Source organism: Thalassophryne amazonica, chromosome 3 (genome assembly GCF_902500255.1).
Source record: "Thalassophryne amazonica chromosome 3, fThaAma1.1, whole genome shotgun sequence".
In the NCBI taxonomy this organism is placed as follows: domain Eukaryota; kingdom Metazoa; phylum Chordata; class Actinopteri; order Batrachoidiformes; family Batrachoididae; genus Thalassophryne; species Thalassophryne amazonica.
Window position 1 is genome coordinate 14248336 of NC_047105.1, and position 144179 is coordinate 14392514.

Here is a 144179-nt window from a genome sequence, read left to right on the forward strand (position 1 = left end):
TTGTGCACTAAGAAATTAAAAGTGTAGCCAAGCAAGCACGAGCTAACCAATAATGGATAAGCTAACCACTCCTAAGACTCACACAGACGCAGATAAATAAATTAAAATTCACAGCAGTTACACTGAAAAACTAGATAGATAGATAGAGATAGATACTTTATTGATCCCAGAGGGAAATTCAAGAACTAACAGAAGTATTAAACAGGTAAAAAAAGCAGCTATAAAATACACTAAACAGTTAATTAACTAAAAGGAGTGTAAAAAGTGAAATGAAAAAATGATGAGAAGGGTCAGAAATAGCTAACGCAAGCTAACCGCTAGCGAAAATGCTATCCGCTCCTAAGATTTTACACAGGAGTAAAAATTACTTAAAATTCACAGCAGTTCAACTGAAAAATGAACAGAAGTATTAAACAGGTAGAAAAGAAACAGCTATAAAAAAGTAACAATGGAGAGGGGAGGTGTCGACCTAGCTAGCGAAAGCTAACTGCTAGAGAATGCTAACCGCTAGCGAATGTTAACTGCTAGCGATTCACAACAGGACTGTTGTTAAATAACGTTCAGAGTAGATACAATTAATAACCAGAAGAGTGCTAAACAGAAATAAAAGAAGCATATACAACTGTGTGAAGTTCAGAGTGGCGTCACAGCAACAAACAATCCGTCAGAAGCAAGTTGCCAGATCTGTCAAATTATGCACATGATTTCCATCTAATAAATATATGTAGTTCAAACTTCATTAAAGTGCACATGCAAGATAATTTAATTGAATTTAGCTGGCACTACATACATTTATGAGGTGGAATCTACTCCGTTAAGTCAGTTTTTTTTTTGTTTTTTTTTAGTGTATCAGTCAAACAAATGACTCATTGGCAACTAAATGACAACTAACTTCAATTGAATTATCTTGCATGTATGCACTTTATTTGAGTTGGGGCTACATATATTTATTTGATGGAAATACTGCCCATAATTGAGTTGAGTTCATCCAATGGGTCACTTTTTTGAGTGATACACTCAAAAAGTGACCCATTGGATTGATTCCACCGAATAAATATATGCAGTCCCAACTAAATTAATTACATTATCTTGCATGTATGCATTTTATTTGAGTTTGAGCTACATATATTTATTAGATGGAAATCCTGCGCATAATTGAATTGAGTTCATGCAATGAGTCATTTGTGTGAGTGATACACTCAAAAAAACTGACTCATTGGATTAGATTCCACCTAATAAATATATGTAGTCCCAACTAAATGAAATTACATTATTTTGCATGGATGTGTTTTATTTGAGTTGGAGCTACATATATTTATTAGATGGAAATCCTGCTCATAATTGAACTGAGTTCATCCAAAGAGCCATTTTTTGAATGTACCACGCACAATGGACTGTGTAACCATTATGATGGCCTTGAGTATGACAAACAGATCTTCTGGTTAAATTAAACTGTGTGGATCATTGGAAGCAACATTCTACACATTTCAGAATAGGCAATCTGTTTGTTTTGAACAATGCTGTACATGTAAACGTGTACCTATCTGATCATTTTTTATTACATTTATGTCAAGGAACTGATCAGAATTAATCCATTCGGACTGGATTCCATTTAGATTGGAACATTTCGTGTAACGTAGCTAGTGTGGTTAAATACGAGAGGCCACTAAGCCAGAATCCCCTCTGTGTGACTGAGCTCTTTGTGAGAAAGCTGTCTGCTTCACTCCCATTGAAGACCGGTTGGCCCATTGTCAAACCCAGAGCTTGACCTGCTGTTGAACCCAATTGTCAAACTTGCAGCATAGTGTGGGATCTTGGTGGGGGAGGAGAGCTGCCGTGTGGTTTAGCTGGCTGAGGCAAATTTGTGTCATCTCAAAGAGTTCTGCATAATGATTTCATATGCCAAAGCTAATGTAGTAACAAGCTGTGAAAAGTGGAATTTCCCATCAAATCCGCTTTTATGTAATTAAGGTCTTGATTTAAGTTAATAGATGTTCTCACACTTTAGTGAATCCCCTCAGGTTATGCGGCGATCGCTCCAATCTCTCTCCCAATTCTCACGATGGGGATAAGTCAGTCCTGTGTGTCACATGAGGATTTGACAGACAGGCCCAGCTGTGGCAGTCAGGCGCCAGAGCGCCACGCCCTCCGAGTCCAAAGCAGACAAGGCCCAAATACAGAACAATTCAGTCTTTGTGGATACTACTGGAAATCATCAACTGCATCAAATGACCGTAAGCTGCAGATACAGCCAGATGTTGGAATTCCTCTGCTCAGTTCAATCTCAGTCCAGTCTGGCTCATCCAAGCCCGGCAGCAGAGCAGTGGCCAGGAAAGGGGGCTGGGTGATTCTGAAAGCTCCGTTGCACGAAGCCCACTCCAGCCCAGACAGGAGCTTACTTTCACTCGTACATTTCGAAATATCTAACCAGGAATCCATGCAAAACTGCCCTGTTTTACTTGCAGCTTCCCTGACAATTGTAGTCTGCGAAGCAGTTTTGCATCTTTTGATTAAACGCTTCACAGTGCACCAAATCCAGTTCCATAAAGGCGCTGTGTTGCACATTACTCCATGTATAATTCTCCTTTCAACCAAATTACCCCCAGATTCCCAAATCTAGATCAGTTATATTTTATGGCATGAGTTAAGAGAACAATAAACTAATTTAAGTGCTTTGCCAGTCTGTGATGCAGAGATAATAGCTGCTGTGTTGTGTGGGCCGCTGAAGAGGAGGTACTGCTGGCCCACCACCACCCAGAGGGCGCCCTGCCTGGAGTGCGGGCTCCAGGCACCAGAGGGCGCTGCCGCCTCACGGAGCAGCCGGGGGTGACAGCTGTCACTTATCACCTACGACAGCTGTCCCCATCATCTGATCTTCAGTGGTATATCAGCAAGACGAACATCTCCACCTCTTTGCCGAGATATCGCCTCTACCAAGGAGGGTAAAGTGCTCAGCCGACTGTGTTGTCTTCCTGACATTAATACTTTGTTACTTTGTAGCGTTGGATAGCAGACAGTGAGTATGTACAGCTGGAGACTGTGTTAGACTTTTTCTACCTATTTGATAAGTACTCACACTCCTGCACTTACCAGTTTCTTCCGACGAGAGGTGGAGGTGGTTTTCCCACATACGTGTTGCTGGGTGCAAACGCATCCACATTTAACTGTTTTTGTCCTCGCCGCAGTACCAGATCCGACAAGCGGAGGCGTGGCCACCTGGGAGTTCGGGACTGGCGGCTCCAGTATTCCCGGGGCTCGGTGGCAGAGGAAATCGTGTGGTTCCGGTTCTGCTTTGGACAGACGTCTCTTATCTTCGAGCCTGCCCACGTGACACATTTTGTGAATTGACTTCTTTGTCTACTATTGTAATCTGCTGTGTCTGTTGTGCTTATTCACAACAGTAAAGTGTTGTTATTTGACTTCCTCCATTGTCCGTTCATTTGCGCCCCCCTGTTGTGGGTCCGTGTTCCTACACTTTCACAACAGGATATCTGGGCCAATCGTCATGGACCCCGAGGGGCGTCAACCGGCTGTTGAACGGCCAATGGAAGAGCAGGGCGCACAGGCGTCTGCAGGAGGAATGATCGGTGAGTTGCAGCAAATCCTCACCGCTTTTATGGCTCGGTTGGATCTAATGACCGAGCAGAACGTCCTCCTTAACCGCAGGGTGGAGGCTCTTGCCGCGCAGGTGGAAGCGCGCCCTCAGGGCGCTGCTGCGGCTCCCCCTCCTGTCGATCCTGTGCGCAACAGTGACGTTCCACAGGTCGTTCAACGACCCCTCCCACCTTCCCCTGAAGCATACATAAGCCCTCCAGAGCCGTACGGGGGTGTGTGGAGACGTGCGCGGACTTTCTTATGCAGTGTTCGCTCGTCTTCGCACAACGTCCCGTCATGTACGCGACTGATGCTAGTAAGATAGCTTATGTGATTAATCTGCTTCGCGGTGAGGCACGCGCTTGGGCTACAGCACTCTGGGAGCAAAATTCACGGCTCCTTCTGACATATGATGGGTTTGTGAGGGAGTTCAGAACAGTGTTCGATCACCCAAATAGAGGAGAGACCGCTTCAGCCGTGCTGCTGTCAATGAGACAGGGGCGCCCGGGCGCAGCTGCTTATGCAGTCGACTTCCGCATCGCAGCTGCGAGGTCCGGCTGGAATAGCACTGCCCTCCGTGCCGCCTTCGTAAACGGACTGTCGTTGGTCCTGAAGGAGCACCTGGTGGCCAAGGACGAACCGCGGGATTTAGACGGGCTTATTGATCTCGTTATACGATTAGACAATCGGTTAGAAGAACGCCGTCGGGAATGAGACGAAGGGCGTGGCCGGGCACGCGCCGTCCCTCTCCCTTCCGGTTCCGACCGAGTTCTGCCCTCCCCACGCTCCACGGCCTCTACGCTCCGTGTGGTTACAGCTCCCCCTGCTGATGAAGCTATGGACACGAGCAGGGCCACATTTAGGCCACCAGATAGACAGAGGAGGCTGGTCTGCGGAGCGTGCTTTGTTTGTGGCTCAATAGAGCATCAAGTGAGGGACTGCCCCGAGCAGTTAAACACCAACGCCCGCCCCTAGAAACTGGGCTAGGGGTGGGCCAAGACATTCACGTGGGACATACCCATATTGCCACACGACTCCCAGTTACAATCCTTTATGAGGATTTAACCCTGCAGGCCCCAGCACTGGTGGACACGGGCTCTGAAGGGAATCTGCTAGACAGCAGATGGGCCAGGGAGGCAGGGCTCCCTCTGGTGGCGCTTACTTCACCTGTGCAGGTGCGGGCACTAGATGGCTCCCTACTCCCTCTAATCACACATAAGACACCACCAGTAACTCTGGTGGTGTCAGGGAACCACCGGGAGGAGATCGAGTTTTTTGTGACTCCTGCCACCTCCCGTGTGATTCTCGGGTTCCCCTGGATGTTAAAAACACAATCCCCGGATCGATTGGCCGTCCGGGTAGTGGTTCAGTGGAGCGAGACCTGCCATCGGGTATGTTTAGGTTCCTCGGTTTCTCCCGGTTCCCAGGCTAGGGAGGAGGTCAGAGTCCCGCCCAATCTTGGGACAGTGCCGGTGGAGTACCATGACCTTGTGGATGTGTTCAGTAAGGATCTGGCGCTCACCCTTCCCCCGCACCGTCCGTACGATTGTGCCACTGATTTGGTTCCAGGTGTTGAGTTCCCGTCCAGCAGGCTGTACAACCTCTCACGACCTGAGTGCGAATCAATGGAGACCTACATCCGGGACTCTTTAGCCGCCGGGTTGATCCGGAATTCCACCTCCCCGATGGGTGCAGGTTTCTTTTTTGTGGGCAAAAAAGACGGCGGACTTCGTCCATGCATTGATTATAGGGGGCTGAACGAAATCACGGTTCGTAACTGATACCCGTTGCCCTTGTTGGATTCAGTGTTCACGCCCCTGCATGGAGCCCAGATATTCACTAAGCTAGATCTTAGAAATGCGTATCACCTGGTTCGGATCCGGAAGGGAGACGAGTGGAAGACGGCATTTAACACCCCCTTAGGTCACTTTGAGTACCTGGTCATGCCGTTCGGCCTTACAAACGCCCCCGCGACGTTCCAAGCATTAGTCAATGATGTCTTGCGGGATTTCCTGCACCGATTCGTCTTCGTATATCTAGACGATATACTCATCTTTTCTCCGGATCCTGAGACTCATGTCCGGCATGTACGTCAGGTCCTGCAGCGGTTGGAGAACCGGCTGTTTGTGAAGGGCGAGAAGTGTGAGTTTCACCGCACTTCTTTGTCCTTCCTGGGGTTTATCATCTCCCCCAACTCCGTCGCTCCTGATCCAGGCAAGGTTGCGGCGGTGAGAGACTGGCCCCAACCCACCAGCCGTAGGAAGCTGCAACAGTTCCTCGGCTTTGTAAATTTCTACAGGAGGTTCATTAAGGGCTACAGTCAGGTAGTTAGCCCCCTGACAGCCCTGACCTCTCCAAAAGTCCCCTTCACCTGGTCGGATCGGTGCGATGCCGCGTTCAAGGAGTTGAAACGGCGCTTCTCGTCTGCACCCGTTCTGGTGCAGCCCGATCCTAGTCGCCAGTTTGTGGTTGAAGTGGACGCCTCGGACTCAGGGATAGGAGCTGTGCTTTCCCAGAGTGGAGAGGCCAATAAGGTCCTTCACCCGTGTGCCTATTTTTCCCGCAGGTTGACCCCGGTCGAACGGAACTATGACGTCGGCAATCGAGAACTCCTTGCGGTGAAAGAGGCTCTTGAAGAGTGGAGACATCTGTTGGAGGGAACGTCCGTGCCAGTCACGGTTTTCACTGACCACCGGAACCTGGAGTATATCAGTACCGCCAAGGGGCTGAACCCCAGGCAAGCCCGCTGGTCACTGTTCTTCGGCCGCTTTGACTTCCGGATCACCTACCGCCCCGGGACCAAAAACCAGAGATCGGATGCCTTGTCCCGGGTGCATGAAGACGAAGTCGAAACGGAGTTGTCGGATCCACCGGAACCCATCATCCCGGAGTCCGCTATCGTGGCCACCCTCACCTGGGACGTAGAGAAAACCATCCGGGAGGCCCTGGCACGGAGCCCGGATCCCGGATCCCGGAACTGGGCCGAAGAACAAACTTTACGTCCCACCAGAGGCCAGGGCTGCAGTCCTGGACTTCTGTCACGGCTCCAAGTTCTCCTGTCATCCGGGGTGCGTCGAACCGTGGCAGTTGTTCGGCAGCGCTTCTGGTGGGCGTCCCTGGAGGCCGACGTCCGGGATTATATCCAGGGCCTGCACCACCTGCGCCAGAGGCAAGGCTGACCACCGCAGGGCAGCGGGACTGCTCCAGCCGCTGCCTGTGCCTCATCGCCCCTGATCCCACATCGCCTGGATTTTGTCACGGGCCTCCCGCCGTCCCAGGGCAACACCACCATCCTCACGATAGTGGACCGATTCTCCAAGGTGGCCCACTTCGTGGCCCTCCCAAAGCTCCCGACTGCCCAGGCGACAGCGGACCCCTGGTCCACCACGTCGTCCGGCTGCATGGGATTCCAACAGACATTGTCTCCGATCGCGGTCCCCAGTTCTCCTCGCAAGTCTGGAGGAGCTTCTGCCGAGAACTGGGGGCCACGGTGAGTCTCTGTCCGGGTATCATCCTCAGACCAACGGGCAAGCAGAACGGGTCAATCAGGAGGTGGAACAGGCCCTGCGCTGCGTGACGGCCGCGCACCCGGCGGCCTGGAGTACCCATTTGGCCTGATCGAGTATGCCCATAACAGCCAGGTGTCTTCAGCCACCGGCCTCTCCCCTTTTGAGGTGTGTCTGGGGTACCAGCCCCCGTTGTTTCCGGTGGTTGAGGGAGAGGTCGGTGTGCCCTCGGTCCAGGCCCACCTGCGGAAGTGCCGTCGGGCGTGGCGCGCCGCCCGTTCTGCTTTGCTAAAGGCCCGGACGAGGGTAAAAGCCCATGCAGACCGTCGGCGGACCCCGGCCCCTGCGTATCGGCCAGGGCAGGAGGTGTCGTTGTCGACAAAGGACATTCCCTCAAAGTGGACTCCCCTAAAACTGCAGGATCGTTACCTCGGTCCCTTCAAGATCCTCAAGGTCATCAGTCCAGCCGCAGTGAGGCTTCAGCTTCCGGCCTCACTGCGGATCCATCCTGTTTTCCATGTGTCCCGGATAAAGCCGCATCACACCTCACCCCTCTGTGCTCCGGGTCCGGCACCGCCTCCTGCCCGGATCATCGATGGCGAGCCGGCTTGGACTGTGCGCCGGCTCTTGGATGTCCGTAGGATGGGCCGGGGCTTCCAGTATTTGGTGGACTGGGAGGGGTACGGACCCGAAGAACGCTCCTGGGTGAAGAGGAGCTTCATACTTGTCTTGTCTCCATAAAATTATAATTTATAATGAGAAACAAGCATTCTGAAGTACAAAGGTCTACACCAGTGACCCCCACCTCAGATGCCACAAGTGCCAATAGCTAAACTCTGTCTTTCACTTGAACAATGTCTCAATCAAAGAAAGAACAATACACAAGGTCCATGTGTTCAGCATAGGGCTGGGCAATGAATTTAATTTTCAATTCAGTTATGATTTTGGCTTCCAATGATATAGAATAATGTAGATACAGATAAAAGGATTGTTTTGTAGTGATTGTTTTGCAGAGAATATGGCTGGCTGTGGAATTAGTTGCACCAACAGATCATAGAAGTAGTTGGTGCTCCAGTATTTCTGCTGAGTGAAATTTTGGTATTACTGTATTTTCTAGAGTATACATTGCACCTGTCAAAAAATACCTCTTGAAGATGTGTGTGTGCATGTGTGTAAAATTTGCACTGGTATATTAACAGATGCTCTCACACTTTGCTGAATCCCCTCCATCACACCTTTTTTCTGTATTATCAATTTGTTTGGGATTTTTGTGCATTGTTGTATACCACTTTTACTGGTATTCTTTTATTATTGGAGTTCATTTTGTTTAGTGCTTTGATTCCTGAGAAAGCCCTCTACAAATAATTATTACTATTATTGTTATTATTGGCAATGAATGCATGATTTTTCTGTATATAAGTCATACTAGAGTATAAGTCGCAGGACCCCCTCCCACCCCAAACCAGGAAAAAAAGCTTGCGATTTATACTGCAGAAAATATGGTCCCTAAGTTGTATGTTAGCATTTTTGGCATTAATTAGTAGGTATAGATAACGTATTGCGTTACTGAGGCATTACACAGGTCATAGTTTTGAATGCCTGCACCCAAGGCACCGGCTCATCCGCAAAAGTATGCAATAAGCAAACACCCAAGTCAAAGTTAGCCTGTTGGCTTTAGCTTGGTGTCAGGAGCACATTTGGGCTTCATTCATCCTGCCAAGGTCATGCCTCTGTTTACCAATTTAAGGGTTGGTCGGGAGTTATAATTTAACTTTTTATGTGTTTGGTTTTTTCAGTCATATTATATTTAAAATTGAAGTTATAATTTTAAAAATCCACCGTAAAATGCAAGTTTTTAAACAGTTTTAAAAAGGCAGGATATTTCAAAAGTCAATGAGCAATTTCACTAAAAAAATCAGACTTTAATTTTGGTCACAATAACCTTGATTTTATATATATATATATATATATATATATATATATATATATATATATATATATATATATATATATATATATATACACATACATACATATATGTGTTTCTTTCTCTTTTTGCTCTTTTTCCACATACACAATATCACCATTTCCCTCAAATATTGTTCACAAACCAGTCTAAATCTGTGATAGTGAGCACTTCTCCTTTGCAGAGATAATCCATCCCACCTCACAGGTGTGCCATATCAAGATGCTGATAGACATCATGATTAGTGCACAGGTGTGCCTTAGACCATAAGCCGTCTCCAAAGGCGTTTCAGAGAATTTGGCAGTACATCCAACCAGCCTCACAACCGCAGACCACATGTAACCACACCAGCCCAGGACCTCCACATCCAGCATGTTCACCTCCAAGATCGTCTGAGATCAGCCACTCGGACAGCTGCTGAAACAATCGGTTTGCATAACCAAGAATTTCTGCACAAACTGTCAGAAACCATCTCAGGGAAGCTCATCTGCATGCTCGTCGTCCTCATCGGGGTCTCGACCTGACTCCAGTTTGTCTTGAGTGGGCAAATGCTCACATTTGCTGGCGTTTGGCACGTTGGAGAGGTGTTCTCTTCACGGATGAATCCTGGTTCACACTGTTCAGGGCAGATGGCAGACAGCATGTGTGGCGTCTTGTGGGTGAGCGGTTTTCTGATGTCAACATTGTGGATCGAGTGGCCCATGGTGGCGGTGGGGTTATGGTATGGGCAGGCTTCTGTTATGGATGAAAAACACAGGTGCATTTTATTGATGGCATTTTGAATGCACAGAGATACCGTGATGAGATCCTGAGGCCCATTGTTGTGCCATACATCCAAGAACATCACCTCATGTAGCAGCAGCATAATGCACGGCCCCATGTTGCAAGGATCTGTACACAATTCTTGGAAGCTGAAATGTCCCAGTTCTTGCATGGCCGGCATACTCACCGGACATGTCACCCATTGAGCATGTTTGGGATGCTCTGGACCGGCGTATACGACAGCGTGTACCAGTTCCTGCCAATATCCAGCAACTTCGCACAGCTATTGAAGAGGAGTGGACCAACATTCCACAGGCCACAATTGACAACCTGATCAACTCTATGCGAAGGAGATGTGTTGCACTGCATGAGGCAAATGTTGGTCACAAAAGATACTGACTGGTATCCCCCCCCCCAATAAAACAAAACTGCACCTTTCAGAGTGGCCTTTTATTGTGGGCAGTCCTAAGGCACACCTGTGCACTGATCATGGTTGTCTAATCAGCATCTTGATATGGCACACCTGTGAGGTGGATGTATTATCTCAGCAAAGGAGAAGTGCTCACTATCACAGATTTAGACTGGTTTGTGAACAATATTTGAGGGAAATGGTGATATTGTGTATGTGGAAAAAGTTTTAGATATTTGAGTTCATCTCATACAAATGGGAGCAAAACCAAAAGTGTTGTGTTTATATTTTTGTTGAGTGTATGTATATATTCAGAACCTCCATGACCAGTAAAGATCAGGACCGTGACGTCGCCCGGTATGGCGGAGCCGGGGTCCCACTCTGGAGCCAGGCCTAGGGTTGGGGCTCGCGCACAAGCGCCTGGTGGTTGGGCCTTAGCCCATGGGGCCGGCCGGGATCAGCCCGAAAGAGCGGACGTGGGCCCTCCCTCCTGTGGGTTCACCACCTGCAGAGGGGGCCATGGGGGTCGGGTGCAGAGAGGATTGTGTGGCGGTCGAGGACGGGTGGCACGGCTGCCCGGTCCATGCTCACAGCCCCTGGCTGTTGGGACGTGGAATGTCACCTCGCTAGGGGGGAAGGAGCCTGAGCTTGTGTGGGCGGTTGAGAGATACCGACTAGAGATAGTCGGGCTCACCTCCACGCACAGCTTGGGCTCTGGTACGCAACTCCTGGAGAGAGGCTGGACGCTTCATTTTTGTGGCGTTGCCCACAGGGGAGGCGGAGAGCTGGGGTCGCATTGCTTATTGCTCCCCAGCTCAGTCGCCAAGTGTTGGAGTTCACTCGGGTTAACGAGAGGGTCGCGTCCCTACGCCTTCGGGTCGGGGACAGGTCTCTCACTGTTGTCTCAGCCTACGGGCCAAGCAGCAGTGCAGAGTACCCGACCTTCCTGGAGTCCCTGGGAGGGGTACTAGATAGCGCTCCGACTGGGGACTCCATTGTTCTCCTGGGGGATTTCAACGCCCACGTGGGCGGCGACAGTGAGGACCTGGAGGGGGGGTGATCGTGAAGCACGGCCTCCCCGATCTGAACCCGAGTGGTGTTCAGTTGTTGGACTTCTGTGCTAGTCACAGTTTGTCCATCACGAACACCATGTTCGAGCACAAGGGTGTCCACAAGTGCACGTGCACCAGGACACCCTGAGCCGGGAGGTCGATGATTGACTTGTAGTCGTATCATCTGACCTTTGGCCACGTGTCTCGGACACTCGGGTGAAGGAGAGGGGCAGAGCTGTCAACTGATCACCACCTGTGGTGAGTTGGATCTGCTGGGAGGGTAGGAAGCTGGTAAGACCTGGCAGGCCCAACGTATCGTGAGGGTCTGCTGGGAACGACTGGCGGAACCCTCTGTCAGCGAGGTCTTCAACTCCCACCTCCGGGAGAGCTTCTCCCAGATCCCGGGGAGGTTGGAGACATGGAGTCCGAGTGGACCATGTTCTCCACCTCCACTGTCGATGCGGTCTGCTCGTAGCTGTGGTCGCAAGGTCTCTGGTGCCTGCCGCGGCGGCAATCCCCGAACCCGGTGGTGGACACCGGAAGTAAGGGATGCCATCAAGCTGAAGAAGAGTCCTACTTATCTTTGTTGGTAGGTGGGACCCCAGAGGCAAGCTGACAGGTACCGGCAGGCCAAGCGTGCCACAGCCCTTGCGGTCGCAGAGGCAAAAACTCGGGTCTGGGAGGAGTTCGGGGAGGCTATGGAGGAGGACTATCGGTTCGGCCTCGAAGAGATTCTGGCAAACTGTCCGACGCGTCAGGAGCTCTCCACCCGCACTGTTTATGGTGCTGGTTGGGGAGCTGTTGACCCTGACTGGGGATGTTGTCGGGTGGTGAAGGAGTACTTCGAGGATCTCCTCAATCCCATCGTCACGTCTTTCCGAAGAGGAAGCAGAGACTGGGGACTCGGAGGCGACTCATCCAGTACCTAGGCCGTCTTGGCTGACACGCCTCTGCAACATTGCGTGGCGATCGGGACAGTGCCTCTGGATTGGCAGAACCGGGGTGGTGGTCCCTCTGTTTAAGAAGGGGGACCAGAGGGTGTGTTCCAACTATAGGGGATCACACTCCTCAGCCTCCCCGGTAAGGTCTATTCCAGAGTACTGGAGAGGAGAATTCGAACGATGGTTGAACCTCGGATTCAGGAGGGAGCAGTGTGGTTTCGTCCGGTCGCGGCACACTGGACCAGCTCTACACGCTCCATTGGGTGCTCGAGGGTTCATGGGAGTTTGCCCAACCAGTCCACATGTGTTTTGTGGATCTGGAGAAGGCATTCGACCGTGTCCCCTTCAGCGTGCACTGGGGCGGTTTGCAGCCGAGTGTGAAGCGTCCGGGATGAAAATCAGCACCTCCAAATCCGAGGCCATGGTTCTCGACCGGAAAAAGGTGCTTTGCCCTCTTCAGGTCGGTGGAGTGTCCTTGCCTCAAGTGGAGGAGTTTAAGTATCTCGGGGTCTTGTTCACGAGTGAGGGATGGATGGAGCGTGAGATCGATAGACGGATTGGTGCAGCATCTGCAGTGATGCGGTTGCTGTATCGGACCGTCGTGGTGAAGAGAGAGCTGAGTAGGGGGGCAAAGCTCTCGATTTACTGATCGATCTACGTTCCGATCCTCACCTATGGTCATGAGATTTGGGCATCATGACCGAAAGAACGAGATCGCGAGTACAAGTGGTCGAGATGAGTTTCCTCCACAGGGTGGCTGGGCGCTCCCTTAGAGATAGGGTGAGGAGCTCGGTCACTCAGGAGGAGCTCGGAGTCGAGCCGCTGCTCCTCCACATCGAAAGGAGTCAGTTGAGGTGGCTCGGGCATCTTTCCGGATGCCCCCTGGACGCCTCGCTGGAGATGTGTTCCGGGCACGTACCACTGGAGGAGGCCCCGGGGAAGACCCCAGGACACGCTGGAGGGACTACATCTCTTGGCTGGCTTGGAACGCCTTGGGGTTCCCCCGGAGGAGCTGGAGGAGGGGTGTGTGGATCGGGAGGTCTGGGCGGCTTTGCTTGAGCTTGCTGCTCCCGCGACCCGACTCCGGATAAAGCGGAAGCGTGTGTATGTATGTCTGTATATATATATATATATATATATATATATATAATATATTTTTTTTTAAAGGTGTTTGTTTCCGTTGTTCTGGTCTTCTGAAGTCTCAGGGCCCTGTACCCTGCCTGCACATGAGGGTGCACGGCACAAAGCAGGTGTCCACCTGACGCATTTGTCATTTTCCGCACGCAGACATGTAACTGACAGATATGATATATTAAAAAAAAAAAATCTAAACTCACATTATCTTTAAAATGTTGGACAAGATTTATATGCCTTCATATTTAGTTTAATTTAGGAGGCCTTACACTGAAAAAGTCAGTATTAAATGAAGAAATGCAAAAGTCCAGTGATCTACTACTGAAGACATCTGATAATTATTTCCTTCATGCACATCTCATATGCTATGCTCTAATTGTGTTCAATTTAATTAAAATCTAACAGTTTTGCAGTTGGATGATCACAAATAGCCTCATGATTTTGTGTGCAAGCAAATTTTTATTCCACTATATGTGTTCTTGGCAAAATGTCACCCTGCTAATTACTTTGAATTTTTTAGTACTTTAATTATTTAAACTACGAGTAGCTGAACACTGACAGCAGAGCACATCTTTGCACCCAAGTCTCTCCCCTTTCATTGTCATCGTGCGGTATAAAATTAGCATTGCTAATCGCTAAGCGTGACCGCGGCATAAGACATATGTAGTGCTTCTTTCCGCTTGTGTGCTCATCTTGATTTGTAGCATACACTGTCATGTAATCGGGCTTTCCAAGAGGCCAGGGTTGTACATGCATCGTCCAAAGCTGTCATGCACTCCAGTGAGAGAGTTATTTGTCCTTTTGTAGGCTAATTACTGCAGGCTTTGTGACCGCCCCCTGCAGTTCCAGTCGACCTTTCACCTCAGAGGTGTTGAGCAGGCAATTACTCTTTCAGGCTTCTGTGTGAAAGCCGTAACCAAACGGGCTTGCACATTTCTCTCTATAGTACAAATACAAAAACACACGCTGACATACATGCGTCGTTAGATTCTGATGTGTTGGTGTGTCACTGCCTGCGTCTTCTTTGCTGCTTACCTTAAGTTTGTGTGTTTTCTTTTTGTTTTTCGACAGAGACTGTAGTTTTTTCAAGGAAAAGAAAAATGACACTCAAAGATAGTTAGCTCAGACCACAAGGACTTCTCTGACTTCTATTTGTTTCCAGTGACAGCCTGTGGGTCCTGAAAAATGAAGCTAACGCAGGAGCACCAAAGCCCGCAGTTCCTTCAATGGCCATTTGAGGTTGGCTCCACAAGCGAGTCAATCCCTTTCTATGCCCACGTTAAAATGTCCAGCCTGTACAAAAACGGTTTTGGTTTCTGTAAATAGTGGCCCCCATTCATGGCAGCTGTATGGGAGGTGGGGCTGGGGTGGTGGATGAATATTTGAAAACTGAAATTTTGTTTATTTATTTATTTTTATTCAGCAGCTTAACCCTCTGGGGTCCGAGGGCATTTTTTGGACACTTTCACGTGCCTGGCATAAATATTTTATTATTGTTGTTAACAGCTCTCCCTGCATCCCACAATCAAGTTTTATGTCTCTTTTTTTTTCAGGACAACCTGTGCTTTCACAATATACAAGCCCTGGCAAAAATTATGGAATCACCGGCCTCAGAGGATGTTCATTCAGTTGTTTAATTTTGTGGGAAAAAAGCAGATCACACAAAACTAAGTCATTTCAAATGGCAACTTTCTGGCTTTTAAGAAACACTATAAGAAATCAAGAATAAAAGATTGTGACAGTCAGTAACGGTTACTTTTTTAGACCAAGCAGAGGAAAAAAATATGGAATCACTCAATTCTGAGGAATAAATTATGCAATCACCCTGTAAATTTCCATCCCCCAAACTAAAACCTGCATCAAATCAGATCTGCTCGTTGACATTGACCCTATGTATCTTTTTGCAAGGAACGTTTCACAGTTTTTGCTCTATTGCAAGATGCATTATCATCTTGAAAAATGATTCATCATCCGCAAACATCCTTTCAATTGTCCAAAATATCAATGTAAACTTGTGCATTTATTGATGATGTAATGACAGCCATCCTCCCCAGTGTCCTTTACCTGACATGCAGCCCCATATCATCAATGACTGTGGAAATTTACATGTTCTCTTCAGGCAATCATCTTTATAAATCTCATTGGAACGGCACCAAACAAATGTTCCAGCATCATCACCTTGCCCAATGCAGATTTGAGATTCATCACTGAATATCACTTTCATCCAGTCATCCACAGTCCACGATTGCTTTTCCTTAGCCCATTGTAACCTTGTTTATTCTGTTTAGGTGTTAATGATGGCTTTCGTTTAGCTTTTCTGTATGTAAATCCCATTCCTTAGGCGGTTTCTTACAGTTCGGTCACAGACGTTGACTCCAGTTTCCTCCTATTCGTTCCTCATTTGTTTTGTTGTGCATTTTTGGATTTTTGAGACATATTGCTTTAAGTTTTCTGTCTTGATGCTTTGATGTCTTCCTTGGTCTACCAGTATGTTTGCCTTTAACAACCTTCCCATGTTTTTTGTATTTGGTCCTGAGTTTAGACACAGCTGACTGTGAACAACCAACATCTTTTGCAACATTGCATGATGATTTACTCTCTTTTAGAGATTGATAATCCCCTCCTTTGTTTCAACTGACATCTCTCGTGTTGGAGCCATGATTCATGTCAGTCCACTTGGTGCAACAGCTCTCCAAGGTGTGATCACTCCTTTTTAGATGCAGACTAATGAGCAGATCTGATATGATGCAGGTGTTAGTTTTGGGAATGGAAATTTACAGGGTGATTCCATATTTTTTCCTCAGATTGAGTGATTCCATATTTTTTTCCCTCTGCTTGGTCTAAAAAAGTAACCGTTACTGACTGCCACAATCTTTTTTTCTTGATTTCTTATAGTGTTTCTTAAAGCCAGAAAGTTGCCATTTGAAATGACTTTAGTTTTGTGTCATGTGTGTGAGCTGCTTTTTTTCTACAAAATTAAACAACTGAATGAACATCCTCCGAGGCCGGTGATTCCATAATTTTGCCAGGGGTTGTATATGTTTTGTTGTGTTTTATAAGTGTAATAAAGGTTACAATCAAAAATAGTCAAGGAAAAACACACATTTATTCAAAACACACAGCAAACTATAATGAACACTGTTTGGACAACATTATAAAGGTAATTTGAGGTCTTGGGTGAAAGACTGTACAACAAAAAGGTTCAAACAGTAAACACAAATGCACATTTTGAACAATATATACAAAATGGTCTATGCGTTTTGTTGTCCATTGATATGGTAAACAGTGCTTTACGCAGAGAAAGCAACAGAGTTATCCAGTAACATTCACATGCAAACTAGTGGAGCAATCCTGATAGTTACACACTCCTTTGTTTGAGCATGTGAGATTGTCAGAGGCTCTCCGTCTGCTCACTTTCACTGTGCGTAATGGCGCAGGGCAGCACTGAGTATGTACTAATAGTATGTACTCATTGGAGCACCCAGGGGGCTATTCAAACGGGCCAGACTAGTAACACATCACTCCTGAAAACGATCTTGGGCTTTTCACATGAGCTAAATCTGCCCTACGATTGGATTTTGGAAAACCATGTGACGTGAACCATTCTGACTGGACACTCACGTTGCACATGTCATCACACAGCTTCTATGAGGAGTACAAAGATGGCCAATGGCTGGCTTGAAAGTCTGCAGAGTTAACTTTTCAGCAAAAAAAAAAAGTAAGTTTCTATCTCATATCATTCAAAAGTTGTTTATAATTTAGTAAAGCTTGGTCTTAGCCATCGTATACGACGTTGACCCCAGAGGGTTAAGCTTTTTTAAGCCACGCAGAGAATAATGAAGGGCATGGTTGCTTTGAGTGACTGCTAGTTGGTGCTTCTGTCAACTAGCCGTGATTACTAGGTGCTATGGACTCAAGAGTTTTGTATTTTTTGCAAATTTATCTGTGTATTAAAAGCCATGTGGCCTCTGTGTACATGTATGTGTCTGTTATGATGTAACAAGTGAACAATGGATAGTGCTAATTAAATTCTGGACTCACACACCTTCCAGCAGGGGTGGTAAATCATCTATATATTAAAAGCCAAGTGGCCTCTGTGTACGTGTGTCTGTGTGTCCACTTCAATCACGGAGAAACTGGGGAGAGGCTGACATTTGCTGTTTGGTGTTCTTATGTATTTTGGGCCAAGGATGAACACTGTGAAAATGGAAAGTTGACAAGACAAATATTTTTGAATAAAATGGGGATAATAAGTAACAACAGTGAACAATGGACACTGATATCACCATCAGTCCCTGGTAAACAGACAAGCTCCGAACAAAGGATCCTCAACCTTGCCACTTCTAAAACATGACATTACTCAAAGTGCCAAATAATAAATACAAATATTCAAATCTTCCTAATCTTAATTTCCTGCACTTTCAGTTAAAGCAGCGGTTTTCAAAGTGTAGGAGAGCGAGCTCCCCCCTCAGAGAACAAATGAATAGCTGCACCCCCCTGACACACATACATACAATTTCAATATCTTGTGTGTTTTTACACATCTTAAACACATTTTAAAAGTATTTGTGTGTTTTAATGCACTGTCTATGCATTTACACATTTTACAGCCTTTGTAAACATTTTAAAACATGTTTTAGAGAACTTTCTATTCTTCTATCTTACCTTTTGTCATATTTTAACATCGTTTTTTAAAGCAATTAAACATCTCTGTGTATTTTTAAATGTCTTTGGCATAGCTAACACATTTTAACATAAATAATAAGGGATGGGTATTGATAAGGTTTATCAATATCGATGCTACAGTGAGGAAAATAAGTATTTGAACACCCTGCGATTTGCAAGTTCTTCCACTTAGAAATCATGGACGGGTCTGAAATTTTCATCTTAGGTGCATGTCCACTGTGAGAGACATAATCTAAAAAAAAAAAAAAAAAAAATCTGGAAATCACAATGTATGCATCTCATCTCATCAACAAGACAAGAGTCCCAATTTGTAACTTTAAATCCACACAAAAGTGACTCACGATTGACATTTTAAAATGCCTTTGAGAGGGGTTAAGAAGTGGACTTGTCACTTCTGAAAAGCGTGAAGCAATGAACCAACGAAGTAGCAGGGGAGCACTGCTTCATTGTACTCAAGCTTCAAAGCAGAGCCGTTACAGAAGAGGTTGATTACAGACCCACTGCAGGGTCTGCAGTCAACATCGAGAAATGACCATTTTCCGATAAAACACCCTCAAAACAACGGCCGGCTCTGTAGGACCAATAAGGAATCGTTAAGCAAAATGCTCTTGATGTCGGTGGATTGAATCATTTTGTAATGATTCTCAGAAAGAACCGGTTCATGATAATCCATCCCTCACGCCCCCCTGAACTTTGCATAATTTATTACCACCCTTGAAAAATGTCAGATACCTATTTTATAAAACATTATCCAATCTAGAGGCTGGCGGATCCCCCATGGGCAACATACTAGTTACAAATATACATGACCGAAAAGACGAGATCGCGAGTACAAGCGCCGAGATGAGTTTCCTCCGCAGGGTGGCTGGGTGCTCCCTTAGAATAGGGTGAGGAGCTCGGTCACTCGGGAGGAGCTCGGAGTTGAGCCGCTGCTCCTCCACGTCGAAAGGAGTCAGTTGAGGTGGCTCGGGCATCTTTTCCCCGGATGTCCCGTGGATGCCTCGCTGGAGAGGTGTTCCGGGCATGTCCCATTGGGAGGAGGCCCCCGGGGAAGACCCAGGACACGCTGGAGGGACTACATCTCTCGCCTGGCTTGGGAACGCCTTTGGGTTCCCCGGAGGAGCTGGGGGAGGTGTGTGTGGGATCGGGATGTCTGGGCGGCTTTGCTTGAACTGCTGCCCCCCACGACCCGACTCCGATAAAGCGGAAGAAAATGGATGGATGGATGGATGGGATGAATTACTGTGTGCCACCTAATAAGTCTGTGCTGTGGCATTTCAGTTGAGTGAAATTTTAGTGTGATTTCATTTGTATGTTAGTGTCATTAGCACTGGGTAGCAGGTAGTGATACCTTGGTGATGCTACATTGATTGAGGCAGTATACTGTTTGTAGCTTTGCATACTTGCACATCACCGTGTCAGCATATGCATGCATTAATCCAACACCCAAACCAACCAAACGTAGCCTGCTAGCCTTAGCTAGCTTGGTAACTGTGAGATTGGGGAGGTACGTTGTTCAGGCTTCATTGTCCCACCCTGGTCACCCTAATCTTCCTTTTTATGGGTTACTGGGAGTTTAAGTGGAGTCAGACACTGAGCTTCACACCCGCTCTTCAGGAAACCTATGTGTGATGTCATGGATCTCAGCCAACACATGGAAATAAAAACCCATAATGACACATTCGTGATTTCTGAGCTGTGACGGCAAAATGTGCAGGTATTAATTTAATAAGGGGAAGAAAGAGGTGAGAATGGTGCTCCTGCGATTTGTGATTTTTACACTCAGACACATACCCACGCCCTGTGCTGACTCCATCATTAGGAAAAGTGCTTCTCAGCTCTCCTGTGCTGCTTGATAACCCACATCCTCTCCTGAAAACCCACAGTAACGGCTCTCCAGAGGGATGCTTCATCCTGACGCACACAACGTGTTTGGTCTGTTTCCATTTAGCTAATTCAGGTGGTAGTTCACAGAAGCCGCCAACTCCGGTCATGTGACTTACACCAGGCTGTAAGCTTTGGGAGGCCTTTGTTTGTGTAATCTAGCCCTTTGATAGATCGAGAGATTCGTGCCAAGGAGAACTTGAACTGCCAGCTCTTTTACATAAGATCGTAAGATATCAGCTGATATTTCATCTATTTCATTCCACGCGGCTCATTGTGAACGCACGCTTACAAAGGATGTGTTATCTTGTAATATCTCCTCTGAAGAGGACGTACCTCCCGTTGACCCGCATGTGATTCACCTTGAGCGAGGCAGGCTGCTGGCAACACTGAGCGCCAGAGTTCAGTCATGCAGCAGCGACAACTGTGTGCGTAATCTACGAGGAAGCTGCTCGGTAATAAATAAATCTGGCGGCTGAAGCGGTCCATCTGGGAACAGCATTTTTCAGCCGAGCCTCCTGACTGTGATGCCTGGTGGGCTTTATAAATATCCTGAGCCCGTCCGGCACAATGTGAACTGTGTTTCAACCCTCCCACGCCCATCCCCTTTCAGTGTTTGCCTTCTGCGTGCGCTGAAAAGCAGGCTTTGCTTTGCTTTGTTTTGTCGCTTGGCGCTTACCTCCCACTTTCCCCCTGTTAACTGTCCAAAAGCATGACGCTGGAAAGCACATTTGAGCAAGAACTCTCTTGGCTTCACTGTGTAGGGAAAATTACCCCAAAGGATTATTTGTGTCCGCGCAAGAGTTGCTGGGAGACACGATCAACACAGAAAGTTCAGAATATCTCTCCGTATTTAATCTATGCTTAGAATCTACACCCAGGAAACTGCACTGGGGAAATAGCACCTGTGTGACAGTTTATAGATATAATCTGCAACACCAGAAGCAGACCCTTTTTATATTATTGCTATAACCTCAGCCAGCTGTGCAGTGGAGCGTGGTCAACTGTGATCGGATGGTTTTCCCCAAATACATTTGGTGGCATAATTGATATTCCAGAAACAAACCAGGTGATATCGGAGAACACATTTCTGCGTAAAGCCAAAACCTTTTCCTCCCAAAAAGATCCCCTTGCAGATATCCTGTGCCTTGTGCACACGGAGCTAAAAGAACTGCGATATAGCTGGCAGCAGGTGATGAATAAGGAATTACAGTGTTATGCCCCACTATACAAAACATTTGACCTTGCGTTGTAGCTCGACACACAGCCCTTCCATCGATTGCATACGTATGAAGCATAAAAAGGCTCAATGCCTAAAAATAGGCCATTATTAGCTAATGAGGACAGATGTTTCAAACCCTCTGTGATGTCACTCATAGGTTTTTCTGAAGAGCAGGGTTGAAGTAGTAGTAGTAGTAAGTAGATCTGATCCCGCATCGGTATCGGAACATAATTCGCAGATCGGAATTTCCTGATCCAACCTGCGGGATGTTCTGATACCAGAGATAAACCATGTATGTGAAACTCTCTAGCGCTTTTTGCTCGCTGCTCTGTTTACTGCTGAGTGGGAGAGGGGAGGGGGGGGGTTTCTGAGCTGAAGCCAGCTGTTTCTTCCATGCACTGCAGCCAAGAGTTTTAAACCACAGGTAACGCAAATTTCTGCATGGCTCTCGGGTAAGTTAGTTCGGGGAACTAACTGACAGTGGTAATATCCGAACACAGACACGCACACACACACAAAACAAATCCACTACGCTGTAAGCCGCCTGGAGGAATGATGAGCTGTTAGGAGGAAGTTAGAATGAAAAGCTGGACTAATTTCTGATGTGATTTTTTTTCGCGTACTTTGGACTCCTATTTAAAGTTGGTGTTGGATTGTTGATGTCAGAGGCAGCAGTGATGCACCAAAGCTCGAAAAATTCTAACGTGATTTTCACTGGAGTGAGGAGGTACACAAAGTCTTTGTCTTCTGGAAGTGCACAATGTCAGTGCAGTGACCATCAAAATCTAAAACCAAAGTCCCTTTCTGTTGTTTATAAATTCATATATAATATCAAATGACAAGGATCTATTTGCTCTGCTCTGCTCCTAACTGGCAATTAGGATTAGTTAAATGCAGTAAACACATTTCATTGTACAGGGAACATGTTCCTATGTGCATATGACAATAAAACTCCTTTGAATCCTTGAATCCTATTTTAGCCGTTATATAAAACAAAAATTAACATTTTAACATTCTTTCCATTGGTACCACTGAACTCATAAACATTCATTATTTGTATACTAATTCAGCCAATGGCACGAACATACAGATTAAACAATACTAGTGTATTGTTGATCTACAGTAGTATTTCACTTAACTGAAATACTAGCTCACAGAATTTGAGGTTGCCCGGCGTAGGACTGGCGCAATTCTCCATCTCATTTTCACGTATAGAATGGAAAGAACTACGCTGTGATATCGAGCGCTGAGGACGGGGTGCACACCAAAGACACCAGAGTTACGCTGTGTTGTGCTGAGTCAGACCATGACTGCAAAAGAAAACAAGTCACTGGACGGGTGTGAGTAACAGAATTCATTAAATATTACTTTTTTTGTATTGCAAGACATGGCACTTTAGGCCTTTGCAGAGGTATGGCCTTTCATGAACTTTCTCGTGTCCTGAATTCTGTTTGTGTGTTCCTGAGGACTGACACCCTCTGAGCTTTCTGCACTCTTTGACCTTTAACACCACAGTGTATAATAATTCTTGCCGTTTGACAGGTCGGCTGAGGCGTCATGGCTGGCCCCTTGCTGTGGGTTAGGGCTGAGCCTTTTTATCATACTACCCCGCCCGGTGATGGATGAACCCGGCAACAAACCGGCGAGTGGACTAACAGCGTTGCTCACAGAAAGCGGATAAGGCATTGTAACAAATAACAACTTGGTGAACTCTACTACTTTCTTGCTGCTCCTGTCTTTTTTGTTGTTGTTGAGGAAGGGGTTCAGAAAGTGCACAGACTTGCAAGGTTTATCACAGGTCATAGTTCACTGCTTGTGTCTTTGTGATAGCCCTTGATTGTCCTAAACAATGTTAGCACAAATCAGTGGGACTCATATATTATTTTGGCACATGGCAGACTAACAAACATGACTTGGCATTTTTCAGGACAATAAGATAATAGTGATCACCCATCTACAATATCGAAATATAAAATGTGGGGGGCCAGAGTGAAAATTAATCATGAGAACTGTCATTATCCAGGGCAACCGGGAGCAGTTCTCTGTTCCTTGTGGCCAAGTTCAAAAATAAACTAAAAGTGGTCTTTTTGTGAAATGTTATCATTTTAGGTATGGTTATATAACAGTGTTTCAATATTTCTATTGGTCTCGGTTCAGTCATTGCTAGAAATTATCAGTGCATATATACTATAATGTGCTAGAGCGTAACGCTTGCGACAACAGTTGGAGGTATCTTCTTTAGTCTGCAGAAGCCTGAAACAAAGACATTCTGTCCATTAGTTCCTGGTATTATTGAACAAGTAATATAATTAAACTATTGAAGCAGAGTAGGAGATATAGCTAAGGTTTTGACACAAATAAATCAAGGACGTATTCTCAGCGTTATGCTTGTGACAGTTTACTTTGCTTTAGAAACATGATGTTTTTTCTAGGAAATGACATTTCTACCTTTACAAAAATGTATTACTGTGTGGTAGTATGAAGCACAAACAAACAAACAAACGGACAAAATACAAGGATATTTCTTAACATTCAACTTTAATGATAATGCTAAATATCAATGCCACACAAAATTGATGAAAAAAGTGCTACTTTTGGGTGGATTTCATGTTTATCTCTAGAACCGTGCAGAATTTGTCCATGAAATTTCAGTACCTGTCAAAGAGACTATAGGCAACTCACAGATAGATGGTGCTAAATAAAATAATGGCTTGTTCATGACAATGCAATGCAAATCAGCAGTTAGGCTTCATTATTTTTGAACTAGGCCTTGTGCTAGTGTATGTGTTAGCTTGACTACTCGCGTCCATTTACTATTGTATAGTCCTGTAACTATACAACAGTAAATGGAGAAGTTACCCATACTCACTACTGCATGAGGTAAAGGTAAGAGGCTTTTGCAATTTAAGCTGTTTGTTGTTGCAGTTATTTTGTAATTATTTTGAAATCACAAAATTAGCTGTTAAATTAGCCACCTCAGCTAACATTAATCCAGGCTAAAGTTGTACTGGCAGCAATAAGTCATTCTGGAATTTATGTTACCATGCATAAGTGTATGAATTATAAACCAGCATGAGTTAGCCTTACACAGAAGAAAGTGGTGAAACACAAAAAAAGATGAAACCCAAAATAATTCTCTCCACCCTCCCCTTAAAATTGATGAATTCTAGAAGCTCTGAAATGCAATCTGCGACTATTCCAGACAATAAATTGCAGTGAGCGCAGCATCCATTTTGGTGAGAAATAAACCCAAGTTTCCTAATTCAAAATCACTCCTCTAGTAGTATTCTGCCTTACTAGGATGCAGCAATTTTCTAGCTTGACTGATAGTTCTGGAGGAAATCACTGAAGAAATAAATGAACAAACTGAAAATATAGTTTGACCGAAACAAATTGTCATTAAACTTAAATAAAACAAAACTAATGTTATTTGGGAACTGCAGAATGAATGAGCAAGTACAAATAGATGGGGTGCATATTTGAAAGGGTTAATGAAAATAAATTCCAATAATAGATGAGAAAATCAGTTGGAAACCACACATCAAATATATAGGGTGTCTCAAAAAAAAATGTACCCAAAAGTACTCTGAAATATGAATACAGGAAATGCTTTTACTGGGAAATAATTGTGTTCTTCTCGTTTCAGGAAAAATGCCACAGTTGACCCTAATTCAGAGAACAAAAATAGTTGAGTTCTGTGCAATGCATCCTAAAGGCTGACTTGCATCTCTTTCCATACAAAATTCTGTCTCAGGGAACTACTCCCCAGCAAATGGCAAGGAGACATGAATTTGGAAAACTTGAGATGGATGATATGTTTCTTAGAAAACCTCTGACGAGGAGGTTACATTGTTCAGTGTGAGGATCACTGTGAAACTACAATATATAAATAAAAATAAATGAAAAAATATTACAATTTGTAATGCATTTGACTCTTTTAAGTCGGCAAATGCTGAGTCATTAATTATTATACTGAACACAAATGCACACAAACGTGCTGACAGGTGACAGCTTAACGCTAACTTTAACATTGAAAACGCCATAGAAATGCTAACAGCGTTAGCACTGCACCTGTTTGTAAGGTCAGATTAACATAAAAAGGTAAGTATTACTCAATTATATGCTCTTCAGGGTTAAGTATGGAAAAAAAAATAAAGAGAAGGCGAAATAAACAGTGTTGGCAAGTTCTCAGTAAGAAAAGTAGCTATTGGCTGTCCTAAAAGTCGCTAAATGACATCATCATCTAATTTGCATATTATTTGGATATATGATGTCATCACAGATGCTGTAGAAAAAAAAGAAAGATCACTGAATACATTATCAATGTTTTAATATTGTTTGGTAAATTCCATATTCATAAATGTAGCATATTGAAAAGGAATTTACATGGACTTCTGGCTAAATATGAACAATATATAAGCAGTATTAAGCTTATTAAGTTGGTTCCACTCCTCCAGCCAAGACAAAGGAGTCGGTATCGGGTTATTTGGTCACGTGACTTTTAGTCAGGATTCTGACATTTTGCTGATTGGCTGAGACATGCTGTTCTCTGATTGGCTGCAGCCTTTGTTTACAACGTAGCACTTGTACCACAGTCTCTGGAGGAGTGGAACCAACTTACATTTTCGGCGGTTACGCCACAGCCAATCACAGAGCGTGGCGTGATAGTCAATAGTGGCCGACGTATCAGATGGACCAATCACAGCCATGTTTCTAAAAACATGCTACCAGTCTCTTTGTATAAGAGACTGTGGTACCAGTGCTAGAAACTTATAGACTCTCCCAAATGTCAAAAAACTGCCACGCTCTATGGGTTGCCGCAGATACAGTCACTTCAGGCGAAGTGGCCAATCCGAAGGTGAGAATATGCACCTCCCCAACTGGTTGCCCAATGAAAACACGCTCGGGCTGCAGTGATTGTCTATTGAAATCAGCTGGTTTTGTATTGTTTCTAACTGCTTCTATCAGCCAGCTGATGGCTCTCACTGCCTGGAACAATGAAATTTATATACCAGGCTGACCTGAAATGAACCATTGTACATTAAATTGATTTATTGACGAGTCTGACCCCTTTGAAAAGTGATCAAATTACATGTATTTGTATTGAGCTCCGCGATGTTTTCATTGACCAAAAAATGGCCACCAGAGGGCACTCGGCGCAAAGGCAGTGGCAACCCATAAGGAACTTTTTTGAAGAAAATTAATGTTAAAGAATGCCTTTACTTTTGTTACTGTACAATTAATTTTTTTTCTATCTCTTTCTATTTATAATGATAATACTGTGAGTGTTATTGTGGCCTCTTTGTTCATTTCCTATTCGTATTGTTGTTAATGTATTTGTTGAGAAAAAAAAAAACATGACAGACAAAAAAGTAAAAACACCTTAATAATACAGAACTACAAATAACTTGATTGTTGGTTTGTTTGTTTATTTGCCATTCTCAAAATAACATAACTTCCAAGGATCCTCAAAGTCTGGAGACTAATTAGTCAAAGCGCAGCTAACGAGGTAAAAGCAAACTGAGTCCGTGTCAGGTTTGCGGCAGAGGCATCACACGCAATTCAGGCCGGGTGTCGGGCAACACGCGTGCGTGTTTGAACGCAGAGGATTGTAGATATCCCTCTGCTCAGTGCTATAGGGCTCTGTGGCTCTGCAGCAGTAGTGGAGGTGGGGAGACCCGCTGCCGCTTGGTGAGAACAGAGACTAGATCTGAGTCGCCAAACACCATTAAAGTCTCCAATGACACCAGAAAAGTAGCTAGATTTGTCGCTTTCGAGAAAATAAGTAGTCAAGAGGGTTTGGAAAGTCACAAATTTAGCGAGAAAGTTGCCAAGTTGGCAACACCGGAAATAAAAACCAGCAGCTTTGCTTCAAGGGCCCCTTGCTGCCCAATAAGATGCCTGATGGAAAAAAGCAGAAATCTGCCATAAGCCGACATTTTCATCTCTGGCCTTGTTAGGTTCTGTATGCTAAAATTTCAATTCAATTTATTTGTATTCATATTCTCACAGTCGGCGCTACGTCAGTTCAGCAAAGTGGCGAATCCGAAGGCGAGAATATGTGCTTTTGTGACTGTCCACTCGGTGACAACTCGCTCGTCGTCTGTATGCTGCTTTACTGAAATCAGACAGTTTTTTGATTGTCTCTAACTTGCTTCTAATGGTCAGCTGACAGCTATCATTGCTTTGAATGGTGAGATTTATACACTAAGACAGGGGTAGCCAAGTTCGGGGATCCTCGAGAGCTACCTTCCTGACACTCTTAGTTGTCTCCCTGCTCCAACACACCTGAATCCAATGAAAGACTCGTTAGCAGACTATTATGAGCCTTTCATTGGACTCAGGTGTGTTGGAGGCAGGGAGACAACTAAAAGTGTCAGGAAGGTGGCTCTCGAGGACCGAACTGAAATGAACCATTGTACATTAAATTGACTTGTCTGACCCATTTGAAAAGTGACAAAATTACATGTATTTGCATGAGCTTGGAAAATGTTTTCACCGAGAAAATCCGCCCCTCGAGGTAAACTGCCTGGATACCGACCTTGAGAATAGCTACAAATCACAACAATGCTGCCTCAAGGTGCTCCACACAAACACCACGACAGCAGAAATATATGAGGTCTGTTAGAAAAGTATCCGACCTTTTATTTTTTGCAAAAACCTGATGGATTTGAATCACGTGTGCTTGCATGAGCCAACCTTGAACCTTCCTGCGCACACGTGAATTTTTTCATGCATGTCGATTGGTGTCATTTGCTGGTAAGCAGCCTTGTGTGAGGTGTGTGTCGTGCTCTAGTCGGATTTTCATTGCAAGGAAAATGGCAGAACGACTGGAGCAGCGCTACTGCATCAAATTTTGCCAGAAACGGGGCGACAGCCAGGTGGAAACCATTCGGAAGATTCAGACGGCTTTCGGTGACAATCCTCTGGGCATCACACAGATTAAGGAGCGGTACAACCGGTTTAAAAGACGTCCACACAACAGTGGAGAGCGAGCCGCGCTCCGGTCGGCCATCAACATGCTGAAATGACCAGATCATTTCTAAAGTGAACGCTGTGGTGATGTGGGACCATCGTGTGACTATCTGAGAAATTGCGGAAGAGGTGGACATCAGCACTTTTTCAGCACATTCCACTGTGACAGAAGATTTGGCCATGAAAAGCGTGGCGGCGAAATTCGTGCCGATGGCTTTGGCACAAAGCTGATGGCAGCGGAGCAAAAGCAACTCCGTGTTTAAGCCTCACAGGACATGCTGTGACATGCCCAACTCTTCCACAATTTCTCAGATAGTCACACGACTGAAAAGCCACCGAAAGCCATCTGAATCTTCCGAATGGTTTCCACCTGGCTGTCGCCCAGTTTCTGGCAAAATTTGATGCAGTAGCGCTGCTCCAGTTGTTCCGTCTTTTTCCTTGCAATGAAAATCCAACAAGAGTACAACACACATCCTCACACAAAGGCTGCTTGACAGCAAATGACGCAATCGACAGGCCTGAAAAAGTTTACACATGCGCACGAAGGTTCAAGGTTGGTTCATGCAAGCACACGTGATTCAAATCCATCAGGTTTTTGCAAAAAATAAAAAGATCAGATACTTTTCTAACAGACCTCGTACAGTGTTATTACATGGTAAACAATACTAAAACATTGGGACTTTTTTGTCCGGTGACTGCGAATATCTGGTTTATACGATGACAGTTTAGGTGAGGTTTACTGTAATGGACTGACAATAAATTTACCTCTCAAAGCTTTGATCATGAAGTCGTTTCCATCCCACACGGGTGACTTTATTTTCCCAAATTTTTTCTTCTGTTCGGATCTGAAGGGAATCTTGAAGCCTATTTGCCTATTGTCCATTTGTGCATCCAAATGCCACAGCAACCCAGCATTTTCAGAGAATAAATAAATAAATCTGGATTTACATGCAGATAGATTAACAGCAAATGCTATTTTGGACCAAAGATGGCACCATGAGTCCGTGACTTTTTTTTTTTCGACTTGTCATGTTGTTACTCTCTCAAACAAGGGACTCTAGTGTCAGACACCCCACCCCATCCCCGCCCCGTACCCGCTGTAATTCGAACCATGTATGGGACTGTAAATAGATATGTAGATAGATACATGTCCGTGCAAGCATAATTCTGTTCACATACATATATATATATATATATATATATATATATATATATATATATATATTACAGCATTAGCATAATTGATGCTTAAAAGTATTTTCTAATGTTTGCACATACAGAGGCTCTGTATTTATATGTTGTATTGCAACATGTCATGATAGCTGGGAAATATTGTATTGATTCAGATGTATTCTATCTCATTTTTGACATTTGTATCTGTGGGAGCTCAGCCCACGATGTTGAAAAGCTGTTTTATTTGAACCTCCATGGTCATGAAGTGATATCTATACAAAAGGACAAAGGTTCAAGACTTCAGAGTTATGCAATGAAATGCGTAATGCAATATCCCCCCCCCCCCCCCCCCCCCCCCCCACACACACACACACACACACACATTCAATGGACTTATACCACATTTACTTGGCACCGGTTGCTGAATTCACAGTTAATCAACGCTTCACAGCCGTTTTTCTTTAGATAAATCAGAGTATAGATACATGAACAATTCCAAGTCAATAAATATGTCTTGGACCTAATTAAGAAATAGAAACTCTATGGTACTATATGGTAAATCCGTCTTCAGTAGGCAGTTCTGAAAAAAATTGAGTGACTGTGCAGAGAAGGAGTTTCTTAAAAAGGTGTGAAATTTCAGCTTAGGTTTGCCAGAAGGCACATGGGACATTTGAGCCAAGGTAAGATCAGTTTCTTGTAGTAAAATTCTTGTCTGTTCCACTCCACTATGGTCCCATGTAACTGCTGATGCAACAGACACAAAGTTGCACATTCATCTTGGAAGCCCATAACTTCTATAGAGTTGTTGGGGCTATCTTGGTGGATTCCTTCACTGGTCTCCTTCTGGTACGGTGACAGTTTTTGAGCACTGTCTAGTCCATTCAGATTTACCACAGAGTACCATACTGTTTGTATTTCTAACTGATTGATGTAAATTAATTTGGAGACATATTGGAAGTGTTTCTGTATCCTTCCCCTGAATTACCTAGTGATTGCAACAGATCCTATATTCTTGCAGAGGTTTCCTTTGTCTCAGCAAAAGAACATGATCAACTGCTCAGCAGCACAGGTGGTACAATACAGTGCTACATTGGATATTGAAACAGGATTCAGTAACACAGCCGCATTTAATGAGCAAATATTTACACAAAAACAACAAAGTTGATCAGTTTGAACATTAAATATCTTGTCTTTGTGGTGTATTCAATTGAATATAGCTTGAAGAGGATTTGCAAATCATTGTATACTGTTTTTATTTACATTTTACACAACGTCCCAACTTCATTGGAACTGGGGTTGCATCTTTTAATTTTGACCCCTGTACAATTTTTCAAAAGACCCCACCCAGCTGCCTATTGAAAATTCAAGTGGCCAATTGGGTTTTTTCAAAACAGTAATGTCTGAGAAGTATTTACGCCAGATTTTGTGCTTCTATCACCATTAACTTATAGTGCAGAACGTTCCCGGTTGGTTGAAGGCCACCAGTGCCCATTATCCATGTGGAGTTGCTTGAGGAAGAGTATCCAGTGTAAAACCTGTGCCAAATCAACATGCAATTCCACCTGGAATCTGCTGTGGTGACCCCAAGTGAAACAAAGGAGAAGCTGGAGGGACTTACTTTTATGTTGCATATTGCATATGTATTTGATCATTTTTCAGATTTTTTGTTTTAGTCCACAGCACATGCTGTGGGGAGCACATGTGCTGCACTGAGCTCCTGTCCATTGTTAAACTCACCCCCAGGGAAACGCTGTGTTAAACAGTGAGTTCCACATACAGAAAAAAGTGTGCCACATTTTGTTTTGTTGTTGTTTTTTTGCCTCTTCAAGAGGCATTTTTTGACAGTTGATGCTTACACTCTGATGCAACGTATATTCCAGAAAATGTGGTAGACAAAAATATTGTTGGGTGATTCTTAGACTACGGGCACTTATTATGTCCTTTGATCATATTGTATGAAAAACAGAAAAAAGTGGAAATTTCACACTTTTATAGTTATCGTTACAATGAAAGTGTGTTAAGAAACTTGTTCTAGTAGTCTATGATGACATTTTCACCTTTTTTCAGCATCATTATATGCAAATATTGCTGTTTTGTGCTTGTCCCACACCCAGACGTTTGATCTTCAATGATAAAAATGAATGGTAAAGAAATGTTTTTTCTAATGTTTTAAAATATCTCTGAATAAAATATCAGTAAAATAATCAAAACATAATTGGGGTATTCAATGTCATACAACTGTTGTGATTTTTTTAAACAAAATGTAGTTGTCCCACAATATTACCGTAATTTCCACCACAACACTGTAATGTCCCTAAACAGTTTGTATGAAAGATTGTTTGGGTAGTTTCTATGGAGATAAACAGTGACATCAGAGCACATGTATATAGCGCCAAATCACAACAAACAGTTGTCCCAAGGCGCTTTATATTGTAAGGCAATGGTGTGGTGGAAATTACATTTACAAGGCCAATAGTGCCCGTAGTTAAAGAATCACCCTGTTATGGAATGTGTTTAACATGAGAAGAAATAGCTCACAGAAATGACATGATAACAGTGTTGAATTGTTGACAGAGTATGAGCTGTTTTGGAAACTCATCATATGCAGCAAAGCTTGCACCAAAGTCACGCAGTGAGCCATGCACCAGGAAACTGGGAGTCACGGGTCCTGTTTGCTTCTGGGACGTGAGTGATGGTTGAATTCTGCACAAGCTGAGGTTTTACATGCGTTCAGCATCACTGCGCAGTACATTCTGGAGCCAAATGGACTCCAGATCCCGGCACCTAGGATACATTTAATGGATCATTGGAGGCTGACGTTCTGAGCCCGTGTTGGGATTACAAATACTTGGACATCATATAGGAAAAGTGCACTGAGCCTTATTGCTTTCGTAAAGTATAGACGAGGGAATTAAGGTGTATATGACACAAACTTTTAAGTTGAGTGATTTGTTATCAGCATTAAAGGTAAAAATCAATCACTAAACTGAGTTTGAGTTCCATCATGGTTCGGGTTGCCACCTTTCATAAATGAAAATAAAGGACGCCCACCACGGCTCCTCAGGGCCATGACACCACCACACGAGGAGTGATATACTTAATTTTGATAAAAGCATTTAGTCATACTTAAAGCTTTAACTGCTTTATTAACACTAAACTGTTAATGATGAACAGTGCAGTCACTGAAATGTGCAATAATAAACATAAATATTAAGGAAAACAGACCAATAATTTTAATCTTTAAAGTGAGGGCATTTTTACTTAAGGAGGAAATTAAAAAAAATAAAAATATTTGTTTGCCTTGTACCCATTGCCACTAATGCTGTCAAGCCAGGAGTTTGACTCTTCCCACTCACGTCTGTACATTTGCAAACGTCTTTTACGTCTTTGGATGTGGTGGAGTTTCAGGTGTAGACATGCCAGGCAACCAGGCAACCCATGACAGGACCAGAAAGGTGTGCACACGGAGATGCAGACGTGAAAGTCTGAGGTCTATCTGCTGTACCTCGCGTCGGGTCCTTAAGTATTGTTTTTCGTGGATGTGTGTGTCTGTTTCCACTTTTGGTAAAACATGCAATGGAGTGTACCTCGCCAACCAAAACCACAGATATTACTGGACCAGGAGCTGAATAAAAAAACATTAAGATTTTTTTTCTAAAATTATAATAATACTAATCATTTTTACCTATATATATTTTTACAAATGTGTTTCATGAAAAAACCCAGTGGTGACCAAAGTTAAATTTCAATAAAAAGAAAAAAAAAATTGAAGAACAGATCAGAAAATTTTCAAAGAACATGTCATAATTGCCATATCCACTTGTTGCATGAATGGGCTGAAGTCTGCTATCTCTGACTGCCTTGCTATTGTAGCATTTCCAATGCCATGGGCCAGCAATCCATGCCCATCTAATGATTTATTGTGCCCAGAGTGTGATAAATAACAGCCAATATGCAGTCCATTGCACATTTTTTTTCTATCCTGCATATGTTTGGAATGTAATAGTCCATTTGGTACATACCACAAGCTGAGGGATTTCTCCATAAATCCACTAATCACTTTTCCATGTTGCTGTATGCAAACATTCCGTGCCCATCTAATTTCTTTTGTCCAAACTGGATCAAATAAACAATATTGTTGCCCAAGGCATGTTTATTTGTCTGTCTTGCCCATTTTTGTAATTCATAAGTCCTTATGTTAAGTAACTGCACACGCTGTGGTGTACACATGCTACACTGAGTTCCTGTCCCCAGAGAAACGCCGTGTTAAAAAGTGAATTCCATATACAAAAAGGTACGATTTATAATCTAGTGCGACTTGTACTCTATAACACATGGGCTCGGTTTCATAAAGCAATCTAATCCTTCAGTCTACTAAACTTCCTTAGTCAACTACAGTTAGTCGCCCAACATTATCCGTCTAGTCACCGTTTCACATCGACAGTTGAACTTGTAGATTAGCCATCTTACCTTAGTCGACAGTTTTCATGGCCATAACAGCCTCTCACATGCTGTTGCCAAGAGACGGCTCAAATTAGTTGTTTGCTTCTGGGTTGGTTGTTGTCATGAAGCATATAGCCCTTTTTTGTTAACTGGCTTTATTAACATTTACGGACCCATACAAACTGCAGAATGACATGCTTAGCTCTTACCCTGGAAGTTTCACTCTTCAATTTCTTCTTCTACACTTCCGTCAAGCCTTTTTGAGCACACAACTCTCCTCAGCGTAACATCGACACCCGGTGGCTAACGTGAGACCTGTCACAAACACATCATGACAGTCGTCTACTGCAGAGGAAGCTCTCCTTTTGAAGGAATACGAGTGATGTAGGGGTGCTCTCGAGTGTTCCATCAAGTGGTGGTACATGATAGCTACCCTTTTTGAGGTAAGACACTAAAGGTTTTTTTTTTACTAAAATAAGGTTGGCCTCCTCTGTACCAGGCTGAAAACTTTAGTCGGGTAACATGAAACGTTAGCCGACCATCCATCCATCCATCCATCCATCCATCCATCCATCCATCCATCCATCCATCCATCCATCCATCCATCCATCCATCCATCCATTTTCTTCCGCTTTATCCGGAGTTGGATCGCGGGGGCAGCAGCTCAAGCAAAGCCACCCAGACCTCCCGATCCACACACACCTCCCCCAGGGGAACCCCAAGGCGTTTCCAAGCCAGCCAAGAGATGTAGTCCCTCCAGCGTGTCCTGGGTCTTCCCCGGGGCCTCCTCCCAATGGGACGTGCCCGGAACACCTCTCCTGCGAGGCATCCAGGGGGCATCTGAAAAAGATGCCCGAGCCACCTCAACTGACTCCTTTCGACGTGGAGGAGCAGCGGCTCGACTCCGAGCTCCTCCCGAGTGACTGAGCTCCTCACCCTATCTCTAAGGGAGCGCCCAGCCACCCTGCGGAGGAAACTCATTTCGGCCACTTGTACTCGCGATCTCGTTCTTTCGGTCATGAGGCAAATCTCATGACCATAGGTGAGGATCGGAACGTAGATCGATAGGTAAATCGAGAGCCTTGCCCCCCTACTAAGCTCTCTCTTCACCACGACGGTCCGATACAGTGACCGCATCACTGCAGATGCTGCACCGATCCATCTATCGATCTCACGATCTCTTAAACTCCTCCACTTGAGTCAAGGACACTCCACCAAACTCCTGAAGGACTCTCAGACCATGAAAAACAAAATTCTCTGGTCTGATGAGACAAAGATTGAACTCTTTGCCTCTAGCCGACTAATATCACAAAATTAGTCAATTAAATGAGTTTATTCGACTAAACAAGATTAGACTGTTTTATGAAACCGGGCCATGATCTCTCATCGACCTCAGTTAAAGATAAGGTTGATGAGATGTGGGTTTCTAGATACCATGGTTTGAGGGCCTGTTGTACTTTGTCAGAAGTCTGTGCTCGACTGAGTGCTCGTCTGGTTTCCATCTACACTAAGACAACTTGTTTTGAGAAGGATGGTGTGACCTGAAATTTAACTGAAAATCCAGCATGGACAACCTGGAATGTGGTCACAGCTGAGACAGCTACATTCTCCGATTTCTTCCCATGTGACTAAACTTGAAGAGTCTTCTGCCCTGGAGCTTAGTGTCTGCTTCAGGAAAGTCTTCCCTTGCTCTCTTTGATTTACTCTGCATTTGGCTAACCTTGCTCTGAACCTGCCCCGTGAGATTTCAAACCATTTTAGCGCTCCTCTTCCAGCATACATGAGCTTCATGCTTCCATCCCAACATGTTTCATCTCCCTCTGCTTTTGCAACAGGCCAATGTGAAACAGGCCCTCGACGGAGGCTTGGGTTCGCGCTCGCAGAGCTCGTTCCTCCCTTCAAATTGAGCAGGTCACCAACTGATCACAATGTGCGGCGCGATGACGAGTGCTCAGGAGGGCATTTATGGTGGGATTCAAATGAATGTTTATGAGCCCTGTCTGGCCGTATCCCAGGTTTTACAGCTGCTCTTACGGGTTCTCAACTGCTTGTACAGGCTGTGGCTTGTGCTCAGAACTGAGCTCCATATGTTTATTTGTAGTGGCTGAAGTACGCTGTGTGTGCTTGTTTCACAAAAGCCAAACACCCCACAGAGAACAGAGTTCACTTTCATTTGAAGTCGAGTCATCTTTAAGTGCTTTCAGACGAGAAACCGCCGTGCTTTTCCCCATGGTGAGGTGCCACTGTAGTTCAAGTTAAGTACAAGTTTAGGGGCAAAGAAAAAAAGATGACTTTTCATGGTCACGAAACAATTTTTTTTTTCTTTTTTTTTTGTGCCCTTTGTGCAAAACTCCCAGCTGAGCTTTTTGATTTAGGGGATGGATCAGCTGGAGGGGACAGTGAGGTCAGAAGGACAAATCTCATACTTCTGTAAATGAGATTATGCTTTCAAAACCATGTGTTGCTTTGCCTGTTGGCAGGTTTACACAAAAACTACAAGGCTGATTTTCATGAAACCTGGTTCAAGTGTGGTTCATTGACCAAGGAAGGGTAATGTTGGGATTTTTCAACCTCTGCTGTTTTTAGATGTTCTTGGGTTCATGTTCTATTTTGTTGACTGGTTAATCAATTCAGTAACTACATTTTTAAATAGACAAATTGCCCAATTTTTGGTATATTTTAGTAGTTTCTTTACTTCTTTCTGGCAGCAGCCTGAATATCTTTGTGCTGTGGACTAAACATTTGAAGGCATCATCTTGACCTTTAGAAAACACTGATCAACATTCTTTAATGGCTCCAACAACTAAAGATTATTTGTTGATTCATGTATTTTGAAAATAATCATTTCTTACAGCCTGAACAGGCAGCGATGAGTGCATCCGGAAAGTATTTGCAGCACTTTTCCCACATTTTGTTATGTTACAGCCTCATTCCAAAATGGATGAAATAAATTTTTCCCCCCTCAAAATTCTACACATAATACCCCATAATGACAATGTGATTTTTTTTTGTTTAGATTTTTGCAAATGTATTAAAAATATAAAGAATGAAGAAATGACATGTACCCCAAGTATTCACAGCCTTTGCCATGAAATACAAAATTGAGCTCAGGTGCACTGAGTTTCCACTGATCATCCTTGAGATGTTTTTACAGCTTAATTGCAGTCCACAAAATTATGTCCATTCAACTGAATTGGGCATAATGTGGAAAGACACACACCTGTCTACATATAAGGTCCCACAGTTGACAGTGCATGTCAGAGCACAAACTAAGCATGAAGTCAAAGGAACTGTCTGTAGACCTCTGAGACAGGATTGTATAGTGGAATAAATCTGGGGAAGGGTACAGAAACATTTCTGCTGCTTTCAAGGTCCCAATGAGCACAGTGACCTCCATCATCTGTAAATGGAAGAAGTTTGGATAAACCAGGACTCTTCCTAGAGCTGGATGCCCGTCTAAACTGAGCAATTGGGGGAGAAGGGCCTTAGTCAGGGAGGTGATCAAGAACCTGATGGTCACTCTGTCAGAGCTCCAGCATTCCTCTGTGGAGAGAGGAGAACCTTACAGAAGGACAACCATCTCTGCAGCAATTCACCAATCAGGCCTGTAAGGTAGAGTGGCCAGACAGAAGCCACTCCTTTGTAAAAGGCACATGGACGCCCACCTGGAGTTTGACAAAAGGCCTCTGAAGGACTCTCAGACCATGAGAAACAAAACTCTCTGGTCTGATGAGACAAAGATTGAACTCTTTGGCGTGAATTCCAGGCATCATGTTTGGGGAGGTGATGATCTAGTGGCTAAGCGTTGCACTTGAGACCAGAGGATCCTCGGTTGAAATCCCAGCCTGACCGGAAAGTCATTAAGGGCCCTTGGGCAAGGTCCTTCATCCCCTAGTTGCTCTTGGTGTGTAGTGGGTGCCTTACATGGCAGCAGCCTGACATCGGCCACTGTTGTGTAAAGCGCTTTGAGCGGCTGGTGCAGATGCAAAAGTGCTATATAAATGCAGTTCATTTACCATTTGGAGGAAACCAGGCACTATCCCTACAGTGAAGCATGGTGGTGGCAGCATCATGCTGTGGGGATGTTTTTCAGTAACAGGAACTGGGAGACTAGTCAGGATTGAGGGAAAGATGAATGCAGCAATGTACAGAGACATCCTGGATGAAAACCTGCTCCAGAGAGCTCTTGACCTCAGACTGGGGTGACGGTTCATCTTTCAGCAGGACAATGACCCGAAGCACACAGTCAAGATATCAAAGGAGTGCCTTCAGGACAACTCTGTGAATGTCCTTGAGTGGCACAGCCAGAGTCCAGACCTGTATCTGATTGAGAGGTTTGGAGAGATCTGAAAATGGCTGTGCACCAACGACTCTTGTTTGCATTGTTTCAATTCCACTGGTGCAGTGTACTGAAGCAAAATCACAAAAATCCCGTCACTGCCAAAATACATATGACTTAACCATGTAAAAATTAAATTACTATTATTGTCAAAGTTATGACAACACTGTCAACCACTGACATCACACTGGAAGCACAAAATAACTGCCTTTATTAACAAATGAAGAGTGTCTAAAAGCTCATTTTATTAACTGGTTTTGATTCAGAGACAACAAATGAAAATGCAAAACAAACAAAAACAAGTGTAAAAACAAAACAAACCACAAAAACTACTGGTCCAGAGCTATGCATGGCTTCTGTTCAAAATGATACTCAAATGTCCTGCATCATTTGACATGTCAGACTAGTTTGTTCTGCAGTTTTTCCATTTGTTCTACCTGCAGATGTAACAGGCTTGCAAATGTCCCCTTAGAATGTTTTTCCCACATCATCGTGATGGCTCATCCACGTCTTGCATTAAGGTCCATATTCCCTTCATTGCACCCAAAGTTGCTGAGGTCACGCTCACATTCTGTGCACAACCAGATTCATGTCCTCCCTTTGAATGTGTTCATGCACGTGTAACTCCCAGAAAACCTGTGCACTTCCTCCAGTGCAACCTGTGGCATGAAACTAAAAAAAAAAAAAAAAAAAAATGCAGAAAGAGCAGGAAAGGAATATCACACAATGCCAATAAAAACAAGACAAAAGGTCACATTAACATTTTTTTGGTTTGCCTGCTTTACCTTTTTAGAATGACAAGGGCATGCATGGTCCAGGGCAGATAGAGAAAAGCCTTGCCGGTTCTGACGGCATCGACTGTCCTCTGGGCAACGACCTCAGGTTTGAGAGGAGGGAAGAGCTGTGGAAATCTGTGAAAGGAAGGAAACACAATGTTGGGGAGCATGGTTTAGTAAACACATCCAAAGATTACATTTCTCTTATATTTCCCCACTCTAATACTTGTGTTAAATCTGTTTTGCCGTATGGGCGGCACGGTGGCTTAGTGGTTTGAACTGATGCCTCACAGCAAGAAGGTCGAGGGATCGCTTCCTGCCCTTTCTGTGTGGAGTTTGCATGTTCTCCCCATGTTTGCGTGGGTTCTCCTAGTGCAGCAGATAAGAGAATATTTAGAGCGGAATCCTGCAAATGGTGATAAAAGCATCAAATTCGGCTCAGTCAATCCTCTTTTGAAAAAAAAACAAAACGATTGGCCACTTGAATTTCCAGTTGGCGTTCAGGTAGGGGTCAACTGAAGAATTACACAGGAGTCAAAATAAAAGATGCTCCAATCATATTGAAACCTATGCCACATTATTTGCCTGATCATAAAGATTCCAAAAAGGTATGGTTTGGACGGTCTGTAACTGAATTCTATGGAGTTATGGGATAAAAACAGCAAGAATGGTGACAAAGGTCAGTGTTGGTTTGTACAGGGGTTAAAAGTTAAAGTTGCTCCAATTTTGGTAAAAAGTGATGCAAATTACTAGTTAACACGGTTTTAAAAAGGAATAGTTTGGACCATGTATCACCCTTACTTATATTACGGTATAACAAAAGATGTAGACCTTGTTTGACCTTTACTTTGGAGACCAAGCATTCAACACTGTCAAAACTATTCCATTTATTAATCCTATTAGCGCAATCAATAAGTTGCATCACTTTTTACCAAAATTGGAGCAACTTTAACTTTTGACCCCTGTACAAAATGAAACTGACCTTTGTCACCATTCTTGCTGTTTTTATCCCATAACTCCACAGAATTCAGTCACAGATAGTCCAAACTATACCTTTTTGGAATCTTTATGATCAGGTAAATAATGTGGAGTATTTTTTCAATATGATTGGAGCATCTTTTAATTTTGACCTCTGTGTAATTCTTTAATTGACCCCTACCTGACCACCGATTGAAAAGTCAAGTGGCCAATCGTTTTTTTTTTTTTTCCGAAAGAGGAGTGTCTAAGGAGTATTTCTGCCGAATTTGATGCTTTTATCACCATTTGCATGATTGTTCCAGTTATCTGCTGCACTATCGAGCTTCCTCCCACATCCAAAAACAGGCAGGTTAGACGGACTGGAAACTTTAAATTGAATGTAGGTGTGCATGTGAATGTTTGTTTGTCTGTATGTGGCTCTGCGACAGACTGGTGTCCTGTCCAGGGTGTACCCTGCCTCGGGCCCTCTGGCTGCTGGGTTAGGCTCCAACCCCCCAGTGACCCTTAATTGGAGTAAGTGAGTATAGAAAATGGATGGACAGATGTTTCACTGTATACACACACTGGACCTCCCGTGTTCATTGCAAACACTGTGTTTTTGACCTGCTTATAATGTGCATAGTATTTTTCATTCTCTTCATTTGCCTTACCAGAGGTACGGTATGTGTATTTGCCTTCCATTTGTACATTTTACACCGCCCTACTGTTGCACAAGTCTATTTCCACTGCTGCTGTAACTGAATTATATTCATGTCTGGACTCACGTAACATTATTTTCAAAACTCCTAAACAATAGCTGAAGGTCTCGTCTGCCTGCATCACTCCAGTCATTACAACGACTCATTTATAAGTCTTTTGTCTCGTGTGTTGTTGTTTGTTGACCGCCTGAGTCAGTGGCATGACTACTGGACTGTCTCATTTCAAAGCCTTCCAAGAATGCGTCAGAAGAAAGCAGTCTTCTTTCTCTTGACCACAAAGGATGCAACAGGTGTATCCCTTCATGACCCAAAAAATCCCAGCAGTTATTGCGACAAAATGATTGGTTAAAAAAAAACAAAAAAAAAACTAAGCAAAACACCATCTTAAAAAAACAAAAACATTTCAAGCACCATATGTACAAATGTAAAAAAGTAAGGTTTATAAGTTTTGTGCAAATAGTGAAAAATCACAGCCAAACTACAGGTTAAATTTACTACACCAGGTTGATGCGTATTGCTGTTAAGGTTCAACAACAGGTAGAGGTGGGATAAGCTCATGAATGCTACATGGACTAGACCATCTCATTTCAAAATGATTGGCTTGGCCTCTGTGAAGAGAAGAAGGCCACGTTTTCTTAGAACACAACCTTCGAAGGATGCAGCCCCTGAATTGAGGCACAGCCACTGAAAAGTTGGCCCTTTGTTGTGGATAAAATGTTAATTCCTGAGAAGCGTCTTGTTCCAGTTTTCATTTGTCTTACAGCAAACACTATGAACGTCAGTGCAAACACAGAGTGATTCAGGTAAAGGTAGAGTCTGTTTTTACAGCAGCACAGGAGAATAGTGGCAGCTGCACATTTTCTATACTTTACATTTCTAAGTAGACAACACCCACTAACACATTCATTCTTTGTGATTCAGTCAAACTCTAACATACATTTTTGTGTACATTTGTAATAGATATTTATGTTTTATAACAGAGCTGCAAATATAAATGAATACCTTCCATCTCTCTTCACAGTCATCATAATATAAGCACATTTTTCATTTTATGATCCATTCAGTGATACAACTTTGTGTCATAGGCACTTATGACTTTACAGAGTTTTCTCAAAATTATATTACATCGTCTTTGGCTGACCATCAGTCATTCCACCAGACTGAATCATAACTCCGATGATTTTTAACCCAATTTAGACCCAACTTGAGTCTAAAACCTCAAATAATCCCAAGCAATCACAAATTATTTTTCATTGAACATTTAGGCTCTGATGGGCTAAAATCACAGATAACAGGTCCTAAATTATGTGGGCAATCCACGCTTTTGCACACTGGGATGGACACAGATTTCTGGGTGATTTACTAAGAGTAAATGTGCAATTGATAGTGGGCAGTAATGTGACGTAGACAGCGATAAGGATTTTGCATGTTAATGGCCATTAGCGCAAAATCAAATTAGCAAGTTTCTTATTACTTTGCAGAAAATGAAGAAAAGGAATATGAGGCTGTTAAAAATAGTCTTAACCCTCGCCGTCAAACTTGGCAGACATATTACTTATAGGTTGGGGATTTAAGAAAAAAAAACAAAAACAATCACACAAATATTCTAAATTCTGCACGATTTTGTTGTTTTTTTTTTGTATATCTTTTGATATATATATATATTGTACATTTTCTTGATCTTACCATCATTTCATACAGTTGTGACACCTGGGTGTCCAATTCTAGCAGCAGAAAGCACCTGTGAATATTCTAAATTCTATATTCGATATGTGTGTTTTCAAACTGTTTTAATGTAGCGACTTATAGGTCAGATGAATAAACTATCACTTGCCTTGGTCATGAAGATGGTGATAGTTTCATTAATTCATAGTAGGCAGTCCATAGAAGCTAATTTAACATTCCTTATTCAGGTGCAGTTGCACATGTGCAACCCAAGGTGAATGTACAGCACTTGCACTTTCCATGACATTGTTTCATGTGTGTGCTGATGCCTCATGAGTGCGTTGATTGCTCACAGCATAAACAACAATATTTTCACACCTGACTCTCATTCCCTGGAACATCTCTGTGTTGGTGTGGAATGGAAGCACAGTGGTACAACCCACGCCCGGACAGTCCAGCAGGCCCAGCGTCAAGCTCTCCATGAAGGCCAGCGATGAGGCTTTGGAGGTGCAGTAGTCTATGGCTCCAGGAATGGGAGACTGAGACAGGATGGAGTTTATGCACACGACGTGGCCGTGCCGTAGCTCCAGCATCCGGGGCAGGAAAGCCTTTGTTGTCTGCAATGTGGAACAGAGAGAAAGAGCAAAGAGCAGATGAGAAACATAAAGAGGAAACAGTAAGTGAAATGTAGTCACTGGAGTTATAGTGGGGCAGCATAGCAAAAGAATTGTTCATTTTTTGATAAAAGCATGGAATTTGGCACACATATTCTAAATTAACTAACGTCTCTTTTCAGATATGGAGCCATCCTGGAGCACTTTACTCCAGGATGGCTCCATGATGGTTTCCTCCAGGATGGTTGAGTTAACAGCCATCTCCGAGATGGCTGTTAACTCAACCAATAATTTATGCAAATTATTGGATAATAGAATTTTAAAAAGGAATAGTTTGCACCATCTGTCATGCTTAGTTATTATGTTACGGGGTAACATATGTCATACGTCACAGAATCCAATGGTCGTCAACAAGCATTCAACACAGTGAAAACTATTAAATTTATTAATCCTATTATTTCAACCAATAATTTGCATCACTTTTTACCAAAATTGGAGCAACTTTAACTTCTGACCCCTGTAGAAACTGAAACTGATCTCTGTCACCATTTTTGCTGTTTTTACCCCATAACTCCAGAACATTCAGTCATAGATAGTCCAAACTATACCTTTTTGGAATGGTTATGATCAGACAAATAATGTGGTATAGTTTCAACATGATTGGAGCATTTTTAAATTTTGACCCCTGTGCAATTCTTTATTGACTTTTAGAGGTCAGCTCCACGATGGTTCCATATTTGAAAATAAACATTAGTTAATTTAGAATATGTGTGCCAAATTCCATGCCTTTATTATAAAAATGAACAATTTTTATGGAATTTTTAGCTAAGCTGCACCACTATTAGAAATCAGGCTCGACATGTAAGTACAGATTCAATTTCTTTTCCATTTAGTTGGTAACTGTGTTTCTGTCTGTATATGACAACCTTTTTGATCTGAGTTCCAAATGAAAATACCACAGATTTCACAAATCCCTCTCATGTATCAGACGCAGAGAAGCAATTTGGAAATACCCCACTTGACTTGACATAATAGCAGTAATGACTGACAAGTCTGAATGTCCCCACTATACCTATACTGGCAATTTTAAGGCTGCTGGAACTAAAATGTGAACATGATGAGGAAATAGTCTGCCAGGAGAAATTCCCCAACAGCTGCATGCATCATGTCTTTAAATGTTCTATAGTGTTCCTGCAAGCTGATACAGGGTGTAATTTAGTCAGATATTGAAGTTGATAACAACACCTCCCTCCACTCAAAAGGTCAGTCTGGCAACATGGACTGGTACCGTGCTTTTACTGCATCCACCACACCATGGAACTGCCTTGGGTGCTGGATGGCAACCACACAGGTAGACACCCCTTCCTTCTACACCTTGTATTGTTGATCCACAGCAGCCATCTGAAAAGCGAGTGCTCCCTTGGCCTACACCAGCCGTTGGAATCCTCTGCACTGAGGCCCCAGTGTGCTCGATCATGCACACACAAATGTGCCACATGCTGTAGCTGGCATTCCCTCATAAATGCAAGTGACCACTGTCTCCCTTGGTAACCCTTCATTTGACACAAAGTAATTCCATTCAGTTCTCCATCCATTTTTTTTTAAATGTGCTTATATTCCTGTTGCAGTGGTCACGAGGGAAGGGAAGGGTTACACCCTGCACAGGCCGCCAGTCTAGCCCACGGCCCGCACATATAGACAAACACATTCATGCTCCCAATCAAATTAGAGTCAAGTCAGCTAACGTTGTATCTCTGGAAGTGGGAGGAAGCCGGAGCACCCAAAGGGAACCCATGCAAACACAGGGAGAGCATCCAAACAAAGTGATCCCAGCAGCACCCAAAGGTCCTCCAAAGAGACCCAGTACTAATGACATCTAGTCACTGCCTGAGGACATTGGTTGGTGTTGGTCTCACAGCCATATAGTAAGACAGGAAGCACCAGGAGCCTAAAGAGTTGGACCTTCGATCTCCTGCAAGAGTACTGATTTTGCCAAACACCTTGGATGATGCTCTGCTGCGTTCTTTAGCAATGACTATTACATAATGACAGATGATTAGCTGATTGACATAAGCTTTTGTAGAGATATCCTGGAAAATGTGTTTTTAGACATTAACATCATGCATATAATTCCAAATGCTTTAGCAATTGATTCAAGCAGTTGTCTCTGTAACTCTACAGGCTGAGGAGAGATTCTAGAAAAGGTGAATTTTTAAGAATATCAATCAATCAATCAACAACTTTATTAATCCTACAAGGGGCAATTTCATTTGAGCAGTCAGTTAAAAAAACACAATAACATAATATATAACAACAATAAAACTAATAAAAATAAATAAAACAGACTTCTATCCATACATCCATTTTCTTCCGCTTTATCTGGAGTCGGGTCGCGGGGGCAGCAGCTCAAGCAAAGCCGCCCAGACCTCCCGATCCACACACACCTCCCCCAACTCCTCCGGGGGAACACCAAGGCGTTCCCAAGCCAGCTGAGAGATGTAGTCCCTCCAGTGTGTCCTGGGTCTTCCCTGGGGCCTCCTTCCCAATGATACATGCCCGGAACACCTCTCCAGCGAGGCATCCAGGGGGCATCCAGAAAAGATGCCCGAGCCACCTCAACTGACTCCTTTCGACGTGGAGGAGCAGCGGCTCGACTCCGAGCTCCTTCCGAGTGACCGAGCTCCTCGCCCTATCTCTAAGGGAGCGCCCAGCCACCCTGCGGAGGAAACTCATCTCAGCCGCTTGTACTCGCGGCCGAGACTAAAACAGACTTAAGAAGTTAAAATGAATAGCAAGAATAAATAAATAAAAAGGTGGAATATTTTTCATATCTTGACTGTTGACCAGTCTGCTCCAAACATTAATCATTTATCCATATGAAGAATATTCCTATTAGATCTGATGAAAATCTGCTCACCATTTTGACTTTTGTTGTCCACAGAAAGACACAAAGGAAGACAAGACTTTGCTCCACCTGTGGTGTGCAGGATAACAAAACCAGCCTACTTTTTTTGTGATACTGTCAAATGTGTCACGTTTTCGTGATGCACTCAAGTTTCAGTCACTATTTTTAACCCTAACCATAACCCTAATAATAACCCTAAACCTAACCCCATGTCACCTCATATTCTGTGATAGCATCGTAATATAATTTCGTGATACTGTCACAAAATGTTACATTTTCATGACAGTATCACAAACTAATAGATTCAATCACTTTTTGAGATGCTATAACAAACTGGCATGAGATTGTGTTGAACAAAACACACAACATGCTGAATTGACGTGGTTCAGATATTTGGTTTGATGGTTTGGATTGTCTGGAACTGGACTGAGCCACAGCTTTTGGGTTTGACATGTATGAAAAAAAAACTAGTGAGTGATTTCAAGCCTACAATGTGCTTATAGTAACCCTACTAGGTTAGTTTACTAGTTTTCACAAAGAACTTTGGGATTTTGAGGATACTAAATTGTGAATTCTCAGAGGCGGACACTGATTTTTCACAATGACTCCTTTCATGAAATTCTCAGTCTTACCCAGAACTGTCCCATTGTGTTAATATGTTGGGATTTCAGAAGGGCGTCGTCATCGCTGTCCATTAGACTTTTACCATGGACGACAGCCGCATTGTTCACTAATATCGTAACGTCTCCCACCTGAAATTGAAAAGCACCGCAGTAAGAAAAAGAGCTATTACACACTTTAAATATGTCAGATTAAACAGTGGCGTTGGACCACAGCTGTCAGACATCATTCAATACTTGGACAATTCAGAGCAAGTATGATCTATATTCAAAATGAGAGACAGACCAGCTCAAGGCCAGTAAACAGAAACACCACAGAGAAATTATCTGTGACTTTTGAACCATTTTTCTGTGTGCAAATAACAGTTTTTCTTTGTAGAATTAAAAATACTCTTGAATACTTGAAGCAGACAAACCTTTTCTCGAACCACCTTGGCTTGTTTGTAAACTTCTTCCCGATTGGCAACATCACACAAGAAGTAATGGCACTCGGTTCCTGAAAGAGAAATCTCTTCAGCGGTCTCTTTCAGGGACTTCTCTGTTCGGCCCCACAGGATGACCTAGAAGAAAAACAAAACAAACAAACAAAGGATCAGAAACCAACAGAGAAATGCTCAACCATTTAGGGTCAAAGTAGTGGTGAAAGAAGTTTACTGTAAATGACTGGATTGCCAGATGTGGAGTGCACAGCTGTTTACACCAACATGGCATGTTTGACTAATGCTCACTGAAGTTAGCCTTAGCACAGGCAGTACGGCAAAACTACACTTGACACCAAACAGATAATGCTAACTGCACATGCGGTTCTAATTGCCGTCATTAGTCAAACCCATCACGTCGACTGACACTAACCAATCACCTAAATTAAATATTGGTACTTTGTCCCTTTGGAGGATCCTTGGGTACCGCCTAAATGAGTTTGTGTCAAACCAACGATTATATTGCGATGACCAGTGCCGCTTGCATTGAAGAGATATCAGCAACGACACTTTGGTCATGTGTCGAGTTTCTCTGTGCCATGGTCCAGCACGCTGGTGCTTGGTTTCCGTTACGCAATTTGAAGTAGCGAAATGAAAATAGGCTTAATGGAAATGTGTACTTTTGACTAAAACTACACTCAAATGAACAGACTTTTAGTCAAAGCATGAAATAATTGAAAACGGTATCTGAATGACTAAGTATGACTAAAACTAACAAGGACATCTAACAAAAGACTAAGACTAAACTATAAAACAGGTGACAAATTTAACACTATTTTGGAAGTTCATGACTTCTGGTACATAAATCCAAGGTGAACCTCAAATGTTTTGGGCAATTTTTCCTGCACTGTGACCCGATGGAACTCTGGACATCTTTGAGCTTATGTCATTCTTTTTTTTTTTAACTGACAGAACAGAGAAGCCATTTTCAATCTAACAAATAGTTTTCAAGACAGATTAAAGGCTCGGGGGTTGCTGTGTGAATGAATCGCCTCTTCATTCACCCGGAGGCTAAATGAAGGCTGGTCATTTGAGCGGGCAATGAAGGGTTGGATGGAGGAACTAGTGATTGGGCAATTAGATCTGTCAGTCTTTGGGGTCAGGGAAAGGTAATGAAATCAGGGGGTGAGCCCTCCTCATCTCTCAAACACAAATTCTCTAAGCGATTACATGGCCTGTTGGGCAGATGAGCCCCATCATTTCTGGTCAGGGAGTCTGAAAACAGTGCATGTGTGAAGTGCCGAGGACGCCAGGGTGGGATTTGGTTGCTCGTCTGTGACTGAGGTTAATATTTGAGCAATAAGTCCTGTGGAAAGTGAGCCTGTGTATGTGAGAAGCCAAAGGAGAGACTGTATGTGTGTTTGCGCTCACAAACGTCTGTCAGGCTGTCGTTCTCTTTGCATCATGTCAGTGTTTAAGTGTAAACAGTCAGCTGGCAGCAGGGATATGTTTTTAGGATGACTTATTGCACTCACGGAAGAGAGCAAGTAGAGATCAGTTAAGTATATTTTAAGCCATAAAGTTACTAATAAGTAGGGGCGGAGTGCCTTTGAGTGACAGCTCCGTGTGCCACTGACCAAAGTCCAGAGCCCTGCTAGCAGTGGTTGTGAACCAAGCCTGTTCTGTGTACTAAAAGCAGGCTTTATAGGTTTTCTATGTCAACATCATTTTATTGTCTTACAGTAAATAAATACAAAATTGTTTGTCAAAAGCATTTCCTTTCAGACATTTTGGCGTGAATGTCTCTCCGTACCTCTGAGCTGAGCTCAGCCGGCTGCTGCACGTCAGCACAGGACGTTTGATTTTGGGAGGAAAAAAAACGTTTTGATCAGTTGCACTTTATTGGTTATATTACAACGTTTGGAAAGAGGTGTCATTTGATTTAAACAGTGATTCGCTTTGAAGTTATTATCTCCAACCAGACTCAAACAAAACATTGCAACGTCTTGATTCTACATTTGCCTACAACAGCATGCAAACACTTGCATAGAAAACAGCAAGCAGCAGCATGAAACTGGTGCAAAAGGCGGAAGGTCTGTAATTACACTGCTGTCAAAAGACACATTCAATAAAGTTGTGGATGTCATCAGCCAACAGATAAAGGCGATTATAGCCAAAGTAGTAAGACAAGCTGGCATGTTTTCAGTCCAAATTGACACCACACAAGACATCAGCAGCAAAGACCAACGTGCCACCATCCTAAGCTATGTATCTGATGTCATTCATGAACAATTAACTGATTGCTTTGGTGGACTGAGTCATCTACTGGGCAGGATCTTGCAGAGCTCCTGAAAAAGGTTCTACTAGAACTTAATATTGATATTGGCACATGTGTGGGCAACTCCACAGATGGTGCAGCCAATATGTAGGAACAACTTCAGGGGTTTTCTCCACTCCTACCCGAGCAGTCCCTCAATCAGGTTCCTATATGGTGTTATGCACATTTTTTGAATCTTGTACTTGCAGACAGAACAGACAGTGTTGTGGCAAGTGCATCACTCTTTTTGCTGCTTAATGATATAGCAGTTTTCCAAAGAGACTCATACAAATGCGTGCAGAGGTGGGAAGAGGGCAACCATCACACATGACTGTGCCCAATAGGGCCAACCAGCTGGTGGGCTCAGGATCAGCACTAAGTAAAGTTGTTGGGTGCTTTGGGAATCCTCGGGGAGGCTTGTTTGTTGAAGTTCTTATATGACTTTACACACCATTGTAGATGAGAGAACACAACAGCCAGCTGTGAGGGCCAAGGAAAAGGAATTTGTAAAAGAAGGCCTTTTGAAAGTATGAGACAGTGCTCACTGCTCACATTTTCCTTTGCATTTTTTGAGCAGGCATCCCTCCTTTCAAAATGCTTGCAGACAAGGGGAATGGATATCATCACAGCTCAACGTCTGGCTGAGGGGACAGAGGGGGCTCTCGGAGTGTACTAGGGACTTTGAAGGAGTTAAGTGTGCAGCTGATGAGTTTGTGAAGTGGGTTAATGGAAAGTTGCAAGAGGAGGAAGAGTGTGAGCTGGTAGTGCAGACTGCCCTTCCTGAGAGAAGGTTCAGAAAAGAGAAGAGAATGCCAGGAAAACTTGCAGAAGATGATCAGCTAGCTTCAGCTGATACTGTCTTCAAGGTTAAAGTTCACAAGGTCATTGTGAACACAGTGACAGTATCCATAGACAGTTTTCTGCCAATGCAAAACTTTGCAGAGTTTGTCTGTCTAGAACCTCTCGACTTTGCTCACATGAGGGAAAATAGACTCCCCAGCTCGGCTCTGGAAGAAATAATCAAATTTCTGCTGACGTTTGACAGTAGAGCTGCAGTTGACACATTATGTGCTGAACTCTACAGCCGAGCATGTCAGTGGGACAGACTAAAGATGTCCCCTCTGGATGGTTACCATGTCAGGACAGCTAGCGGTACACCACAAGGAAGCGAGGATGATCCTTCCATGGAGCAGCAGGATGTTGAACAAAAGAGCAAAATTAGTTTCTCCTGTAAAAACTGTCATTTGTGTTCCTCTCATCATGTCTCAGTACAATCTGCTAAGTGATGCCGACCATGTGACTGGACTGGCCTACAAGTTGCAATTAACACTATTTATATAACAGCTGAGTGGATCCTTCTCATTTGATTGGTGCTTTGTATGTCACGTGACATGGATTATTCAGCCCATTTGTGTTGAGTTGCATTTAGTGTGCAAATTTGGCTCCATACATTTGGTACCATTGTCCTCGGCAAACCCAACATTTAGCTAAACATGCGGAGTTTGTTTTGCTGACTGACGACGATTTGAGGAGCTAATTGACGGTGCTAGGTCTCCGAACACATGCGCGTGCGCACACACACACACACACAAAACAAATCCACTGCACTGTAAGCTGTCTGGAGGCATGAAGAGCTGTTAGGAAGTTAGAATGAAAAGCTGGACAAATTTCTGATGTGATTTCTCGCTGGAGTGAGGAAGTACATGAACTCTTTTTTTTTTTGGAAGTACACAAAGTCAGTGCAGTGACGCAGCAAAATGTAAGTTTATAAATTAATATAATATCAAATTACAAGGATCTATTTTAGCCATTATATAAAACAAAGAATGAATTTTTTTTTTAACATTCTTTCAATGGTATGAATATTTCATGAGGTGAAAGCTGGAACATACCAGCCCACGAGGCTTCATGGAATGGTATGTTCATTCCAAATATTCGTTCCATTGAACTCATAAACATTCATTATTTATATACCATCACACAGGTAGCCCGTGAGAGAAGTTTCTCAACAGTGATCTTCATAAAAAACAGACTCAGGAGCACTGTGACCCAGAAAAAAAACTTGAGGCTTCATGCACATGTGCACTGAGAAAGAAATTCTCATGTTTTTGGATAATGATGCTGTAATAAACAAAGTTGCAGAGACCAGTGCACTGCTCAGGTGTTTATTAATGTTCTAGCGTTGGCCATGTGTCTTTGAAACTAGTGTAATGTGGAGCAAAATAAAGATGGCATCATTAGAAATTTGTTATACTGTGAATAAACTTGCAGAGAACAGTGCAATAATTATTTTATTCTTTATTCATAAGGATTAGATATCTGAACACTAATTTGCTTGATATTTGATACTGCTGAAAAGGACATCCAGGTGGTGTCAAGAACAGCAAACTCACGATCTCCAGTATGGGAGGTCAATGGTCTGAGCAGTTGCCTAGATTATCCTTCAGCTGTCGGGGAAGTTGTATAACAGCTGAGTGGATCCTTGTCATTTGACTGGTGCGTTGTATATCATGTGACATGGATTATTCATACTATTTGCCATTGTGTTTCATTGGCCATGCAATAGCTCCTTTTTAGCGTGCAAATTTGGTGATATTTGAAATTTGCTATTGTACGCCCCGACCCCCACGCGTGCTCGTAATACCGTGGGCGGCGTTTAGCTAAACATGACGGCATTCGTTTTACTGACGGACGACGATTTGAAGGAGCTACTGACTGTGCAAATTCTTCTAACACAAAAAAAAAATAATCCACTACGCTGTAAGCCGTCTGGATGCATGAAGAGCTGTTAGGATGAATAGCTGAAAAGCTGATGTAATTTTTTTGCAGGACTGAGTAACAACACAAGTCTTTTTTTTTATGAAGTACACAAAGCCAGTGTTCGGCATCACGGACTACATTGTTGCTATTTTGGACTCCTATTTAAAGTTGGTGTTGGACTGTTAAGCACCAGTGAAACACCAAAATGTAAATCCCTTTCCTGTTGTTTATAAATTAATAAAATATTAAATGACAAGGCTGTATTTTAGGTGTTATGTAAAACAAATAATGAATGTTTTTGCATTGTTTCAGTGGTTGAATGGTATGTTCCAACTTTCACCTCATGAAATATTCGTACCATTGAACTCATAAACATTCATTATTTGTATACTATTGCACAGTACTTCTTTATTTGTTTTAACTCCGTCTCCCTCATCTTCAATGCACATGGTCCACTGATGTTCAAGCTTCACTATCCATTCACGGACGAAGGTCACAATGCAAGCATTCAGATACTTCTGTTTCCAGGTGAGGCAGAGAACATATTGAAGCACCCTTGTACAGTCTGTAGTTACTACTGTGTCCACATGAACAGTCACAGAAAGGCAAGCTCACAAAAAACAAACCTAAACAAAAACATTTTGCACAAAATGAGCACTTTGAGAAGGAAACTACTCAGAAAAAATCCTGCTTGCTTTGCAGCTATTTTTGTGTTGCTCTTCAAACTGATACCTAGTGCAACACGACCTCAAATACATTGGGTTGTATATCCATGAAAGCAATGTAACATCTACACCAGTACACAGAACAACAACAACAAGGTTCTGCACGTGGAAAATGAAATAAAAATGGTCGAAAGAGGTATAGCCCAAAGCGATCATATGAGTAATTCTTCTAGTTTTTTGTTGCTTAATGGTGACAAATTATACTGTATTTGTTGTCTTTCCAATGCCTGATTCTGTTTTTTTTTTTTTTTTCTCTGTTTGAGGTGCGGCTCCATCTAGAGATGGGTGTGGCATCTACTTCTGCAACTCTCCCATCCTGTGCACCGGCAAAATTTCCTGTATAGTCGTTTTGTAAATTGTTTTATCAACTGTGTCAGTAGCATGGCCCAAGCATTCAATTTCAATTTATTTTAATTTATATAGCACCAAATCACAACAGAGTTGCCTCAAGGCGCTTCACACAGGTAAGGTCTAACCTTACCAACCCCCAGAGCAACAGTGGTAAGGAAAAACTCCCCCTGAGGAAGAAACCTCAAGCAGACCAGACTCAAAGGGGTGACCCTCTGCTTGGGCCATGCTACAACATAAATTACAGAACAATTCATGGACGAATACACGAGAAATGCTATTGGTGCACAGGACAGGAGGGTCGCCAACATGAATACAACTCCCATCTCTGGATGGAGCTGCACCTTAAACAGAGAAAAGACAGAATCAGGCATCAGAAAGACAAAAAATACTGTATAATTTGCCAGCACTGAACAACAAGAAAAACAGAGAAATACTAAGGTGATCGCCGACCACTAGGGTCACGTCTTTGAGTCTGGTCTGCTTGAGGTTTCTTCCTCAAATCAGAGGGAGTTTTTCCTTACCACTGTCACCTAGTGTGCTTGCTTTGAGGGTTGGTAAGGTTAGAGTTTACTTGTGTGAAGTGCCTTGAGGCAACTTTGTTGTGATTTGGCACTATATAAAGGAAAATAAATTGAAAAACAAATAAATGTGTCCCATGTGCTAAAAGAAGACGGATGAACACGTAGCATTTTGCACTCATGAAAATGGATCACTGTTTCTGAAAGGGCACTACACAGATCTGGGATCAGAACAAGACACTGAGCTGATGTCACAGCTGCTTAGCAACCTTGCAGTTAATGTTCTCTTAAATGGAATCTGGTTTAATTTCCCTGAAATGCGTCAACATTCTGGAAATCTGAACAATACTTCTGAATCTGTGCACTTCTCGAATTCTTGCACAGTAGAAGAATTCTGATATGGTCTAGGTCCAATTGTGGAATTTTCCACCTTTGCATACTGTACAAAACAAACCATGATATTTGACTCAAAGTCTGAGAGACCACCACAGGTGATGAAGCAGAATCCCTCTCCAATTAGAATTTTTTATTCATAATCAGCAATGAAAAAATAATGAATAAAAACGTTATATGTATATTAATTAATCAACAATCATTTTGGCTTATATATATACACACCCTGTTAAACTGTGGTTTTTTTTCTGTTTTGTGAATTGTGCTCCAGCTTGTTTAAAGGTGATAGAGAGAGGTTGAATGGGGCATTAATCCTTGTTCTGTGATGTGATATGTAGCCCCCCAAAAATTGGTTGGGTCTGTAATGGCTCAGAACCTTCCTAAAAGGCTCTCTGAAACAGCTATGTTACTATGCTGGGTTTAGAATGCCTCGTTTGCCTTTAATGGCGTCGTTTCGTAGCTTATTTGGCAACCTCATTATGAAATGCAAGTAGGTGGCGCTGATCGGTTGCCGTTGTTTGATTGGCTGCCCTTGCTCTCACTGAAAATGCCGCTAAGAGGATTAGGAATGTCTCCGGTTCAACTCAGAACAGAATGAAAATGATCGCTGATTCGCTCATTTCGCTGTCAATCAAAAATGGATTCAGCCTCAGACAGATCGTCCAATCATCATGCAGAAGCTGAGCGTCTGGGCTGGCCGAGGCCAGCCCACTGCCCCATAGACCCCCAGACACGCAGAGCCTCCGATGGGCGGGACAAAGCCCAGCATTTATCCAATGACTCGTCTCGTTTTGCTGCACTTGTGTCGCTATTGAAGTCTGTGGACGACGGTTTAAAGCACTGTGAAGTTGCGGGTTTGAGTGAGAGGAAATCCGCGTCATTACCAGCGATAAGAAGCTGATTCTGAACAAAAGTTGATCGCGTTGTAGCGAAAACGAGACGACAGTAATCTTAAAGACGACATAAAGTCCAGTCACAAAATAATAATAATGATATAAAAAAAAATACGATCCGAAATAAATTTAAAAACAAATTTAAAACAAAAGAAAATGTGATACTGGTTGTACTGATTGCTGGGGTTGATTTTGTTGCAAAGTCGGAACTGACCCTCTACTGAGTATTAAATGCCGACTGAAGCCAGCTCGAAATCGTGCAAGGTTTGTGAAACAGTCCTCCGTGAAATGCGCAGAGCAAAGAAATAGTCGGCGGTTGTATGTACTGGGGATGCGGTTAAAAATGAATAAAAGCCAGTGATCGCGTACATTGCTTTCCGTGGGAAGAATATGTAAAGATCGTAGTCCGCTATGACAGCCTGGGAAGGCACACCTGTAGCTCGCCATTGCTCCTCTTCCAGTGGTAGGAATGGGTGGGCACAACCTTATGAATAATTTAGAAGGGGCATGTGTAAAAGGGGGTGGGTGTGGGTGTGTGTGTGGGGGGGGGGGCTATTGGTGAAAAGTGATGTAACTTCTGTCAAAAACAGATTGGCCTGTTTTCTGGCGGCAATTAAAAAAAGGAGAAATACTTGAAATAGAGGTTCTGAAACTTGCTGGCACTTCGTGTGTATTCCCCACAGCGGGGAGACTCTGAACTAACACCAAAAACATGAAAAAGATGATTTTGATTCTCTGTCCCCTTTAAACCTTAACAATCATCAATTAAACAGTCATATATTAAACATATAAAAGTGTGTAAAAATGTTCTCTGATTCATCCAGTTTCTCTTCCAGGTTTTAACTTTCAAAGGAGCAGATTTGAAAATGTAATAATCCAGAAACTCTTGCTAAAATAAGATAATCACAAAAAGGGATCATATTGTGCCAAACCACTTTTTAAAATCTCCCTTTTATATTTTCTTGGATTTGAAGATTAATGTGAAACATCTCCACAGTCCCACATTTCTATGAGTGTTTTCACAGACATTCTCATACTATAAACATTATTTATGGCTGACACAGCTTGAGACCTCGCTTGCATGCAGAACAGAAATAACCCCCCCCCCCCCCCCCCCCCCCCCCCCCCCCCACACACACCACACACACACACACACACACACACACACACAAAAATGCTCTATTTTTCTTCAGCTTACAAAAAAAAAATAATAATAATACCTGATATGCAAAGTACAAATTGGTAAATAGCATAGCAATGTCACCTTAATTGAGATGATTTAAAAAAATGTTAAAATACACTTGGTAGTGAAGCAATGAATCATGTTTCAAGTGTTTTTGCAAAGTTCACAGGTTTCACAGCTTTTTTTTTTTTTTTTTTTTTAACTCTACATGCTGGTGAACCAGTGATGGCAGGGTATTGCCATCATAGACAGTCACATCATTGCAGATATATATTTACTCGTACATTTATATTGTCATATGTAGAGAGCATGCAGCCCTCTGATGCCTTTCATTGCAAAATAAAATATTTTTGTATTTGTTTTTAATAAAAGTTTTTTTTTTTTTTTTTTTTTGCTTGCTGCTTTTGCAATTCTGAGCACCTCACATTTTTCTGCACTTTGAGTCTTGCAATTTGAGTTTTCAGTGAGGACCACTGGGCCTCTATGTATGAGCAGAATGGATCTGGATCATTATTTGTAGAAAATTTGCTCCACGGCTCTGCATTGCCAGATGATAAACAAGCAAGGCCATTTCACTAAAGTCCATTTTGTTTTTTTGTTGGTACGGGATCCGTACAGGCTACCAGAGCTGTTCTGTGCTTGTGAAACCTGTGATACTCACTGGGCTCAAACTCACAGTCTGTGAGATGGTAAGCAGGCCTTATAACCATGAGGCTAAAACGCAAAAGTCTGTCACTAGAACATCTTTTTACTTTGGGGAGTTCTGTTGGCCACCATTACATATGCACATACAATGTCACACTGAAGGACTGAGTAAAATGTACGAATAACAGAATCTAAACTGATATCTGTTTGTGTCCATTTTTGTCTATTACAAATCCTTTTCTCATTCATTAAATGTATTCCTTGCCAGCTGATGTCACTTCATGCCCAATGAGTCTTTTGGAAAGTTTTGTGCATGCTCAAAACTTTGAGCAGGCATCAGAGAGAGAGCTCTTCATTAGCTTGCCAGTGGACATCCCATAGACATTAGTTTCAGCCATGCATTACCTTTTTATATTCTGTTCACCCGCATTTGGTGGTTACCAACCAATAGATGAGGCAATTTTTGCCACTGGACAAATTATTTAAATCTGTTGTAATCAGTTTACTCAATCTGTCACAGTGTGACTACACCATAACACTGAAAATAAGAATTGCCAAACAGACACACAGATCACATCTGGTCACTTGCTATATATAATGATCAGTCGGTGAAATCAGATATGCAATAAATCTGATTTTTACTGGCATTCTGCAGCCCAATCTCAAAAAGCCCACTGCCATCTTAATCAAACGCAATCTCAAACTTCATATAACAGAAACACGACAGAATGTGTAGAGGTTTTTTTCACAATGACTTCCTGATCCTTTCTTTATTGTAATTTGGACACATTTACATAAAATCCAGCAGTTACTTGAGATGTCTCAGAAACCATACCACCACCAAATACATGGCTCTTCCCCCATCCACGTTGGCCGCCTACCTCTTCAAGGAAAAACCAGGCCTAAAACCTTTAATACTTTTCACACTCTGAGAACATCAAAAGGTGATAGCTGCATTATTTATTTCTTTATCATATCTGACCCAATATGGCTTTCCTAGCTCCACATGTGACCAGCTCACGTCTGAGCTGTTTTTGATTAGGGGTTGTTGTTGTTTGCTTCATTTACAAGCCTGTATGAGCAAACAGCCAAGGCAGACAGGTCCTGATAAATAACCGAAAGCTTTTAATGGGATCTGAGCCTTACAAACAAACCTGACAGCTCTCATTAAAAGTCAGCACTCAAACTGTGCTCTCCAGTAGAAATGTTATTTAATTAATTAGGTTTATCAGCCATCACAAAACACAGAGCCCTCACAGCAAACAGGCTTTGGCCAAATCGCTATCTGGACAGAAACATTAAGAAAACAGTTTGTAATTGGTTACGCATAACCCAACCGCGCCCCCGATAAACAGCAATCGTTTAATCATATCAAGACTTAACACCAACAAAACTGCAAGTAAAAGCGCCCCGATAATTAAATTAATGTTGCAAAACTTGAAACAAGACCTCGAGAAAGAGAGCGCAGATGTTACTCAATACAGACTGAGGTGTACGCGGCTCCAGCTGGATTACAGTGATACTCTATCTCTCAGGTCTGAATGTATGGGTGGGTAGGAACCCTCCTCTTCACAGCCTTTGTATGACCCAGCGGAGAGGCAGCACACAGAGGGGGCAACAGGAGTTCAGGAGGCAGTCGCCTGCCGCTGTCTAATTACTGCGGAGACAGCAAGGTCAGTTGCAGGGCAATACCCAGCTGGGAGCGGTGTGTTTCCCGCCTCCACCACAACACATACACACACAAACCTGTTGTCAACGCCTCAATCTGGTTCATCGTCCTTGTAGCCATCTCCTTTTATAATGTCGCAACCACATAAAAATCTCCCCTTTTCCCTAAACACTTTCTGAGCTCTTGTTACAGCTCTTGGAAGAGAAGCTTTGAAGAAATATGCTGTTTTATGTGCTCTCAACTGTTTACTGGGATTGTTCTGAAATCCATCTCCCAGCGCTCTGAACTTGGATGCTTTTTGTGTAAATACTTCAGTCTGGTTTATTGTTTCTGAGTTTCGTTCTGGAACGGCACACGAGAAGACCTGGCTCCCCTTCCGAGTCCCTGCGCTCCGTCTCGTTGGACTCTTTCAACAACTCTGCAGTTGTTCTTCCTTCCACTGGGAGGTGGAAGGAAGGGGAGGTGATGGTCTAGTGGTTAAAGTGTTGGGCTTGCGACCAGAGGAGCCGCAGTTCAAATCCCAGCATGACCAGAAAATCACTAAGGGCAGATTGGGCAAGGTCCTTAATCCCCTATCTTGTCGTTTCCAGTGTGTAGTGAGTACCTTGTATGGCAGCACCCTGACATCGGGGTGAATGTGAGGCATGTAAAGCGCTTTGAGCATCTGATGCAGATGGACAAGCACTATATAAATGCAGTCCATTTACCATGAAAACACCAAAGCACGAGCAAAGGGAAAAGGAAATTCTGACTGCCAGTAACAAAGGGGCTCAAAGCGGGGTGAAAGAGAGTTCATCGAGGTTAGCCTATTCATAATTACGGCCCTATTTCCTTTTAGCATCTCTACGGGCTGGGAGTAATTGTAATATGCATTACTGCAGGTGTTGTTTCCAAAGCCTTCACACCTTGAGAATACCCAACAATGGGGTGCTGAAAAGCGCGGTGACATCCTTTGTTGTGCAGCTGCGAAGCAAAGCTTTAAAGCCACAGGTTTCTCCTTGCCTGTTCCCGAGGAGATGGGACAGAAGACACAGGAGGCAGTTAGTGTTTCATTGAGCAACGTTTCCAAGCTGTTAAAATTGTGCCTTGAGAGAGCGTCCGAGGTGCAGATTCCATGTCACACAGCAACAGATAATTACAACCTGCAGCTTTCAACTTAACCTCAGAGAGCTTCCAACCAGGGAAAAAAAACACTGTGTCATGACGACTCCCATCTGGTGAAATATAGAGCTCTGTATCAACACGCTACAAATAAAGGGCCACTAGAGGCTGGTCAGCCATTCAGCAGTTGGATTAACGGACAAACCTTAGCTGGAAAAGATGAGAACATGTACTAAGTATACAATGCAGTAGCTTCTCCTGTATGTGTGTGTGTGTGTGTGTGTGTGTGTGTGTGTGCGCGGTTTGTCAGCTGCCGTTGGTCGTTGACTTGGTTGGCAGGATTAGTTAGGTGACTTAAAGGTGCAAATAACACACGTGTTACAGCTGTCATTCATCACATATTTGCTTGACTTCCACTCACATTAAAGACTAAAATCCTATCCACCAGGGGGCAGCTTAGAGCTCAATAATTTCTATTTGACAGGAGAATACCGTCCTTGTCTTGCTTAATTTGACATGAGCCGTATTGTTCTACCATTTATGTTTTGTGTTATTCAGCAAGTGTTTTCGTCATAGAGCGTATATACACTGGACAAAGCCCACGTGACATCACCCTTAGGTTTTCTACAGAGCTGACATCAAGTCAGAATTGCGTTGGTGTCTCCATGTTGGCAGCACATATTCTGCCTCTGTGTCAATGAACCCACAAATGGATAAAGGCCATGGAGTGTGGGTAATTTTGTGTGTGACCTAGTTGGGATGAAAGAAACCTGAACACATCACTATCGGAGTCGGAACCAGAGTAACCTTGATTGGGTGTGCATTAAATAATATTAGCACTTTAATGGGGCGTTGCTAGATCAGTATCGTAGATTTACATGATGCTACCTGGCTATACCCGCCGCTGTGCGTAAACAAATGACGTCATAGTGCGCGCAGCCCAAGAACTCTCCGCAGTGGAAAAGATGAAGAGGCGAGAAGTGGTTTGGTTCCCACTATGGATATCTGGATTTTTCATGGATAGTACAACAATGAACAACAGCTAAAGCATGCCAGCTTGATGAGGACGCTCTGCCGAATTTGGAGAGCAGCGCGTGCGCTAGCCGACATGACAAAAGTTAAAGTGAGCCAACTTTTTATGTACCGTTACGTGTATCTCAGTAAAAGTGATAATAATGCAAATAACATGCGTTGTTGTGTGGTATGCATTTTATGAGTCCCGACGTTCACGCCCAGTCGCCCAACTGACAGATATTCGCCCTCGTCTGACTCGGGCAAATATCGTCAGTTTGGGCGACTGGGCGTGAACGTCGGGACTTCTGAAAATGCATATCCCCCTCCAAAAGCATGTTATTGTATTAATATTTTTGGGACTGTGCAGTGCTTCTCATAATGGTTTGATTTGCTGTGGACATAAAAAAAAAAAAAAAAATCACAAGCCGTGTATTTTCTCAGTAATTGTGCATTAGCGAGAATAGATTTAGCTACGAATAACTGTCAAAAGTGCCAACGCCGTTAGCATACAACATTAAACAAAATGAGAATTTCCCTCAGCGCAAATACTGCAGGGATGTCTTCAATCATCCCTTTAGACATTTAACCACACAAGAAGCTGTTGCAGCTTTTTGTCATACAACAGACACAAGCCTCCACAATAGTTAGCGGTCGCATTGAGCAGAAAATGAACTAGCCACACTATGAGAGTCTGAGGCCTAGGCTGCGTAGCTGTTACTCAAAGTGACCATGCCCCTCACTGTGCATATTTTGATGGCTTAAAGCATCTTAAACTAAGAAGTTAGAAACAAAACAAATTCACCCCCATAGAGTTGTCATGGAGAGGGAACCCATCTATAGAGAAAAAAACGTTTTTATACCAGGCTGTAAACATGTTTATTTCTGCTCAAAAGTTGGACATTTTAACGTGGACTTGAATAGGAACCTGCTTGCTTTTGAAACCAGAATCAAGTGGCCATTCGAGGAACTGCAACTTTTTATTCTTCCGCGTGGGCCTCCTCTGAACTCATTGAAGCTTACCACTTGGTTTCCTTCTGCATGTTGGTGTACTGGCACCTACAGCCAATACAGGTATGTGTGATTCAAGTCCATTTTGGAGGATCCCCACAAAGAAAGCTAGAAAATCAATCACAGGATATCATGCATTTTGGAAGTGCAAAATCTTCCATGTTTTTTTCTTATTTGCATACTGGATGGAACAGTGCACATCATTTTCCTCCATGCCAGACTGTCGCAGTCCATCATGTACACAATAATGGGGGAGATGTGCAAAAACCAGCTTTACTTACACTTATAGGGCTGTCTACACTGACGTCACTGATAACGTGTCCCACACGGTAACCTACGGCATTAACCATAGAGTGCAGGGCATGAAGACAGAGTGTTCCAATTTCAAGGTACATAAATAACAGTGCACAGGTGTCAGAGAGAGTGAAATGAGCGTGTTATAAAATAAGAATAATGCCCAGGTCAATGGTTGGTACACATCTAGGTTACAAATATCAGATTTCTGGTGATATCTGGCCCTGTCACGCAGTGCGAGTTCATCATAATGCAGCAATTACATCCTGACACTGCTGTTGTGCAATGTGTTGTTTGTACATCACAATGGCTGCCAGCCCCCTTGTGGCCAAAGCAGGAACTACCAAAGTGGAGATGTGTTGAAAACCCTATACAAATCTTTATATGCCAAGTACAGCTTGTTCTTCTTCTGATTGCTCCCATTCAGAGTCACTACAGCAGGTTAACAGTTTCCATCTCACATTGTCCTCTGTATCTTCCTCTGTTGGACCAACTACCTGCATGTCCTCCCTCAGCACATCCTTATAAACATCTTCTTTAGTCTCCCTCTTCTCCTCCTGCCTAGCGGCGCCATCCTCAGCATTCTTCTCCCTATATACCCTTTCTGCACATGCTTCATCCTTCTGCACATGTCCAAACCATCTCAACCTGTCCCATCTGTGCTGTCCCTCTGATATGTTCATCCTAATCCTGTCCATCCTCATCACTTCCAAAGAGAATTGCATCTACAGCTCTGCCACCTCCAGCTCCTGTCTTTTTGTTTCTAAGCTGCCTTACCACATAGCTGGTTTCACTGCAATTTTTGTAAACTTTGCCTTTCACTCTTGCATGCATCCTTCTATCACAGATCACTTCTGTCACCTTTCTCCACCCACTCCACTCAGCCTGCACTCTCTTCTTCATGCTCCATTACCTTAGGTAGTTGAAGCCCAAATATCGACACTCATCTACCTTCACCACCTCCTTGCAACCTCACTAGTCCACGGGCTCCCTCTCTTTCATGCATAAGTATGCAGTCTTGCTCCTACTGACTTTCATTCCCCTTCTCTCCAGAGCATATCTCCACCCCCCAGGCTCATCTCAACCTGCTCTTCTCTCACCACAGATCATGTTATCATATGCCAGATACAGCAAGCTTCTAAAATGAGGATCTGCCCACCACCACTAAGACCATTACAAAAACAAACAACTGGCTGGTCTAAGAAGAACATGACTCCCCCACCACCACCACCACACAAACTGTCTTAATTGTTAAACATCTATTTATAATATTGTAATATTGGAGACAGAACTAAACAAGCTTGACTGTCATCATTAAACAAATAAATAAATGTAATAATTTTGAAAAATTGGCAGCTTTTTGGACGTTCATCACAGAAGGCCATCACAAATCTGACAGAGCCTAGGAACAAAATGAATCCTGGTTTAACTTCATCATATTTAAGTTCTTTTTTTTTCATTTTTGCAGAATTGTTATACATATCATATTGTAAACAACACTTCAGCAGCTTTGAAAATATTAACTTACTTCGACTGCTTTTGGTGTTTGTTCATTTATCAGTTGTAGACTTCAAGCCTCTTTTTTGTACTCATTTTTCCTGCCTGTAGCGCACAGTTCATAAGTGAACTTTGACCAATCACATCCCTAAATAACACTTCTGTAAGAGTTCCACGTGGCGCTGCTGAAAACACTTGATGAGAATCGTTGCTTCTCTGACAGCTTTTGTTGTGCTGCTTTGGATTTTGCACACAGTCCATAAAAGGCAGCTCAGGCTCAGATGTTGTGCATGAAAACAAAAACCTGGCTTTTATTAAAAAAATATGACGGGGCCTTTGTTGTGCTGTGATAAAGTTTTATGACAGTGCAAAGACTGAGAAAGACAACTACAATAAAGAAGCATCGCAGTGAAGCGGGCGCATCTGAAGCTGGTTCAATGTGGAGACTGAATATTTTACAGTGTTGCAAATATCAAATGACCCGAGGGCCACGGGCCAGGAATGCTCCTCCAGCTGGTACCAAATAAGCACATCTTCAAAAGAAAGAACTCTTCGACAAAATTACATATTCTGCTTGATTTTCTTCTAGAAAAGCACAAAACTGGTGGTGCTCTTTGCCCTTAGATTAGACAGAACTTTATTAATCCCTTGGGAAGATTTCCTCAGGGAAATTGAGGTTCCAGCAGCATTGCATAGCAGCACACAGGGTAAGAAGCACACAGAGTATCAAAAGTAGAAGTAAGAAACAATTTGCACATATAAAGAAACCAGAAATACTACTTGCTACAGGTTTACTGGCTACTGCTGTTCCTCTCCTTCCCGTCCTCCGTCTTCCTGAGTGAGAAGTTGTACAGCCTGATGGCCTGAGGGACAAAGGAGTTTTTCAGTCTGTTGGACCTGCACTTGGGAAGGAGCAGTCTGTGTCTGAAGAGGCTCCTCTGGTTGCTGATGATGGTGTGCAGAGGGTGACTGGCATCGTCCATAATGTCCAGCAATTTGTCCAGTGTTCTCTGACAACCACATCTGTTCATGCCAACCACAGAGCCAGCCTGCCTGATCAGTTTGTCCAGCCTGGATGTGTTGGATGTGCTGTCCCTTACAGATAATGCAATTAATACTTCACTACAGCAGGGAGTTTTTTAAGTTTTCTTATCAATAATGCAGCAGAGACATTCATGAAGTCACACAGACAAAGATACGTAGTCGCCCTAAAAAGGAAAAGTTCCCATTTTTGTGCCAACCGTTAGTAACTACTGTGTCATTTGACTGAGACAATCACATGACTGAACATGTTTGCCAGCAGTCCACCACATTATGGAACCACCTTAGCTGGAACCAGGTGACCCCTGGGCATCCTCCTGGCATTTTCCAGTTGCTGCGGTCCTCAACGCTGAGGCACCTGAGTGCTGGATCACACCTGAAGAAAAGCAGCACTCAAAGTAATTCCAATGTTATCAAAGAATCCTCAGAAGACACAAAGTACCCAAAGAAATCCAGTCGTCACCTCAGGTCACTGGTTAGCAAGTCACAACCATACATTAAGACAGAAAACACCAGGACCTACACGACTTGGACCTTCATTCTCCTGCAGCGATATCTGCATCACCAAACGCCTCTCTAAAGCAACTTCATGACTCCAAAAGTTCTTCAGAGTCATCTCTCGTCTCAGTGGTTGAGAACCCAGAGACATGAACCTCACTACTGAGACATCAACGTCACTGGAGCAGCTATTTTTAACTTCTTAGAGTTAAATCAACAACTACAAAATTACACTCTCAAAATTAATAAGAACGTTTCATTCCACACATACACATACGAACTCCAGCTACACACATTCCAGTGGGAAGAATTTAGCAATAAATAGGCCAAATAGTAACCGTAACCCAAGCCACACAAATGTCATGTGTCACAAAAATCAATATATTACATATTTGGATGAATATGACAAATTTCAATGAGAAAGTTTTCTCAGATGTCTAATTATTATACATTTATATCTGCTAAAAGCACAACCTGTTTATTTGATCCTATACCAATAAAACTGTTTAAGGACCTGTGGCCCACTCTTGGGCTGACTGTACTGGAAATTATTAATCTCTCATTAATTTCTGGATCTGATCCTAAATGTTTCAAATCTGCAGTGATTAAACCATTACTTAAGAAACCTAATCTTGACCCTAGTGTAGTGAAAAATTACAGGCCTATAATTGTGTTTTAAAATTCTGGAAAAAGTGGTGTCACGGCACCTCGTGGACTATCTTACTGAGAATAATCTCTTTGAGCCACTGCAGTCTTTTTAGAAAATATCACTCCACAGAGACGGCTCTCACTAAAGTGGTGAATGATCTTCTACTTACAATGGATTCGGACACCACTACGGTTCTGGTGCTGTTAGATCTCAGTGCTGCGTTTGATACAGAGGATCATCATGTTCTATTCGATAGGCTGGAGAATCATTTTGGGATAACTGGGCGTGCCCTTGCATGGTTGACATTAGGGCTACAGCTATCGAATATTTTTGGAATCAAGTATTCTATCGATTAATCTGATAAAAAGAACTTTAGTGTTTTTAAACAATATCAATAGTGGCAGTGCTACAGCAATGGCACAATGTTGTTGTGCCATCATGCAGATTTTTAAGTTTAGCGTGTTTCCTCTCTCTCCATTTTCCCACGTAATTTTTTTTTTTTTTTCCCACCTCATTAAGAGTTTTGCAGCTTTCCCGAACATTATGCCCAGGCAATCTGTGAAATTTTCAGTCTGCAGACAGGACATTTTTTTTCTCTTATTGCACATTCTATTGTACTTGCACATGTGTAGGGCAGCCTTTCCACAAAAGCTGCACTGTGCAGCCTGTTGATATAAACTCTTATCAAATCTGAATAAAGGCTTTTTTTTTTTTGAATAGTTAAACATGATTCACTTAAAGTGCACATCCTTTCGTTTGTTCTGTGGAGGTGAAGAGCAAACCAAACTGTTTTAAATATACAAACACATTGCTTCACTTTAAATGTGCAATAAGTCTGTTTCAGACAATCAGAACTGATCCTCTTTCTCTTAAATGGCTTTATTTTACTCAGTATGCGGCTTTACAAAGTTGTACTGTCACCTGCTATATTGATTAGCTCTTACATTGGTTACACTCATGCTCTGTTGTCTTCTTCTCTGTTTTCTGTGGGAGTGTTACAGCGCCACATACAGGTCTGGTGTATGTACTACAGCGTTAAATGAAGCTTCGAGGCAAAGAATTTGCCTTGAACATTTTTTGTAATTGAATTATTGGAGTTACTCGATTAATTGTTTTAGCCCAAGCTGACGTCATACCTGACCAATTGTTCTCACTGCCTTTTGTACAATAACACTACCTCTAACCTTAGTGACATGAAATGTGGTGTTCCACAGGGGTCCATGTTAGGCCCCCTGCTTTTCTCCCTTTATATAGCACCCCTTGGGCACATATTGCTGCATTTTGGGATTACCTTTCACTGCTATGCTGATGATACTCAGTTGTACATGCTGATAACTGCTGGTAATCTCATACACATAAAATGCTTAGAGGATTGCCTTGCATCAGTAAAAACCTGGATGTCCAGCAATTTCTTACTTTTAAACTTGGACAAGACTGAAATGATGGTACTTGGTCCAGCGAGACAATCAATTTGACCAGCAAACACTTAGCCTAGGCTCATGTGTCATACGTCACACTGACAAAGTGAGGAACCTTGGGGTATTTTTTGATCCTACGTTGTCCTTTGACCTACACATTAGAGATATTACTAGGACTGCTTTCTTCCACCTGTGAAATATAGCGAAGATTCATCCCATCCTGTCTATGGCTGATGCTGAGACCCTGATTCATGCATTTGTCTTTTCTAGCCTGGACTACTTCAATGTTCTTTCTATTTTCTGGTTTACCACAGTCCAGCATTAGGGGTCTCCAATTGGTTCAAAATGCTGTTGCCAGACTCTTGACAGGAAGCAGAATGTTCAACCACATTACATCCATTTTGGCATCTCTTCACTGGCTTCCTGTCCCTGTGAGGTCTGATTTTAAGGTTCTGCTGTTAACATATAAAATTATTCACAGGCTAGCACTTCCCTATTTAGCTGACCTAATTAAACCCTACGTACCAGCTCGGACTCTGCATTCTGCCCGTTTTGAGGAATGATCTCCCTATGGAGATAAAACAGTCAGATTCTGTAGAGACTTTCACGTCCAGACTTAAGGAACATTTATTTTCCCTCTTGTATGGCTAACATACTGGCATAGTATGGAACTATGCTTCCTATCCTTCTAAAGTCATTTTATTAGTAATGGAACAGGTCTCGGCCTCAACTCTATCTAAATTCTGAGTCTGTTAGTGAATCTTAGGGTTAATGGCCAGCGATCACCTTAGTATTTTGTCTGCTTTCTCATCGATTTAGCTGCTGATGAATTATACCTTAGGTGCAGTTTTTCCGGGAGACTGATTATGCCCTTTTTTGCTGTGTCTGAGGTTTGGATAGCAGGACAGCTACTGAGCACAGGATGCCAGACTGACAGAGTGCACACTGCAGTCTGCGTTTAGAATGGATGGCCTAAGCAGTGGTTCACCCCTTTGAGTCTGGTCTGCTTGAGGTTTCTTCCTCAATATCATCAGAGGTAGTTTTTCCTTATCACATCGCCTGTGTGCTTGCTCTGGGGATTAGTAAGATTAGACCTTACTTGTGTGAAGCGCCTTGAGGCAGCTTTGTTGTGATTTGGTGCTATATAAATAAAACTGAATTAAATTTATGGATATTATGTATAGTTTAATCAAAATATACCACTTTCATCAAAAACATACTTTAAACATTTACTGAATTTTTCTTTTTACCAAATTTGTCCAAATAAAAATATGACAGTGCATATTTGTTAAAGTGCAATCCATATTTATTTATTGTTTTGAATTGGACAAACTGGAATGTCACCAATAAGACATGCAGCAGGTGAAAGTCCCGGCAACGCCTTGTTCCTCAGAAATGACATAATTGGACATTTGTTGATCTTCTCTCTATTTTTAGCAAAGACAAGCCTGTCAGTTGTTGTCATTGTTCTGAAGATTTAAGGAACCAAATGTTCCTTAAAAATATAAAATGGTGAAACAATGCAAGAAGGCCATCTCTTTAAAAGGAAGCAAGTAATCAAAGCTTACAATCAGAATGTGGGAAAAAGGCAGAGCACAACAACTTCACACATTTAAAAAAGTGTGCACAATCCAGTGTAAGTTAAAAAAGGATCACTTCCTGTGCTAAAGGAACTGAAACACTGAGATATTTCCTGATATTTAACAGAGGTATGCAGTGTAAAGTGAGATATCTGTGAAGACAGAAAGAAAAGGAGGAATTTTTTCTTGATAAGTGCAGGTCATCGTTCTCTGGCTCACTGACTGCACCCGGCCCTCGGGCCACCAGTTTGAAACCCCTGCTGTAAACAAATACCTGCATCACAGCTTCCATAACGCACTGCCCAGACATGACAGGCACACTGGATGTGGAGGACTCGCCCCCAAAACATTACAGAATGTCAAAGCAATCTTGATTTAATGGCATCAATCTGCCACCGCGCTGACCTCTGCCTGACCCTGTTGTGTTGTGCAATACTGGAAACAAAATTGAGGCCAGTGCCTCCGGTCTCACTGGCCCAGCAGCGCTACTTGAGAGGTCACGATCTCTGCTTTTGGCAGAACAGAGGAGCAGCAATACCTCTGGAACAGGGAGGAGGAGAAGCTGTCAGTGACAAAAACTCCCTCCGTGTCCACTTTTGGCAGGAACGTGGGTGCACGTTGTGCGCGGCGCAGCTGAAGTTACCTTTCTGGCTCCCTGCTTGGCAAACTCTTTGGCCAGGTGTCGACCGATGCCACGTCCTCCGCCGGTCACCAGCACCACGTCGTTCGTCAGCTCCTTCCTCGTGCGCGGCCACAGCGCCGACAGAGCGGCTCTGGCCACCAAATAGAGCATCTGAAGCGGGAACACAAACACGCGACACGCGCTCCTCAGACCCATCTCGGAAAAGTGCTCGTCGGTTTTGGTTTTGCGCAGCAAGTTTACGCGCACTGAAGTGATCCGACGGCGCGCAAAGTTTGGTGCGCTTGCACGTGAGCGGTCGGGAGCTCTGACATGTTTCAGTCGCCTCTGCGAATGTGATCGATCATCATCACGCCTGTCAAGCTGCTGGTGCCTCGCGCACGTGAAAGTCCAGGCGTCGCCGCGCGTGAATCCAGCCTCCGCGCGCTCCTTATATATGAGCGCAGGACCTGCGTGGATCTGAGGGGAGGTTTAATCCTGATTGACATGTTAAGTGGTGATCTTTTTTTTTTTTTTTTTTTTTTTTCGGCTCCACTGCCCTCAGTGGTTGCGCGTGTGCTTCTGTCCCCTCCTCCAGCAGCGCCGGTTCTCAACTTGCGGTCTGGGAGCCCTCAGGGGACCCTTCACGTGGGGCCTCCCTGAGATTACACTGAAATAAAAATAAAACAAGATCTTAATTCATGTGCATACTTAAGATGTAGTTATTTATCAGGATATATATATATATATATATATATATATATATATATATATATATATATATATATATATATATATAAACAAAAACAACACTTTTTTTTCTGTTTCCATTAAAAATCTGAAACCTGTGTTCAGGTTTTCATGGGTAACAATATGTTCCATATAGTCTGCAAATCAAAACTATTCCAGAATTGTATCTGGGCCATATTGAAAATGGAAGTATTTTCTAGTATCTATACTTTTTATGCATTTCAGAAGAAAATAAATGCTAACCCTAGTGTGAGCAGCAGTCCCCTGGTGGCCATGAAGGTACTGCAGGTGGGCCATGAGAGATCATTAAAAATAAATTAAAATGACATTTTAACATTTGATTATGTTAAAATGTAAAAAGAAGTAATAAAACAAAGTCGTAGGATTTAAATAGTGTGTTATTATCCAATTATCTGCCTTATTTGATCATATTGTGTATCTGGAAATACTTCATCTTTGGTCTGACATATCAAGCAAAATTGATTGGCTCCAGATGATTTTCAGATTTCCAAGTGGGCCCTGACATCCTTAGGTTTTGGGATGACTGTCCTAAATCGAGCAGCACATGATTAGTACTGTTGTCTCACAGCAAGAAGGTTCTGGGTTCACTTCCTGCCTGTTCTTCTGTGTGGAGTTTGCATGTTCTCCCCATGTTGGTGTGGTTCCCACCAGGTGCTCCTACTTCCAAAGACATGCAGGTCAGGTGAATTGGACACTTTAAATTAAATGCAGTTATGTTTGTTTGTCTATATGTGGCCCTGTGACAGACTGGCATCCGGTCCAAGGTGTACCTCGCCTCGTGCCCTGTGACTGCTGTGACAGGCTCCAGCCCCGTGTGACCCTTAATTAAAGTATGTGGGTATCACGAATGAATAATATGCAAGAAGCAGCTGATACGTCATGTTAGGAGAGCTGTGTCCTGCACTTCCAGAAATGCAGCAGTGCAAAAGGCTTTTTTTTTTGCTGTTTTTTTTTTTTGTTTTTTTTAGTTTTACATACTATGTGGAACTTATATATTGTGTTTCCATTACTGTGTTTGTGTTGCAACAGAGGAATTCAACACATCCATCACAGCATGCAAGGGTGGAAAATTCCCAAACCTGCTATTGCATAAAACGTCTGGAAGTGTGCAAAGCTGTATGGACGTATTGCTTAGTTTTCCAGATTTCTTATGCATTTAATAGGAAATTAAACCCAAACCCTTAGCCATTTAGGCCCCATAAAAAAGAACATTAGTTTATCACCCTTGACATCAGAAAAAAGTGATGCGGGAGGGCAAATTTTTTATTTATTTATTTTTGATCTTAGAAAGATACATATGTCATTTCAAACCTGAAAAACGACACCTACAGCACCTGCATACCTAGTGAGGAACTGAAAATATCAGATATTTTTTAAAATAAACCTTGTTTCCATTTTGAATACAGTCAGTGTACTGTGCACTAGTAGCGTGATAAACATGCGTACTGTGTGTGAGTGAGACAGAGCCACTGAATGCATGGTTGTCAATGACCATTTTTGGCCAAAAGAAATCTTGCCACCAAGCAGACGTGCCGGTGTCACCGACCGAAAGGTCCCCTCTAACAATTGGTCCACCCTGCCTTCACTGTGCCTTCACTGCACATGACTTGCTGACCTGCATCCACCCAGGCAGACAACCAGTGCATCCCCACATCTCTAAAATAACCATCTATCTGCTGCAGCCTGGCAAACCTTTAACTTCTGGAAAAGAGGCCAATCCAAAGGTGAGAATTCATACTTCCGTGACTGGCCTCTCGGGTAGAGGTGGGTGATACTGGGAATTTTGGTATTGATCCGATACCAAGTAATACAGGCTCAGTATCGCTGATATTGATACCGATACCAATACCGATACCAATACTTTTTCATATTTAAGCTTCATAGATCCAAAGGATCCAAAGACCTAGGATAGAATTTCGCCAAACATTGTACGTGACAACAAAATACTTTATTATCACAATCAACATTTTTGTTCAAAAAAATATCGCACAACACAACTTAAAATCTCCTGAGGTAGAGGACTGACAAACCACAATACAAGGGTGTGCTGCTCTGTGTTGTGTGACACAGCTACAGACAGAGAGTAGACATTGATGAATCTGCGTGTGCAGCAGTCAGTGCATGCGGGAGAGAAAAAAGCTTGAGTATCGATCTTTTTACATGAGATAAACAGACTCAGGAGCACTGTGACCCAGAAAAAAAACTTGAGGCTTCATGCACATGTGCACTGAGAAAGAATTCTCATGTTTTTGGATAATGATGCTGTAATAAACAAAGTTGCAGAGACCAGTGCACTGCTCAGGTGTTTATTAATGTTCTAGCGTTGGCCATGTGTCTTTGAAACTAGTGTAATGTGGAGCAAAATAAAGATGGCATCATTAGAAATTTGTTATACTGTGAATAACTTGCAGAGAACAGTGCAATAATTATTTTATTCTTTATTCATAAGGATTAGATATCTGAACACTAATTTGCTTGATATTTGATACTGCTGAAAAGGACATCCAGGTGGTGTCAAGAACAGCAAACTCACGATCTCCAGTATGGGAGGTCAATGGTCTGAGCAGTTGCCTAGATTATCCTTCAGCTGTCGGGGAAGTTGTATAACAGCTGAGTGGATCCTTGTCATTTGACTGGTGCGTTGTATATCATGTGACATGGATTATTCATACTATTTGCCATTGTGTTTCATTGGCCATGCAATAGCTCCTTTTTAGCGTGCAAATTTGGTGATATTTGAAATTTGCTATTGTACGCCCCGACCCCCACGCGTGCTCGTAATACCGTGGGCGGCGTTTAGCTAAACATGACGGCATTCGTTTTACTGACGGACGACGATTTGAAGGAGCTACTGACTGTGCAAATTCTTCTAACACAAAAAAAAAATAATCCACTACGCTGTAAGCCGTCTGGATGCATGAAGAGCTGTTAGGATGAATAGCTGAAAAGCTGATGTAATTTTTTTGCAGGACTGAGTAACAACACAAAGTCTTTTTTTTTTATGAAGTACACAAAGCCAGTGTTCGGCATCACGGACTACATTGTTGCTATTTTGGACTCCTATTTAAAGTTGGTGTTGGACTGTTAAGCACCAGTGAAACACCAAAATGTAAATCCCTTTCCTGTTGTTTATAAATTAATAAAATATTAAATGACAAGGCTGTATTTTAGGTGTTATGTAAAACAAATAATGAATGTTTTTGCATTGTTTCAGTGGTTGAATGGTATGTTCCAACTTTCACCTCATGAAATATTCGTACCATTGAACTCATAAACATTCATTATTTGTATACTATTGCACAGTACTTCTTTATTTGTTTTAACTCCGTCTCCCTCATCTTCAATGCACATGGTCCACTGATGTTCAAGCTTCACTATCCATTCACGGACGAAGGTCACAATGCAAGCATTCAGATACTTCTGTTTCCAGGTGAGGCAGAGAACATATTGAAGCACCCTTGTACAGTCTGTAGTTACTACTGTGTCCACATGAACAGTCACAGAAAGGCAAGCTCACAAAAAACAAACCTAAACAAAAACATTTTGCACAAAATGAGCACTTTGAGAAGGAAACTACTCAGAAAAAATCCTGCTTGCTTTGCAGCTATTTTTGTGTTGCTCTTCAAAACTGATACCTAGTGCAACACGACCTCAAATACATTGGGTTGTATATCCATGAAAGCAATGTAACATCTACACCAGTACACAGAACAACAACAACAAGGTTCTGCACGTGGAAAATGAAATAAAATGGTAGAAAGAGGTATAGCCCAAAGCGATCATATGAGTAATTCTTCTAGTTTTTTGTTGCTTAATGGTGACAAATTATACTGTATTTGTTGTCTTTCCAATGCCTGATTCTGTTTTTTTTTTTTTTTCTCTGTTTGAGGTGCGGCTCCATCTAGAGATGGGTGTGGCATCTACTTCTGCAACTCTCCCATCCTGTGCACCGGCAAAATTTCCTGTATAGTCGTTTTGTAAATTGTTTTATCAACTGTGTCAGTAGCATGGCCCAAGCATTCAATTTCAATTTATTTTAATTTATATAGCACCAAATCACAACAGAGTTGCCTCAAGGCGCTTCACACAGGTAAGGTCTAACCTTACCAACCCCCAGAGCAACAGTGGTAAGGAAAAACTCCCCCTGAGGAAGAAACCTCAAGCAGACCAGACTCAAAGGGGTGACCCTCTGCTTGGGCCATGCTACAAACATAAATTACAGAACAATTCATGGACGAATACACGAGAAATGCTATTGGTGCACAGGACAGGAGGGTCGCCAACATGAATACAACTCCCATCTCTGGATGGAGCTGCACCTTAAACAGAGAAAAGACAGAATCAGGCATCAGAAAGACAAAAAATACTGTATAATTTGCCAGCACTGAACAACAAGAAAAACAGAGAAATACTAAGGTGATCGCCGACCACTAGGGTCACGTCTTTGAGTCTGGTCTGCTTGAGGTTTCTTCCTCAAATCAGAGGGAGTTTTTCCTTACCACTGTCACCTAGTGTGCTTGCTTTGAGGGTTGGTAAGGTTAGAGTTTACTTGTGTGAAGTGCCTTGAGGCAACTTTGTTGTGATTTGGCACTATATAAAGGAAAATAAATTGAAAAACAAAATAAATGTGTCCCATGTGCTAAAAGAAGACGGATGAACACGTAGCATTTTGCACTCATGAAAATGGATCACTGTTTCTGAAAGGGCACTACACAGATCTGGGATCAGAACAAGACACTGAGCTGATGTCACAGCTGCTTAGCAACCTTGCAGTTAATGTTCTCTTAAATGGAATCTGGTTTAATTTCCCTGAAATGCGTCAACATTCTGGAAATCTGAACAATACTTCTGAATCTGTGCACTTCTCGAATTCTTGCACAGTAGAAGAATTCTGATATGGTCTAGGTCCAATTGTGGAATTTTCCACCTTTGCATACTGTACAAAACAAACCATGATATTTGACTCAAAGTCTGAGAGACCACCACAGGTGATGAAGCAGAATCCCTCTCCAATTAGAATTTTTTATTCATAATCAGCAATGAAAAAATAATGAATAAAAACGTTATATGTATATTAATTAATCAACAATCATTTTGGCTTATATATACACACCCTGTTAAACTGTGGTTTTTTTTCTGTTTTGTGAATTGTGCTCCAGCTTGTTTAAAGGTGATAGAGAGAGGTTGAATGGGGCATTAATCCTTGTTTGTGTGTGATATGTAGCCCCCCAAAAATTGGTTGGGTCTGTAATGGCTCAGAACCTTCCTAAAAGGCTCTCTGAAACAGCTATGTTACTATGCTGGGTTTAGAATGCCTCGTTTGCTTTAATGGCGTCGTTTCGGAGCTTATTTGGCAACCTCATTATGAAATGCACGTAGGTGGCGCTGATCGGTTGCCGTTGTTTGATTGGCTGCCCTTGCTCTCACTGAAAATGCCGCTAAGAGGATTAGGAATGTCTCCGGTTCAACTCAGAACAGAATGAAAATGATCGCTGATTCGCTCATTTCGCTGTCAATCAAAAATGGATTCAGCCTCAGACAGATCATCCAATCATCATGCAGAAGCTGGCGTCGGCCGCCGAGGCCAGCCCACTGCCCCATAGACCCCCAGACACGCAGAGCCTCCGATGGGCGGGACAAAGCCCAGCATTTATCCAATGACTCGTCTCGTTTTGCTGCACTTGTGTCGCTATTGAAGTCTGTGGACGACGGTTTAAAGCACTGTGAAGTGCGGGTTTGAGTGAGAGGAAATCCGCGTCATTACCAGATAAGAAGCTGATTCTGAACAAAATTGAGCGTTGTAGCGAAAACAGCGACAGTAATCTTAAACGCATAAAGTCCAGTCACAAATAATAATGATATAAAAAAAATACGATCCGAAATAAATTTAAAAACAAATTTAAAACAAAGAAAATGTGATACTGGTGTACTGATTGCTGGGGTTGATTTGTTGCAAAGTCGGAACTGACCCTCTACTGAGTATTAAATGCCGACTGAAGCCAGCTCGAAATTGTGCAAGGTTTGTGAAACAGTCCTCCGTGAAATGTGCAGAGCAAAGAAATAGTCGGCGGTTGTATGTACTGGGGATGCGGTTAAAAATGAATAAAAGCCAGTGATCGCGTACATTGCTTTCCGTGGGAAGAATATGTAAAGATCGTAGTCCGCTATGACAGCCTGGGAAGGCACACCTGTAGCTCGCCATTGCTCCTCTTCCAGTGGTAGAATGTGGGCACAACCTTATGAATAATTTAGAAGGGGCATGTGTAAAGGGGGTGGGTGTGGGGTGTGTGTGGGGGGGGGGCTATTGGTGAAAAAGTGATGTAACTTCTGTCAAAAACAGATTGGCCTGTTTTCTGGCGGCAATTAAAAAAGGAGAAATACTTGAAATAGAGGTTCTGAAACTTGCTGGCACTTCGTGTGTATTCCCCACAGCGGGAGACTCTGAACTAACACCAAAAACATGAAAAAGATGATTTTGATTCTCTGTCCCCTTTAAACCTTAACAATCATCAATTAAACAGTCATATATTAAACTATAAAAGTGTGTAAAAATGTTCTGATTCATCCAGTTTCTCTTCCAGGTTTTAACTTTCAAAGGCAGATTTGAAAATGTAATAATCCAGAAACTCTTGCTAAAATAAGATAATCACAAAAAGGGATCATATTGTGCCAAACCACTTTTTAAAATCTCCCTTTTATATTTTCTTGGATTTGAAGATTAATGTGAAACATCTCCACAGTCCCACATTTCTATGAGTGTTTTCACAGACATTCTCATACTATAAACATTATTTATGGCTGACACAGCTTGAGACCTCGCTTGCATGCAGAACAGAATAACCCCCCCCCCCCCCCCCCCCCACACACACACACACACACACACACACACACACACACACACACAAAAATGCTCTATTTTTCTTTCAGCTTACAAAAAAAAAATAATAATAATACCTGATATGCAAAGTACAAAATTGGTAAATAGCATAGCAATGTCACCTTAATTGAGATGATTTAAAAAAATGTTAAAATACACTTGGTAGTGAAGCAATGAATCATGTTTCAAGTGTTTTTGCAAAGTTCACAGGTTTCACAGCTTTTTTTTTTTTTTTTTTTTAACTCTACATGCTGGTGAACCAGTGATGGCAGGGTATTGCCATCATAGACAGTCACATCATTGCAGATAATATTTACTCGTACATTTATATTGTCATATGTAGAGAGCATGCAGCCCTCTGATGCCTTTCATTGCAAAATAAAATATTTTTGTATTTGTTTTTAATAAAAGTTTTTTTTTTTTTTTTTTTTTTGCTTGCTGCTTTTGCAATTCTGAGCACCTCACATTTTTCTGCACTTGAGTCTTGCAATTTGAGTTTTCAGTGAGGACCACTGGGCCTCTATGTATGAGCAGAATGGATCTGGATCATTATTTGTAGAAAATTTGCTCCACGGCTCTGCATTGCCAGATGATAAACAAGCAAGGCCATTTCACTAAAGTCCATTTTGTTTTTTTGTTGGTACGGGATCCGTACAGGCTACCAGAGCTGTTCTGTGCTTGTGAAAACCTGTGATACTCACTGGGCTCAAACTCACAGTCTGTGAGATGGTAAGCAGGCCTTATAACCATGAGGCTAAAACGCAAAAGTCTGTCACTAGAACATCTTTTTACTTTGGGGAGTTCTGTTGGCCACCATTACATATGCACATACAATGTCACACTGAAGGACTGAGTAAAATGTACGAATAACAGAATCTAAACTGATATCTGTTTGTGTCCATTTTGTCTATTACAAATCCTTTTCTCATTCATTAAATGTATTCCTTGCCAGCTGATGTCACTTCATGCCCAATGAGTCTTTTGGAAAGTTTTGTGCATGCTCAAAACTTTGAGCAGGCATCAGAGAGAGAGCTCTTCATTAGCTTGCCAGTGGACATCCCATAGACATTAGTTTCAGCCATGCATTACCTTTTTATATTCTGTTCACCCGCATTTGGTGGTTACCAACCAATAGATGAGGCAATTTTTGCCACTGGACAAATTATTTAAATCTGTTGTAATCAGTTTACTCAATCTGTCACAGTGTGACTACACCATAACACTGAAAATAAGAATTGCCAAACAGACACACAGATCACATCTGGTCACTTGCTATATATATGATCAGTCGGTGAAATCAGATATGCATAAATCTGATTTTTACTGGCATTCTGCAGCCCAATCTCAAAAAGCCCACTGCCATCTTAATCAAACGCAATCTCAAACTTCATATAACAGAAACACGACAGAATGTGTAGAGGTTTTTTTCACAATGACTTCCTGATCCTTTCTTTATTGTAATTTGGACACATTTACATAAAATCCAGCAGTTACTTGAGAGGTCTCAGAACCATACCACCACCAAATACATGGCTCTCCCCCATCCACGTTGGCCGCCTACCTCTTCAAGGAAAAACCAAGCCTAAAACCTTTAATACTTTTCACACTCTGAGAACATCAAAAGGTGATAGCTGCATTATTTATTTCTTTATCATATCTGACCCAATATGGCTTTCCTAGCTCCACATGTGACCAGCTCACGTCTGAGCTGTTTTTGATTAGGGGTTGTTGTTGTTTGCTTCATTTACAAGCCTGTATGAGCAAACAGCCAAGGCAGACAGGTCCTGATAAATAACCGAAAGCTTTTAATGGGATCTGAGCCTTACAAACAAACCTGACAGCTCTCATTAAAAGTCAGCACTCAAACTGTGCTCTCCAGTAGAATGTTATTAATTAATTAGGTTTATCAGCCATCACAAAACACAGAGCCCTCACAGCAAACAGGCTTTGGCCAAATCGCTATCTGGACAGAAACATTAAGAAAACAGTTTGTAATTGGTTACGCATAACCCAACCGCGCCCCCGATAAAACAGCAATCGTTTAATCATATCAAGACTTAACACCAACAAAACTGCAAGTAAAAGCGCCCCGATAATTAAATTAATGTTGCAAAACTTGAAACAAGACCTCGAGAAAGAGAGCGCAGATGTTACTCAATACAGACTGAGGTGTACGCGGCTCCAGCTGGATTACAGTGATACTCTATCTCTCAGGTCTGAATGTATGGGTGGGTAGGAACCCTCCTCTTCACAGCCTTTGTATGACCCAGCGGAGAGGCAGCACACAGAGGGGGGCAACAGGAGTTCAGGAGGCAGTCGCCTGCCGCTGTCTAATTACTGCGGAGACAGCAAGGTCAGTTGCAGGGCAATACCCAGCTGGGAGCGGTGTGTTTCCCGCCTCCACCACAACACATACACACACAAACCTGTTGTCAACGCCTCAATCTGGTTCATCGTCCTTGTAGCCATCTCCTTTTATAATGTCGCAACCACATAAAAATCTCCCCTTTTTCCCTAAACACTTTCTGAGCTCTTGTTACAGCTCTTGGAAGAGAAGCTTTGAAGAAATATGCTGTTTTATGTGCTCTCAACTGTTTACTGGGATTGTTCTGAAATCCATCTCCCAGCGCTCTGAACTTGGATGCTTTTTGTGTAAATACTTCAGTCTGGTTTATTGTTTCTGAGTTTCGTTCTGGAACGGCACACGAGAAGACCTGGCTCCCCTTCCGAGTCCCTGCGCTCCGTCTCGTTGGACTCTTTCAACAACTCTGCAGTTGTTCTTCCTTCCACTGGGAGGTGGAAGGAAGGGGAGGTGATGGTCTAGTGGTTAAAGTGTTGGGCTTGCGACCAGAGGAGCCGCAGTTCAAATCCCAGCATGACCAGAAAATCACTAAGGGCAGATTGGGCAAGGTCCTTAATCCCCTATCTTGTCGTTCCAGTGTGTAGTGAGTACCTTGTATGGCAGCACCCTGACATCGGGGTGAATGTGAGGCATGTAAAGCGCTTTGAGCATCTGATGCAGATGGACAAGCACTATATAAATGCAGTCCATTTACCATGAAAACACCAAAGCACGAGCAAAGGGAAAAGGAAATTCTGACTGCCAGTAACAAAGGGGCTCAAAGCGGGGTGAAAGAGAGTTCATCGAGGTTAGCCTATTCATAATTACGGCCCTATTTCCTTTTAGCATCTCTACGGGCTGGGAGTAATTGTAATATGCATTACTGCAGGTGTTGTTTCCAAAGCCTTCACACCTTGAGAATACCCAACAATGGGGTGCTGAAAAGCGCGGTGACATCCTTTGTTGTGCAGCTGCGAAGCAAAGCTTTTAAAGCCACAGGTTTCTCCTTGCCTGTTCCCCGAGGAGATGGGACAGAAGACACAGGAGGCAGTTAGTGTTTCATTGAGCAACGTTTCCAAGCTGTTAAAATTGTGCCTTGAGAGAGCGTCCGAGGTGCAGATTCCATGTCACACAGCAACAGATAATTACAACCTGCAGCTTTCAACTTAACCTCAGAGAGCTTCCAACCAGGAAAAAACACTGTGTCATGACGACTCCCATCTGGTGAAATATAGAGCTCTGTATCAACACGCTACAAATAAAGGGCCACTAGAGGCTGGTCAGCCATTCAGCAGTTGGATTAACGGACAAACCTTAGCTGGAAAAGATGAGAACATGTACTAAGTATACAATGCAGTAGCTTCTCCTGTATGTGTGTGTGTGTGTGTGTGTGTGTGTGTGTGTGCGCGGTTTGTCAGCTGCCGTTGGTCGTTGACTTGGTTGGCAGGATTAGTTAGGTGACTTAAAGGTGCAAATAACACACGTGTTACAGCTGTCATTCATCACATATTTGCTTGACTTCCACTCACATTAAAGACTAAAATCCTATCCACCAGGGGGCAGCTTAGAGCTCAATAATTTCTATTTGACAGGAGAATACCGTCCTTGTCTTGCTTAATTTGACATGAGCCGTATTGTTCTACCATTTATGTTTTGTTGTTATTCCAGCAGTGTTTTCGTCATAGAGCGTATATACACTGGACAAAGCCCACGTGACATCACCATTAGGTTTTCTACAGAGCTGACATCAAGCTCAGAATTGCGTTGGGTGTCTCCATGTTGGCAGCACATATTCTGCCTCTGTGTCAATGAACCCACAAATGGATAAAGACATGGAGTGTGGGTAATTTTGTGTGTGACCTAGTTGGGATGAAAGAAACCTGAACACATCACTATCGGAGTCGGAACCAGAGTAACCTTGATTCGGGTGTGCATTAAATAATATTAGCACTTTAATGGGGCGTTGCTAGATCAGTATCGTAGATTTACATTGATGCTACCTGGCTATACCCGCCCGCTGTGCGTAAACAAATGACGTCATAGTGCGCGCAGCCCAAGAACTCTCCGCAGTGGAAAAGATGAAGAGGCGAGAAGTGTGTTTTGGTCCCACTATGGATATTCTGGATTTTCTCATGGATAGTACAACAATGAACAACAGCTAAAGCAGCCAGCTTGATGAGGACGCTCTGCCGAATTTGGAGAGCAGCGCGTGCGCTAGCCGACATGACAAAAGTTAAAGTGAGCCAACTTTTTATGTACACGTTACGTGTATCTCAGTAAAAAGTGATAATAATGCAAATAACATGCTGTTGTTGTGTGGTATGCATTTTATGAGTCCCGACGTTCACGCCCAGTCGCCCAAACTGACAGATATTCGCCCTCGTCTGACTCGGGCAAATATCTGTCAGTTTGGGCGACTGGGCGTGAACGTCGGGACTCTGAAAATGCATATCCCCCTCCAAAAGCATGTTATTGTATTAATATTTTTGGGACTGTGCAGTGCTTCTCATAATGGTTTGATTTGCTGTGGACATAAAAAAAAAAAAAAAATCACAAGCCGTGTATTTTCTCAGTAATTGTGCATTAGCGAGAATAGATTTAGCTACGAATAACTGTCAAAAGTGCCAACGCCGTTAGCATACAACATTAAACAAAATGAGAATTTCCCTCAGCGCAAATACTGCAGGGATGTCTTCAATCATCCCTTTAGACATTTAACCACACAAGAAGCTGTTGCAGCTTTTTGTCATACAACAGACACAAGCCTCCACAATAGTTAGCGGTCGCATTGAGCAGAAAATGAACTAGCCACACTATGAGAGTCTGAGGCCTAGGCTGCGTAGCTGTTACTCAAAGTGACCATGCCCCTCACTGTGCATATTTGATGGCTTAAAGCATCTTAAACTAAGAAGTTAGAAACAAAACAAATTCACCCCCATAGAGTTGTCATGGAGAGGGAACCCATCTATAGAGAAAAAAACGTTTTTATACCAGGCTGTAAACATGTTTATTTCTGCTCAAAAGTTGGACATTTTAACGTGGACTTGAATAGGAACCTGCTTGCTTTTGAAACCAGAATCAAGTGGCCATTCGAGGAACTGCAACTTTTTATTCTTCCGCGTGGGCCTCCTCTGAACTCATTGAAGCTTACCACTTGGTTTCCTTCTGCATGTTGGTGTACTGGCACCTACAGCCAATACAGGTATGTGTGATTCAAGTCCATTTTGGAGGATCCCCACAAAGAAAGCTAGAAAATCAATCACAGGATATCATGCATTTGGAAGTGCAAAATCTTCCATGTTTTTTTCTTATTTGCATACTGGATGGAACAGTGCACATCATTTTCCTCCATGCCAGACTGTCGCAGTCCATCATGTACACAATAATGGGGGAGATGTGCAAAACCAGCTTTACTTACACTTATAGGGCTGTCTACACTGACGTCACTGATAACGTGTCCCACACGGTAACCTACGGCATTAACCATAGAGTGCAGGGCATGAAGACAGAGTGTTCCAATTTCAAGGTACATAAATAACAGTGCACAGAGTGTCAGAGAGAGTGAAATGAGCGTGTTATAAAATAAGAATAATGCCCAGGTCAATGGTTGGTACACATCTAGGTTACAAATATCAGATTTCTGGTGATATCTGGCCCTGTCACGCAGTGCGAGTTCATCATAATGCAGCAATTACATCCTGACACTGCTGTTGTGCAATGTGTTGTTTGTACATCACAATGGCTGCCAGCCCCCTTGTGGCCAAAGCAGGAACTACCAAAGTGGAGATGTGTTGAAAACCCTATATACAAATCTTTATATGCCAAGTACAGCTTGTTCTTCTTCTGATTGCTCCCATTCAGAGTCACTACAGCAGGTTAACAGTTTCCATCTCACATTGTCCTCTGTATCTTCCTCTGTTGGACCAACTACCTGCATGTCCTCCCTCAGCACATCCTTATAAACATCTTCTTTAGTCTCCCTCTTCTCCTCCTGCCTAGCGGCGCCATCCTCAGCATTCTTCTCCCTATATACCCTTTTCTGCACATGCTTCATCCTCTGCACATGTCCAAACCATCTCAACCTGTCCCATCTGTGCTGTCCCTCTGATATGTTCATCCTAATCCTGTCCATCCTCATCACTTCCAAAGAGAATTGCATCTACAGCTCTGCCACCTCCAGCTCCTGTCTTTTTGTTTCTAAGCTGCCTTACCACATAGCTGGTTTCACTGCAATTTTGTAAACTTTGCCTTTCACTCTTGCATGCATCCTTCTATCACAGATCACTTCTGTCACCTTTCTCCACCCACTCCACTCAGCCTGCACTCTCTTCTTCATGCTCCATTACCTTAGGTAGTTGAGCCCAAATATCGACACTCATCTACCTTCACCACCTCCTTGCAACCTCACTAGTCCACGGGCTCCCTCTCTTTCATGCATAAGTATGCAGTCTTGCTCCTACTGACTTTCATTCCCCTTCTCTCCAGAGCATATCTCCACCCCCCAGGCTCATCTCAACCTGCTCTCTTCTCTCACCACAGATCATGTTATCATATGCCAGATACAGCAAGCTTCTAAAATGAGGATCTGCCCACCACCACTAAGACCATTACAAAAACAAACAACTGGCTGGTCTAAGAAGAACATGACTCCCCCACCACCACCACCACACAAACTGTCTTAATTGTTAAACATCTATTTATAATATTGTAATATTGGAGACAGAACTAAACAAGCTTGACATGTCATCATTAAACAAATAAATAAATGTAATAATTTTGAAAAATTGGCAGCTTTTTGGACGTTCATCACAGAAGGCCATCACAAATCTGACAGAGCCTAGGAACAAAATGAATCCTGGTTTAACTTCATCATATTTAAGTTCTTTTTTTTTTCATTTTTGCAGAATTGTTTATACATATCATTATTGTAAACAACACTTCAGCAGCTTTGAAAATATTAACTTACTTCGACTGCTTTTGGTGTTTGTTCATTTATCAGTTGTAGACTTCAAGCCTCTTTTTTGTACTCATTTTTCCTGCCTGTAGCGCACAGTTCATAAGTGAACTTTGACCAATCACATCCCTAAATAACACTTCTGTAAGAGTTCCACGTGGCGCTGCTGAAAACACTTGATGAGAATCGTTGCTTCTCTGACAGCTTTTGTTGTGCTGCTTTGGATTTTGCACACAGTCCATAAAAGGCAGCTCAGGCTCAGATGTTGTGCATGAAAACAAAAACCTGGCTTTTATTAAAAAAATATGACGGGGCCTTTGTTGTGCTGTGATAAAGTTTTATGACAGTGCAAAGACTGAGAAAGACAACTACAATAAAGAAGCATCGCAGTGAAGCGGGCGCATCTGAAGCTGGTTCAATGTGGAGACTGAATATTTTACAGTGTTGCAAATATCAAATGACCCGAGGGCCACGGGCCAGGAATGCTCCTCCAGCTGGTACCAAATAAGCACATCTTCAAAAGAAAGAACTCTTCGACAAAATTACATATTCTGCTTGATTTTCTTCTAGAAAAGCACAAAACTGGTGGTGCTCTTTGCCCTTAGATTAGACAGAACTTTATTAATCCCTTGGGAAGATTTCCTCAGGGAAATTGAGGTTCCAGCAGCATTGCATAGCAGCACACAGGGTAAGAAGCACACAGAGTATCAAAAGTAGAAGTAAGAAACAATTTGCACATATAAAGAAACCAGAAATACTACTTGCTACAGGTTTACTGGCTACTGCTGTTCCTCTCCTTCCCGTCCTCCGTCTTCCTGAGTGAGAAGTTGTACAGCCTGATGGCCTGAGGGACAAAGGAGTTTTTCAGTCTGTTGGACCTGCACTTGGGAAGGAGCAGTCTGTGTCTGAAGAGGCTCCTCTGGTTGCTGATGATGGTGTGCAGAGGGTGACTGGCATCGTCCATAATGTCCAGCAATTTGTCCAGTGTTCTCTGACAACCACATCTGTTCATGCCAACCACAGAGCCAGCCTGCCTGATCAGTTTGTCCAGCCTGGATGTGTTGGATGTGCTGTCCCTTACAGATAATGCAATTAATACTTCACTACAGCAGGGAGTTTTTTAAGTTTTCTTATCAATAATGCAGCAGAGACATTCATGAAGTCACACAGACAAAGATACGTAGTCGCCCTAAAAAGGAAAAGTTCCCATTTTTGTGCCAACCGTTAGTAACTACTGTGTCATTTTGACTGAGACAATCACATGACTGAACATGTTTGCCAGCAGTCCACCACATTATGGAACCACCTTAGCTGGAACCAGGTGACCCCTGGGCATCCTCCTGGCATTTTCCAGTTGCTGCGGTCCTCAACGCTGAGGCACCTGAGTGCTGGATCACACCTGAAGAAAAGCAGCACTCAAAGTAATTCCAATGTTATCAAAGAATCCTCAGAAGACACAAAGTACCCAAAGAAATCCAGTCGTCACCTCAGGTCACTGGTTAGCAAGTCACAACCATACATTAAGACAGAAAACACCAGGACCTACACGACTTGGACCTTCATTCTCCTGCAGCGATATCTGCATCACCAAACGCCTCTCTAAAGCAACTTCATGACTCCAAAAGTTCTTCAGAGTCATCTCTCGGTCTCAGTGGTTGAGAACCCAGAGACATGAACCTCACTACTGAGACATCAACGTCACTGGAGCAGCTATTTTTAACTTCTTAGAGTTAAATCAACAACTACAAAATTACACTCTCAAAATTAATAAGAACGTTTCATTCCACACATACACATACGAACTCCAGCTACACACATTCCAGTGGGAAGAATTTAGCAATAAATAGGCCAAATAGTAACCGTAACCCAAGCCACACAAATGTCATGTGTCACAAAATAATCAATATATTACATATTTGGATGAATATGACAAATTTCAATGAGAAAGTTTTCTCAGATGTCTAATTATTATACATTTATATCTGCTAAAAGCACAACCTGTTTATTTGATCCTATACCAATAAAACTGTTTAAGGACCTGTGGCCCACTCTTGGGCTGACTGTACTGGAAATTATTAATCTCTCATTAATTTCTGGATCTGATCCTAAATGTTTCAAATCTGCAGTGATTAAACCATTACTTAAGAAACCTAATCTTGACCCTAGTGTAGTGAAAAATTACAGGCCTATAATTGTGTTTTAAAATTCTGGAAAAAGTGGTGTCACGGCACCTCGTGGACTATCTTACTGAGAATAATCTCTTTGAGCCACTGCAGTCTTTTAGAAAAATATCACTCCACAGAGACGGCTCTCACTAAAGTGGTGAATGATCTTCTACTTACAATGGATTCGGACACCACTACGGTTCTGGTGCTGTTAGATCTCAGTGCTGCGTTTGATACAGAGGATCATCATGTTCTATTCGATAGGCTGGAGAATCATTTTGGGATAACTGGGCGTGCCCTTGCATGGTTGACATTAGGGCTACAGCTATCGAATATTTTTGGAATCAAGTATTCTATCGATTAATCTGATAAAAAGAACTTTAGTGTTTTTAAACAATATCAATAGTGGCAGTGCTACAGCAATGGCACAATGTTGTTGTGCCATCATGCAGATTTTTAAGTTTAGCGTGTTTCCTCTCTCTCCATTTTCCCACGTAATTTTTTTTTTTTTTTCCCACCTCATTAAGAGTTTTGCAGCTTTCCCGAACATTATGCCCAGGCAATCTGTGAAATTTTCAGTCTGCAGACAGGACATTTTTTTCTCTTATTGCACATTCTATTGTACTTGCACATGTGTAGGGCAGCCTTTCCACAAAAGCTGCACTGTGCAGCCTGTTGATATAAACTCTTATCAAATCTGAATAAAGGCTTTTTTTTTTTGAATAGTTAAACATGATTCACTTAAAGTGCACATCCTTTCGTTTGTTCTGTGGAGGTGAAGAGCAAACCAACTGTTTAAATATACAAACACATTGCTTCACTTAAATGTGCAATAAGTCTGTTTCAGACAATCAGAACTGATCCTCTTTCTCTTAAATGGCTTATTTTTACTCAGTATGCGGCTTTACAAAGTTGTACTGTCACCTGCTATATTGATTAGCTCTTACATTGGTTACACTCATGCTCTGTTGTCTTCTTCTCTGTTTTCTGTGGGAGTGTTACAGCGCCACATACAGGTCTGGTGTATGTAATACAGCGTTAAATGATAGCTTCGAGGCAAAGAATTTGCCTTGAACATTTTTTGTAATTGAATTATTGGAGTTACTCGATTAATTGTTTTAGACCCAAGCTGACGTCATACCTGACCAATTGTTCTCACTGCCTTTTGTACAATAACACTACCTCTAACCTTAGTGACATGAAATGTGGTGTTCCACAGGGGTCCATGTTAGGCCCCCTGCTTTTCTCCCTTTATATAGCACCCCTTGGGCACATATTGCTGCATTTTGGGATTACCTTTCACTGCTATGCTGATGATACTCAGTTGTACATGCTGATAACTGGCTGGTAATCTCATACACATAAAATGCTTAGAGGATTGCCTTGCATCAGTAAAAACCTGGATGTCCAGCAATTTCTTACTTTTAAACTTGGACAAGACTGAAATGATGGTACTTGGTCCAGCGAGACAATCAATTTGACCAGCAAACACTTAGCCTAGGCTCATGTGTCATACGTCACACTGACAAAGTGAGGATACCTTGGGGTATTTTTTGATCCTACGTTGTCCTTTGACCTACACATTAGAGATATTACTAGGACTGCTTTCTTCCACCTGTGAAATATAGCGAAGATTCATCCCATCCTGTCATGGCTGATGCTGAGACCCTGATTCATGCATTTGTCTTTTCTAGCCTGGACTACTTCAATGTTCTTTCTATTTTCTGGTTTACCACAGTCCAGCATTAGGGGTCTCCAATTGGTTCAAAATGCTGTTGCCAGACTCTTGACAGGAAGCAGAATGTTCAACCACATTACATCCATTTTGGCATCTCTTCACTGGCTTCCTGTCCCTGTGAGGTCTGATTTTAAGGTTCTGCTGTTAACATATAAAATTATTCACAGGCTAGCACTTCCCTATTTAGCTGACCTAATTAAACCCTACGTACCAGCTCGGACTCTGCATTCTGCCGTTTGAGGAATGATCTCCCTATGGAGATAAAACAGTCAGATTCTGTAGAGACTTTCACGTCCAGACTTAAGGAACATTTATTTTCCCTCTTGTATGGCTAACATACTGGCATAGTATGGAACTATGCTTCCTATCCTTCTAAGTCTTTTATTAGTAATGGAACAGGTCTCGGCCTCAACTCTATCTAAATTCTGAGTCTGTTAGTGAATCTTAGGGTTAATGGCCAGCGCTCACCTTAGTATTTTGTCTGCTTTCTCATATCGATTTAGCTGCTGATGAATATACCTTAGGTGCAGTTTTTCCGGGAGACTGATTATGCCCTTTTTTGCTGTGTCTGAGGTTTGGATAGCAGGACAGCTACCTGAGCACAGGATGCCAGACTGACAGAGTGCACACTTCAGTCTGCGTTTAGAATGGATGGCCTAAGCAGTGGTTCACCCCTTTGAGTCTGGTCTGCTTGAGGTTTCTTCCTCAATATCATCAGAGGTAGTTTTTCCTTATCACATCGCCTGTGTGCTTGCTCTGGGGATTAGTAAGATTAGACCTTACTTGTGTGAAGCGCCTTGAGGCAGCTTTGTTGTGATTTGGTGCTATATAAAATAAAACTGAATTAAATTTATGGATATATGTATAGTTTAATCAAAATATACCACTTTCATCAAAAACCATACTTTAAACATTTACTGAATTTTTCTTTTTACCAAATTTGTCCAAATAAAAATATGACAGTGCATATTTGTTAAAGTGCAATCCATATTTATTTATTGTTTTGAATTGGACAAACTGGAATGTCACCAATAAGACATGCAGCAGGTGAAAGTCCCGGCAACGCCTTGTTCCTCAGAAATGACATAATTGGACATTTGTTGATCTTCTCTCTATTTTTAGCAAAGACAAGCCTGTCAGTTGTTGTCATTGTTCTGAAGATTTAAGGAACCAAATGTTCCTTAAAAATATAAAATGGTGAAACAATGCAAGAAGGCCATCTCTTTAAAAGGAAGCAAGTAATCAAAGCTTACAATCAGAATGTGGGAAAAAGGCAGAGCACAACAACTTCACACATTTAAAAAGTGTGCACAATCCAGTGTAAGTTAAAAAGGATCACTTCCTGTGCTAAAGGAACTGAAACACTGAGATATTTCCTGATATTTAACAGAGGTATGCAGTGTAAAGTGAGATATCTGTGAAGACAGAAAGAAAAGGAGGAATTTTTTCTTGATAAGTGCAGGTCATCGTTCTCTGGCTCACTGACTGCACCCGGCCCTCGGGCCACCAGTTTGAAACCCCTGCTGTAAACAAATACCTGCATCACAGCTTCCATAACGCACTGCCCAGACATGACAGGCACACTGGATGTGGAGGACTCGCCCCCAAAACATTACAGAATGTCAAAGCAATCTTGATTTAATGGCATCAATCTGCCACCGCGCTGACCTCTGCCTGACCCTGTTGTGTTGTGCAATACTGGAAACAAAATTGAGGCCAGTGCCTCCGGTCTCACTGGCCCAGCAGCGCTACTTGAGAGGTCACGATCTCTGCTTTTGGCAGAACAGAGGAGCAGCAATACCTCTGGAACAGGGAGGAGGAGAAGCTGTCAGTGACAAAAACTCCCTCCGTGTCCACTTTTGGCAGGAACGTGGGTGCACGTTGTGCGCGGCGCAGCTGAAGTTACCTTTCTGGCTCCCTGCTTGGCAAACTCTTTGGCCAGGTGTCGGACCGATGCCACGTCCTCCGCCGGTCACCAGCACCACGTCGTTCGTCAGCTCCTTCCTCGTGCGCGGCCACAGCGCCGACAGAGCGGCTCTGGCCACCAAATAGAGCAATCTGAAGCGGGAACACAAACACGCGACACGCGCTCCTCAGACCCATCTCGGAAAAGTGCTCGTCGGTTTTGGTTTTGCGCAGCAAGTTTACGCGCACTGAAGTGATCCGACGGCGCGCAAAGTTTGGTGCGCTTGCACGTGAGCGGTCGGGAGCTCTGACATGTTTCAGTCGCCTCTGCGAATGTGATCGATCATCATCACGCCTGTCAAGCTGCTGGTGCCTCGCGCACGTGAAAGTCCAGGCGTCGCCGCGCGTGAATCCAGCCTCCGCGCGCTCCTTATATATGAGCGCAGGACCTGCGTGGATCTGAGGGGAGGTTTAATCCTGATTGACATGTTAAGTGGTGATCTTTTTTTTTTTTTTTTTTTTTTTTTCGGCTCCACTGCCCTCAGTGGTTGCGCGTGTGCTTCTGTCCCCTCCTCCAGCAGCGCCGGTTCTCAACTTGCGGTCTGGGAGCCCTCAGGGGACCCTTCACGTGGGGCCTCCCTGAGATTACACTGAAATAAAAATAAAACAAGATCTTAATTCATGTGCATACTTAAGATGTAGTTATTTATCAGGATATATATATATATATATATATATATATATATATATATATATATATATATATATATATATATATATATATATATATAAACAAAAACAAACAACTTTTTTTTCTGTTTCCATTAAAAAATCTGAAACCTGTGTTCAGGTTTTCATGGGTAACAATATGTTCCATATAGTCTGCAAATCAAAACTATTCCAGAATTGTATCTGGGCCATATTGAAAATGGAAGTATTTTTCTAGTATCTATACTTTTTATGCATTTCAGAAGAAAATAAATGCTAACCCTAGTGTGAGCAGCAGTCCCCTGGTGGGCCATGAAGGTACTGCAGGTGGGCCATGAGAGATCATTAAAAATAAATTAAAATGACATTTTAACATTTGATTATGTTAAAATGTAAAAAGAAGTAATAAAACAAAGTCGTAGGATTTAAATAGTGTGTTATTATCCAATTATCTGCCTTATTTGATCATATTGTGTATCTGGAAATACTTCATCTTTGGTCTGACATATCAAGCAAAATTGATTGGCTCCAGATGATTTTCAGATTTCCAAGTGGGGCCCTGACATCCTTAGGTTTTGGGATGACTGTCCTAAATCGAGCAGCACATGATTAGTACTGTTGTCTCACAGCAAGAAGGTTCTGGGTTCACTTCCTGCCTGTTTCTTTCTGTGTGGAGTTTGCATGTTCTCCCCATGTTGGTGTGGTTCCCACCAGGTGCTCCTACTTCCAAAGACATGCAGGTCAGGTGAATTGGACACTTTAAATTAAATGCAGTTATGTTTGTTTGTCTATATGTGGCCCTGTGACAGACTGGCATCCGGTCCAAGGTGTACCTCGCCTCGTGCCCTGTGACTGCTGTGACAGGCTCCAGCCCCGTGTGACCCTTAATTAAAGTATGTGGGTATCACGAATGAATAATATGCAAGAAGCAGCTGATACGTCATGTTAGGAGAGCTGTGTCCTGCACTTCCAGAAATGCAGCAGTGCAAAACGGCTTTTTTTTTGCTGTTTTTTTTTTTTTTTTTTTAGTTTTACATACTATGTGGAACTTATATATTGTGTGTTCCATTACTGTGTTTGTGTTGCAACAGAGGAATTCAACACATCCATCACAGCATGCAAGGGTGGAAAATTCCCAAACCTGCTATTGCATAAAACGTCTGGAAGTGTGCAAAGCTGTATGGACGTATTGCTTAGTTTTCCAGATTTCTTATGCATTTAATAGGAAATTAAACCCAAACCCTTAGCCATTTAGGCCCCATAAAAAAAGAACATTAGTTTATCACCCTTGACATCAGAAAAAAGTGATGCGGGAGGGCAAATTTTTTATTTATTTATTTTTGATCTTAGAAAGATACATATGTCATTTCAAACCTGAAAAACGACACCTACAGCACCTGCATACCTAGTGAGGAACTGAAATATCAGATATTTTTTAAAATAAACCTTGTTTCCATTTTGAATACAGTCAGTGTACTGTGCACTAGTAGCGTGATAAACATGCGTACTGTGTGTGAGTGAGACAGAGCCACTGAATGCATGGTTGTCAATGACCATTTTTGGCCAAAAGAAATCTTGCCACCAAGCAGACGTGCCGGTGTCACCGACCGAAAGGTCCCCTCTAACAATTGGTCCACCCTGCCTTCACTGTGCCTTCACTGCACATGACTTGCTGACCTGCATCCACCCAGGCAGACAACCAGTGCATCCCCACATCTCTAAAATAACCATCTATCTGCTGCAGCCTGGCAAACCTTTAACTTCTGGAAAAGAGGCCAATCCAAAGGTGAGAATTCATACTTCCGTGACTGGCCTCTCGGGTAGAGGTGGGTGATACTGGGAATTTTGGTATTGATCCGATACCAAGTAATACAGGCTCAGTATCGCTGATATTGATACCGATACCAATACCGATACCAATACTTTTTCATATTTAAGCTTCATAGATCCAAAGGATCCAAAGACCTAGGATAGAATTCGCCAAACATTGTACGTGACAACAAAATACTTATTATCACAATCAACATTTTTGTTCAAAAAAATATCGCACAACACAACTTAAAATCTCCTGAGGTAGAGGACTGACAAACCACAATACAAGGGTGTGCTGCTCTGTGTTGTGTGACACAGCTACAGACAGAGAGTAGACATTGATGAATCTGCGTGTGCAGCAGTCAGTGCATGCGGGAGAGAAAAAAAGCTTGAGTATCGATCTTTTTACATGAGGATTGTTCAGTATCAATACCAGCATTGGTATTGATATTATCTATATTAGGATCGATCCGCCCACCTCTACACTTGGGCTGTATGCTGTTCTGTTGAAATCAGCTGGTTTGTCTCGAGGTTGCTTCTGTCAGCCAGCTGACAGCTATCACTGACTTTATTGACAAGTCTGTCACCTTTGACAAGTGACCAAATTACATGTCTTTGTACTGAGTTTGGCGATGTTATCGCCAAAACAAAAATAGCCACCAGAGGGGGTGAGGTACGGCCCAACCTTGAAAATTAGAGCAAAAGGTATTGTACAAAATTTGTAAATCCATGTATTTCAAGAGAGAGAAAAATAAGCTACACCTCAAATTTCACATGTATGTACCATAGCATAGCACCACATTGCATCATGGGTAACATCAGTCGTCAAGCTCATGGCATGGCTAATGATGGCAATGTTTAGCAGTGAGCGCATGAGAAAGTATAGCATCTGAGTGGTAAAGAGTGTGCACGGACCAAGATGAACACACCTTCAGGGGTGTGGCTATGAGGTCACGTGTGGGACGGAGTGTTCTTGCAGAAGTTGTTTCATTGTCCTGCACGCCGACGAAGCAGGACAGATTTGATTAACTTTTGGAGCGTATCAGATAAAGGTCAAGGTCCACAAAAACATGGTGCCAAAAAACATATTTTTTGTCATGTCTCTGCATCCAGTGGGGATAGAGATATGATGTGAAGTTCATATTGAGCAGCAAGATATTGATATTGAAGTCAGAAAAGGTGTTTGTTTTCTGAGGCTGAATTTTAAGAATCTGTTGCTTTAGTTTCTGTTTGGAGCATTTTGAAATATTGATGCGGGTTTAAAATGATTATTTATCTGGACAGGCGGCACTAATAGAAGACAATAGAACAGAATATCTTTATTGTTATGGCAATACACATGATTGAAAAGGGCAATGAGATGAGGCTTTCAGTTCTCTTCAGATGCCTGAGAAATAAAAAGAGAAGTTAAATACTGATTAACCCGATAAAACATATAAATATAAATTAGTTCAGCTGACGGAGGTGTGTAAAGTGAAAATAGTACAGCAGCATGACTGAGTGACACTCAGAGAAAATACGTAATGTACGCTGTGAGCAAATGCAAACATCGTGCACCGTGCACAGACTGAATGGATGTTGCCCTGGATGATCTCTGTTTTACTGCCTTTGTAGTCCTAAATTAAACAGTGTGTTTTCTGGGCTGCTTTAGAGCAGCCACAGCTATCATCGCTCTGTTGATGAAATGTGTTGTGCACTCATCAAAATCTCGTGTTGCGTCTGATCTCTTGATTCACATCACAGTCTGTTTGCACACGTGCAGTCTTCTGATCTGTGTGAAACCCATCAGCTTTTTTTTTAAACACATTTTGCGGCATGGTGGCTTAGTGGGTAGCACTGTTGCCTCACAGTAAAGAGGTTCATGGGATCGATTCCCACTAGTGATCTTTTGTATGGAGTTTGCATGTTCTCCCTGTGTTTGCGTGGGTTCCCTCCGGGTGCTCCAGCTTCCTCTCACATCCAAAGACATGCAGGTTAGTTGGAATGGAAACTTTAAATTGTCTGTAGGTGTGTGTGCGGGTGTGACTGTGTTTGTTTGTCTGTATGTGGCCCTGCGACAGGATGGATGCATGGATGGATGGATGGATGGATGCATGGATGGAGGTTTCACCATGGTTTCTATGTTTGCATGCGTGATGGTAGCATTTCAGAAATAGTTCAGTCTCAGAATGCTGGCAGAGTGACCGCCTGAAAAAAACTGCATGAATGTCTCCTGAACAAATCCTCTGAATTCATGGGTCTCAGACACGATTCCAGTCTGTGATTTTTGGCCCTGGCGCTGTGATTTTTGCTGGGCATTGGTGAATGCGGGGCTTTTTGGGCAACAGGGATGGGTTTAAGAGCGGCTGCACAATGGCTGCTTTGTGTTCGGATCAGCGACTTAGAGAAGACAGTGAGGCTCTCCGGGGCTGCTAAAAAATGCAGGGACAGCACAACACCAGATGCTGGCTTCGTTTTTGGAAATTTCTTAGATTGACACAAAGGAGGAAATAAAAAAGAAAGAAAATCTGATGGAAGGCTTCATCAAAGGTATTGTGAGCTAAAATGGTGTTTAATCTGGATTACTGCATTTCCAAGACAAAAGACTAAATCCACATCACAGTGAAATTCAAATAGACCGAGGATGTAATAATGTAAATACTCTGATTTATCCTCATGCTGTCACTGCCATCTAGAGATCAGCAGGGAAAGTTCAGATTGGAAGCTTCTCAGCCTGAGCAGGGGCGTTTTATTAACTTGACACATGAGGAGAACAGATAAATGAAGCAGGATTAGGAAAAAAATATTTTGCAAATTACAGTGGGATTAAGAAGAGAATTTTGGAATTTTAACCCAGAACCAGATCTGAATCTTTTATGGATCTGCACCAAATTTCACGTGTTGATGAGTGACAGCTTTCAAATCAGAGCTTTTGTTTGTGAGAAAATGATTAAAATATAAAATATCAACTATGTATTTCAGTGTTGTTGAAAATAAAATCTTGACTTAGAATCCAGATCAATGCCAAAATTAACTGAGTTCTTTTGCTATATTGATAACTGGGTCATGTTTGGTGGACATTGGTTCACATCTTTAGGAGAAGTTGTTTGAAATTTTGTAGATACTTTATTTTGCTCCAGAATATACATTTGAATCTCAACACCAGGATTTAATTAGACCTCCCTTCTTTTTGAGAATAATAATTCCAGAAAAAAAACATTCTCTGAGATTGGCTGACAAATAACCAGCTTGTTTCTCAGAAATAAAAACAAAGAACAAACACACAAGAATCCACGGAAAGACCCTGATCAACTTCAGTATGTAGTAGTTTCTTTGTTGCAGTCGTTTAAAGAAACCAAACATTTTTTCTACTCTGCACAATTTGTTATATCATAAGCACCTCCCCCAAGCAGGTTTTTGGACTGGCTGTGTCATCTAGATTCATTTATTCATTTTCTGCTTCTTATCTGGGCCCAGAATGTGGTGACAGCAGACCAAGCAGCTCATCCGACACTTCCCTATCCTTCAACAAGTTCTCTAACTCTTCCTGGGGGATCCTGTCCTGAAGTGTTATATCTCCAAACCGATTTTGAGATATAATCCCTCCACCACATCCTGGGCCTCCTCCCAGTTGGACATGCCTGGAAGACCTCCCTAGAGTGAGGACCAACAAGCCACCTCAGGTGGTTCCTTTTTGCACAAAGATGCAGCGACTCTACTCTGAGTCCCTCTCAGGTATTCAGGTTTCTCACCCTGTCCCAGAGTGTCAGCCCATGTACCCAACGGAGGAATCTCATTTCTGCAGCTCGTATCCGGTGGTGGTGGATGATCTATTATTTTTAAATTATTTTTAAAATACAAGACTTTTTCCTTCCCACACAACATCACTGTAAGTTAAAAGATGTTCAATCGTGATGTTGTGTGGGCCGCTGAAGAGGAAGTACTGCTGGCCCACCACCAGAGGGCGCCCTGCCTGAAGTGCGGGCTTCAGGCATGAGAGGGCGCCGGAGCAACCGGGAGTGGCAGCTGGCATTCATCACCAGCACCAACTGTCACTCATCATCACCACAACCACATCTCCATAAAAGCCGGGCAGCATCTTCACCTCACTGCTGAGAAATTGTCTACCAATCAGGTAAACACTCAGCCGTAGTTTTGTGCCATACTATCGTTCTGAACATTTGCAGGCGTACCTGTTGACTGGTCAGCAGCTGGAAGCTGGGAGGAGACGACGTTCTTCGCTCCTCGGATAAGTAGTCTTTCAGGCGCTGCACGTTATTGTTCCTGTGTGACTGTGCTTAAGAGGTGGAGGTGTTACCCACCCTTTCTGACTGTTTGCTGGGTGTTCACGCACCCACCATCACCTATCTGTTCTTCCTGCCAGCAGTACCCGATTTGACAGCCGGAGGCAGTGGCCACCTGGGGTGCTTCAGATCCGGTGGCAGTGGAAAACGTGTGGGATCCGGCTCTTCTCTGGACGGGCGTCTTCTATCCTCGAGCCTGCCCACACGTCACCGTGAATTATTGACTGTTGATCAAAATTGTTTTGTCTGTTGCTCTGTTGTGCACATTCACAACATTAAATTGTTATATTTTGGCTTATTCCATTGTCCGTTCATTTGCGCCCCCTGTTGTGGGTCCATGTACCTACACTTTCACAACACGTGATTCTTTACCATCTCCTAATTTCTTCGGTGGAGATGGCTGCTTTCTTCTGGCTCCTCTCATTTGTACTCAGTAGAGGTGGGTGATACCAGGAATTTTGGTATTGATCCGATACCAAGTAAATACATGCCCAGTATCGCCTATATCGATACCGATACCAATACTTTTTCATATTTAAGCTTCATAGATCCAAAGGACCTAGGATAGAATTTCACCAAACATTGTACGTGACAACAAAATACTTTATTTATCACAATCAACATTTTTGTTTAAAAAATATCACTCAACACAATTTAAAACAAAATCTCCTGAGGTAGAGGCTGACTCGAGGAGAGCGCTGAGTGGGCGGACCAGGCTGAGCGTACCTGCATGGCTGTTGGCTGGTGCTGCTGAGCCACGTGACGGCGCAACAACAAAAGACCAGAGGGGGGAGGGTGCGCTGCTCCGTGTTGTGTGACACAGTGCAGCGCTGCTCTTACAGACAGAGAGTAGACTTTGATGAATCTGCGTGCGCAGCAGTCAGTGCATGCGGGAGAGAGAAAAAGCTTGGGTATCAGTCTTTTTACACGAGGATCGTTCAATATCAATACCAGCGTTGATATCTATATTATCGATATTAGGATCGATCCGCCCACCTCTAGTACTCAGGGTCTCCACAGAAAATCTGAGATGAATCCACCTGTTGATTTGGCACACGTTTTACACCGGGTGACCTTCCTGAAAAACAACTCCAAATGTAGTAAGAGAATGGGCAGATGTGGCCTCAAACCAGGAACCTTCTCATTTGGAGGCAAGCGTACTAACAGGTTGTGCCATGAAGTGCTTCACTGAAAAAGAGTAAGTGGCCATTTAATATGGGTCAAAGGTCAAGATAGACAATTTAAGTCATTTTCAAGAAATATGGTCATTGGGATCAAAGAGGAACTTGGGGTCTCTGAGTAACTAAAGGTCAAGATCTCTCTGATCTCCATTGTTACTGAGAATTCACTGAGCAGTGGGTGAGTTTTGCTGTTTGAAGCCATCACCATGGTAACACTTTCATTTCTGCTATTGTTTCATTATAATCAATAGAAGTTTGTATAATGCAAATCATTTCACACCAAAATTAGGACTGCACATCTAGTGGTTCCCAAGATACTGTGAAATGTTCACAGAATATTGAGCAAATTGCCTGATTGACTTCTTTATAGGTGGCGCTGCGCGACACGGGCGAAAGCCTCTCCAGTAGCTCCGTCTGAAGTGCGTCTTTTCTTAAGTTTTTTCCTCCTTGTAAGTTAGTACACACGTCTGGTGTGAATATATTATTATATCCGATGGATATGTGCACTTCATACACGCGGGCCAGCGAAGAATATTGTGTTTATTCTCGAGAACTGCTGGCCCTACGGCCGAAGGGATGCGAGGGCATTGTACACACAATCCCGGAGGAGCTGAGGCGGAAATATCGGGGCTGCAAAGCCGGCGCTAAGCTAAAGGCCAGGATAAAGGCTAAGAACACGGCGAAGCGGCGATATAAACCCTCGGTTCCGTCGGTTGTCATGGGGAATGTTAACTCGCTGACCAACAAATCCGATGAACTGGTGGGACTGGTGAAGAATCAGAGGCTCTACAGGGAGTGTAGTCTACTGTGTTTCACGGAGACGTGGTTCACTAGCGATACTCCGGATGCTAACGTGGAGCTACCTGGATTCACCATGCTGAGAGCGGACAGGGATGCAATGCGAAGCAGCAAGCGTAAAGGCGGGGGACTCGCACTGCTTATTAACAACAGATGGTGCAACCCTAGTCATGTAAACATAAAGGAGATTGTCTGTTGTTGGGACATTGAACTGATGGCGGTGAGTCTCCGACCGTATTACATGCCGAGGGAGTTCACACACGCCGTCTTTACGTGTGTTTACATTCCTCCACGGGCTGACGCACAGGCGGCGTGTGACGTCATCCACTCCACCATCGCAACGCTGCAGACACAACACCCTGAGGCTTTCTTCGCGATCTCTGGTGATTTTAATCATGTTACACTGAACTCCACTCTCCCTGCTTTTCATCAGTTTGTGGACTGTCCCACCAGAAAGAGCAGGTCTATTGATCTGATGTATGCCAACGTGAGGGAAGCATACACAGCTACTCCATTACCACCACTGGGAAAATCAGATCACAATCTGGTTTTTCTACAGCCTCAGTACAAACCACTGGTACTGAGGCAGCCCATTATTACACGCTCATTCAGAGTCTGGTCTCCTGAGGCAGAAGAAGCCCTCAGGGACTGCTTCGAGACTACTGACTGGAGCGTGCTGCAGGACACACATGGTGAGGACATTGATGGGGTGACACACTGCATTATGGGCTACCTGAATTTCTGTAGGGACGTTGCTGTTCCCATAAAAACTGTACGTTGCTTTCCAAACAACAAGCCCTGGATCACCAGTGATGTCAAGAATCTTCTAAACCAAAAGAAGAGGGCGTTCAGAGATGGCGATGGGACAGAGCTTAGGCGTGTACAGCAGGAACTAAAGGCTCGCCTTAAAGAGGCCAAGGAGTCCTACAGGAAGAAGGTGGAGAGAAAGCTGCAAGACAACAACATGAAGGAGGTCTGGGATGCAATGAAAACCATCACAGGCTGCAAAAACAGCAGCTGCAGCCCAGTAGATGGGGGTGTGGACAGAGCAAACCAGTTTAATGACTTCTTTAACAGGTTTGATTGTTCTACCTCTGCAAACCCCCCATCAACCCCTCCCACAGCAGTTATCACTTCATCACCATCAAAACCCCCAGCAGATCAGCCCTCACCCTCACCATCATCATCATCACCGTCAGCATCAAAACCCACAGTAGATCAGCTCTCGCCCTCACCCTCACCATCCTCACCACCATCATCATCATCATCATCATCGTCACAGTCAGTCGGAACAAACACCCACTCTCACCGCCCTCCCTCCTTCACGGTAGACCAGGTCAGGAGAGAGCTAAGGAGACTCCACCCCAGGAAGGCAGCAGGCCCGGATAAAGTGTGTCCCAGAATGCTTAAGGCCTGCGCCAACCAACTGGGGAGCCCCTCCAGCATGTTTCAACATGAGCCTGCGTCTTGGAAAGGTCCCAGTCACGTGGAAGACATCCTGTGTCATTCCAGTTCCTAAGAAGGCACACCTGAAGGAGCTGAATGACTACAGGCCAGTCGCTTTGACATCCCCCGTGATGAAGACCACGGAGCGACTGCTGTTGAGCGTCCTCAGACCTCAGGTTAGACATGCTGAGGACTCACTGCAGTTTGCATACAGGGAGAAGGTGGGAGTGGAGGACGCCATCCTCTACCTCCTTCACAGGGTCCACTCTCATTTGGACAGGGGTAACAGCGCTATGAGGGTCATGTTTTTTGACTTCTCCAGTGCCTTCAATACCATCCAGCCCCTGCTACTGAGAGACAAGCTCATGTAGATGGAGGTGGACACTCATCTGGTCACCTGGATCACTGATTATCTAACTGGAAGACCACAATACGTCAGACTCAGTAACTGCACCTCGGACACAGTGATCAGCAGCACTGGAGCACCACAAGGAACCGTGCTCTCTCCAGTTCTGTTCACTCTGTACACATCAGACTTCAATTACAACTCGGAGTCGTGCCACATGCAGAAGTTTTCAGACGACACTGCTATTGTGGGATGTGTGCGAGAGGGACAGGAAAGAGAGTACAGGGACCTGATACAGGACTTTGTGGAGTGGTGCAAATCAAACCACCTGCAGCTGAACATTACCAAAACAAAGGAGATGGTAGTGGACTTTAGAAGGTCCAGGCCCACTCTGCAGCCAGTCTCAATTGAGGGGTTCGATGTGGAGATGGTCTGGTCTTACAAATATCTGAGGACACTTATGGACGATAGATTGGACTGGTCAGCCAATACTGACACCCTCTACAGGAAGGGACAGAGCAGACTGTACTTCCTGAGGAGGTTAGGGTCCTTCAGGATCTGCCATAAACTCCTGCGAATGTTCTACCAGTCTGTGGTAGCCAGTGTCCTCTTCTCTGTGGTGGTCTGCTGGGGGAGCAGCATGAAGAGGAGGGACGCCGGGCGACTGGACAGGCTGGTGAGGAAAGTGGTTTAGTGCTGGGAAAAGAGCTGGAGACACTAACATCAGTGGCAGAGAGAAGGACCCTCAGTAAACTGCTGGCCATCATGGACAATGTTGAGCACCCTCTGCACAGCGCCATCATCAGGCAGAGGAGCTCATTCAGTGGCAGACTGTTGTCCCAGTCCTGCCACACGGACAGATTTAGGAAGTCTTTTGTCCCTCAGGCCATCAGACTGTTTAACTCTTCCCAACACAGCAAAAAATAATCCTGTGATACATCTGATTAGACCTTTTATTGCTTTTTTTGCACAACCAACAATGTTTACACTGTTTACTTCTTTGCACAACCTACACTGTTTATATTGTGTACTGTTTACATCTGCACTACCTCCTTATTACTGCATTATTACACTATATTTACTCCTCCGTTATATTCTGTGAGACTGGATGCGGTTTTTAATGAGTGGTGTATTTTCTTTTATTTATTTAATCTCATTAGTGTGTCTGGTGTAATGTGTAAGCTGCTGCAATAAAGTATCTATCTATCTATCTATCTATCTATCTATCTATCTATCTATCTATCTTAACCACCACACCATGGAACCACTTTGGGTCCTGGATGGTAACCACATAGATGGACAACCGGTCCATCCCCACTTCTTGAACTTAACCATTTATCTACTGCAGCCAGGTGAAGTGTCGGCATCCCGCTGGCCTTCGTCAGTCACTGGGTTCCTCAACACCGAGGCACCTGCATCATGTCCAGTTAAATGTGCCAAATGTGGTTACAATTTAGCCACTGACACTCCCTCACAATAGAAATGAAACTCCATAGTCTCCCTAAGTAACTGTCTGTTTGACACAACGTCATTGCAGCAGTAGCAAAGGATCCTCCAAGGCTGAAAAGCACCCAAGACATCCAGTCATCACCTCAGGTCAGAGGTTAACGCCAAAGTCTCACAACCATACCATAAGACAGGAAGTACCACAACTCCAAAGACTTGGGCCTTCGTCCTCCTGCAAAGATATTGGTATCACAAAACACTAAAATACTCCATAAGCTCTTCCCAGACATCTCCCAGTGGCAAAGATTGAAGACCTGGAGATGTGAATGTCACTACGGAGACAAGCGAATGTTTCAACATGTTTGACACTTACCGATACACTTCTGATGTCCAAGTGCAGGAAGTCACTGAAAGCCTGGATCTTAGCCTCAATCCAGGACGATCAGAAACTCCCAAGCATCACGTAATCCTACCAAAATGTTGAAAACTGCCAGAATCCGCCTTCGCATCCCAATTAACACTAAAACCTAACAGTTTCTCCTCTTGATTTTTTCACTAAATCAGCAATCACAAAATTCTTTTTTGCGTAATCCCGTTAATAGTTAAACATCTGCACTTGCAATTGCATCACTTCCTTGGCAGTGGAACACGTCGAAAGGCAGCAGATGTACGGCAGAAATGTGTGAGTAATTAAAAAAATGACTACTGGCATAAAAAAGAGCACCTATGTGGTCTCTTTGGGAAATGTGTAATTACTTTGACTACACAACCATAAAATATATTGAGGAATATAATTATTTTTTCTGGGCTGCAGGCAGCGGAATGTGTCATTAAGTCAAACCAAGGTCAGACCCCAGTGACTGCAAAAGTGGGTGGAGCGTAGAGACGTAGGTACATGAAACATTTCCTCCTAATGATTCACTGTCCGCAGAGCTCACCGGCAGCACTATGGACATCGGCTGGGCCATTTTAATAATTGGCTTGGCCGCGCTGGTTACAGCTTTCCTCCTTTTGATAATTGGACTTGTGTATTCTGAGCTGATGAATTCAGACATTCCTCGTGGGGTTGCACATGGCGGGAAGCTGCACGCGGTTCATGGCTTGTTTGTCGGTGCAGCACTTGTGGTGAGTGTGTACAGTGTTCTCGGAAATGTTGGTGCTTATTATTATTGTTTTAGCTTCCTGCACCTCAAGTCTTGTTTTCCTCGGTGTATATGGGTTAAGACACGTCTGTGCTTGTTGAGAAAGATTAAAATTCAGCTCTACTCTTCTGGGCTTTCGTCAGAGGTGTCTGTCCTTTCCTTGTCCTCTAGAAACTGATAAAGCTTAGATCAAAGAGAGCACTGGAGATAAGAAATCAACTTTTAACAAAGGTGCAGAGGAAGGCAAGGTCATGTGTTCACCTTGATGTCATGCTGAACGGGGTAGAAGTAACACTTTTGATATCCAACATGCATTTTATTTGTATTTTTTTCCTGACTTGTGTTATTGTCCTCCTAGGGCCGGATCCTGCACCGTCTGGGTGTTTGTCATTCGGTCAGCTTCACCCGGTGGTTTGTGGGGTGTTTTATCACTCGTTTAAATCCAGTTCCCCCTGGCCTGAGAGTAAAGGACCTGAAGTTTTCAGAGGTTCCAGTCCGAGTCTATGAACCCACCACGGTCAGCGATGGCTTGCGAAGAGGTTTTCTGTATTTCCATGGAGGTGGTTGGATGATGGGTAGCTTAGGTATGAACACATCCTTTAGAAAAATAGCAATACTACAATATAAAGGTACTACTTCATCTTAAAGGCCTTACCACAGGATCTTTGGTGGGATTTGTAGTCTAGTCACTGTAAATACATTCATCCAGTTTAAAACCACATGAGGGTGGAGTCTGTCTGGGTGGTTGCCATCCAGGACGCAAGGTGTTGTGAATTTGGCCAAGCGTGACACCAATGCATGCTCCCAGACTTTGACTTGACTTGGTGGAGTTTGGGGGTGGGGGGGGGGGAGGATTGGGGGGGTGCTAAGGTGTCACCTTGTAGTGATGCTGCAGCACCTTACTTGCTCCTCAGTCTGATTTGAATGAATAAATTAATGAATTAATTTATTCAACACACACATACTTAACAATGTAGGCAGAAGCAAAAGCTTAGATTAATCAGTGAACTAAAATTTCTCAACACAACAGAAGAAACAATAGTGCACAAGTCTTCTTCTTCTTCTTTGTCTTTCGGCTGTTCCCATATTAGGGTTCGCCACAGCAGATCAATCGTTTCCATCTCACCCTGTCCTCTGTATCTTCCTCTGTCACACCAACCACCTGCATGTCCTCCCTCAGCACATCCATAAACCTCCTCTTTGGCCTCCCTCTTCTCTTCCTGCCTGGTGGTTCCATCCTCAGCATCCTTCTCCCTATATACCAGGGGTGGCCAAGTTCGGTCCACGAGAGCCACCTTCCTGACACTCTTAGTTGTCTCCCTGCTCCAACACACCTGAATCCAATGAAAGACTCGTTAGCAGACTTTTAATGAGCCTTTCATTGGATTCAGGTGTGTTGGAACAGGGAGACAAGTAAGAGTGTCAGGAAGGTGGCTCTCGTTGACCGAACTTGGCCACCCCTGGTATATACCCTGGGTCCCTCCTCTGCACATGTCCAAACCATCTCAGTCTCACCTCTCTGACTTTGTCTCCAAACCGTCCCTGCCTGAGCTGTCCCTCTGATATGTTCATTCCTAATCTTGTTCATTCTCGTCACTCCGAAAGAGAATCTCAACATCTTCAGCTCTGCCACCTCCAGCTCTGCCTGCTGTCTTTTTGTTAGTGCCACCGTGTCATTGCCATCTATTGTTCATTCATCTCTTCTTCTTCTTTCAGCTGCTCCTGTTAGGAGTCCCCACAACAGATCAATTGTTTCCATCTCACCCTGTCCTCTGAATCTTCCTCTGTCCCAAGAACCACCTGCATGTCCTCCTTCAGCACATCCATGAACCTCCTCTTTGGTCTCCCTCTTCTCCTCCTACCTGGTGGCTCCATCCTCAGCATCCTTCTCCCTATATACCCTGGGTCCCTCCTCTGCACATGTCCAAACCATCTCAATCTCGCCTCTCTGACTTTGTCTCCAAACCGTCCCACCTGAGCTGTCCCTCTTGTAAGATAATATCTGTGCTAATTCCTTATTTTATGTTAGTTATCAAGTGTTTGCTTTAGTTTTCTGTTTAAAAATGTCTGGAACCTGGTTTAAAGTTTCAACAAGAGTTAAGTGTCATTTCCATTATGTATGTTCAAGTTTGAGATAAAGGGATGGCTCCCCCTGTTGGTGAGAGCCAGTAACATTAGAAATGTGACACTAAACCACACCCACTGTAAAACCCACCTAGTATAAAAGTGTTGTACAAGCTACGTACAGGGTCCCTTAACAAGATGGATGCTGTCTGTGGGGACCCCGGTCTGGTTTCAATGTGATCTTCAATAAATTCAAAAATGAGGAATATAATGGTTTTGTTCTTGGAAAGGGGCAGTATTTTACATAAAAAGCCGAGGGAAATTATACTCTGATATGTTCATTTCTAATCTTGTCCGTTCATGTCACTCCAAAGAGAATCTCAACATCTTCAGCTCTGCCACCTCCAGCTCTGCCTCCTGTCTTTTTGTTAGTCCCACCGTCTCTAAGCCGTACAACATAGCTGGTCTCACTACTGTTTTGTAAACTTTCCCCTTCACTCTTGCTGATATTCTTTGGTCACAAATCACTCCTGCCACCTTTCTCCACCCACTCCACCCTGCCTGCACTCTCTTCTTCACCTCTCTACCACACTCTCCATTACTTTGAACAGTTGACCCCAAATATTTAAACTCATCTACTTTCACCACTTCTACTCCTTGTAACTGCACTATTCCACTGGGCTCCCTCTCATTCACACACATGTACTCAGTCTTGCTTCTACTGACTTTCATTCCCCTTCTCTCCAAAGCATATCTCCACCTCTCCAGACTAGACTCAACTTGCTCTCTACTCTCACTACAGATCACAATGTCATCTGCAAACATCATAGTCCATGGGGACTCCTGTCTGATCTCATCTGTCAACCTGTTCATCACCACTGCAAACAAGAAAGGACTCAGAGCTGATCCTTGGTGTAATCCCACCTCCACCTTGAATGAGTCTGTCATTCCGACTGCGCATCTCACCGCTGTCACACTATTCTTGTACATGTCCTGCACAACCCTAACATACTTCTCTGCCACTCCAGACTTCCTCATACAATACCACAGCTCTTATCAAAAACAACAGCAACAAAAATCAGTTAACCTAATTCTTCATACAATAACAAGTAATTTGTTAAGTGATTTGACCTGAAAGCTCCAGTATTGCAGGGTTCAGGGGTGTTTACTAGAAGAAATGTACTATAGTTTTAATAACCATCTATTGATGAGTGTATAATTACCTACAACAGCTAAATAATGTGTTCATGAGCTTAAAATGAACCCTGCAAATCAACAGGACAGTGGCCCAGCCTCATGGAGGCCGCCATGTTACACCGCCATGTTGGTATGGTAACCGAAACGGCACATTTTTACTCCATCTTTCATATTTTGTAGCACAACCAGAAGACAGTTGCTATGGACTGTCAACTGGTTGCTAGTACAGGCTAGCAAGTTTGAGAACCTCCAATTATGTGACACTTGGAATCATACTTATTGCGTATCTCAAGAGAAGGCAAAGGAGGATTAAAATGTGAAAGGAAACAAAATCTTGACTGGCAACACCACTAGAAACTAGAAACTAGAAATCACCACTAGATGGCACTAAATCCTACACATTGTAGTTTTAAAGGGTCACATGGGCCACTTTGTGGATCTGAGGTCAGGACATACAGATCTGTCCAAAAGATTTCAGCACCCTTTAATTTTAATGCAAATCATGCTTTTGAATCACCTCACCAGTGGTCCAGTAGAAAATCTAAATTGTAATCTCCAAACATTCCTATGTGCACATGATCACTCTGAAATACTAAAAAAAACCAAATTCAATCTGATTTTCTTTTAAATTGCAGATCAACTAAAATAAACCTTTTTTTTTTTTTTTTTTTAAGGTGAACAACTGCTGCACATTTACCTTTTCATACTTATGGCTAGGAGTGTAGGGATGTAATGTATACCCGGAACAAAACTAAGAGGCGTGGCTAAATCACTCGTGTCAGACTTCACCAAGTGTAAAATTATTAATGCAAATAACAATAATAATTATTAGATGCATTAATATGAATCTAGTATTTTAATATTTACCTTGTCCTGAAGTCTTATAAACTTTGACAACAACATCAAATCAAATCAAATCAATTTTATTTATATAGCGCCAAATCACAACAAACAGTTGCCCCAAGGCGCTTTATATTGTAAGGCAAAAGCCATACAATAATTACGGAAAAACCCCAACGGTCAAAACGACCCCCTGTGAGCAAGCACTTGGCGACAGTGGGAAGGAAAAACTCCCTTTTAACAGGAAGAAACCTCCGGCAGAACCAGGCTCAGGGAGGGGCAGTCTTCTGCTGGGACTGGTTGGGGCTGAGGGAGAGAACCAGGAAAAAGACATGCTGTGGAGGGGAGCAGAGATCAATCACTAATGATTAAATGCAGAGTGGTGCATACAGAGCAAAAAGAGAAAGAAACACTCAGTGCATCATGGGAACCCCCCAGCAGTCTAAGTCTATAGGAGCATAACTAAGGGATGGTTCAGGGTCACCTGATCCAGCCCTAACTATAAGCTTTAGCAAAAAGGAAAGTTTTAAGCCTAATCTTAAAAGTAGAGAGGGTGTCTGTCTCTCTGATCTGAATTGGGAGCTGGTTCCACAGGAGAGGAGCCTGAAAGCTGAAGGCTCTGCCTCCCATTCTACTCTTACACATCACCAAAAAGTCTGGAAATTTAAACAAAGCAATTCGTCATATTTACGAGCTCATCAGTTTAATCATTTCTGGATAAAAAACATAAATGTGCAAATTAGAAAATGCATGCAGTCAGCAAATGTAAAGTGCTGCTCGGCTTTGCGCCTCTGCTGCATCAGTTAAATGTTTGTGAAGATCTTTACTTTTGCTGACACAGAAGAGAAGGTATGGATCTGGAAAAAAAAGAAGGATGCAGTCATGTGACCTTTTTTAAAAGATGACTTGAATTAACTGTGATGTTCTGCTAATCTTGATCAGATACCGCCGATGAAGTCTGCCGGCACGTTGCCAAGAAGGCTGACACCACTGTGGTTTCTGTTGGGTAATTTAAACCCTCATGTTGCATTGCTTATTTATTTATTTATTTATTTATTTATTTTCTGTCAAATATCTGAAGTTGGACATTCCAGCCTTGTTTTGCTCCTCTCACCCCTGCTAGGTTCCGGTTAGCCCCCGAGCACAGGTACCCTGCCCAGCTGGACGACTGCGAGGTTGCCATGCGTCACTTTCTCTCGGTGGCTGAGGCAGAGTTCAGCGTCGACTCCGGCAGAGTGTTGGTCGGAGGAGACGGCACGGGGGCCAACCTGGCAGCCGTGCTGTGCCAAAGGCTGGCAAGGAGAGACGATGGACATCTGCCATCCCCCTGTGCTCAGATTCTCATCTACCCCGCTCTGCAGATGGCAGATTTTAACCTGCCTTCCTACCAGCAAAATCACGCCGTGCCCATATTATTCCGTGGCCGTATGGCATTCTACTTCCTTCAGTACATCAACGGGGACGTATCTGTCTGCCAAGATGTGCTGGAAGGCAACCACGTGCCCGCTGAGCTCAGGACACTCTACAAGGACTGGCTCTGCCCCACCAACCTACCTCCACAGTGCCTCAGTCGTGGCTACAATGAGGTTCCCACCCCAGAATATGACGGAGAGGTTTATCACTCTGTCAAAACTGGTTTGGAAGCTGAAGTTTCCCCATTACTGGCAGCAGATGCAATCATTCAGAAAGCTCCACCCACCTTCATCCTCACCTGTGAGTACGATGTCCTGAGGGATGATGGGATTCTGTTCAGGAAACGCCTGCTGGACCTGGGAAGGGATGTGACCTGGCAACACGTGACGGATGGTTTTCACGGCATAGTTAACTTCTTGAACCGGGGTTGGCTCAGCTTCCCCTCTGCGGTGCAGGCTGCGGATGGTGTTGTTAACTACATGAAAACTCTATAGAAACCAATCACAACAAGTTAGTTGATTTTAATACTTAAAGTGTTATTTTAACACTCATTGTGTTGAACTTCACAAAGCGTTTGGTGTTATTCCTGAGAGCTGAACATGTAAACACTGATTCAGTTCTCTACAAAGTACAATTTAACTCTCCACAGGTGTAATTTTCTGTAGTTATAGCAGAAAGGTTGAGGGTTCAAATCCCACCTTTGGTGTTCCAGTAGTCAATACCAAGAGAAGTTTAAATCCTGACCAGTGCTAAAGTACTCTTTATAGTATTGAAAATTATACTGTTGGCAGTGCATTTAACTCTTCTGACAGTGTTAAGTCTGAAACATGTGGAGCAAATAAACCCCCAAAAAACTGTTACATTAAAAACTGTCAGTGTTGATTTAACACTGGTCTTTATGTTGCATACTTCAACTCCTGTATTTTTCAACTTGATCTCTATTTTTGTTGATGTTATGTTGCAGCCTAATTCCAAAATGGAGTAATTTCATTTTTTCCCTAAACATTCTACTCACATCACCCCATAATGACAACATGAAAAAAGGTTTTTTTTTATTTATGCAAATTTATTTAAAAAAATCACATGTAAATGAATATTCACGCCCCTTGCTCAGTACTTTGTTGACGCACCTTTGGCAGCAATTGGGCAGCAGTCTTATTTGACAATGGTGCTAAAGGAGTAAAATATGATGCACGTACCCTCTGGTGCGCACTTTTTTTGGGGGGGGGGGAACGACCCCACCCCCTGTGATAAACTCATCACCCCCTTAATATTTTTTTTTCTGGCGCTGGGCCTGCAGTCAGAGGATGGGGGTTTCAGCGGAAACCATTTTAAACCGACATGTCTTAAACCCACAGGTCCGCTCGGTGACAGAGAGTATGCTTTTAAGTTTACCGAGCCGGGATAAATGGTTTGTGCTGAAACTCCCACAGTACACCCGGGATCCTCTGCCGTGCCGTGCTGTTTGTGCTGGCTGTCCCCAGATGTGGTCAAATTCCGCAGTATCACGCAGGGGTTCAAACGAGACTGCGCAGCCCTATTACAGCCTCAAGTCTTCTTGAATATGATGCTGCAAGCTTGACACACCTATCTTTAGTCAGTTTTGTCCATTCCTCTTTGCAGCACCTCTCAAGCTCCATCAGGTTGGATGGGGAGCGTCGGTGCACAGCCATTTTCAGATCTCTCCAGAGATGTTAAATCAGATTCAGGTCTGGGCTCTGGCTGAGCCACTCAAGGACATTGAGAGTTGTCCTGAAGTCACTCCTTTGATATCTTGGCTGTGTGCTTAGGGCAGGGGTGCCCATCCTTTTGTGAACCAAGATCTACTTTTAAAGTCGACCGTGTATCGAGATCTACCAAGCCATATGGAACGCCACAGCGTAGCTGCAATATGTTGTGCACCAATATAATAAGACAATTTTCTGGCATGTTTTAACAATAATAATGCATCATTGAAGTAAATGTGCATGGTGGAAAAGAATAAGCACGAGTAGGCCTAGGACTGGCCTCAAGTTGGAAAAGCTGTTCCCTGCCTTAGTGGGACTTCTGGCCCCGAGAGCAGGAAGCTGGTCTCTCATAGTCTGGACAGTAGGAGCTGAGAGCAGCTGTAAGCAGGCACTCAGACACTCTCTGCATTAGATTCCAGATATGGACATTCATGTCAGGTGTTGCTCTTGATTTGAGCTCAATGTAATTTTTCAATGTGAGGATTCAGGTTGAAGAGTGATGCCACTTTGAATGATATACAGTCCACATCTATATTTTCTCCAAATGGAAAACAGAGAAAACCGACAAACGGCTCTTTGGATGCAAAGTTAGTAAAGCACCTGTCAAATTCTGACAAGATGCTCTGCACATGATCACCATAACATGCACTCTCAGGCTTCACTGTCTTTGTCCTGGTGCTTAAGTTCTTTGTCCATGTGTGGAAGGTTCTGCAGGTCACACTGTTGCAACCTGCTTGATAGCACGTGTAATTTGTTTTTAAACTTGTTTTCAAATCCAAAAGCTGTGCATGTTCAGCATGGTTTGAACATTTAAGAAATTCTTTAATTTCAGGCAGAAGACCGTTCCAGAAAGGGCTGGACTGAAAGGTGCAGGATGGGCAGGAGCCAAAAATATCGCAGGAGTGTCCAGGAGGCCTGGAAAAAATAAATAAATAAATAAAATGTTTGTGTGTTGTGGCTGCTGCTGTATCAATTGCATTGCATTACTAAGCCATATACGAGGTCTATTAGAAAAGTATCCGACCTTATTATTTTTTTCCAAAACCATATGGATTTGAATCACATGTGATTGCGTCAGACAAGCTTGAACCCTCGTGTGCATGCGTGAGTTTTTCCACGCCTGTCGGTTGCGTCATTCGCCTGTGAGCAGGCTTTGAGTGGGGAGTGGTCCACCCCCTCGGCGGATTTTCATTGTCAGGAAATGGCGGAATGATTTTGGCTTTTTTTCCATCAGAATTTTTTCAGAAACTGTTAGAGACTGGCAGCTGGAAACCATTCAAAAAATTTATCTGGCTTTCAGTGAAAATTTTACGGGCTTCACAGAGAATAAGGACTGGTACTACAGCTTTAAGGACGGCTTTAAGGACGGCTTTAAGGACGGTTTTAAGGACGGCTTTAAGGACGCTCAATGCAACAATGGTAGAATTTTGAGGGAAAATGTCCAGTTCATCCATTTTGGAATAAGGCTGTAACATAACAAAATGTGGAAAAAGTGAAGCACTGTGAATACTTTCAGGATGCACTGTATATCTACTTACATAATAAGAGTGTAACCAAATGTTGTTAAATACAACAAAGTACATATGATTCCCACCACGGGATTGTATTTCGCATGTGCAAAACAGTTCTGCCGTGTTTTCCCCAGACTTCCAAAAAGCTAAAACATGTCTGCTAATATCTCAAAACTGTCTTCTGTTGAAGAGCACAACATGACTTCCATAGCTTCATGTTGTAGATGAGGATCAGAAGTAGTGTTCTACTCAGAGAATGATAGATCCCATTGTGTGGATCACTAGTTATCTCAACGTGACAAATTTTAAAACATGCTTAAAAATTTCTCAGTTGTTGACAGTATTCTACAACATCACTTTACCACCAGTTACACCCATTTTCAGGCCAGATTAGGTATACTTATATATATATATATATATATATATATATATATATATATATATATATATATATATATATATATATATATAAATTCAGTGGAGTCTTCCATGCCCTAATATCTATCTATCTGTTGAATTCTCTTATTTATCAGTTTTTTGTTATTGTTGAGCCTGTGTGCCAAATGAATTCATTCAGTTCATTCATTCATTCTATCAGTGGTGCAAATTTGTTGAGAATCTGTGAAGTACATTCGAAGTAATCATTCAAATACTATACAAAGGATTTTCTTGATCCAGAATCCGGATCCGGATCTGGATTACCTCCAAAGTTTCAATAGAGTCTTCCATGCCCTAATATGTATCGGTGTTGAAAATTTGGTGAGAATCCGTGAAGTACTTGTCACGTAATCATTCAAAGCCTATACAAAGTGAATCTTGATCCAGAATCCGGATTTGGATCCGGATCACCCCCAAAATTTATTGGAGTCTTCCATGGCCTAATATCTATCTGTTGTGCAAATTTGCTGAGAATCCGGGAAGTAGTTTTGACATAATCCTTCAAAGCCTATATAAAGTGAAATCTTGATCCAGAATCCGGATTCCGATCCAGATCTAGATCACCTCCAAAATTTATTGGAGTCTTACATGGCCTAATATCTATCTGTGATGAAAATTTGGTGAGAATCGGTGAAGTAGTTTTGACATAATCCTTCAAAGCCTATATAAATGGAATCATGTTCCAGAACCCGGATTCAGATCTGGATCAACTCCAAAATTCTGGGGAGTGTTCTGTGTCCTAATATGTATCTGTTGTACAAACTTGGTGAAAATCTGTGAAGTAGTTTTGAAGTAATCATTCAAAGCCTATACAAAGTGAAATCTTGATCCAGAATCCGGATTCCGATCTGGATCACCTCCAAAATTTAGGGGAGTCTTCTGTGTCCTAATATTTATCTGTTGTGCAAATTTGGTGAGAATCCGTGAAGTAGTTTTGACGTAATCCTTCAAAGCCTATATAAAGTGAAATCTTGATCCAAAATCTGGATTCCGATCCAGATCTAGATCACCACCAAAATTTATTGGAGTCTTCCCAGGCGTAATATGTATCTGTGTTGAAAATTTGGTGAGAATCCGTGAAGTACTTTTGACATAATCTTTCAGAGCCTATATAAAGTGAAATCTTGATCCACATCTGGATTCGAATCCAGATCACCTGCAAAATTTATTGGAGTTTTCCCAGGCGTAATATGTATCTGTGTTGAAAATTTGGTGAGAATCGGTGAAGTAGGTTTGACATAATCCTTCAAAGCCTATATAAAGTGAATCATGTTCCAGAACCCGGATTCAGATCTGGATCACCTCCAAAATTCAGGGGGCCTTCTGTGTCCTAATATCTATCTGTTGTGAAATTTGGTGAGAATCCGTGAAGTAGATTTGACGTAATCCTTCAAAGCCTATATAAAGTGAAATCTTGATCCAGAATCCAGAATCCGGATTCCAATCCAGATCTGGATCACCTCCAAAATTTATTGGAGTCTTCCCAGGCGTAATATGTATCTGTGTTGAATATTTGGGGAGAATCCGTGAAGTACTTTTGACATAATCTTTCAAAACCTATATAAAGTGAAATCTTGATCCAGAATCCGGATTCCAATCCAGATCTAGATCACCTCCAAAATTTATTGGAGTCTTCCCAGGCGTAATATGTATCTGTGTTGAAAATTTGGTGAGAATCTGTGAAGTACTTTTGACATAATCTTTCAAAGCCTGTATAAAGTGAAATCTTGATCCACATCCGGATTCGAATCCAGATCATCTCAAAAATTTATTGGGGTTTTCCCTGGCGTAATATGTATCTGTGTTGAAAATTTGGTGAGAATCGGTGAAATAGTTTTGACATAATCCTTCAAAGCCTATATAAAGTGAATCATGTTCCAGAACCCGGATTCAGATCTGGATCACCTCCAAAATTCTGGGGAGTGTTCTGTGTCCTAATATGTATCTGTTGTGCAAATTTGGTGAGAATCCGGGACGTACTTTTGACGTAATCCGTCAAAGCCTATATAAAGTGAAATCTTGATCAAGAATCCGGATTCCGATCCAGATCTAGATCACCTCCAAAATTTATTGGAGTCTTCCATGGCCTAATATCTATCTGTGATGAAAATTTGGTGAGAATCCCTGAAGTCGTGTTGACATAATCCTTCAAAGCCTACATAAAGTGAAAAATGTTCCAGAACCCAGATTCAGATCTGGATTACCTCCAAAATTCTGGGGAGTCTTCTGTGTCCTAATATGTATCTGTTGTACAAATTTGGTGAAAATCTGTGAAGTAGTTTTGAAGTAATCATTAAAGGCCTATACAAAGTGAAATCTTGGTCCAGAATCTGGATTCAGATCTAGATCACCTCTAAAATTCAGGGGAGTCTTCTTTGTCCTAATATCTATCTGTTGTGCAAATTTGGTGAGAATCCGGGAAGTAGTTTTGACGTAATCCTTCAAAGTCTATATAAAGTGAAATCTTGATCCAGAATCTGGATTCCGATCGAGATCTAGATCACCTCCAAAATTTATTGGAGTATTCACAGGTGTAATATGTATCTGTGTTGAAAATTTGGTGAGAATCCGTGAAGTACTTTTGACATAATCTTTCAAAGCCTATATAAATGAAATCTTGATCCAGAATCCGGATTCCGATCCAAATCTAGATCACCTCCAAAATTTATTGGAGTCTTCCCAGGCGTAATATGTAACTGTGTTGAAAATTTGGTGAGAATCCGTGAAGTCCTTTTGACATGATCTTTCAAAGCCTGTATAAAGTGAAATCTTGATCCACATCCGAATACGAATCCAGGTCATCTCCAAAATTTATTGGAGTTTTCCCTGGCGTAATATGTATCGGTGTTGAAAATTTGGTGAGAATCGGTGAAGTAGTTTTGACATAATCCTTCAAAGCCTATATAAAGTGAATCATGTTCCAGAACCCGGATTCAGATCTGGATCACCTCCAAAATTGTGGAGAGTGTTCTGTGTCCTAATATGTATCTGTTGTACAAATGTGGTGAAAATCTGTGAAGTAGTTTTGACGTAATCATTCAAGGCCTATACAAAGTGAAATCTTGGTCCAGAATCCAGATTCCGATCTGGATCACCTCCAAAATTCAGGGGAGTCTTCTTTGTGTTAATATCTATCTGTTGTGCAAATTTGGTGAGAATCTGTGAAGTAGTTTTGACGTAATCCTTCAAAGCCTACATAAAGTGAAATCTTGATCCAGAATCCGGATTCCGATCCAGATCTAGATCACCTCCAAAATTTATTGGAGTCTTCCCAGGCGTAATATGTATCTGTGTTGAAAATTGGGTGAGAATCTGTGAAGTACTTTTGACATAATCTTTCAAAGCCTATATAAAGTGAAATCTTGATCCACATCCGGATTCGAATCCAGATCGCCTCCAAAATTTATTGGAGTTGTCCCTGGCATAATATGTATCTGTGTTGAAAATTTGGTGAGAATCAGTGAAGTAGTTTTGACATAATCCTTCAAAGCCTATATAAAGTGAATCATGTTCCAGAACCTGGATTCAGAACTGGATCACCTCCCAAATTCTGGTGAGTGTTCTATGTCCTAATATGTATCTGTTGTACAAATCTGGTGAAAATCTGTGAAGTAGTTTTGAAGTAATCATTCAAAGCGTATACAAAGTGAAATCTTGATCCAGAATCCGGATTCCGATCTGGATCACCTCCAAAATTCAGGGGAGTTTTCTGTGTCCTAATATCTATCTGTTGTGCAAATTTGGTGAGAAGCTGTGAAGTAGTTTTGACGTAATCCTTCAAAGCCTACATAAAGTGAAATCTTGATCCAGAATCCGGATTCCGATCCAGATCTAGATCACCTCCAAAATTTATTGGAGTCTTTCCAGGTGTAATATGTATCTGTGTTGAAAATTTGGTGAGAATCCGTGAAGTACTTTTGACATAATCTTTCAAAGCCTAGATAAAGTGAAATCTTGATCCACATCCGGATTCGAATCCAGATCACCTCCCAAATTTATTGGAGTTTTCCCTGGCGTAATATGTATCTGTGTTGAAAATTTGGTGAGAATCAGTGAAGTAGTTTTGACATAATCCTTCAAAGCCTATATAAAGTGAATCATGTTCCAGAACCTGGATTCAGAACTGGATCACCTCCAAAATTCTGGTGAGTGTTCTGTGTCCTAATATGTATCTGTTGTACAAATCTGGTGAAAATCTGTGAAGTAGTTTTGAAGTAATCATTCAAAGCGTATACAAAGTGAAATCTTGATCCAGAATCCGGATTCCGATCTGGACCACCTCCAAAATTCTGGGGAGTGTTCTGTGTCCTAATATTTATCTGTTGTACAAATTTGGTGAAAATCTGTTAAGTAGTTTTGAAGTAATCATTCAAAGCCTATACAAAGTGAAATCTTGATCCACATCCGGATACGAATCCAGATCATCTCTAAAATTTATTGGAGTTTTCCCTGGCGTAATGTGTATCGGTGTTGAAAATTTGGTGAGAATCGGTGAAGTAGTTTTGACATAATCCTTCAAAGCCTATATAAAGTGAATCATGTTCCAGAACCCTGGATTCAGATCTGGATTACCTCCAAAATTCTGGGGAGTCTTCTGTGTCCTAATATGTATCTGTTGTACAAATTTGGTGAAAATCTGTGAAGTAGTTTTGAAGTAATCATTAAAGGCCTATACAAAGTGAAATCTTGGTCCAGAATCCGGATTCAGATCTAGATCACCTCTAAAATTCAGGGGAGTCTTCTTTGTCCTAATATCTATCTGTTGTGCAAATTTGGTGAGAATCCGGGAAGTAGTTTTGACGTAATCCTTCAAAGTCTATATAAAGTGAAATCTTGATCCAGAATCTGGATTCCGATCGAGATCTAGATCACCTCCAAAATTTATTGGAGTATTCACAGGTGTAATATGTATCTGTGTTGAAAATTTGGTGAGAATCCGTGAAGTACTTTTGACATAATCTTTCAAAGCCTATATAAATGAAATCTTGATCCAGAATCCGGATTCCGATCCAAATCTAGATCACCTCCAAAATTTATTGGAGTCTTCCCAGGCGTAATATGTAACTGTGTTGAAAATTTGGTGAGAATCCGTGAAGTCCTTTTGACATGATCTTTCAAAGCCTGTATAAAGTGAAATCTTGATCCACATCCGAATACGAATCCAGGTCATCTCCAAAATTTATTGGAGTTTTCCCTGGCGTAATATGTATCGGTGTTGAAAATTTGGTGAGAATCGGTGAAGTAGTTTTGACATAATCCTTCAAAGCCTATATAAAGTGAATCATGTTCCAGAACCCGGATTCAGATCTGGATCACCTCCAAAATTGTGGAGAGTGTTCTGTGTCCTAATATGTATCTGTTGTACAAATGTGGTGAAAATCTGTGAAGTAGTTTTGACGTAATCATTCAAGGCCTATACAAAGTGAAATCTTGGTCCAGAATCCAGATTCCGATCTGGATCACCTCCAAAATTCAGGGGAGTCTTCTTTGTGTTAATATCTATCTGTTGTGCAAATTTGGTGAGAATCTGTGAAGTAGTTTTGACGTAATCCTTCAAAGCCTACATAAAGTGAAATCTTGATCCAGAATCCGGATTCTGATCCAGATCTAGATCACCTCCAAAATTTATTGGAGTCTTCCCAGGCGTAATATGTATCTGTGTTGAAAATTGGGTGAGAATCTGTGAAGTACTTTTGACATAATCTTTCAAAGCCTATATAAAGTGAAATCTTGATCCACATCCGGATTCGAATCCAGATCGCCTCCAAAATTTATTGGAGTTGTCCCTGGCATAATATGTATCTGTGTTGAAAATTTGGTGAGAATCAGTGAAGTAGTTTTGACATAATCCTTCAAAGCCTATATAAAGTGAATCATGTTCCAGAACCTGGATTCAGAACTGGATCACCTCCCAAATTCTGGTGAGTGTTCTATGTCCTAATATGTATCTGTTGTACAAATCTGGTGAAAATCTGTGAAGTAGTTTTGAAGTAATCATTCAAAGCGTATACAAAGTGAAATCTTGATCCAGAATCCGGATTCCGATCTGGATCACCTCCAAAATTCAGGGGAGTTTTCTGTGTCCTAATATCTATCTGTTGTGCAAATTTGGTGAGAAGCTGTGAAGTAGTTTTGACGTAATCCTTCAAAGCCTACATAAAGTGAAATCTTGATCCAGAATCCGGATTCCGATCCAGATCTAGATCACCTCCAAAATTTATTGGAGTCTTTCCAGGTGTAATATGTATCTGTGTTGAAAATTTGGTGAGAATCCGTGAAGTACTTTTGACATAATCTTTCAAAGCCTAGATAAAGTGAAATCTTGATCCACATCCGGATTCGAATCCAGATCACCTCCCAAATTTATTGGAGTTTTCCCTGGCGTAATATGTATCTGTGTTGAAAATTTGGTGAGAATCAGTGAAGTAGTTTTGACATAATCCTTCAAAGCCTATATAAAGTGAATCATGTTCCAGAACCTGGATTCAGAACTGGATCACCTCCAAAATTCTGGTGAGTGTTCTGTGTCCTAATATGTATCTGTTGTACAAATCTGGTGAAAATCTGTGAAGTAGTTTTGAAGTAATCATTCAAAGCGTATACAAAGTGAAATCTTGATCCAGAATCCGGATTCCGATCTGGACCACCTCCAAAATTCTGGGGAGTGTTCTGTGTCCTAATATTTATCTGTTGTACAAATTTGGTGAAAATCTGTTAAGTAGTTTTGAAGTAATCATTCAAAGCCTATACAAAGTGAAATCTTGATCCACATCCGGATACGAATCCAGATCATCTCTAAAATTTATTGGAGTTTTCCCTGGCGTAATGTGTATCGGTGTTGAAAATTTGGTGAGAATCGGTGAAGTAGTTTTGACATAATCCTTCAAAGCCTATATAAAGTGAATCATGTTCCAGAACCCTGGATTCAGATCTGGATCAACTCCAAAATTCAGGGGAGCCTTCTGTGTCCTAATATTTATCTGTTGTACAAATTTGGTGAAAGTCTGTGAAGTAGTTTTGAAGTAATCATTCAAAGCCTATACAAAGTGAAATCTTGATCCACATTCGGATTCGAATCCAGATCACCTCCAAAATTTATTGGAGTTTTCCCTGGCGTAATATGTATCTGTGTTGAAAATTTGTCGAGAATCGGTGAAGTAGTTTTGACATAATCCTTCAAAGCCTATATAAAGTGAATCATGTTCCAGAAACTGGATTCAGATCTGGATCAACTCCAAAATTCTGGGGAGTGTTCTGTGTCCTAATATTTATCTGTTGTACAAATTTGGTGAAAATCTGTGAAGTAGTTTTGAAGTAATCATTCAAAGCCTATACAAAGTGAAATCTTGATCCAGAATCCGGATTCTGATCTGGATCACCTCCAATATTCAGGGGAGTCTTCTGTGTCCTAATATCTATCTGTTGTGCAAATTTGGTGAGAAGCCGTGAAGTAGTTTTGACGTAATCCTTCAAAGCCTATATAAAGTGAAATCTTGATCCAGAATGCGGATTCCAATCCAGATCTAATCCAGATTTGCCTAACCAAATTGCTATATGCAAATGTGCCGCTCACACCAGAGGCTCTGACAGTGTTTCAAAAGGAAATGACGTTGCTGACAAAACCGCAAAGGCGGCAACGGCTCTTTCTATTTTTCTCCTATATGACACCCCTCCGGATATGACCACAAAAGAAACCCATATTGCCAAAAAAAAATATGTTTAAATGGGCAGCTATTATGAGCCATGGCGTGACGCATGTCTCATCAGGGGGTATGATATCGCAATTGCAATCTATTTTTTGTCTTTATGGGTTCGATGCATATGCAAAACAGCATTGTAGAGCATGCATGACATGTGCAAAACACAACTCACAAGGCAATTTGAGACCCCAAAGAGGTAAATTTCCAACACCACAATATCCCTTTCAAGTGGTTCATATGGATTATATACAGCTGAGTAAACATGAAGGGAAGGAATTTTGTTTAGTCATAATTGATGCCTTCTCAAAATGGGTAGAATTGTTCCCTACAAAACATGCGGGTGCACTTACAGTGGCTAAGGCATTGTGCAAAGACATCATTCCATGATTTGGAATACCAGAAACAGTCTATTCAGATAATGGAGCGCATTTTGTTAATACAATAGTGCAATACGTAGGAGAAGCGCTACAGGTCAATCTCAAAAATCATTGTGCTTATCAACCACACAGTGCCGGATTAGTGGAAAGGACAAAGGGCACATAAAAGGGCGCAATAAAATAAGATTAAGGAAATGTATAGAAGAGACAAAACAAACCTGGATTTGAATGTTGGACCTAGTAAAATTGTATATGAGAATAACACCAACACCATCAGGGTTAACACCATTTGAGATACTTTATGGACGACCATATCGTCTACCAATTTTGACATGGATACTAAAACAGCAGATGAGGAACAAACATTAGCAAATTTTATGAAAAAGACATTAACACAGAAAGAGATAACTTAAACACATTTACTGCCGAATAATTTTGATCTTCCACAGGACGGCCTTCCAGTAGTCTAGCCAGGAGACTGGGTGTTCATCAGAGTCCAGTCCTCGTTGGGAAGGTCTATACCAAGTGCTGTTAACAACACCAACTGCAGTAAAGATAGCGGAGAGATCAACGTGGATACATCACTGTAAGATACAGCGTGTGTTGGCGGCCTCCACAGTGGAAGGGGAAGTCTGGCTACAAGGGAGTCTATTTAATTAGCAATAGATTGTCTCAATGCCAGTGAAGCAGGGAGATCCTTGCACTATTAGGTGAGGTGGTTAACAACACTGTATCCTAGCAATCATGACTGAACTACAGCAGACCCCGGAGCGGCGTGCTCCGCGCCGCCGCTGCCGGACTGTTGGTAGGGCAGCCGGTTGCGTTGTGATCTTAGTGTGTTTCGTGCTCCTCGGATTCCTGGCCTGGTGGAATGGAATTACGTTACTAATTGTTATGTTTGTTCACAGATACCTATATCCTCAACACACCCAGCTCTGGCGGCTAAACCGTACCCTGCTAGGGTGACAGAATGTCTTATCATACGGATGCATAATCAAACTGTATTTCGGGGGCAGCAGTTCTCAGCAAATCTGATAAGATGTAACACCACTTGCCTCAGTGCAACCACTTATATGATAGGGATTTCAACAGAGGACGTACAAGCGTGCCCAAGTGTTGCTCCATTGACTAGACTGAAGGGAAATGCAAAAATATCATCACGTTAAATTGTCATCACAACGGCCATTCCCAATTTGCTTTTACGGGACAGGGAATAAAAATGTAGGTAAAATTAAGAAACGTCTGTGTACCCAAACGTATGTTTTATCAAATAATTTAAGCCTAACCAAAACATGATATGTGGATGGTACTTATCTTCATCACATTGGACGGGGATGTAATTATACAGGCTCCTGTCCATGGGGAACGGATGAATTATGTGCTTATGTTAGTAAGTTTTTGCTACCACCTATAAATGGTACTCCGGTGTATGATGACATCTATTGGCTTTATGGTTCCAGACTGTACATGAGTCTCCCACCAAATTGGGGTGGTGTGTGTGCACCTACCCAGGTGACTGACCATACATATGTGGTAGGACCTCCACAGAGAAGAATGGCAGCACCAGACGGAGGAGATTGATATACCCAGATGTGTTACCACATGATCACATGTGGGGCTCGGATGTACTAAAGGACCAAAAAATTGTGGTCTGTAGGAGATAAAATAGCACATTCATTGTTCCCCTGGATAGGAGTGGGAAAAAATTCATTAATGATTGAAACTCTGAATTATCGATTGGGTCTGTTCATGAATGTAACTAAAAAAAATAGTAGCAGCTCAAACACTGAAATAGATGCTTTACGTACCATGGTGATGCAAAATCGCATGGTTTTAGACTTGCTTACTGGTTCACAGGGAGGAGTTTGTGTTCTGCTGAACACAACATGCTGTACTTTCATCCCAGACTCCATTCATTCAGTGGATATGCAGGACGCATTGGAAGAGCTGAATAAACTTCGTGATGCAATGCATAAAGACACCCTAGCCGTGAACCGGTGGAATCCCTGGTCCTGGTTGACTTCAGGACCATGTTGGCAGTTACTATTGAAAATGGTGACACCAGTTATTATAGTCCTAATTCTGATTGGACTTTGCATGTGTTGTGTGATCCCTTATATCAAAACAATGGTTGGCAAAATGGTGTCAAATACATTTGTACAGTGTAATCTGGCCTTCCAACAAACTATGCCAAAATATCAAGCATTGAAACAGTCAGACCTTAGTGGAGAAAACTGTAATGACTGTACTGAGAATTATGATGATATTGAAAAGCTCACAACTCCAGTTCAAGCTTGAACTGTTGACGTGATGAGTTAACACACTCTTAGCCTATGAAGCTTTAGCTGAAAAAGTAATAAGACAAGTGGTGTAGTCGAATAATACAGAAAAAACAGTTCATTTATACCAGTCGGTAGGAGTGATGTATGGTGGTGGTGTGGTGATAACAGAATCTTTGACAGACTGCCACGAAATGTGTCAGGTTATTGTGCATTAATATCATTATTGTTACCCATGACCCCTGAAGACGTTACGACATATGCAGCCTCTCTTATTCCTGAGGATTGGCAGAAAGGCATAGCCAGACATAGAGTAAAAAGAGATTGGAAAGGAGTAGGAAATCCAACATATATTGACGCAATAGGAGTCCCCAGAGGAGTGCCTGACGAGTATAAACTGGTTGATCAAATAGCAGCTGGATTCGAATCTTCCATCTGTTGGTGGTGTTCAATTAATAAAAACGTGGACAGAATAGATTAAGTTAATAAACTAACTAACTAAGCTGGGTGATGCCTACTGTATGTTTAACAGGTGATAAACAGGTGGGAAATGTTAAGGATTTTATATATATATATATATATGTTATCACTGTTAAACATTTGTACCTTCGGTGTTGTGCTGTTTGCACTTCACCCTGAGAATGTATGTGTTATTCAACCTTGTTTTAGCTTTGTCTTCTTTCTCATGAGAACGGTGTTGTGCTGTTTTGCACCTGTCTTAACCAAGCCTGAGAATTCAATTTTGTTTTAGCACTCTGGGGTCAATCTGAGCTGGGAATGAAGGACTGGATGTACTTATTGTTATAACATAACTTTGTTTTCGCAGCCTCTAACGACTGGGAGCAAGAGAACGTTTTGACTATTGTGATGTGGTGTTTAGTGTGAAGGAGTGTGGAAGACAGGACACTTCAGGCAGATGCAGAACAGCTGATACCTGCAACAGACGAACGAGATGTGCTGACCTGAAGTGTTCTTCCTTACAGCTGCACTTGATGTATGCGTTTATGTTATGGGAAGAAACTTGTCTTGCGTCATTACCCCCACCCTTAGGACAAGTTTCTTGTTTATGTGATGAGGGCGTCTCTTAATAAAAAGAGCGGAAAAGCAGGCCAGACTTTAGTGTAGCCTTGGTGTACAGCCTGGCCGCACTCCGCGCGTAATATTTGACTTTCTGTCTCACTGGTGTTTCTTGACTCTGTTTGTCTTGTTAAAGGTTTAAAAATGTTTGGAGGAGAAAATACCCAACAGTCACCTCCAAAATTTATTGGAGTCTTCCCAGGCGTAATATGTATCTGTGTTGAAAATTTGGTGAGAATCCGTGAAGTACTTTTGACATAATCTTTCAAAGCCTATATAAAGTGAAATCTTGATCCACATCCGGATTCAAATCCAGATCACCTCCAAAATGTATTGGGGTCTTCCCAGGCGTAATATGTATCTGTGTTGAAAATTTGGTGAGAATCCGTGAAGTACTTTTGACATAATCTTTCAAAGCCTATATAAAGTGAAATCTTGATCCACATCTGGATTCGAATCCAGATCACCTCCAAAATTTATTGGAGTTTTCCCAGGCGTAATATGTATCTGTGTTGAAAATTTGGTGAGAATCGGTGAAGTAGTTTTGATGTAATCCTTTAAAGCATATATAAAGTGAAATCTTGATCCAGAATCTGGATTCAGATCTGGATCACCTCCAAAATTTATTGGATTCTTCCCAGGCGTAATATGTATCTCTGTTGAAAATTTGGTGAGAATCGGTGAAGTAGTTTTGATGTAATCCTTCAAAGCATATATAAAGTGAAATCTTGATCCAGAATCTGGATTCGGATCTGGATCACCTCCAAAATTTATTGGAGTCTTCCCAGGCGTAATATGTATCTGTGTTGAAAATTTGGTGAGAATCTCTGAAGTAGTTTTGATCTAATCCTTCAAAGCCTATATAAGGCTGACCGTGTGTGTGTGTGTGTGTGTGTGTGTGTGTGCGTGCGTGCGTGCGTGTGTGTGTAATTTTGGCACCAAAAATGTAGACAGGAAAAATAGGGAATGGGAGGCCGCCTGAAGACATCTACAGTAGATCACAGGATGAAAAATAGCACAGTGTGTCCCTTTAACATTTTCAGTTTTTTTTTAGTAAAACTTGCCTCCAGTTTTGCTCTGTGCCTCTTCAATCGAAATCAAACAAAATCATAAACAAAAACTGCTTGTGCCAACTAATCCTCAAAACACACACTCATGAAAGAACGTGTGGTACAGTTATCATCCTAAAAAAATAAACGGCTGAAAGTCAAACGTCCTGTCTGAGTCAGAGGGGAGATATTTCTTTTTTGAACAGAGATACCGTGTTAAACATCTCCTGTTTGATTCCAGGACACTCGTGCTTGCTTTGCCTCATCGTGTTTGCTGTAACTATAGTATGGAGCTCCTCCATGTCTCCTCAGCTGCCATTATTGTACCAGGTGATCCAGCTGACTGCTGATATGTTTACCAAGGGAACCGCACTCTAAGAGGGCATGAGATCTCTCTAGCTGAGTTCGATGTCCACTGTGAACCAAATGGGGATGTTCTGGGATATTTGGAGACTGACTGGGAGGAGAATCGAGGAGAAGTACACAAAGAAAGTACAGGAAACTGGGCGGAGGGGGAAACTGGAGGTGGACACGTGAGAACTTCCACCAGGGTTGTGTTTGTTAAAACTCATAAACCAGTTCTCATAAAAGCCTTTTGAGTGACTCTTGGGAAAGTTCCACTGACTGAAGGGAAAATACTGTTGACAACTGGGAAAGACCACAAGATCCTGTCGGGGTCACCTAAGACCAGCAGGCCAGTGATGAGCTTGGGCGGTATCTGGGGTGGTATCTGTCTAACTTACCGAGGTTTGTTTCCAAGTAGCTCTGTCCCTTGTTGACTTCGTGGGAGGTGCCGTTTGTCCTCGTAATGCATCATGGTCCCCAGGATCAGGCTGTTGAAGTTGGTGGGGTCGCTGAGGTGGTACTACTCTGTGTTCCACTGCATTGAAAGGTGTATTTGAAGAGATAATCGGTCATCATGTGGGTGGATGTAGATTGAAAACAAACATGCTCAGATTGTGCAGTGATGCCATGCCCACATTTCAGTCAGTTTCACCAAAAGTGATCTGAACACCATAACTTCATTCTTTATATTAGCATGGAGCTTGAAATTTGACTTTGACCCCTGATCTTAATCATTGACTGATTTGAACAAAAAAATGTTAGCACATCTTCCCATCCATCGGCCTGATGTACCTGCCAGGTTTGATTAAAATCAAACCAATTATTCTTCATATATCTTATGACTATACAAACATGGAGACAGAGACCAAGACTCCTCTGGCAACATATCTTAAAACAATAATAAAATTACAAGAGTCTAGACATCATTATTGTAATTTTTAATGCATTTTGCAGTTTTTACCTCCGCCAAGGAGGTTATGTTTTCCGTTGCGTCCGTTTATTTGTTGGTTGGTTGGTTTGTTAGCAGGATTACTCAAAAAATCCTCAATGGATTTCAATGACATTTTTATCAGGGGTGTATCTTGGCCTAATGTAGAAGTCATTAAATTTTGGTAATGATCCGGAACACGATTCGGATCCAGTAATTTTTTTAAAGGATTCTTTATCATTTTCAACATTTTTGCATCTAACTTCATAAAAACAGGTCACGAAGGCTAAACAAAAATTAAGTTACGACACAATAATAATTTAGCATTTGTTTCTCCTCATTGAATAAACTTATTAGAAAATAAAAAAAACCTGTGTAGTTCATGCAGTTTCTCTTTATAAATACATTTGCTGAAGATCGTATACGACAGCTGAGACCAAGCTTTACTAAATTATAAATAACGTTTTAATGATGAGATAGAAACTTACTTTTTTGCTGAAAAGTTAACTCTGTGGACTTTCGAGCCTCCGCCCACCATCTTTGTACTCCTCATAGAAGCTGTGTGATGATGTGAGCAATGTGAGTGTCCAATCATAATTGGTTCACCATCACATGGTTTTCCAAAATCCACACCACAGATTGTTTTTAGGAGTGTTGTGTTACTATTATAGTTTGCTGTGTGTTTTGAATAAATGTGTGTGTAAAATTGTTTCCCGCTTTACTTTTTCCTTTCTTATTTCTGATTGCAAACCTTTATTACACTTATAAAACACAGCAAAAACATATATATTCTGAAAGCACAGGTTGTCCTGAAAAAACAGACATAAAACTTGATTGTGGGATGCAGGGAGAGCTGTTAACAGCAATAATAAAACATTTATGCCAGGCGAGTGAACTGTCCAAAAAACGGACCCCAGAGGGTTAACCACTGAATCTGAAACATGATGGTAGATGTGTGAAACGATGTGGAGTAAGTCTCTTTGCCAAAGGGTATTCCATGTGACGTCAGTGACCCTATGGCCTTGGCGGAGGTTTGCGCTCTCTGAGTGCTTCTAGTTCTTTCATTTAAGATTCTCAGCGGTGACATTAGGTTTTGCACAATTACATACATACATAAAATAAGTCCCAGCAGGTCCTATATAGCAGAAACATGAATCTGACCTTTGACCCAGCCAGTGCTTGACCACTGGTCAACCCTGACCTTTCATCTGTCTTTTCACAACAGTTCCCATTCAGAGATTAACCAAGACCCAGAAGGTCCCCTACTGCAGAAAAACAGAATTTGACCTTTCACCCCACTAAAGGAAGCATCCAAGTGCAAGGGTCAGATTTGGCTTACTTCTCCTGCTGGGCTTTGGTTTGTGAATTGCATCAATATATTAAAATTTCAGTTTGTACAGAGGTCAAAAGTTAAAGTAGCTCCAATTTGTGGAAAAGTGATGCAAATTATTGGTTGGGCAAATAAAGTCATAAAAAGGAGTAGTTTGCACCATGTGTCATGCTCAGTTATCATATTACAGGGTAACATACGTTATATGCCGTTGAATCCAATAGGCATCCACCTTGTTTGACCTTTACTGGGTCACACACATTTAACATAGTCAAAACTATTCCATTTATTAATCCTATTAGCTCAACCAATAATTTGCATCTTTTTTTTTTTAACCAAAACTGGAGCAACTTTAACTTTTGACACCTGTACAAACTGAAATGGACCTTTGTCACCATTTTTTCTATTTTTCATTTAATTTAATTTCATTTATTTATTTATTTCATTCATTTAAAAGAAAAAAAAAAAACAGAAAAGCAGAAATAAAGCATCTCCATTACCAGAATGAAAAGGAGCAGAGAGAAGAACAAGTCTTATATTTTCTGCCCCTTTTTACAATACAATCTTTCAATATCCAGCGTCATTTTTCAACATTATTTAACAGATATAGATTAGATAACAGATATTTATTTTACCCCATAACTTCATAGAATTCAGTCACAAATAGTCCAAACTATACCTTTTTGAAATCTTTATGATCAGACAAATAATGTGGCATAGTTTATAATATGATTGGATCATTTTAAAATTTTGGCCCCTTTGTAATTCTTCAATTGACCCCTACCTAATTCAAGTGGACACCCTGCCTTTTCAAAAATTTTTGATTGCACCACCATTTGAAATATTTTCTCAGTTATCCACTGCACTAATTAAGCACTTTTTAATGAACAGGTTCTGGTTCTACAGTAATCACAAATATTGTGTCAAAACATGGGACACGTGTAAGACTTTTTCTTTTCTGCATTTTTTGCCATCTGACCCATGCACTTTACTAAGTACCTCTATAGTTGTCTCCTGCCTTTATTGTTCTTCGCTCTATAAATATGGTTGTGTTTGCCTGACAGCGACTCTGGACCCTGCTCTGATGTGATGCAGGCTGTCTTACAGTGCCAGCATCAAAATATGATGCTAACATGATCAGCTGAATGTGAGAACACAGATAAATGCATTTTCAAATTACAGATTCAGATCTTAATGCCACGGCAGCAGCAGCCGGCCAAGGTTGCTGTGGCACCTGGACCGGCTGTCAAATCTATAGCAAAGTGATTAGGCGGCCTGAGTTCGGCTCCATCAGCACCGTGTCCTGCTGGGAGAGAATAGAGCCGCAGACTAATTGCATCGACGCGAGCTTACAGCTGGTGGTTCAGGATCTGAGAGAAGAAATGACTTAAGAAATACTGTACACGCGTGCAGATCGATGGCGAAGCTGCACTGATCTCCAGGCTGGCCTCATCACACACGTTCCTGTTAAACCCACATCCGTTTATCCTGCAGCACCTGTTCATGTGGACGATACCGGCCCCACTGGGACGGCCAGCTGGATGTCTGCGGGAGGAGATCTGCCATGTTGGAAGCAGAGGTCCAACCTTTACTGCTCATTCATGGCTTTAACACCAATCGAATGTTCGTCTCGGCCCTGCAAGTCAGGTGTTTCTTTTCTCCACTGTGGTAATATTGACAGCTGAGACAAAGCCTGGTGATAAAAGTCATTATGAAAGCAAGTTTTCTTGTTGGACTCAGCAGTCGGAAAGCATCTTTAAACCCATCAGTCCTATGGGGCACTTTAAAATTACTCAGCTCTTCTGCTGATTGAAGATTATTGTTCATGAATAGGTTAAACCTTTTTAAAGGGTTCATACATGATTCATCAGCTTTTTTGGATTACTGCACAGTTTTCTTAAATATGGTTGGGATTTCATGTTAAGCATAAATTCTGTGACTGTGCAAACAGAATCTCCATTTTTTAAATTTAATTCAGGCATGAAATGAAGCTTCACACTTCTGTGACATACGTCACAGACATAGTGTCACTTTTGCTTACACTGTGCATCATAACTAAACTCGCCTGTTTGAAGACTGTGTGCCAGGCCTACGTGCTGAGCATAAACACAGACCCTCCTTACATCAGAGGTGGTGTGGCAAACAGGTGCTCAACATCCACAAAAGCATGTCTCAGAGAACTGGAAATGTTTTTATTAGGATGCGTTACAACATTGTCCAAGGGATATCAGGCCTAAACCTATTTTTAGGTACCTTATAAATGTTATTTTGGAACCACCCATAAACTCAAACAGTCCAATTGTCAACTCTGATCAGGTCCTTAGTTTGGGTCTTATAAATGTTAGATCATTGTCTTCAAATTCTATGTTGATCAATGATTTAATTGTGGATCACCATTTGGATATGATTGGTTTGTGTGAAACCTGGCTTAAACCTACAGTTGTTCTTTCCCTAAATGAAGCCTGCCCACCGGCATACACATTTAGTCATGTGTCCCGTGGTATGAGGCAAGGCCGGGGTATTGCTTTTATTAATAAGTCTAGGTTTACGTTAGTAGCTGTTGGGGGTCGCAGGTATGGATCATTTGAGCATCTGATTCTCCGCTCTGCCCATGATGTTACATATTGTTTGGGGCAGAAGTATGGACATCAGTCGTGTTATTTTGTCATTGTTTATAGGCCCCCTGGCCCATATTCTGAATTCCTGGATGAATTTGGTGAGTTTATTTCTAACTTGTCAACTAGTGCTGATAACATTTTGATTATGGGTGATTTTAACGTTCATATGAATCGGCCCTCTGATCCCCTCAGTAAATCATTTATGGAGATTGTAGATGCATTGGGATTTCAGCAGTGTATTTAGGGCTTGACACATATTAGTGGTAATACCCTGGATTTGGTTCTGGTACGTGGTATTGCTGTAATGAATATCGGTATACTGCCCCTTGCATTGGTGGTCTCTGACCATTCACTTATTAAGTTTACATTTACATTACCGCATTTAGTGGAGCAACAACCTGGCCTATTACTGCGGCGACACATTAAACCTTCAACTAGGACTGAACTTGAAGCCAGATTGCCTGGTCTTATAGCTTCAGCTTTGCAGAATGCTCAATCAGTGGACAGTCTGGTGGACGGTTTGAATTCAGTACTCAAAACTACACTTAATGAGATTGTGCCTCCTTTATTAAGGCCTTGCCTTCCCAAAGTGCAGTCGCCTTGGTTTAATGGTTACTTGCGGGACCTCAGGCAGAAGGCTAGAGGTCTGGAATGGAAGTGGCGTAACTCTAAATTAGAGGCGTTCCACTCTGCATGGCATGATGCAGTTGCAATGTATAAGCATGTACTATGGACTACAAAGCGGGCTTACTATTCGTATTTGATCAATAAAAATAAGCACAACTCAAAAATTTGTTTGATACTGTAGCATTTCTTATCCATGGTCGGTCATCTGTTAGTCCTTCTCCGTTTATGGCTCAAGACTTCTTGGAGTACTTTGAGAAGAAAATAGAAGACATTAGATTGAGCATATCTAAACATGCTTTGGCTCAATCACTGCACCCTGCTGTGGAGGTGGGTGTTAATAATGAGGTGACACCTAGATTTACAGAATTTGATACTATTTCACTAGATGCACTAGCAAAGCTCTTGACGTCTACAAAAAGCACAACCTGCCTATTTGATCCTATACCAACAAAATTGTTTAAGGACTTGTGGCCCGTTCTTGGGCCGACTGTGCTGCAAATTGTTAATCTTTCATTAAGCTCTGGTTCGGTTCCTGGGTGCTTTAAATCAGCAGTGATTAAACCATTGCTTAAGAAATCTGGTCTTGACGCTGGTGTATTGGGTAATTATAGGCCAATTTCAAATCTGTCATTCTGTTCAAAAATTCTGGAAAAAGTGGTCTCACAGCAGCTTGAAGACCATCTTACTGAGAATGATCTTTTGAGCCATTTCAGTCTGCTTTTAGAAAACATCATTCCACAGAGACAGTGCTTACCAGAGTGGTGAATAATTTTCTATGTGCAATGGATTCGGACACCACGATGGTTTTAGTGCTTTTGGATCTTAGTGCTGCGTTTGATACTGTGGATCATTGTGTTTTACTTGACAGGCTGGAAAATTACTTTGGGATTACTGGAAGTGTTCTTGCTTGGCTGACGTCATACTTGTCCAGTCATTTTTATTGTGTTGTGTATAATAACATTACTTCTGACCTAGGTAAAATTAAATTTGGGGTTCCACAGGGGTCTGTGTTAGGCCCCTTGCTTTTCTCACTTTATATAGCGCCCCTTGGGCATATTCTGCGGCATTACGGGATTGCCTTTCATTGTTATGCTGATGATACTCAATTGTACATGCCGGTAATTGCTGGTAATGTTGTCCATATAAAAGCCTTAGAAGATTGCCTTATATCTGTGAGAAGTTGGTTGTCTAGTAGTTTCCTACTCTTGAATTCTGATAAGACTGAAATGATGGTTCTTGGTGCAGCCAGACATCGGCATCATTGTGACCTGTTGGCGCTTAATTTTGGTTCGTGTGTTGTGCATCATATGGACAAAGTGAGGAATCTTGGAGTACTTTTCGATCCTACATTGTCTTTTGGCCCCCGCATTAGAGACATTATGAGGACTCCCTTCTTTCATCTGCGAAATGTGGTGAGGATTCGGCCCATCCTGATGCTGAGACTTTGATACACGCATTTATTTCTTCCAGACTGGATTATTGTAATGCTTTATTTTCTGGCCTGCCGCAGTCTAGCATTCGAGGACTTCAATTGGTACAGAATGCTACTGCCAGACTTTTGACACAAAGTAGAAGGTTTGACCACATTACACCCATTCTGGCATCCATTCATTGGTTACCAGTTTCTGCCAGATCGGATTTTAAAGTTTTATTGTTGGTTTATAAAATTATTCACGGACTGGCACCTTCCTACCTGGCGGACTTGGTTAAGCCCAACATACCTGTGCGGCCCTTGCATTTGTAGGGCACTGGGCTTCTGTGTGTTCCGAGGATGAACAAGACGTCTGTGGGGTATAGAGCCTTCTCCTACCGTGGTCCGACTCTTTGGAATGATCTACCTGCTGTTATTAGGCAGTCTGACACGGTGGAGACTTTTAAATCAAGACTGAAGACCCACTTTTTCAGACTGTCTTATCATTAATCTAAGTTGTTTGTTTTTGCTTTGTAATTTCTTTTTATTCTACTGTGTTTTATCTTTTTATTATGCTTTTCTTGCTTTTATTTTTGATTTTAAATTAATTTGTGTTGTTATGAATTGTGTGAAGCGCCTTGGGGTGACTTTGTCGTGAGTTGGCGCTATATAAATTAATAAATTGAAATTGAAAATTGAATTGGATAATTTCACAAAAAAAACAAAAACAAAGGTGCAGAGTTTTAAAGCACAGAGCTACAGCACGGCTCGTGTTCATCCTGGGGGTGGTCGGCATGCTGTTCGGCACAGATCAGCCTCAGTTGCTGGTTCAAGTTGTATGGGTTTTGTATATGATCACAATTTGTGGGTGTTTGACCAGACTCATGTTTCGCTCCAGCCAGACCAAGGACCAATGCAAGATCGACACAATTTAGCATCCAGCTTTAATGCAGAGATTAGAGAGATTTACTCTGTGATGTTAAGATTCAAGGATGAAGTGTTCATCTTGTTTGCCCAGAGCTACATCAAGCTGCTCTAGGTCTGCCTCAGGCCATCTTGAGCTGAGTGCAAGATGGATGTGGTGACTGGGAATGTACCAACCCTGAGAGAAAAAAAAAAAAAAAGACTTTTCCTGCATTTTGCTGAGTGGTGTGTTTATTCAGAAGGACAGAGTGCAGAACTCTGTGTCCATGTCAGTGTGATCCAGGACCTGTTTACACACCGGGGCTCACCTGCCTCTTGCGTCACACATTATTCAGTGAGTTATGGGTGCCATAGCGCCACCTCTCTGTGCAGGATGCAGAGAGATGGCACAGGTGTACAAGAAGTGTGACATTAAATCCTGAAAGGTCCAACCAGCCAGTTTCTGTTAAGTACAAGAAGAAACTGAAACACCTCCACTGAATTGTAATAATTTTAATACTGCTTTCTTTTTTGTTTTCCAGACATTAGGGTTGAGTGTCATACATAAAAATTTGTGCAAACAAATTGCATCAGCATTTGTGTTAAGTTAAATAATGGATACTGCAGAAAATAAATTGTGCTGCACAACAAGAAGAGCACTCGCTTAAGTGCACTCACAAAATCTCCCAATTTTTATTGTAATTTTTATGGCCCCACCCCTTTTGTAGGACCCCCCTCCCCCCCCCCCCCCCTCAAAAAAGTAGCAATATTTCAAAAAGCTTTGGAGCACTTTGTTCAATTGTGAAGAATTCTGTTTATTTAATATCAACATTCTCATTATTATGAAAATATAAGCATTAAGCAAATTTTAATTAAAAGTAAACAATTAAAATATGTAACTACAAATTTTAGGTGACAAATCATTATTTATTTGAGATGGCTTCCTGAAATTTGGAAGAAAATTGGTTATATTTCATCTTTTTTTCCCCAAAACCTGTTTGCAATCACTGTTTTTTACACTGTCATATACTGTACACCAATAAAATAAAATTAAAATATGATGGTTTGTTTCATCTGAAACTGAAATTTCTAATTTGACACAAAAAAATTCAGTGAAACAAAACAAATCTCATATTTTGTTTATTTATTTATTTTGAATGCTTGAAACTTAGAGATTTGAATTGCTGTTAACTCTTTAAGAAAAGAATATAATAACTGGAATATCTGTCTATTGACCTATGTGTGTGTGTGTGTGTGTGTGTGTGTGTGTGTGTGTGTGTGTGTGTGTGTGTGTGTGTGTGTGTGTGTGTGTGTGTGTGTATAAAGGGCAGCACGGTGGCTTAGTGGTTAGCACTGTTGCCTCACAGCGAGAAGGTTGTGGGTTCAATTCCCATGGCCTTTCTGTGTGGAGTTTGCATGTTCTCCCCGTGTTTGCGTGGGTTTCCTCCGGGTGCTCCGGTTTCCTCCCACATCCAAAGACATGCGGGTTAGGTGGATTGGCATCTTTAAATTGTCCTTAGGTGTGTGTGGGTGTGTCTGTGTTTGTTTGTCTGTTTGTGGCCCTGCGACAGACTGGCGTCCTGTCCTGGGTGTACCCCGCCTCGCGCCCTATGACTGCTGGGATAGGCTCCAGCCCCCCGCGACCCTTAATTGGACTAAGCGGTAGAAGATGAATGAATGAAAAAAAAAAAATATATATATATATATATACACACGAGGTCTATCAGAAAAGTATCCTACCTTTTTATTTTTTAAAAAACTATATGGATTTGAATGACATGCGATTACACCAATCATGCTTGAACCCTCGTGCGCATGTGTGAGTTTTTTCACGCGTGTCGGTGACGTCATTTCCCTGTGGGCAGGCCTTGAGTGAGATGTGGTCCCGCCCTCTCGGCTGAATTCCTTTGTTTCACACGCTGCTCGAGACGGCGCGCGTTGCTTTATCAAAAATTTTTCTGGACCTGCGAGGAATATCCGAGTGGACACTATTCGAGAAATTAAGCTGGTTTTCGGTGAAAAGTTTAACGGCTGATGAGAGATTATGGGGTGTTTCTGTCGCTGTAAGGACTTCCCACAGAGCAGGACATCGTGCAGCTTCCAGGCCTGTTTCGACCTGAAAACATTCTAATTTAAGGCTTAATTCACCCAGGACGTCGTGAGAGAACAGAGAAGATTCAGAAGAGGCCGGCATGAGGACTTTATGCGGACATTCCACTGTTTAAGGACATTTTGTAATGAAAGACGTGCGCGCAAATTCGCCGAGTTGTTTCCGTGACGACTCAGCGAATCTGTGTGCGCCGCGACAGGAAAAACACCTCCATGTTGAAAACCATTTGTAAAATTCAGGCGGCTTTTGATGGCTTTCAACAAGTGAGTAACTGAGAAATTGTTTAACAGCTTGGGCATGTTCCAACTTGCCCGTAAGGTGTTTTTCCTGTCGCAACCCCCCGCGGTCGGGTCCGGCCCGACATGCGACTCTGCCCGCACGTTCTTTCATTACAAAATGTCCGTTAACAATGGACTGTCCGATTAAACTCCTCATGCCGACTTCTTCTGAAAGTTCTCTGTTCTCTGATGACTTCCTGGGTCAATAGAGCCTGAAATGTGGAAGTTTTCAACTTGAAACGGCGAGACGCTGCCGCCTCGAAGCACAGATCGCCATCAGGCGCCGTGGACCGTCCTTACGGCGACACTACCAGACCAAAATCTCTCATCAGCCGTTAAAATTTTTACAGAAAACCAGCTGAATTTATCGAATGGTGTCCACTCAGTTGTGCCTTACAGTTTTTGTAAAAATTTTGATCAAACAAAGCAGCAGTCTCTGAGCCATTCATAAACAATGAAAAAACGACGAGAGGGTGGGTCACTCCTCACTCAAAGACTGCCCACAGGCGAATGACGTAACCGACAGGCGTGAAAAAACTCTTGCATGCCCACGAGGGTTCAAGCATGTCTGATGTAATCACATGTGATTCAAATCCATATGATTTTTGAAAAAAATAATAAGGTCGGATACTTTTCTAATAGACCTCGTATATATATATATATATATATATATATATATATATATATATGTGTGTGTGTATGTGTGTGTGTGTGTGTGTGTGTGTGTGTGTGTGTGTGTGTGTGTAAAAAAAAAAACACTTCACAGCCCTTTAAAGCATCAACACAACAATAGCTCATCGGACTTTAAAAATAATAATAAAACAGACTCAAAACCATTACACATTAATAATAAAAGCATATATTTTATAACCACAAATTTAAAATGATTTTGTAGATTATCCAAGCGTCAGTCACACGACTGCTGTCATATCATAAAACACAGTTAATCAAATGTTTAAATTGTTGATTGATTTAAACAAGTCAACAGAATCAGTCAGTTTGTACCACAGAGGACGAGCACGATATCAAAGAACATTTTACTCCGCCCTCTCTATCTTTTAGGGTTTAACGGGTTTTATTCTTTATCACACAATCACCATTTTAGTACAAACAGGTTTAGTTACCGAGTGATGCTCTGATCACACAGTGTGTTGTTCTGTGCGACTCCACAGCCCATCCAACCAACCCGCCCCTGTTACCGTCCACAAAGCATTAATCAGAAAGTCAGCATAAACACCTGCCGTCATTAAGTGTGTACGGATCAGCCTATCAGACGCCTCCGCTTAGCGCCTTCTGCCAGACGTGCTTTGCCAGGAAATCATGCGTGTTGTCCAGCCACCTCCATGAAGCCAATCACAACAGCAGGGACCTGGATTCGAAATGCTGCTCGCTGCTGCAGGTGCCAGATCCGCGTTCGAGTCACAAAGCGCTGATACGTTCAGAGGCCACAACCAAAGAGCTTCCACTGATGTCAGGAAGGCAAAATGCAGCAACATTTATGAAAATTGCTGGAAGTAAGAATCTATACAAAACAAACTGTGGAAGTCATCGATGGAACAAAGTCAATGTCAAGTTACTGTCAAAGTTGGCACTTGAAGGCTTGAGTCAAGACAAACAACTTGAGTAAATTTGTGTCACATCTGAAACAAACAGGGTTTAATAGAAAAGGTCATGGCGGTATAGTGTTGGGCTAGCAATGTGTACAACTGGGTTTGAGTCCTGCTCACGCTGCCTGTCTGTATTCTTGGCCTAGACACTTCACCTGCATTGTCTCGGTCCACCCAGCTGTAAATGCGTACTGGTTTTGGCTGGTGAAGTAACCTGCAATGGGGTAGTGTCCATTCAAGGGGGAGCAGTAGAATCTGATCTGAGTATTAGGACGGGCACCAGTGGGCCTCAAGAGTCAATATGTAACCTACAGGGATAACACATTCTCGATGATCTCTCGCAGAGAACACTGGACCACAGATCAGGCTGCTGAACCTACATGAGGTCCAGGTGGGCCGACACATTCAGGAAGAAACAGGCTGGCAGATATGAAGTTTTCAGATAACAACGCTTTTAACATCCTGCTGTCATGTGGCATAGAGAGCATCATCTATGGCTGTGTCCAAATTCAGGGGCTGCATCCTTCTTAGGCTACATTTGTTGGCTGCATATCTCATTTCGAAGGATCCTTGGAAAGCAATGAATGTGTGCAGTTATTTTTTACCTGAAAATGTTGCTACACAACAGGCGTATCCTTCACTGGCCCAAACAATCCCATGAATCATTGCACAGTGATTTTTTTTCCCCCCAACAAAATGGTTCAACAAACAAACAAATAAATGAACAAACAAGAAAGGACACTGTTGGTTTCTATACAAGTATAAATAAGTTTTGAAAAATAATGATTAAACTACAGGTTACACCCAGTACGCCAATTTCTCATGTGCAGCTGTCAAGGTTGCCAGGTGGGAAAAGCTAATAATGTAATATAGTCCGTGGGCAAAGCAGGTTTTCGGTATCACTTAAGAGGACTAAACGACACTTACAATACAGTCTCAGAGTACCACGGCCTTCAGAAAAAAATGTATGATAGCTGTAGTCAGGTAGGGGTCAATGAAGAATTACACTGGGGTCAAAATGGAAAACTAAGTTATTTATTTTTATATTTATATTATATATTATATTATATTATTTATCTGATTATAGCAATTCCAAAAAGGTATAGTTTGGACTATCTGTGACTGAATGTTGTGGAGTTATGGGGTAAAAACTGCAAAAATGGTGGTACGGTCAGTTTCAGTTTGCACAGAGATCAAAAGTTAAAGTTCCCAATTTTGGTTAAAAGTGATGCAAATTATTGGTTGAGTTAATAGAGTTTTAAAAAGTAAGAGTTTTCACAATCTGTCATGATTATTATCACATTACAGGGTAACAAACTATGTCACATGTCATAGAATCCAGTGGACATGGACCTTGTTTGACCTCTACTTTGGAGACCCAACATTCAACACGGTCAAAACTATTCCATTTATTATTCCTGTTAGCTAAGCCAATAACTTTTCATTGCAAAACAATTCCCTCCTGGAATCGGAATCTGTTGAAAATGAGAACGAGGAGAAGAACGATGCACCAATCACCAAAGCATAAAGGAGAACAACGCCACCTACAGGAGAGTCACCTCTGATCTGTTATGTCATTTGTTGTTTTCCCAACTTCTCCCCAAAAACAGCGGAACAGTTATGCACAGTTAGGTCCATAAATATTTGGATAGTGCTTTCTTCATTTTTATAATGGAGCTGAAAATCTAAACAATTATGATGTGCTTGTAGCATTGATTTTAAAGACATTAAATCATCACTTTTACAGCCAGTTTTTTTTTTAGAAGTCAGGGGATGGACATTTCTTTTTTGTGTTATGGACTCTGAAAATGGTGGAACTATTCACTACTTTAACGTTTCCCACATTCCCCCTGCACCATGGTGCCAGCAGAGTTCTAGCGTTTCAAAGCCATATAAACAATGGCTCACGAGGATGTGGATTCAGTGAGTTTACGAGCGATTGTGATGGCACATTCTACCAAGTTGAGAGGATTAGCTAGAAGATGAACTTATGCTGTGCCCCAATGTTGTCTTGTTCACGAGGTGCTGAAACTGACCTCACGCATAAGTCACGGACCGCGAGATTCATAACTGTGAAACAGCGAATGTGTAAAAATGGCTGTAATTCTTCTATGGTTAAAGCAATGTTGTTGTTAAACCCTTTGAATCAAAGGTAAGAATCTACTCTACAAGTAGATCTGTATTGTCTCACTTCACCACCACTGTGGTGGTTTACAGAGGGAAAAGTAAAAAAAAAAAATTGTATCACTAACCAAACGCTTGTGAACATGAATGTATGTGGTTGGCACTTCAAATTGGCTTTGAAATGCAAATTTGCATATTTAATGCAATTCTTTTGCCTCACCTTTAAATAATAATGCCCCCCGGCTTCACATTGACAAACCGCTGGAGCCGCCACTGTAGCCAATGTCTCTGTGGCTACAAAAACACCAAAGCACGGAGGAGGCTTTGAGATAAACCCATGCTGGATTCCATTGTGTTGTAACTGCACCTTGTGCATGTTTTATTGTAAAGTTTAGGATGAAAAGTTTCATCAAGATGATTCTGAAAAATGAGATGCCGCAATTCTCAGATTGTTCCACATGCTGCTTGAACATTTCACAGCTTTGCAGTTTCTTTTATTATTATTATTATTATTAGAAATCCAGGGGACTGTTTGGGAAATCAAAAGTATGTAATAAAAAACATTTGTCATGATGTGAGGTCTTTACTAGCGAGCAGCTTCACTGACGCCTGCCTGTGAGGATGAGGAGGAGGAGGAGGAGGCCAGAAATCATCTTCTCGTCCTTCAGAATAACTGCATACAAATGCTCTCTTCTCCATTTCTGAACTTCAGAATGGGCTGTTAGTCAAAAAGAGAGAGAGAGAGAAAAGGGGGGAAAAATGTGCCAGAAGTGACCGGGGTATTGAGGCACAGCAGAAGGCATGAGTCATCCAAAGCAACGTCCCGTTCCATTAGGTGTTTAATTACAGGGAATCAAAGTGTTTAATTACAAAGAATCAAAGATGCTTATGTTTGATGGTCAACCATCTGTGTCTGTCTGACTGTGTGCCGTCAGCCCGCTGTCTCTACGTTATCTCCTTATTCACTCCAGCGTGCACGTCACACGGCGCCCCTGTGACGAGGCCGTGCTCGAACTCGCCTCGTCATCCCAAAGCGCTCTTGTGTGTGCTCTCTGAGCCACATGGTGGTGCTGTAGCAGCTCTGTGAAGCAGGCCTTCTTACAGACTGCACACAGGTACAGTAGTGTTCAGAATAATAGTAGTGCTATGTGACTAAAAAGATTAATCCAGGTTTTGAGTATATTTCTTATTGTTACATGGGAAACAAGGTACCAGTAGATTCAGTAGATTCTCACAAATCCAACAAGACCAAGCATTCATGATATGCACACTCTTAAGGCTATGAAATTGGGCTATTAGTTAAAAAATGTAGAAAAGGGGGTGTTCACAATAATAGTAATGTGGCATTCAGTCAGTGAGTTTGTCAATTTCGTGGAACAAACAGGTGTGAATCAGGTGTCCCCTATTTAAGGATGAAGCCAGCACCTGTTGAACATGAGGAAAATGGGACGTTCAAGACATTGTTCAGAAGAACAGCATAGTTTGATTAAAAAGTTGATTGGAGAGGGGAAAACTTATACGCAGGTGCAAAAAATTATAGGCTGTTCATCTACAATGATCTCCAATGCTTTAAAATGGACAAAAAAAAAAACCAGAGACGCGTGGAAGAAAACGGAGAACAGCCATCAAAATGGATAGAAGAATAACCAGAATAGCAAAGGCTCACCCATTGATCAGCTCCAGGATGATCAAAGACAGTCTGGAGTTACCTGTAAGTGCTGTGACAGTTAGAAGACGCCTGTGTGAAGCTAATTTATTTGCAAGAATCCCCCACAAAGTCCCTCTGTTAAATAAAAGACATGTGCAGAAGAGGTTACAATTTGCCAAAGAACACATCAACTGGCCTAAAGAGAAATGGAGGAATATTTTGTGGACTGATGAGAGTAAAATTGTTCTTTTTGGGTCCAAGGCCCACAGACAGTTTGTGAGACGACTCCCAAACTCTGAATTCAAGCCACAGTTGACAGTGAAGACAGTGAAGCATGGTGGTGCAAGCATCATGATATGGGCATGTTTCTCCTACTATGGTGTTGGGCCTATATATCGCATACCAGGTATCATGGATCAGTTTGGATATGTCAAAATACTTGAAGAGGTCATGTTGCCTTATGCTGAAGAGGACATGCCCTTGAAATGGGTGTTTCAACAAGACAATGACCCCAAGCACACTAGTAAACCAGCAAAATCTTGGTTCCAAACCAACAAAATAATTTCTCGCAGATGTGAAGAAATCATGAAAAACTCTGGTTATACAACTAAATACTAGTTTAGTGATTCACAGGATTGCTAAAAAAGCAGTTTGAACATAGTTTTGAGTTTGTAGCATCAACAGCAGATGCTACTATTATTGTGAACACCCCCATTTCTGTTGTGTGGGCCGCTGAAGAGGAGGTACTGCTGGCCCACCACCACCAGAGGGCACCCTGCCTGGAGTGCGGGCTCCAGGCACAAGAGGGCGCTGCCGCCTCACAGGAGCAGCAGGGGTGACAGCTGTCACTTATCACCTACGACAGCTGTCACCAATCATCTGATCTTCAGTGGTATATCAGCAAGACGACATCTCCACCTCTTTGCCGAGATATCGCTCTACCGAGGAGGTAACATACTCAGCCGACTTTGTTGTCTTCCTGACAGGAATACCTGTTGCTTTGTGTGTTGGATAGCAGATATTTTGTTTCCTTTTTTCGGACGAGAGGTGGAGGTAGTTTTCCACCATACGTGTTGCTGGGTGCAGACGCACCCACATCTAACTGTTTTTGTTCCTCGCCAGCAGTACCAGATTCGACAAGCGGAGGCAGTGGCCACCTGGGAGTTCGGGACTTGGCGGCTCCAGTATTCCCGGGGTTCGGTGGCGGAGGAAATCGTGTGGTTCCGGTTCTGCTTTGGACAGACGTCTTTTATCTTCGAGCCTGCCCACATGACACATTTTTGTGAATTGACTTCATTGACTATTATTGTAATCTGCTGTGTTTGTTGTGCTTATTCACAACAGTAAAGTGTTGTTATTTGACTTCCTCCATTGTCCGTTCATTTGCGCCCCCTGTTGTGGGTCCGTGTTCCTACACTTTCACAACACATTTCTACTTTTGTTTTTTTTTACTAATAGCCCAATTTCATAGCCTTAAGAGTGTGCATATCATGAATGCTTGGTCTTGTTGGATTTGTGAGAATCTACTGAATCTACTGGTACCTTGTTTCCCATGTAACAATAAGAAATATACTCAAAACCTGGATTAATCTTTTAGTCACATAGCACTACTATTATTCTGAACACTACTATACAATAACAGATTTAATATTTATGTTCCACTTATACATATCGCAAACGCACAACACTGAAAGAAAAAGAGAGAAGAGAAGAGAATCCCTATGTGTTTATATTGGTGCAGTGCCGCTATATCGCTGCTTATTGGTCACACGCCATTCAGCCTAATACCATTATTCACTAATTCAGGATTAACATTCAACAAAATGACGAATTTCAATTGTGATTGCAAAACAATAAAAATATTCACAACAACACAACAATTACTGCAGGATGCTCAGTCAGGATCAAAGCAAATACACACTTTCTACACAGCAAAAAACACAGTGTTAAAGTCCCAGTCACACACCGTCTGGGCCATAAGTATTTGGACACGGACACCCTTTTTTTTTCTGTCTAATTTTGCTTCTGTGCAAAAAAAAAAAATTATCTAACGTTAGGAATTACAGCCACTTTAATCCAAAATCCCTCCATTTTTACAGCTCATAAGTCATTGGACAAACAAAATGTAAGGATGATCACTTTTACAGCCAGCATTCTTTAGACAAGTCAGGGGATGCAGCAGACATGAACATTTCCAAGTCACTCAATAAGCCTTGGACTTCATTTCCATCAGTCATTAAGAAATGCATACAGTATGTTACTGTGTGGAACATCTACCTGGAGTAGGCAGGTCATAAAAACTGAGTGACTATGCAGCAAGGAGACAAGTGCGGGAAGTCACCAAACTTCTGTGGCTGTGATCGGAGAAATGGTGCATTATGGAAATTTTGTCTATCGCATCACCATTTTTACTCGTCATGGTGGAGTGGAACGAGAAGAATATTCTTTCAGTTACAATTTGCCAGAAGGCACATGGAAGACTCGAGCCTACACTTTGTTTTCTCTGCCAATGAAATCCAAGACATATTCAGTGACTTGGAAATGTTCATGGGTTCATGCTCTGATTTGTGTAAAGAAACCTGTAAAAGTGATGATTTGTAACAACAGTAACATTTTTAGTTTGCCCAGTTACTTATGACCTATGGAAACAGAGGGACTACAAGCACATCTTGATTGTTTCATTTCAGCTCCTTTGTAATGGTGTACAGAGGCAAACATACATGCATAACAAAGTGCATTTTAACTCTTGAAGTGCTATTTTAACACTCGTGTGAGATATGGAACAGCGTTGTTGTTTCTTAGATACACTCAACAAAAATATAAACGCAACACTTTTGGTTCTGCTCCCATTTTGTATGAGATGAACTCAAAGATCTAAAACTTTTTCCACATACACAATATCACCATTTCCCTCAAATATTGTTCACAAACCAGTCTAAATCTGTGATAGTGAGCACTTCTCCTTTGCTGAGATAATCCATCCCACCTCACAGGTGTGCCATATCAAGATGCTGATTAGACACCATGATTAGTGCACAGGTGTGCCTTAGACTGCCCACAATAAAAGGCCAAAGTTTGTAAAACGCAAAATTTAACAGTGCAAACAGTTGCAAAAGTAGCGACAAACGCTTTTAAAAGAACCATTTCTATTACATGACATATCCATTTACATCCTGTCACACTTAAAGAGCAACTGTAGATAATTGCGTGGTGTCCAGGCCACCGTATAACTTATATTTGTGGCATACACCGCAGCGCACACTGATAGATTATCAGAATTTTGTCTGGTCTCTAATGTGTTTGAGCCAAGTTGACTCATTTACCAAGATTGATACAGAACGTACCTTCTAGTGCAGCAGATAACTGAAACAATAGTACAAATGGTGATACAAGCACCAACGTTGGCACAAATACTCCTTAGACATTACTCTTTTGAAAAACCCAAGCTATTCCTTTTTAAAACCCTCAAAAAAGTCAAAAGTTAAAGTTGCTCCAGTTTTGGAAAAAAAGTGATGCAAATTATAGGTTGAGTTAACAGGGTTTTAAAAAGGAATAGCTTGGACCATGTATCATGCTTAGTTATCATGTTACGGGGTAACATATGTCACATGTCATAGAATCCAATGGATGTTGACCTTATTTGACCTTTACTTTGGAGACCAAACATTCAACACAATCAAAACTATTCCATTTATTAATCCTAATGGCTCAACCAATACTTTGCATCACTT

General features: G+C 42.3%; 3 protein-coding genes across 3 annotated transcripts; 2 read left to right on the forward strand and 1 right to left on the reverse strand.

Annotated features, from left to right (window-relative positions):
* Positions 1-38311: 38311 nt before the first annotated feature.
* On the reverse strand, positions 38312-69458 carry dhrs3b (dehydrogenase/reductase (SDR family) member 3b). Its single transcript, XM_034165869.1, has 6 exons — positions 68959-69458; positions 46759-46902; positions 46355-46474; positions 42582-42820; positions 38872-38997; positions 38312-38758 (listed from the first exon to the last, which is right to left on the reverse strand). The coding sequence occupies exons 1-6, from the start codon at positions 69151-69153 to the stop codon at positions 38674-38676; spliced, it is 909 nt and encodes a 302-aa protein (XP_034021760.1). The 5' UTR covers positions 69154-69458; the 3' UTR covers positions 38312-38673.
* Positions 69459-102640: 33182 nt separating this feature from the next.
* aadacl4 (arylacetamide deacetylase-like 4) lies at positions 102641-108904 on the forward strand. The gene is made up of 4 exons (XM_034165870.1): positions 102641-102830; positions 103206-103431; positions 107891-107954; positions 108072-108904. Exons 1-4 carry the CDS (start codon positions 102654-102656, stop codon positions 108853-108855), a joined length of 1251 nt encoding a protein of 416 aa, XP_034021761.1. The 5' UTR covers positions 102641-102653; the 3' UTR covers positions 108856-108904.
* Positions 108905-124945: 16041 nt separating this feature from the next.
* On the forward strand, positions 124946-137668 carry LOC117507709. Its single transcript, XM_034167527.1, has 4 exons — positions 124946-125052; positions 128617-128764; positions 129198-129252; positions 136290-137668. Exons 1-4 carry the CDS (start codon positions 124946-124948, stop codon positions 136694-136696), a joined length of 717 nt encoding a protein of 238 aa, XP_034023418.1. The 3' UTR covers positions 136697-137668.
* Positions 137669-144179: the final 6511 nt, after the last annotated feature.

Bases quoted from the DNA above. Each gene is read 5' to 3' on its own strand.
- dhrs3b (XM_034165869.1), bottom strand. From the start codon at position 69,153: ATGGGTCTGAGGAGCGCGTGTCGCGTGTTTGTGTTCCCGCTTCAGATG. The intron at 46,475-46,758 runs GTTTGTCTGCTT...TTTCAATTTCAG, and splicing joins CCAAGGTGGTTCGAGAAAAG to GTGGGAGACGTTACGATATT. The intron at 38,759-38,871 runs GTAAAGCAGGCA...TTTTTTTTTTAG, and splicing joins GCCCTTGTCATTCTAAAAAG to TTTCATGCCACAGGTTGCAC.
- aadacl4 (XM_034165870.1), top strand. From the start codon at position 102,654: ATGGACATCGGCTGGGCCATTTTAATAATTGGCTTGGCCGCGCTGGTT. The intron at 102,831-103,205 runs GTGAGTGTGTAC...TTGTCCTCCTAG, and splicing joins TTGTCGGTGCAGCACTTGTG to GGCCGGATCCTGCACCGTCT. The intron at 103,432-107,890 runs GTATGAACACAT...AATCTTGATCAG, and splicing joins TTGGATGATGGGTAGCTTAG to ATACCGCCGATGAAGTCTGC.
- LOC117507709 (XM_034167527.1), top strand. From the start codon at position 124,946: ATGGGGATGTTCTGGGATATTTGGAGACTGACTGGGAGGAGAATCGAG. The intron at 125,053-128,616 runs GTGAGAACTTCC...TTTATCCTGCAG, and splicing joins GGGAAACTGGAGGTGGACAC to CACCTGTTCATGTGGACGAT. The intron at 128,765-129,197 runs GTCAGGTGTTTC...GCCTGTTTGAAG, and splicing joins TGTTCGTCTCGGCCCTGCAA to ACTGTGTGCCAGGCCTACGT.